The sequence below is a fragment of the Miniopterus schreibersii genome (assembly GCF_964146895.1).
Source record: "Miniopterus schreibersii genome assembly, chromosome: 18".
Lineage (NCBI taxonomy): Eukaryota > Metazoa > Chordata > Mammalia > Chiroptera > Miniopteridae > Miniopterus > Miniopterus schreibersii.
In genome coordinates this window covers 7,006,766-7,144,622 of record NC_138121.1, presented here as the reverse complement: position 1 = coordinate 7,144,622, position 137,857 = coordinate 7,006,766, and the positions used below count along the sequence as shown (strand labels likewise).

General features: G+C 54.5%; 8 protein-coding genes across 27 annotated transcripts; 4 read left to right on the top strand and 4 right to left on the bottom strand.

Annotated features, from left to right (window-relative positions):
• The first annotated feature begins 12,025 nt into the window (after positions 1-12,025).
• Positions 12,026-19,035, top strand: CXCL17 (C-X-C motif chemokine ligand 17). The gene is made up of 4 exons (XM_081119587.1): positions 12,026-12,236; positions 16,412-16,492; positions 17,114-17,215; positions 18,038-19,035. Exons 1-4 carry the CDS (start codon positions 12,158-12,160, stop codon positions 18,133-18,135), a joined length of 360 nt encoding a protein of 119 aa, XP_080975713.1. The 5' UTR covers positions 12,026-12,157; the 3' UTR covers positions 18,136-19,035.
• Positions 19,036-19,750: 715 nt separating this feature from the next.
• LIPE (lipase E, hormone sensitive type) lies at positions 19,751-38,314 on the top strand (the record flags this gene model as incomplete). 4 transcript variants are annotated; one of them, XM_081119136.1, is made up of 10 exons in its annotated part: positions 19,751-20,627; positions 29,602-30,137; positions 32,285-32,375; positions 32,482-32,627; positions 32,807-32,992; positions 33,200-33,494; positions 34,295-34,522; positions 34,750-34,926; positions 36,899-37,320; positions 37,701-38,314. In XM_081119136.1, the coding sequence occupies 10 exons, from the start codon at positions 19,751-19,753 to the stop codon at positions 37,935-37,937; spliced, it is 3,195 nt and encodes a 1,064-aa protein (XP_080975262.1). In that variant the 3' UTR covers positions 37,938-38,314. The 4 variants fall into 4 exon arrangements, with proteins under 4 accessions (XP_080975262.1, XP_080975265.1, XP_080975263.1 ...); XM_081119139.1 differs by lacking the exon at positions 19,751-20,627 and adding an exon at positions 22,064-22,189; XM_081119137.1 differs by lacking the exon at positions 19,751-20,627 and adding an exon at positions 22,469-22,683.
• Positions 38,315-46,417: 8,103 nt separating this feature from the next.
• Positions 46,418-48,387, top strand: CNFN (cornifelin; the record flags this gene model as incomplete). Its single annotated transcript, XM_081119090.1, has 5 exons — positions 46,418-46,460; positions 47,080-47,180; positions 47,622-47,732; positions 48,078-48,214; positions 48,298-48,387. Exons 2-5 carry the CDS (start codon positions 47,144-47,146, stop codon positions 48,385-48,387), a joined length of 375 nt encoding a protein of 124 aa, XP_080975216.1. The 5' UTR covers positions 46,418-46,460; positions 47,080-47,143.
• A 4,159-nt stretch (positions 48,388-52,546) lies between these two features.
• MEGF8 (multiple EGF like domains 8) lies at positions 52,547-92,666 on the bottom strand. Of its 2 annotated transcripts, XM_081117797.1 has the most exons (41): positions 91,375-92,666; positions 86,512-86,675; positions 86,066-86,272; positions 85,059-85,239; positions 84,891-84,979; positions 83,916-84,331; positions 83,370-83,515; positions 83,124-83,246; positions 80,419-80,573; positions 79,985-80,104; positions 79,481-79,625; positions 79,242-79,405; positions 76,744-76,944; positions 76,162-76,362; positions 75,528-75,764; positions 74,604-74,722; positions 74,386-74,517; positions 74,169-74,282; positions 73,464-73,712; positions 72,760-72,959; positions 72,212-72,422; positions 71,869-72,118; positions 71,204-71,336; positions 69,504-69,751; positions 69,312-69,422; positions 69,028-69,146; positions 68,501-68,708; positions 67,803-67,983; positions 67,086-67,249; positions 66,387-66,531; positions 65,416-65,647; positions 64,286-64,409; positions 63,943-64,156; positions 63,602-63,816; positions 59,710-59,917; positions 59,394-59,553; positions 58,853-59,045; positions 58,247-58,417; positions 58,024-58,154; positions 57,437-57,569; positions 52,547-55,359 (listed from the first exon to the last, which is right to left on the bottom strand). In XM_081117797.1, exons 1-41 carry the CDS (start codon positions 91,559-91,561, stop codon positions 54,091-54,093), a joined length of 8,370 nt encoding a protein of 2,789 aa, XP_080973923.1. In that variant the 5' UTR covers positions 91,562-92,666; the 3' UTR covers positions 52,547-54,090. The 2 variants fall into 2 exon arrangements, with proteins under 2 accessions (XP_080973923.1, XP_080973924.1); XM_081117798.1 differs by lacking the exon at positions 84,891-84,979 and having other exon boundaries at positions 85,147-85,239.
• Positions 92,667-92,669: 3 nt separating this feature from the next.
• Positions 92,670-100,577, bottom strand: TMEM145 (transmembrane protein 145; the record flags this gene model as incomplete). Of its 4 annotated transcripts, none has more annotated exons than XM_081117801.1 (15): positions 100,392-100,577; positions 99,589-99,663; positions 99,397-99,474; positions 99,229-99,315; positions 99,035-99,136; positions 98,851-98,935; positions 98,671-98,742; positions 98,491-98,559; positions 98,091-98,171; positions 97,932-98,010; positions 97,688-97,781; positions 96,788-96,960; positions 96,184-96,304; positions 93,973-94,179; positions 92,670-93,482 (listed from the first exon to the last, which is right to left on the bottom strand). In XM_081117801.1, exons 1-15 carry the CDS (start codon positions 100,509-100,511, stop codon positions 93,234-93,236), a joined length of 1,692 nt encoding a protein of 563 aa, XP_080973927.1. In that variant the 5' UTR covers positions 100,512-100,577. The 4 variants fall into 4 exon arrangements, with proteins under 4 accessions (XP_080973927.1, XP_080973928.1, XP_080973925.1 ...); XM_081117802.1 differs by having other exon boundaries at positions 92,670-93,013; XM_081117799.1 differs by lacking the exon at positions 96,788-96,960.
• A 1,777-nt stretch (positions 100,578-102,354) lies between these two features.
• PRR19 (proline rich 19) lies at positions 102,355-103,591 on the bottom strand (the record flags this gene model as incomplete). The annotated part of the gene is made up of 2 exons (XM_081119637.1): positions 102,355-102,886; positions 102,973-103,591. 2 exons carry the CDS (start codon positions 103,589-103,591, stop codon positions 102,420-102,422), a joined length of 1,086 nt encoding a protein of 361 aa, XP_080975763.1. The 3' UTR covers positions 102,355-102,419.
• A 2,667-nt stretch (positions 103,592-106,258) lies between these two features.
• On the top strand, positions 106,259-108,988 carry PAFAH1B3 (platelet activating factor acetylhydrolase 1b catalytic subunit 3). Of its 3 annotated transcripts, XM_081119634.1 has the most exons (6): positions 106,259-106,421; positions 106,511-106,904; positions 107,095-107,184; positions 107,812-107,928; positions 108,005-108,127; positions 108,664-108,988. In XM_081119634.1, the coding sequence occupies exons 2-6, from the start codon at positions 106,827-106,829 to the stop codon at positions 108,949-108,951; spliced, it is 696 nt and encodes a 231-aa protein (XP_080975760.1). In that variant the 5' UTR covers positions 106,259-106,421; positions 106,511-106,826; the 3' UTR covers positions 108,952-108,988. The 3 variants fall into 3 exon arrangements, with proteins under 3 accessions (XP_080975760.1, XP_080975762.1, XP_080975761.1); XM_081119636.1 differs by lacking the exon at positions 108,005-108,127; XM_081119635.1 differs by lacking the exon at positions 106,259-106,421 and having other exon boundaries at positions 106,475-106,904.
• An 872-nt stretch (positions 108,989-109,860) lies between these two features.
• Positions 109,861-136,336, bottom strand: CIC (capicua transcriptional repressor). 11 transcript variants are annotated; one of them, XM_081119476.1, is made up of 21 exons: positions 135,493-135,560; positions 130,257-133,052; positions 118,815-118,964; positions 118,497-118,731; positions 118,287-118,416; positions 118,010-118,192; positions 117,765-117,930; positions 116,530-116,732; positions 116,208-116,433; positions 115,735-115,838; positions 114,278-115,505; positions 114,008-114,195; positions 113,447-113,568; positions 113,181-113,347; positions 112,775-113,077; positions 112,356-112,681; positions 111,840-112,135; positions 111,588-111,742; positions 111,381-111,512; positions 110,945-111,076; positions 109,861-110,847 (listed from the first exon to the last, which is right to left on the bottom strand). In XM_081119476.1, the coding sequence occupies exons 2-21, from the start codon at positions 133,039-133,041 to the stop codon at positions 110,480-110,482; spliced, it is 7,599 nt and encodes a 2,532-aa protein (XP_080975602.1). In that variant the 5' UTR covers positions 133,042-133,052; positions 135,493-135,560; the 3' UTR covers positions 109,861-110,479. The 11 variants fall into 11 exon arrangements, with proteins under 11 accessions (XP_080975602.1, XP_080975604.1, XP_080975603.1 ...); XM_081119478.1 differs by having other exon boundaries at positions 111,588-111,739; XM_081119477.1 differs by having other exon boundaries at positions 112,356-112,678.
• Positions 136,337-137,857: the final 1,521 nt, after the last annotated feature.

Sequence of the window (137,857 nt, the reverse complement as noted above, 5' to 3'; positions counted from 1 at the left end):
GGCATCTTATCTAAACATCCAAAACTGAGCTTAGCATCTGATGGTGAATCCTTGGGCCCTTGAAGGGATGAAACAGGTTCTAGTGAGGAAGAGGGGGGAGATGCACCAACAGGGCATTCCAGCTGTATGTAGGGCTTGAGTTTATCTAGTCAAATCTCATTTTGCAGCAGATAAGGCTATGGCCAAGAGAAACCAATCTAAAAGTTTAGAGCATAATCACCAGCACCAGGACCCAGGTCCCCTGGCCCACAACCCTGCTTTTTCTGCCAATAGGCATAGAAAACTCTCCCAAGCTAAATAGGATTCCCACAACTTTCCCCTTTCCCAGGACACAACTCAAGACCCCCTACCCCATCCCATAAGCCTGCAGATTCCAAGGTGACCTGGGAGGAACAGAACAGGAAGTCGTGAGCTTTGGCATCAGGTCAGGGTGGAACTCTTAGGGCCAAACACAAGGGCCTTTGACTATAGGAAAAAATAGGCCCATTGTCTTAGTGGGTGGAACCAAACCACAGCAGGAGCAAAGAAACCAGTTTTGTGCCAAGATCAAGACGTGGCCCTAAAATATCAGGGTGGAGAGGGGGAAGAGAGAAAGAAACACAAACTTTAAGAAAATAGAGGCAATTACAACAGTTCTTACTCACCCCTGGGTTTGGATGTTTTGTTTTGTTTCCCTCACATAGTGCTCTATATAGCCTGCGAGTCCCCCAGGATCTAGGAGGGCCAGGAAAAGGTGTGGCTCCCTAGAGGGTGGAAGAATCAAGATGAGGCTTAGATGGCTCCCTTATGAAACTGTTAGAGGAAGGAGCCACTCTATCATTTCCTTAATTAGTAAAAGAAAAAACAAACAAAAAAAAAGAAAACTGCCCTGGCCAGTGTGCTTAGTGCTAAGAGCATCGGACCCATGGACCAAAGGGTTCGATTCCCAGTCAAGGGCATGCACCTGGGTTGCAGGTTCATTCCCCAGTTTCTGTCAGGGCACGTGCAGGGGGCAACCGATTGATGTGTCTCTCTCACGTTGATGGTTTTTTTCTCTCTCTCCACCTCCCTCCCTTCCACTCTCTCTAAAAAAACCCCCAAAACCTCAGAGCTACACATTCACCTCTCAACAAAGGAAACAAACCCTCCTACAAAATACGGGGGACTGTGTTTGGGGACTGGGGCCTTGCCCACCTCAGTACTGAAAGAAATAGGGAAGGAGAAAGCAGAAGAGGCTGGGACTTCAACAGCAAATAATTCACAAGCACATTCTCCCCAGCCTCGAAGTCTGAAGCTACTCTATGTAATTCCAAGTTGCCAGAAAGTTTATTGATTTGCCCCATAAAAGATCTCTAACCATATTCCTTGATGCCTAGAGACTCATTCCTTTGTATTTGATCCACTAAAGTGGACCATTTGGAACGAAGGACAAAGTCTCATGTTTACCTTCAGGACAAAGTCTGTTGTTTTTCCCTTCCTGCCCTTGCACATGTCCTTCTCTACCTGTAACATCCTTCCTTTCTCCTGCCTGTGTCCTTAGCAAACTCAAATGGTATGCTTCTCAGAGATCTTGAAGGTGCTCCCACAGGCAATGGAATGGTTCCCTCTTTTGTGCTCCCATGGTTCTTTGAACATACCTCTATTTACAACATTACAATGTAATGATATGTAATTTTTTATCTTTAAAAATTCAGATAAAGTATGAAAAAGGAAATAACTATCACCCAGGTTCCATTTCCCACCCATAAATTAGATTTAATCATTGTGTAACATTTGGGCATATTTCTTTCGGCCTCTTTATCTGGGTGACAGACTATAACTCCTGGAATGCAAAGATTATATACTTCTTTGCCCCCCCCCCCCATTTCTTATAGTTCTGGAAGTCAGAAGTCCAAAATACAGTCTCACTGGGCCAAAAATCAAGGTGTCAGTAGGGCAGCACTCCTTCTGGAGGTTCAGAAGCAAATCTGCTTCCTTGCCTTATCAAGTTTCTAAGGACCGCCCACATCCTTGGTTCACAGCCCCCTTCCTTCTTCAAAGTCACCATTGGCTGGTAGAATCTTTCTCACACTGCATCATTCTGACCCTGACTCTCCCGCCCCCATCCTTGTGATTACATTGATCCCACCTGGATAATACAGGATACTCTGACCTAAATCTCAAAATCCTTAACTTTATCACATGTGCAAAGTCCCTTTTGCCACATAAAGTAACATTTACAGGTTTCAGGGATTAGGATGTGGATATTTTGGGGAGGCCATTATCTGCCAATCCCAGGAACCTTTTAAAACTTTACCTTTTTAAAACTTTACCCACAATAAAAATTTGCTTAGCCTTCCTTCTCTTTCACTTTTCTTCTGATATAGAGGCAAGAGCACAAGCTTTTTTTAAAAAAATATTTTTATTGATTTCAGAGAGAGGAAGGGAGAGGGGGAGAGAGAGAGAGAAAGATCAGTGATGAGCCTGGCCAGGCGTGGCTGAGCAGTTGAGCGTCAACCTAGGATCCAGGCGATCGGGGTTCGATTCCCGGCCAGGGCACATGCCTAGGTTTCGGGCTCGATCCCCAGTGGGGGGCGTGCAGGAGGCAGCTGATCAATGACTCTCTCATCACTGATGTTTCTATCTCTCTCCCTCTCCCTTCCTCTCTCTGAAATAAAGATATACTGTATTTTAAAACAAAAACAAACAAACAAAAAAAGACATGTTGAATTCTCCAGAATGTTGTCCATGACTTAGTGCTACCTAACCCTCCCACTCCTGCAAGTTAAGCCTTCCTCCATCATTTTCATCTCCAGCTGGACTGCCAGGACCCTGACTAGAATATGCCTCTCCACCCTATATGACCAGGGTGGCACCTCTGTCTAGTGCCATAATTATAATGGCTCACACTTACTCAGCACTCACTACATGCCAGGTACTATCCTAAGGGTTTATATGTAGCTACAGTTTTCACACACACACAAAATGCCATGAGTGTTATCATCTCATTTTAACACATTAAAAAAACTGAGACAGAAGTTAAGTAATTTACCCAAACATTGCACAACTCCACAATTTAACCTCATCTCCCACCCAAATAAATGTTAATAACTTAATCTGGGCAGAGGACAGACACCTAAGATTTCTGAGGTCTCCTGAGTGAAATCCTTCTTCCATTTTCAGGATTTGACAGTCAGCACTTTGTTTTCTGCCTTGCCCTTCACTTGTGCACCTGTTCCCTAACACAACACTCAGTTGCACATACCATCACAAAAGCTACTTTGAACCTCATAATTGCTTTTATGGGCTTCAATATCTTTTGAGAAGAAACAGGATCCAGTTCCCAGTCCCCATGAAAAGTCATTTTCACTAAATTTTCAACTATTTGCACAGCCATTCTCTGGCCATAGAAGGGGTGTGCTAGGGAAAGAAAGCATCACGAGAAGGAAGCAGGAGGAGGAAAAGTCCCTGGAACCATCACAAAGGGGAGGAGATTCCAAATCAGAAATAGTCATAAAACACACCCAGAGTTTGTGGCCTTTGAACAATGGCAGCCCCACCTGTCTCTTTCCATGCCTGACTTCCTTCTCAGCCTGCCCCTCCTGGCCTTGTGTTCTTAAACCAGTACTAGAGGCCGGGGACCTGGGGCCAAACCACCGAACTTAGCACTGTGCTGTATGGGTGGAGGTAGCAGAAAAGAGAGTAAAGTGTTCAACTCATAAGGGACCTGACTCACCTATGTACATACCAATTAGGCAGGAAGTGGGTTATTGGAGGGTTGTTATGCAGGGCTCATGGTTTAAGGAGTTTTACTAAGGAGTCATACTTCCTCAATGCCATCTGACTGAGAGCAAAGGAGTGGGTATGGGAGGCATCACAGCTTTTTCCCATTTAGAAACCCACTGTACCTTCAATTCTCCCTCTATTGGGTTACATTCCTCTACCCATAGATCACTTATTTATTGAGTTGGGTTTTAGGAAAAAAGTCGCAGTTGAATTTCTTAAAGCCCCAAGCATTCAATTCAATTCAAGAGTGTCTAATTATGATGATCAAACACAAATATCTTTTAAAGGCTCTGCAGGAAATTCTGACAAGAGCATTTGCACCACTCACAATCCCTTTGAGGACCACTGAGCTACAAACAAGAGGAGGAAGAACAACTTCTTTGCAGGAGGCTTTATTTTTGCACCTCATCTAATGCTCACAGTGACTCTTTGAAGTAGGTACTATTATCCCTATTTTGCAAATGAGAAACCAAAACTCCAAGAAGTCAATTAACTTGTCCCTTATCCAAGAACTGATAAAAGATGGAACCAGGATTCAAACTCTCATATTTCTGAATCTAAAGCTCATGTTTTCATTCCACTCCATCCCACCTACCAGATTTCAAAGAAAGAAAAGATGGTTGCTTCTAACAGAAATATTCATAAAAGACTTCAATGAAGAGACAGAATCTGAAATGGGCCTTAGAATGAAGAATAATTCAGGAGGCTGAGCAGGAAGGCAAGGGTATTATAGGAAGAAGAAAAAGAATTAGAATAAGCTCACACATGAAAAAGTAAAATGCAATGCAGTTCACATAGACCAAGGGAGCAGATTGGGACAATGCTTCAGGACCTTTCATGGCAGCCTACAGAATCTGAACATTACCCTACAGATAAGAGTCACTGAAACCCTTTGAGAAAGTCACAAACATATAGCATTTTCAAGGTTACTTGGACAGTATTAGGCAAGATGACTTAGGGAAGTGGTTCTCAACTCTGGCAACTCATTAATTACCCAGAAGTTCCGTTTTCTTTTTTTAATTTTAACATAATTTCAGATATTCAAAAATGTTCCAAAAATAGTCAAAGTTTCCATATGCCCTTCATTCAACTTCCCCAAATATTAATGCTGTAGATAGCCACAGTACAATTATCAAAATGAATAAATTACCGATATAATATCATGAGCTAATCTACAGATCTTATTCAAATTCCTTTGACCTTCTCACTAATGTCCTTGTTCTAGACGAGGAGCCAATCTAGGCTCACACATTGCATTTAGTTGTTTTGTCTCCTCAGTCTACTTAAATCTGGGCAAGTTCCTCAGGATTTCTTTTTCCTTCATGACCTTAACATTAAAATATATATATATGGCCAGTTATTTTGTAGAATGACCCTCAGGTTGGGCTCATCTAATGTTTCCTCATGATTAAACTTAGGTTATACGCTTTGGGCAAGAATACCACAGAAGGGATGCTGTGCTTTCTCAGTCCGTCATATCAGGAGACCCCTGACTGATATCAATATCTCTCATTACTGGCAATGTTAACTTTCAACACTTGGTTAAGGTTTCTCTACTGTAAAATGACTATTTTACCTGGAAGCTTTTTTAAACTGCCAATACCTGGGCCACATCATAAACCAATCAAGTCAGGCTCTCTGGGGATAAGGCACAGGCATTGGTAGGTTTTCAATGCCCTGCAGGTGATTCTAACTAGCACCCAAGGTTGGAAACCACTAGCTTAAACAATGAAGATTAAAATCCTGAAAATCCTGGAATCTGCAAGGAATCCATTCCTTGGACCTCTCTTTAAAATAAAATTTAAAAAAACAGTCTGTTCCTGGCACAGATAAATAAATCTGGACTTTGGCATGGACCCATGGTAGGGGAAAGGAAAGGCCAAAAGTTCCCTGATTGAGAAAGTGATGAGTGAGTAGACTGTTGTCCAATAAAAAGAGAAGGTAGGACACTAAGTAAAGTGTCCAGCCCTCCTCGTCTATTTCCACTCCAGGCCTCAGAGAAACCTTTGCTGCAGTGAAAGCACACAATCATATTATTTTATTGCCATAAACCTGATATGAGTCCCTGAGAGAGGGAATTATGGATCATGTGATAAAATATATAACCACACATGCAAAGATGAACACTTCTGGGTACAGCTGAATAAATAATTCACAAAATCTAGGTCAAACGTATGTGATCTCCCTTAAACAACCTTTCCCTCCCCACTTAGTCTTTTTGTCCTTAATCTCTTCTGAAGAGAGTAAGGACCTTGCTATCAATTTTATGAAATAGGAAGGTGTACACATATCCTGTCCCCAGGCTGATGAAGCATTACTACTGTGCTCAGTTTCCTTAGTGTTATTAACTGGGGGTTTCCATAAAGAGATTTCATCAACCCCTCCCTTAGAGGGGCCATCTGATAACATGCACACCTATTTAACCAAAATGTGGAGGCAGGAAGAAGCCCAACAAGAACTAGCCCTAAAGTATTCACCAACTACCAGGAACTGGGGCTGCTGATGCAGGAGGAACTGCTGTTAGGAAATAAGTGACAAAAGAGAAGGTAGCTCTAACATTCAGGGAGCACTGAAAAAAGAATTAACTCAATTATCTCTCAATTATTATACAGCCAATTATCCCTCAAGCCTCTCTAACGGGTCTCACTGAGAGGGCCGGCACATAATTAAGCACTTATACATGGGTGAAGTAATTTATAGAAGGGTGGGACCAACTAGGTCAGGAGTGGCTGGGAAAGGTTTCATGAAAGAGACAGGATTTGGGTTAGGCCTCTGAAAGGTTAAGTCTCAGGGAAACAGAGACAAGGAGAAATACAAGCACAGGGAACTAGGTGTCAGGCACCATTGTAGATGCTAATTTTGAAGGTGATTTCAGGAATGAGAGTGGGCTTGCATATGCTATTTATTCTTCTCAACCACCGTCTGGGGTTATTTCAGAGGAGGATGCTGATCCTCAAAGAGGTGGACCTGAGATTAGAAAGTAGGTAAGTCTAATTCCAGAATCCATGCCAGTACCATTATCACTGAGAGAGGCCTGAACACGGTATGTTTAGGGAACAGGAAGGAATGGGGTAGTTACAGTGGACAGACAGGGTTAAGAAACAGGAAAGTTAGGTAAGCTTGCTAAAGTGGGACCGTTTGTTGCACAGTCATGAAAACTAGTCAGAGACATTTGAACTTGATCTTGTGGTTATAGAAAAGCAATGGAAGGTTCTGGGTAACCAAAGTGACACCTTGAGCACAGACCAAAGGGGATGGATGGTGGTAAAAATGGGAGCTCTGGGTTCCTAAGCAAAAGAGATGCAACTAACAAGAGTAAAGGAGGTCACATGATATAGTCCAGTGAGAACTAGACTAAGTCAGAAGCTTGAGTTTAAATGTAAAAAGTTACACACTAAAGTCATGACTATGTTAGGCAAGTCACGTTCTCTCTCTAGAATCTAGAGTCTAGATTTCAGTTTCTCTTCATTCATAAATCAGGTGAAGTGAGAATTAATCTCTAAATGACCTCCAAACCTTTGCTACTCAAAGTGTAGTCCACCAACCAGCAGCGACAGCATCATTCAAAAGCTTATTAGAAATGCAAAATCTCAAGCCCCACCAGAAAAATCAGATCTGTATTTAAACAAGATCCTCAGATGATCTGTAAGAACATTATTAAAGTATGAGACACTTCTCTAAAGTGTCTTTTAGTTCTAAAATGCAATGGTTTCAGACTCACCTAAACTCTGTCACTTCACGGGGGGGGGAAAGAAGAAAAAAGTTTACCTATTCACTTCATTTATGCCATTTTCCTAATCCTAATTCTGGCTCTCAGATTTGTCCACATCCGGGTAGAGTTCTTAGGAAATACCAGTGGGGCAGCGCTGCTACCTTGTGGTCATGATCAGTAAATGCACCTAATCTTTGCATTCTTACCAGTAAAGGAGAGGGGGGAAGGTTGGCAGAGTGGGTGAAGTCCAAGTCACAGATTCACAACCACTCACAATGCCAGGAAGTAACTGTCAGACAGAGCTCAGCCTGCATCCTGGAGTAATGTCACATTTCAAAGGGCAGTTTTTATAATATCTAATGAAATGTTATATTAGTGGGAAACCAGGGTTCCAAACCAAGCTGTGCTCTTGTAACCTTCAAAACAAAAAATCACTGTGACAGTTGTTTTCAGTCATCCAGCCCCTGCCTGAACTCTTCCAGTAAACTTGTAATTTTCCACAGAAAGTTACTTTACTATAACAGTTCTCATCCCGAGCCAAAATGTGTCTGATGAATACTCACTAACCCTAATCCTAGTCGTTGTAGGCACTGAAACAAGTCTAATACCTTTTTCACACAATAGACCTTCAAATATATGTGAACAACTACCATGAGTCCCTCCCATCTTCCCTCAGCCATTTCCCAAATGAAATTCTGAAGTCCCTACACTCTCCTGTTGCTTTCTGATGGGCAAGTGAAGTATGTCAACCACAGGAAACTGAATTCTAGGAGTGTTCTAACCAGAGCAGCAGAGCCACAGGACTACCCATTTCCCCATTCTGGGTACTGCATGTATATTTAGAAAGCCAAATACCACATCAGCGGATTCAAGGATACTGGTTTTTCCTACTGTGCTACTGCTCAGTCATCCCATACCTGTGTAGATTTATACATTTTTTTGCAAGTTTTAAAAAATATATATCCTTATTGATTTCAGAGAGAGGAAGGGAGAGAGAGAGATAGAAACATCAGTGATCAGAGAGTCACTGATCGGCTACCTCCTGTACGCCCCCTACTGGGGATCAAGCCCACAACCCTGGGCATGTGCCCTGACTGGTAATCGAACCTCGATCTCCTGGATCATAGGTTGATGTTCAGCTACTGAGCCCCACCGGCTGAGCTACATTTTATTTTTTAAGAAATATATAGCTTGCACTGGAGAGATAAAGATAAATCAGATCTGGTCCCCGCCCTCACAGAGCTCTAGGTTATGGAGGGAACCCAATTCAAAGTCATACTATTTATAGCTCAATGAAAAATACCCTGATTAATAGAGGTAAATACAACTTTTTGGCCCATCTGATAAACTCCTGTAAAATGTCCACTTTTGGTTTTCTGGGCCCAATTTTCCTCATTTCAAGCTCAAAGGGGGGAAAAAAAAAGAATGCAAATGTCCCGGATGGTGCCTTTTGCAGTCATGGTTGGATTGGACGTTTCTCTCTGGCTCATCCAAGGTGTTTGTGGGCTGCCACCTCATTCTGAATGTCCTCTCTCTCCAACTAGAGTTCACCACATTTGCACATGCAGCAGCCAGGCAGCTGCACATTAAGAGAAATTCTAGCAAGTCAGGAAATGAGTTTTAATCCTGTTGCTTTGAGGCCAACTGATGCTAGCCCATGATATTGAACAAATCCTACCTCGTTCCCTGCATTTTAATTTCCATTTCTGTAAAATGGAGCCATTGGATTAGCTCTCCATGGGTCTATGTGCATAGTGAGAGCTCCTCAGAGACAGTAATGCACCTTCTTCCTTTGGTAGCCACCACCTGGAAAACACCATTGAGTTCAAATGTTCACTGAATGTATGTATGAATAAATGACTTATTAAAGCAACATGAATCATGGACTCAATCAACAAATATTTCTGAATGTCTACTAAGTACACTGTAGAGGGGGTAAGCCAAATAACAGTGACAGAATGCTATTTTCTCCCCACTTTCCCTTTCTCTCCTTCCTGGAGGGAGGCCTTTGAAAAATAAGACTGTGTTGACACAATGTTCTCGAGATGGGCTCTAAGTAGTTTCAATATTAACAAGAGAAAGCTGTCTCAGCGGAGTTTTACATTGTGAAACAAAAAACAACAACTTTAAATTCCATGGCTGAAAGTCTTTTTTAAAGAAAGGGTTTGCCATTGCTAGTGAAGGAGGAGGAAGAGGAGGAGGGGGAAGAGACTGGTCTTGAGGCATGGAATCTAAACCACCAGCAGGTAGTTTAAAAAAGACATGTCCATCCCTGAGTTTTGCAAGCATTTTTATACACCAAGTAGGGAGGAGAAAGATATAAGCCAAGAAAGATGGAAGGATTTACACTGGCTATAGACAAAGGGGATGGGTTAGTTCTGGGATAGGCTCAGTAGAATCCGCAAGGAAGAAATGTCCGCTCTTGTGGATTGGCTGTGGGCAGCAGATTGAAAAGTTCATGTGCAAATAAGCAGAGGCCCTAGGGCTCTATGGTGCCTGGCTATTCTCTCTTTTGGATAATCTTGGAAATAGTCACCTGCAAATTAATCCCAAATTCCAACAGATATACAGGAATGTGAGCAGTCTTTTGTCAGAGCTGGTCTATAGGCTAACTGTTCAGTCTCTTTCTCTTACTCTCTGGCTGCTGTAATTTTAATTTAGAACATCTCAAAAATTTTTTCTTGTCAATATCAATGGACTTGAGGGATCTCAAGCCCCCTCCTGTGGTACATAGGACCCTACATATCACCCCAAGTCCACGGAGGGGAAAATCAGCCAGAGTGAACTGACTGGGAGCCAGGACATGGGGAAAGCAGAGGAGTAAACAGACTGAGAGGATAGGGAGAAAGGTCTGAGGAGGAGCTCCCTGATCCTACAGCAGCCTGGGAGTAGACTGATGGACAACTCAATGGAAAAGTAGAGAACCCCCACCAGTTTCTATGTGCATGCACTCATCAGTAAAATTTTATTTCTGGTAATGGATTGCACTTTCACATGCTTTCTAACATGTCAGGCTTAGTAAAAGTGTTACCAAAATATCACTCAATTCAACAACCATTTATAGAGTACTCCCAGAGTACCAGGCCTTACATAAATTCAGCAACACAAAAATGAAAAATAAACAGCTCCTGCCCTCAAAGACCCCCATCCAAGTAGATTCATGCCCCTTCTCAGCACTGCCCTCCTCTCTGCCCTCCACCAACCCAAACCCTACCCCACTCTGTGAGAATCAGCCTAAGTTCCACCTGACCCAGAGTCCCTTGAGCTACTCTCAGGCCACAGTGAACTCCTGTCACTTCTGAAGTTTGGTTCCACTTATATCTCAGGTTCTATGAAGTGTATGTCACTTCCCTGGTTAGGCTTGAGCCGCTAGACCATTGTTAGCATTTTCCAGAGAGAAACTACATCAGCGGTTTATATCAGACCAAGCTCAGGCCAAGCCCTAGCCTTCAACTGGAGGACAATCTCCACTGCCTAGCACAGTGCCTGGACCCCTGCAGGCAATTTATAAACTTTGCAGTAGCAAAGACTACAGTCAACTCTACAACTCATCAATAGGCAGGGATAATCTGAAAACTGAGAGGTTAAGGATGATCAAACAAAAATCAAAAAGGATTTAATTTATTCCTGGCCTCTTCCTTCCTCTTAGGTGAAACAAAGATAGACCACTTTTTCTCACTCCTGCCTGGAGGCTTCCCTGTTAACTTCCCCCTGGCCCCCATAAATATCACCCAGCATTCAAGCCTGGCCTCTCCTCTTCTTTGAGCACATTTCCTAAAGTCTCTGGAATGACTCAAGGTAAGTGCTAGTGTGCTGTAACCGTTAGTGTTTACTCTAAATAGTAGTACCTTCTTCTTTTGCTGTAGGCTATTTCCAAACAAGGTCTGGAGCGAAGAGCCCCAGTGGCCTGGGCAACCACCTTCCCTCCTATGGTTCCTGTATCTCAAACCCTCTTGGACACGAAGTCCTGAGAGTCTTCCACCAACCCTGTTCCCTTTCCTTTAAGCTGGAGTAACTAAGCCACTTTCCTGACCAACAACAAGGAGGCTTGGTCTGACCTACTGCTCCAGTGTTTCTGGCAAGAGAGTATAGCCTCTCCTCCTTGATCGTGTCCATTTCCCACCTTATGTAAATTGGAGGAAATCATAAACAGAGTGAGGACAGGACAAGTTCCCAGGCAACACCACCACTATGATATTGTGTCCCAAGGATGGGAGTGGGAACACACAGAGGGGAAACAGACCATGTCATCCTCTCTTCTGCCAAGCCTGGGTACTCACTTTCCTGCCAGCTATTAAGCTAGAAGAGTCACTGAAAGGTAGAAGGAAATTCAAAGGAGCAAAAAGTCTTGGGGAAGAAATCATAGTACATTACGGGGTATGGAGGCGGGAAGGAGGAGAGGAGGAAACAAATATTGCTGCCAAGTTATCAGTTACTTCTTATGTTCTTAAGAATGCTTCATGCCTTTTGTTTGGCCAGTTTTACCTCTCAGATTCCCGTAAAGCACATGGTCCACCCTGTTACCTAACAAGGCCAGCGTCACTTAGCTGTTCTCGCCCTCTAATAGGAACACTGGCCTGGGATTAAAAAGCAAACCGACAAGCAAGTATAGTGGCCTGAGCCATCCCGAGAACTCTGGAGCCTCTAACTGGGAACCTTCCACACCCTCTTCAAGAGACTTACAGCAGCACCACAGTCACAATGAAAGTTCTAATCTCTTCCCTCCTTCTGTTGCTGCCACTAATGCTGATGTCCATGGTCTCTAGCAACCCAAATCCAGGTAAGTAAAATTAATTTTCTATAAAAGTAGGAAAGTGGGGGGAGAATGTGGCAAAACAGAAAAGAAAACATGGCCAAAAACATGCATTAAAATGTAATTCCTTTTAGCTACAGGGATTTGGGGCAAGTTAGCCTATTTCAATGCCTGTTTCCTCATTTATAAAAGGGAGAAAACTGGTACTTACATCCAAAGAGTGTTGTGGGAGTCAAGTGAGATAGTGTATATGAAAATGTCTGAAACTGTAGCTGGCAAAGAAATTTTTAAAAAATTGGCTCAACAAAGATCTGCTCCCGTAAGTCTCCCCTAATCCCTTTTCCGGAGAGTAATGAATTTCCCCAAGGCCAATCTTGGCAGTGGTGTAAAGGTGTTGAGGGCAGTTGTACATGTGTAGAACATAAGGAAGTCCTTGCTTATATTCTTTATAGTGCACTAGACATCCCACCAACAATTAGAATGCTATTTAATGGCAAAGTAATAAACCAGAAAAATTATACCACATGGTAGTATTCATATTTGAAGCGTTAGCCATACCAAGCCCTGTTTTGACAGCTCACCTTTTGGGAAGCAAACTCTTGGTTAGGGTTTTTGAATCAGCTCCAGTGATCTAGCCCTTAGCAGAACAACCATGCAGAAGGGAGTTCATCCTCATGTATGCTTCTACTTGAGAGAACCATCTCCCCAAGTGCTACTTTGAGGTGAAATAGCTTTGTTACATACTCAGCATGAACTTGGTCCTAAAATCAAGAGTCCGACTCCACCCCAATTTCAAACTTCTCCTCCCTTGTAGAGAGAGCTTTCTGGAGGCTACTGGGCTCCATAGCCTAACTCACCATTCTGGAAGAGAAGGCTTTTCCATCACTATGACAGACACCAAGGCTAAAGTCCTCAGCCTGGATTCAAAACTCTAGCCACAATCTGCCTTTCCAGTCCACCCCTTCCACTCACAAGTATTCTACGATCTACCTAAACTGTTGGGTGTTCCCTAAAAAGGTCTTGTGCTTTCCCATCAGCTCAACTTTACTCATACACCCAGCTCCAAAACCACCTCCTCTCCACAGCCTCCCTTGATTCCTCCCATGACCTGAAGTGAGCTCTACCACCTGTGAACATGCTTAGCCCTAAGTTGACTCTCTCTTTGCACTTATCATATTCTGCCTTACACTGAAAGTGCTGGTCTACCTCAATTACTTCTACGTCCTGCCCTTCTAGACTGTAACCTCCTTGGTGACACAATCTGGTATATTGTTTCCATGTCCCTCACGCTATCCAGCACAGTGCTCAGTAAATATTTGCTAAGTGAAAGAATAAATCCCCAGGTGTCCTTGAACACTGTGCACCTAGGTTTGGTAGCAGCTCTATTAACATTTGGAACTGGATAATTCTTTGCTGTAGGGGGCTATTCTGTGCACTGTAAGATGTTTAACAGCATCTCTGTGACCTCTACCCACTAGATGCCAGTAGCAGCCTCCCCCAACCCTTAGGATAACCAAAAATATCTCCAGACATTGCCAAATGGTCCCTAGAAGGGGAAATCACTCTCCAGTTGAGAACCACTGCTCTGTACAAATAGTTCTCAAACCTGCTCCACGTTTACACTTATCTATACCTTCAGCCTTGAAGCCAAGGGAATCTAGGTCCAAATCCTGGCTCTTCCACTTACTTTACAACCCTGGACAAGTTGCTTCACTCTTTTGAGCTTCAGTTTGATCATATTAAAATGAATAAAATACCAGTTAGCATAGAATTTGGGGGAAGATTAAATGAGCTATAATGTGTACCTCGTAAGAGATGAATAAATGGACTGAGTAAAATTTCTAAAGTAGCTCCTAAGGCTCAAGGGCAATGAATCGGGAAAGCTCACTGTGCTGCCAGGTGATGCTATTACAAACCACATCAGATCAGCGGAGGCCAGGCTCAAGGCTTGTTTCCTAGCCAAGCATAGTACTGCCATGCCAGACTAAGTCTGACTAGAGGAAATGATGCCCCACCATCCCCCCCACAAAAATTCTCAAAATAAAATTTCTTACTTTATTTCTTAAAATAACCACACACATGCACAATATGCTTTTTATGAGGGGGTGTAAGGAGGGGGAGAAGATAAGTGAGACTAGAGAGGACATTAGGAAATAAACTACTTATAATAAGTTTACTCATTACTTATAATATTACTTATTAATTATAAAATTACTATAATATTAGCTGACATGTGTTAAGTACTCCTATGTGCCAGGTGCTGTTCTGAGCACTTCACACATATTATCTCATTGTGTTCTCACAAAAATCTAATGTATTTTTTTAAATTCTTAACTTTTCACTTTTCAGACTTTCAAAAATGTAAAAATAATCAGAGTTCCAATATATCCTTCATCTAGTTTTTTTCAAATAACACCTTACATAACCATAATATGATGACATAGTACTATTAACTAATGTATGAATATTCATACTTTTCTAATCACTCCATTAATGTCCTTTTCCTAGTCCAGAATCCACTCCAGGATCCTACGCTGAATAAAGTTATCATGTCTCCTTGGTCTCTTCCAATCTAGAGTGTTTTCTCAGCTTTCCTTGTCTTTCATGACCTTGACACTTTCGAAGACCACTAGTCAGGTATTTTGAAGAATACTAATTAGATATTTTGTAGAACTTCCCTCAATTTTGGTTTGTCTGATGTTTCTTCATGATTAAGTTCAGATTATGCATTTGGCAAGAACACCACAAAAGTGATGTGTGCCTTCTCAGTACACCACATCAGAAGCCCATGATATCAATATCCCTCATTGCTGGTGATGGTAACTTTGAACACTTGGTTAAGGGGGTTTCTACCAGGTTTCTCTACTGTCAAGTTACTATTTTTTCCATTGTAATTAATAAGTATCTTGTAAAGAGATACTTTGAGACTATGTAAATAGCTTGTTTCTATTCATCATACTTTTGCCCATTAATTTTAAAAATCCATCAATGATTCCTGCCTTCAACAAGTATTTCTATGGCATTAGTCAATGGTGATTTTTCTATTTCCATCATTCCTTCTACATTTATTAATTAGGATTCTACTATAAGGAAGAACTGTTCCTTCTTTCCCTTTTATTTATTGTTATTTATTAATATAAGTAAAGACTCATGAATATTTATGGATTATAATTTATTACTATCATTCTTTATTATGTTGTTCATATTGTCCCCAAACTGGCCATTGAGAGCTCCTGTAAGTTGGTTTCTATGTCTTTTTAACATACCATTTTTTAGCAGTTTTGACACCACAAGGTGCTTCAGGCTCTTCTTGTATTTACCTGCCCCAGGTCAGGAATCAGCCATTTCTCCAAGGAGCCCTGGTTTCTTTCATGGGAGAATGGTATTAGGTACTGCCCATTACTTCTAGGTACTATTGCTTCTAGGCTCTCTAGTAGACAGAGTTATAAACACTAATGCACTATTAGTCCCATTCTATGAATTAGGTAAATGAGGCACAAAAAGTTAAGCAACTTGTCCAAAATCACAAAGCCAATATGTGGTGGAACTAGGAAATTAAAGTAATGATAGATTTACCATGATTCCTAACAAGTGGAATAATAATCTGCTCATACCTTAAGTTATAAAGATTTTATTGTGTGTGTTGCGGGTAAAGTCTTTTTTTTTTCCTTTTCTTTTTTTTTACTTTTTTTGTCCAATATGTTTTTATTGATTTCATAGAGAGGAAGGGAGAGGGAGAGAAGGAGAGACGGAGAGAGAGATAGAAACATCAATGATGAGGGAGAGTCATTGATCAGCTGCCTCCTATACACCCCCTACCAGGGATCAAGCCAGCAACCCAGGAATCAAACCGGAATAGAACCATGATCTCCTGATTCATGGGTCGATGCTCAACCACTGATCCACACCAGCTGGGAGGGGTGGTGATTAAGCCCCACCTCTGTCTTCTCTTCTATCCAGAAGCCATTCTTTCTCCACCCACCTCCAGCTAAGCTTTTCTCTAGGCCAGATTTACAATCTCAATTCCTTATCCATTTAAAATATTCTTCTTTTCAGTACTTGAGTTAAAATACTCCTAGATTCCTAAGTAAAAAGGAAGAGAAATGGTACTGAGCTAAACTAGGTAGCACAATGCTGGGAGACCATTTCTGTTGACCCCTTCTCTTTCCAGTGTCTGGAAGTGACCTGTTTCCTTCCAACAGGGGTCGCCAGAGGCCATAGGGACAAACGCCAGGCTCCTGGGAGGTGGCTTCAGGAAGGTGGCCAACAATGTGAGTGCAAAGGTTAGTAACTCAGTATCAACAACTGTGATACCCCAACTCTCTCCCTTTAGTCCCTGAGACCAGTGCAGAAGGTATCTGAGCTGACTCACCCATTCCCCTCTCCACCAGCCCACCACATGCAGCACTTGTTTTCTGGAGTCTCCTGAGAGGGCTAGAATCCTCCTAGGTCCAGGGTAGAACTGGATAAATCTTTGCCTGCCTCCTCCCCTTTATTTTCCCCTAAGAACCCAGGACTGCCTTTCAAAAGCTTCCTGAACCTTATTCTCAACCTTATTTTACTCACCGGTAAGGCTGATATCAGACTGGCAAAATGGCTTGCCCTGGCTAAAGCAGCTACTAGAAGGCTGACACCAAGATCTTATTCCTCATTTTTTAGTCTCCCTAATGATATCCTGCTGCCCTCTCCACACCTGCCACCAAATTCTTGCCAACACAGATCAGGAAAAAAGACTCAGAAATATATATATATATAACTGGATATCTCCACTCTTCTATGTTGAACCTTTTCCCCATCCCATTGCAGTATGAAAAAGCAAAGAAGATGGCAAGTAAAGCCCTGCCCTACTCCCTACTCTCAAACCTGCTAACCCTCCCATCTAAGCAGCAACCCTGTTATTTCAGGTTGGTTCCTGAGAGCTCCTAAAAGAAAACTCATGGCAGTGCCCAGGCTGCCAAAGAAGCAGTGTCCCTGTGATCATTTCAAGGGCAACATGAAGAAAACCAGTAAGTTTCAAAAGAATGACTTAAACCAGAGTCACTCAGTGGATCAACTAAGGATGAAGCAGGGGTTGAGAACAGACAATAGAGGTGAAATAGAGACCAGGACAAACATCTCAGTCCTTTCTACTCGTGTGGACTTGTGGGGAAACAGGAAGAAAGCAGGATACAATTCCAATACTAAAAAAGGTTTAACCAAAGTCTTAGATTTTAGAACTCTTATCAAAGTGAAGGGAGATGGGACTGTTGGGGACCTGGTCATTGATCTCTGAAAATGACATGTGTCAATGTCAAACAGAATGTGATTCCTCCCTAACCTAGCAGTTCTTAAATGTCATATAAAAGTAAACTGGCAGCCCTGGCCAGTGTGGCTCTGTGGTTAGAGTACTGGCCTGCACACCAAAGCATCGCCAGTTCAATTCCCCGTCAAGGGCACAAACTTGGGTTGCAGGTTTGATGGCCACCCCAGTAGGGGCACATGCAGGAGACAACCTATTGATGTGTCTCTCTCACATCGATCTTTCTCTCTCTCTGTCTCTCCCCCTCCCTTCCACTCTCTCTAAAAAAATCAATGGAAAAAATATCCTCAAGTGAGGATTAACAAAAAAAAAGATGGAAGACTATATAGTAAACTATTGACAGTAGTTTGCTCTGGGGAATGGGGAGTAGAACTGGGGGGATTGTCCTTTTACATTTTTTACTGGATATATTTTTTAAATTTAATTTTTTCCACTGGATGAGTCTTACTTTTATAATTGTAAAAGCTCTCATAAAAATTAAATTAAAAAAAATTTTAACACTAGTCTCTCCCCTTTATTTTCACCCTAGGGCACCGAAGGCACCACAGGAAGCCAAACAAGCACTCCAGAGCCTGCCAGCAATTTATCAAACGTTGTCAGCTAGCAAGCTTTGCTCTGCCTCTGTAGGAGCTCTGAGAGCCCACACTCCCAGTGAAACATTCTTAGTCAAGAGGGCAGTCAGCACATCTAGAGAATGTTCTTCTCTCCCACTTCAAGCTCCCTCTCCCTGTCCCCACTCCCTAAATCATCCCAGTGTTCTCAAAAAGAATATTTCCTAAGATTCTTTTTATTATTGCTCCCTCTAGTGCTTTCTCTTGTCAGTCTTTTCCTGTGCCCTTTCGTTACCCAGGCTTAATTTAAGCTTAATTACCTGAAAGAAACCAGAAAACCCAGGCTCCCTAGCTGGTTCCATTTGACCTTAAGTAAAATTAGCCAAGTAGCAAACAGAAGTCAATAAATATTTTTAAATGTAATAGGTCAAAATCATTTATTTCAGATGGGGTCTGGCACCCAGATGGCATGGCTCAGTGGTTGAGCATCCACCTATGAAACAGGAGGTCACGGGTTTGATTCCCACTCAGGGCACATACCTGTGGCTGGGGCTCGATCCCCAGTAGAGGGCATGCAGAAGGAAGCCAATCAATGACTCTCTCATCATCGATGTCTCTCTCTCTCCCTTCTTCTCTCTGAAATAAAAACATTTTTTAAAATTATAAAACACACACACAAAACCCCCCACAAATGGGGTCTGGCAACTTGCATTCAATCCAGATAACCCGCTTTACCCTGTTCACTCCAAACTCAACCCAGATTCCACATCCACACACACTTCTTCCCACCACCTCTCTCTCTCTCTCCCTCTCTCTCTCTCTCTCTCTCTCTCTCTCCCTCTGCCCACCTCCTCCTGTTAAACTGTTCATTCTTTTACTCTTTCAACAAACCCTTCTGAGGTAAGAGCTAAGTGGGACAAAGAAAGCAGGTATAGCAATGAATCAGACATGGTCTTGTTAAAGATAATATAGGTTTAAAAAACTGGTCGTTTCCTAGCATGCAGAACATCTTTAGGATTTGTGGTTGTTATCATCATCATCATCATCAAGGGTCACTGAACTCTGTGAGCTTCCAAACTAGTATAGAAGACATATATACAGAACCATAGGCTCAGGGCTAGAGAGATGGTGTGGAAGATCTCAAATGCCATTGAAAAGGGCTTCAAGCTGTAGAAATGGGAGTGAAATTATAAAGCAATAATATAAGGAAATTAAACTGACAACCATTTGAAAGTATGAATAAAACAGAAAAGATTATTACTACAGTATAGAGACAGCCTCCCCCTCTGATGCTTTCCTCAAACATCAGAAGGGGAGGAAAAAGAGAAACACTCATCCAGAATCTAGCTTCTGTCATCCCAGAGAACTAAGATGGGATGCTGCCTTATGAGGGAAAAAAACACATTTTAACAGTGGTGAGTGGGGTGGGGCGGCCCTATTTATGACACAAGAGGGCAAGCCCCTCCCCTCTGGTAGAAGAGTGGTGGGCAAACAGCTTCCTCCTGTTTCTAATCCATCCTCCTACAGCTGGAGGCACAGGAGCAGGGGCCAGCAGTGGTCATCCCACTTGCCAACTGCCTTAAAAAGACCAGGAACACCAGGACAAAGGCGTGGAACCCAAAGATAGGTGCCATCATGAGGAATCAATGAGGCATCTGTGACAAAGGAGGCCTGGGTGGGGGGCCAGAAGCATGAAGCCTGTGAGATCAATATCTCCCATGAGGGAATTAACAACAGTGGAGCCAGGTTCTAAGTCAGTATCTAGACCTGACTGGGAACCCGAGCCACATCAGACATCTATCATTCAGCCAGAGCCTGGCCCAGAAAAGACACCCACAGCACAGCCAGCATCTGAGACTCAGCAGGAGCCTGCTTTCCAGCAAAGACCTCTCACTCAGCAAGAGTCCCTTACCCAACATGAAGCTGAATCTCAGCAGGAAACTAGAGCCCAACAAAAACCTGCTTTACAACAGGAACTCCTTGCCCCACAGGAGCCTGCACCACAGCAATCACCTCTTATCCAAAAGGTGCCCATCACTCAAGAGGGAGCTGCCTCACAACAGGGACCTGAGCCAGAAAAAGAATCTCGAACTCAGCAGGAGCCAGAAGTGGGAGAGGGACATGTAGCTCAGCCAGGACCTGGCCCAGTAGAGCCACCTCTAGCTCAACAAGAAGCTGGATCAACACCTCCGTCCCAAACTGAGTCCATGTCCCAAGAGAAACCAGGACAGTCAGACCCTATAGCCCAGCAAACAGCTCCAGACACATCCCAGCAGGAATCTTTGACCGAATGGGGATTTCTATCAAAACTTCACGAACTATCCATACAAGGACCAGCCTCAGAGTGGAAGACATTTCTTGAGTGGGTCACAGATTTTGACTCAGAATCAGATTCAGAGTATCCACTGGAGACCGATTCATCAACCATGAGTGGTGCGACAGTGGCCCAAGGGGTGACGCTGGACTTCAAGGGGAAACCTGGTTATGAAGTGATGTCAGGATGCGGTGGGAAATCAGCCCGAAGGAAGAAAACCAGCAACAAGAAGCACAGGCACTATTGGGACACAGGTAAGTTGAACCTGGAGAAACAGGAGTCTTCCAGGGATGGTTATTCAGTCAGTCAAGAAGCACTGAGAGCTGCCAGTTAAGTCAGGTCGCTCAGTTCCCTCAGCAAAACAAAGATCCACAATCGAGTTTGATAGATTAGGAAGCCAAGGCCTTGAGATGTAAAGTATCTGACTAGGAGGGGGGCAGTAGGGAGTGGCCAGTCCAGGATCCAAAGCCAACCTCTGACTTCTTCCCAGGCACCAGGCTGCCTTCCTTTGAAGGATTTGGGGTAAATCAAAGTGGAAAAAGGCTCTGAGCTAGGGGCCAGGACACCAAACAAGCCTGCCAGTATTCATCCACCCTCACCCTCCCCAAACCCACTGAAGCGCAATTCGGGGGGGGGGGGGGCAGACATTGGAGTGTGCACCAGAGACACAAGGCTGAGTGGGGTCCCTTACCTTCCAGGAGTTTCCATCCCGACTAGACCAAAATCTGTGCCTTAGCAATCGGCAGGACACTTACTCTCCTCTTCAGGCAACCCCGCCCCCCCCCCCCAACGCCCCAGAAGTCCCAGTCCAGCCAGGCCTGAAGGTCCTAAGGGTTGTGTTCTGGGAGAGCCTAGAAGAGGGGCCGTGGAGTCTGCCAAGTCCCAGACAAGGTCGGGGCTAGAGGAAGGGAGAACTGGGGGTAGCGGGAGGGCAGAGTGATGGCTGCCAGCCCTCCCTCCCCTCCTCTGGGGGGGGGACGGGCTCCAGCTCCCACCCCCCTTCTCTGGGCTCCTAAGCCCTGCCAAGCAGAAGCAGGCATCAAGTCTTCTCCCTGGAATGAGGGCTTACTTGTTGAAGTTGTCAGAAGGGAAAAACCTGCAGCCCCACTTCCAAAGCCGAAGGTGCTGAAATGCGGCCTAGTCCAGGGGCCAGCAATGGCAGTCCCAGCCCAGAGGCCCCTCCCGCCGGGGAGGGCTGGCCTGTTCCTCTCAGGGACGAGGAGGTAGTTGGTGTCTGTCTCTCAGTGCCAAGGCTGGTCCCAGGCCTTGGGAGGGTGGCAAGGAGGGGTGGGATGGAAAGACAGGGTTCCGGGTCTTTTGCCAGTGCTGAGGAGGAAGAGTTGTTTCTCTAGGCCTCCGAAACCGCCAGAGTGACCGGGCCGCCTCTCTTGAAGCGCCCAAGAGGACGTTGAATGTGCGCGCATGCGCGAGCCTCGAGCCTCCTCTGTTTCCCGCCTTTTCACAGGCGCGCGCGCCGCTTTTGCCAGCCGGCCGGCGTCTTGAGGCTAGTACGCAGGCGCCGAGTATCCTCCTTGCCCCTCCTTCCTGTTCGCGGGGAGAAGAGGAGACCGAGACAGGAACCGCGAGAAACCGAGCAATGAGAAAACTAGGAGGCAGGGGGCGGGGAGAAGGAGGGGCTTCCTCCTCCAATGGCTCGCAGGCAGAGCCACGCCCCCAGTGCTGGCGTCCCGCCCGACTTTGAATTGCCGGAGGACCTGGCCTGCCCACCTGCCCCCAGACGGAGGCTCAGGGGCGCCCCGCTTCCCCCCCCAGCGGGCGGGCCGGGTAGCGTTCTAGGGGATCCCTACATGGGAAGGTGAGTGGGAAGACAAGGCTGAGAACCAACATGTAATAAGATCGAGGCTTCTGTGCTAGGGCGACAGCCGTGAGACTCCCCACTAGTGTTGACTGAAGGACGCTTTTCGTCGCCTCCAGGGCTGCATTTTTGCTGGTCGCGGGTCTCTGCGTGCGCATGGGGGGGCGGGGCCAGTCCTTAGGCCCTGGCAGTGGGGGCGGGGCCCGGCTGTGGAGTGAGGCCCGGCTAGTTCAGGAGGCGGGACCCCGAGTGGAGCGAGCCCAGGATTGGGTGGTATGAGGGGCCGGCGGTGGTGTGTAAACAGGATTGGCACTCGGGGCGGGGCATGGCGGCTGGAATTGGTCCCCGCGCGGGGGACTGAGGAGAATTGATGGAGTCAGCCGAGGAAGCGGGGCCCGCCGAGGCCCCTGGGACCCCAGCCTCGAAGGAGGACAAAGAGAGATCTTTATCCAAGAGCCGTAGGCGCCGGCGATGGCGAAAAACCAAGGCCAAAGGTGAGCGTGCGGGGCGGGCATCGGCCCCGAAGGAACCTTGGACGTACTGCGGGGAAGTGGGGACTGAGTGGACTGACCCATCGCCTCGACAAGTAGGGGGGTCCATGGACTCGCCCATTGCAGCCCTGCGGGAGGATGCGGGGATGACCTGAGAGCGGATTATACCCCCAGCGTAGAAACTACCGGATGCCCCACTACTGTCTTGGGAGGAGAGTCCCGAATGCGAGTCTTCTGGACGAGAGTTCCCGATCTGGCTCCATACTCGCTGTGTGACTGTAGGCAGCTCCTGCCCTCTGTTTCTGGTTCAGACGCTGATTTTCAGGTCTCAGGCACTCTTGAAAGGATAGAAAGAAAGAGGTTTATAAGCTGTTGCCCAAAGAGGAAGTTTAGGGGTGAGTCAGAGAAAGGTAGAAGGAAGGGGTGCCCCAGAGAGGGAAATGCCAGGGGGCCAGTACAGTTCAAAACAGACCTGTATCCCATCCTTCATTCAGTCTGTTCATCCATTTCCTGTCAGTCCACCTGCTTCAGCCCTGCTTCTTCGTGACCCCCACTTCTTCTAAAACTAGGGGTTCCTGGGTTGGTTTCTGACTGCCACACCCTCCCTCAGGAGAAGGAAGAGCTGTCACCTGGGTTCCTAGGATGCCACATTACTTACTAAAAGTCCAGTGGAGATGATGCAAGCCTCAGGCAGGGGCTGGCATTAAGTCCTTGCATGGTTTTGAATATTTCGCAATCCAAGTGAGGACCTGTGGAAAGTTCCTGTGCAGACAAGAAACTGACATAGCCCCTGGGCTCCAGACCCCAAACTTTTCATTGTACATCCCTGTCAAGGATAGAACTGGAATTGGCTCCAGATGCACAGGCAGGCTCAGACAGGCTCAGACTGGTGCCTGAGGGCATTCACAGTCACACAGCAAGACAGCATCACAAGCAGGACAGAGTGCCCAGAGGCAGTACAGACCATGGTTAAAGTTAAGTGCATGGGCCCTGGAGACCTGGTTCCTCAGGCTATGACTTCTGGTACACTGGGCAACAGGCTCCTTCCTTCCCTGCCTCAACTTGTGAGGTTTGAATGAAGTGTGTTTGGCGCTGGCACACAGCAAGCCCTCAGGAGGAGTGGAAGTTACCCCCACACTAGACAGCAAGCTCCCTAAGAGTGGGGTTGTGTCTGCCTTGTTTACCCTGCATTTCCAGAGCCTGCTATGCCAGGCACATAGGTATTTAAATATTTATTGAATTAATAAGTAAAGGAATGCATGAACTGTAACACCAGGACAATAATAATCGTGCTGTACTTAGGATTGTCATGAGGAGTCAGATGCTCTTGGGCAGGACTTCCTGCACAGGGCTGAGACAGTCCTCACAAATCCATGGGCCCACCTACTCACAAAGGTTCATTCCCCCAAGCTCTGAGATTTGCCTCTCACTTCCTGAGGCCCTGCCCTGGTGCCAGGTCTCAGTTGGGTGAATCAGACCCCGCCCCTACCCCAGGGGCATCCAGGCTGGCTGGTGCAGTCCTAGTCATCAATTTGATCTTGCCAGTAACCTGATGACAGTAGTGTCATGATCACCTTATTTCCCAGATGATGACACTGAGGCCCTGTGGGAGCAAGGTCACCTGGCCAGTGAGGGCAGAGAGATGGCAACCCCTAGCCTCTTGAGGGCAGGGAGTGTGTGAGCTCAAAATTGCTGTCTGCCCCAACTTTGATTCACACAAATTCATTCCTCAGACATTCACTGAACACTTATTTGGGCCAGGCCTGGGCTCTCAGTGGTGAGGACAGAATTACATTGGAGCTGTAGACACAGACATTAATGAAATCCCACAGACAAGATATAATTATAAACTGTAATAAATACAAGAGAGAAATTCCTGAGAAAGTGTAAAAGGGATGCTTCCCAAGGAGGTGACATTGGACCCAAGGATGAGTACTTGTTGACTGCTGGGCAAGGGGGGAGGGAGCGCAGAGGGGACAGAATGGGCAGAGACCTTGAGGCCCAAGGAAGCAGCACATTACAGCACAGAGGGAGCTCAGTGAGGGAGGGAAGGAAGAGAGGAGGCTGGATGGTCAGGGGGCCTAGATAGCCTCTAGGAGACCACATCTAGGATGTAGGGCTTTATCCTGAGAAGAGGGGTGGGGCTATTGAGAGTTGGGAGTATGTAACCAGATTTATGTTTTAGAAAGATCCTCTGGCTGCTATGTGGAACAAAATTGAAAGGGGCAAAATCAGAAACACATAAAGAGTTGTTACAGTCATCCAGATATGGAAGCAGTGGGGGTGGGGAGAAGGATCAGGTTCGAGTTTTCTAGGGGGCAGAGTGGACAGGACTTCATGATAGACTCGATGAGGATCGGAGGTGGCCAGGATGATTCCCTGGGTTCTGGCTTGAGCAAATGGGGAGAGATGCTTACACTACACACACACACCCAGGATATGCACAGATATCAACATATACATCCATGCTCACACAAACACATGCCCGCACAATCTCACAGGCCGAGAAAAAGAGACAGATACGCTCACAGGCTGAGAGAAAGCCAGGCCGTGACACATGCATAAAAACATGCCTTCAGACATACCAAAAAACAGGAAAACGCACAGACTGAGAAAAAATGTCAACATGCCCACCCACAAACAGGCTGGGACAAACACTGGCCATGACCTGAACCTATGTATGTACATCCATGCATGTGAGTGAACCTCAGGCACACACACCTGACCACCCAGAAAGCACACAGCTGAGACATGACAGAGAGAAGAAGCAACACTCAGATACGCCATCCTTGCTGGTTCCATGATGCTGGGCAGCATGTCACTTCTCTGGGTCCGTTTCCTCACCTGCCAAAAGGGGTAATAAAGTCCTTACCTTGTGCATCCTGCAGAGGGTAAAGTCAGTTACTTCACAGAAAGCACTCAGAGATCAGCGCCTGGCGCACTAGTCAGTCCTTCGAGCACTGTTTGCTCTTCTGTGGGAATACTCAGGGAACTGGCTACCCTTGCGGGCCCTCCTTCACCTGTACCCAGGCATCTCCCTTTCAGAGGCCCTTACCCCTCGCAGGCCCCAGACCTCACCCTTCCTCCATCCACCTCCCACTTCTTTCCCCCACTGCCCTGCTCAGTCCCTAGGGGCCAAAATGCAGGCCTGATTCAGCTGCCCAGTGGCTCTATAGGGCAAAGGGCTGGTGCCCAGGCAACAGTACCCCTCAGCCCTACCTCTGCCCCAGTCCTCGCCTATGGCCCCGGTGGGCCTGCCCCTGCCCCAGTGCCCTCTGCCTGGGATTCTTGGCGAGTTTCTGGCAATCTCAACATTACTTCCTGCCAGCTCTACCCAGCCTAGCCCCCAGGGAGCTGCCTAGATCAGGGCGAAGGGCAGGGCCCTGGAGTCATGAAGGCCTGGGATCCAGCCTCTTCCCCAATGCTTTGGTGCAAGTCACGGTTCTGTCCAGGTCTCCTCTGTCCTCATCTTCAATAAAGAACCCTACCGCATAGATGGGAAGTAAATAACAGTGGCTTTATAAAGTGGGAAGCCACAGTCTGTTAGGCAATAAACACCACACACTGGCCGTGCGCCAGGCACTGTGCAAGGGGTTCGGGTACAGCAATAAAACAGACAAAGCCCCTGCCATCAGGGAGCCTATAAACTAATGAGGGAGACAAAGAAAACTCATAAATAGTCAATTGTATAGTCTCTTAGACAGCATGTCCTGCCACTGAGGAAAATGTCCAGTACACACCTTGGTGAGGCCACGTGAGAACCACCAAGCAGACAGCTGTAGAAAAGGCCGCCCAGGGGGGTGGGGTGGCGGGCAGGACGGCCAAGTGCAGTTCCCAGATGAGGAAACCAGGTTCATCCAGGATCACCTGGTGAGTGTTTTGGACCAGTGTTCCGTTGTCACAGCCACTAAGCTTAGAGCTGCCCCCAGAGGCCTCTGTCCATCTTTTGTCTGCCCTAGGGAGGGGTGGTCCTCTCTCAAGCTCCCATCCATCCCCTTCTCCCCTCCACTGTGACTCTTCAGGTTTTCCTTCCTTTAAATATTTGCTAAGCACCTACTATGTACTAGGCCCCATGATAGGCCTGCCCTCATGGGGATGGCATTTCAGGGGAAGAGGCAGGAGGATTCACCCCCAGCCAAGCAAATGACAGAGGCCCCTTTAAGACCCAGTACCTAATTTTGTATTTGTGATTTTATATTCTTTTTCCTAAATAGCCCCACCTCCATATGTATAAGCTTCATAGCTTGTGTGTGTGTGTGTGTGTGTGTGTGTGTGTGTGTGTGTGTGTGGTGGTGGTGGTGGTGGACTCCTTAGGCACAGGATCTTGGTGAGAAAGGCTGGCTGGGGTGTGCAAGCAGTAAAAGGAGCAGGTTCAAGTGCCAAAGACTGTCTGGGAATCCCAGGGCTTCACAGCTCTTATAAGCTTCTTGGCTCTATAAAGCCTGGTTCTGCCCCTGGGGGGGAGATAAATGATGAACATGTAAACAAACAAATGTATAATTGCAAATGTGTAAAATTCTAGGAAAAACTTAAGTATGTTGGCAGAAAATAGTGCTGGGTGGCATACCTCCTACAGGGATGAGCAGTTAGGGAGGTGACAAGCTGAGGACTGAAGGGCAAGAAAGAGCTGGCCAGGCAAGAAGCATGTGGATTTACATAGGTGAAGTGTCTCTCAGCCTTGCTTTCCCCATATGTGAAGTGGACAGAACAGTCACAGCAGGATGGGCTGTGAAGGGTAAGTGGCAGGTTCAGGGCGCCCAGTGTGGGAACACCACCCAGTCGGACCTGTGGCTCAGGCCCCTAGCTGAGTTTGGTACTATCTTTTATCTGCTTTTGTCCTCCCAGGAGGGACAGGCAGGGTTGGCTATCCTCTCTCTTTCCCTAACAGCTGGGGCTGGCTGTGCCAGGGCAAGCCTGGGGGGTGGGGGTGGCAGGAGCTGAGATCATGGGGCCTTTGCTCCCTGAATCCACCCTGGAGAGAGGGAGGGCAGCCTGGCCGGGTGAAAGGGGACAGTTTGTTCAGGACTAGGGCTAAGACTTCTGGGTCCAAAGGGGACTGGGTGCCTAGACTCCTGGGTCTGAGGGAGGAGGAGCTGGGGGCCTGGACTCCTGTGTCTAAGGGAGGTCGGAGGCTGGATACTCCTGAGGGTTCTAAAGCAGAATTGAACTGGGGCTGGGAGCAGACGGGGGCAGGGAGTTGGGCTCGAGTTGGGCTCCGTGCTCTGTTTATAGCACGTGGTTCTCACCCTCCCTTGTGGGTGGGAGGTGGATCAGTGGCCACACCCTGGGTAGGCTGGGCTCCTCCCCTGGTTTATCGCCCCAGGCTGCTACTGGCACAAGCCACAGTCCAGCAGTCCTAGCCTGGGGGAAGCTCCGGAGAGGCCTAGAGGGGTGAGTGCACAGCCAACTGAGCAACAGGAATGGCCCTGAGAGACAGGAATGGCCACTGGCAAACCCCAGGGTCTGGAAGGGAGAGAGAGGAGACACCTTCTTCTGGGAGGAGGCAGGGGGGCATCAAGCCAGGAGCCAGGCAGGTGCTGGGTAGGCTGCAGGAGGGAAGAGTCTCTGGAGCAGAGAGCATCGCCACCAAGGGGGACCCTCAAGTGTGGAGAATCAGGCCTAGTCCAGTTTCTGAGAGCCAGAGCTAGAGGCCCAGCATCCAGAGCCCCAGGAGGGGGACATGGCTCTTGACCTGGGTTTGAATTCTGCTCCATTGCTTTTATGTATATATATATGGTGCTGTTTGTTTGTTTGTTTGTTTGTTTGAGAGGGGGGGAGGAAGGGAGAGAGAGAAACATCAATTTGTTGTTCCACTTATTTATGAGTTCATTGGTTGCTTCTTGTATGTGCCCTGACTGGAGATCAAACCTGCAACCTTGGCATATCAGGATGATACTTTAACCAACTGAGCTACCCAGCCAGGGTGCTGTACCAGTTTTAATGCAACCTTCAGCTCCTTACTTAACATCTCTGAGCCTCAGTTTTCTCTCCTGTATAATGGGACACTACCACAAATAGCTGAAACGTGAACTGAGGCTGTCTGTGTTTCAAAGGGTTATCAAGGGCAAATGAACAAATGCACATAAAGCTCTTAACACAGGATCTGGCACAGAGTGAGCTCAGGGTCAATGGTATCAGTGAGTATGAGTACTGCTATTCCAGCCAGCAGAGCAGAGCTGGCCCATGCAATCTAAGCCAAGTGGACAGGCCCAAAGGCCAGGGAATCCAGCTGGGAGAGGAGTGAGATGGTTTTGGGACCTCACAGAGGAACAGAGAGGGAGCTGGAGTTTGGAGGGGGTTCCACAGCCAGACTTGAGGGGCCAGGAAGGGGCAAGAGTAACTCTTCAGTTTTAAGTAAGGCTAGAATCATGAACTCCTGGGTTCAGGAAGAGACTTGGGCTTGGGACCAGGGTCCTGGGACACCATCAGGTGGGAATCGGTGTGCTAAGGGATTAACTCCCAAATATTTGTGGAGGGGAAGGGCCTATGGGCAATGCTTGGGGCCTAAGGAGGTGAGATGGGGGCCTGAACTCCTGGGTCCTGAGAGCGGGGACAACTGGAGTCCAGACAGAACCTAGAAGGAGTTCTGGGCCCAGGACAGTAAATGGAGACAGGTCCCTGAAAGATAGAAAAAGGGGTAGGGAGACTCCTGGGTGTAGGAGATGCTGGAGTGAGGGAACCAATAGAAGAGAGCAGGGTCACCTGGGGAAAGATAGGCTGAGGGTTTGAACTCCTGGCTCCTGAGGAAGACAAAGGATCTGGGTACCTAGACTCCACCATTGGGTTTAAAGGAGGAGGCTGGGTACTGATGCCTGGGTCTGAGGGAAGAAGGAGGTAGAGCCTGGACTCCTGGAGCCCAGGGCCCCGGGTGAGCAAGGGGTGATCCAGCCCTGCTTAATGAGCCTCTCCACCTGCCCGCAGCCTCGCAGCTCATTCAAAGCATGGACTTACGCACAATGACACAGACACTGGTGACTCTGGCAGAGGACAACATGGCCTTCTTCTCCAGCCAGGGCCCTGGGGAGACAGCACGGCGACTGTCAAATGTCTTTATGGGTGTTCGGGAGCAGGCGCTGGGGCTGGAGCCAGCCCTGGGCCGCCTGCTGGGTGTGGCGCACCTCTTTGACCTGGATGCAGAGACGCCAGCCAATGGGTACCGCAGCCTGGTGCACACAGCCCGCTGTTGCATGGCGCACCTGCTGCACAAATCGCGCTACGTGGCCTCCAACCGTCGCAGCATCTTCTTCCGTGCGAGCCACAACCTGGCTGAACTCGAGGCCTACCTGGCCGCCCTCACCCAGCTCCGAGCTCTGACCTACTATGCCCAGCGCCTGCTGGCCACCAACCGACCAGGGGGCCTCTTCTTCGAAGGTGACGAAAGACTCACCACAGACTTCCTGCGAGAGTATGTCACTCTGCACAAGGGCTGTTTCTACGGCCGCTGCCTGGGCTTTCAGGTAAGCCCCCTGCCCTGCCCTGGGCCCACAGTGAAGGCACCTGGTGGCCCCTAATATGGCCCAATAGGGTAGCAGAATAACCACAAGGGTCATGGATTCAGAAAACTGCAGCTACAGAAAGGGGAAGCTGTCTGGGGTCCACACAGCTACACCGGGATCTCAAACATGTGGCCCCAGGCTGGATCCACCATGCAGCAAGAAATCTTTTAATCTGCATAGCTTTCTGCACCAGGCTCCCCACTGTTCTCTAGAGTCCTATACTCAGGAGATCCATTCACTCTTTTATGTTACCTGTCTGGCCCCTGAGATCATTTGAAACCCCCAAGAGGATAGTCAGTACTGTCCTCAAAGGCCCATATGTAAGAGCATACCCATTTAGTCATCCCCACTAGAGGCCTGGGAGGGTGCAAGCCCCATTTTACAGAGGTTTAAGGGGAGGGCCCCCCCGCCCCCTGGTGCTCAACTTGACCCAGGTTTGCCTAGGCTTTTTTACTCACCTAAGGAGCTGTAGAAACGGGATTTTCAGAATGAGGGTGGGACCAAAAAGTAGATCCGTGTTGGTAACAGTGAGGAAAACCTGGTCTCGACCCCTCTCCTCCCTGAACTAGGACCCTGACTTTTGCCTGCTGCAGGTCTTCTACCCTCTGCTCACCCCAGACCACCCTCAGGGAGACACAGCTCATCTCAGCACTAAGAGGGAGGCAGCCCAGAGGCCTTCAGATTCATAGGAAAAGTAATTTGTGGATTCAGAGAATTGGGGGGGCCCTTGGGGTACCAGGCTCAGAGCAGAGGCCCAATTGCCCCTCTCTGGGGTCAGTGTCAGCCCCCCTAGTCCCCAGCCACATCAGGGAACCCCACCAGGAGTATCTGGAGCTGTGTCACCCTGTAGCCCCCTTCAGACCTTCTCAGGGCCTCCCCACACCTCCGTGATAGCTGGCCTTGGCAGCCTCTCAGCCTCCATCCCACCTCACTGTTCCCCATTTCCCTGCAGAGCAGCCCATCTTCAGTGACCCAGCCTGGGTGTTCCTGGGAACTTCCCCTCACCTAAGCTGAACCCATAAATATTGATCAGCCCAGCTGGACCAGCCAGCTCCTTCCTGTTCTGGCTGTGACCTTCAAGTCGCGGAAGAGAGATCCTGGGGCGACCTGAGCCAGCATCCAGCCACAGTGGCCAGGCAACCCTGTGCTCTCTGGCCTGCTGGGCTCCTTACCAGGGGGAGGGGCCATGGCTGACAACTACTCTGAGGGCCCAACTGTGCTGTGTTGCAGGACAGCCTCCCCTGTAAAATGTCAGCCCCAGGAGAGCAGAGGTCTCCCTTGTCTGGATCTTGCTCAGCCCCTGCTCCAGCCCAGTGCCTAGTGCTCAGTATTTGCTGAATGAACAGAAGAACCCTGCTGGCCCCGTGCCCACTTCCTGTGGGTTTTTTTCCTCTGACCCTGTCTCCGCATGTCTTGTCTTCCCTGAGCTGCCTGGATGCTCTCTCACATGCTGTCTCCCTCTTTGGCTGTCTTTCTGCCTCAAGATCTCTGGCCCTATCTCTGACCATCTCCCATCTGTCTTCCTGTTGACCTGTAACTGGTCCCCATTGCTGTCCACATCTCATATCTGTCCTCGCTGACTTTTAGGAAGTCCCTACATCATCTTACTCCCAGCTCACAATCCTCCAGTGGCTCCACCCCACGTGTGGAATAAATCTAAATTCCTCAGGCCCATGTGAGCCCTCTTTGCTTCTCTGACCTCACCCTGGGCGCCCCCACCCTGGCCCCCCACCGCTCACCCTGCTCCAAACACACCAGCCCCCGGTTTCCTTATCCATGCTGAGCAAGGCCCCTGCAAAGCCTGTGCACTTGCCTTGCCCTCTGCAAGGAACAGCCTTCTGTCACTTCATTTGGGTCCCTCCTCAAGCCCCCTCCTAGAGACCATCTAAGTAGCCTAACCCCTAGCCATCATTCTATGTCCCCTCCACCTAGTGTCTTTTCAGAGCATTAGTCATTACTTGATATTATATGGCATGTGCCTAGAGCAGGGCCTGGCACACAGTAGGAGCTCAGTAAATGTTTACTGAATGACAATGTCTGCCCCTCACTCCTACCTGCCCCTGGTCCCTCTCCTGGGCAATGGGTGACACAGCAGCATCTCTCCACAGTTCACACCTGCCATCAGGCCATTCCTGCAGACCATCTCCATCGGGCTGGTGTCCTTTGGAGAGCACTACAAACGCAACGAAACCGGCCTCAGTGAGTCTTGCCCAGCTGGGCCCTGCCTGCATCACCTCTGCCCTCCCGTCCCTCCTCCCCATGCGTGCCCCCACAGTCTGACCCACCTGGGCTCCCTGACCTCCAGGTGTGGCCGCCAGCTCCCTCTTTACTGGTGGCCGCTTTGCCATCGACCCAGAGCTGCGTGGGGCTGAGTTTGAGCGGATCACTCAGAACCTGGACGTGCACTTCTGGAAAGCCTTTTGGAACATCACTGAGATCGAGGTGCTATCGGTGAGCATGGGGCCTAATAGGGCCCTAACCTGTTACAAGAAGGGGACACTGAGGCCCAGAGAGCCATCCCAGGCCACATCAGGTCTCTGCAGGGCTCCAGGCCCACGGATGGCACATAAGGGAAAAACTGGGGACTCAAGCTGCCCATCCCCAATGCCCTTTCTGTTCCTTCCCACCAGTCTCTAGCAAACATGGCATCGGCCACCGTGAGGGTAAGCCGCCTGCTCAGCCTGCCACCAGAGGCCTTTGAAATGCCACTGACTGCTGACCCCAAACTCACAGTCACCATCTCACCCCCCTCGGCCCACTTGGGCCCTGCACCAGTCCTCGTCAGGCTCATCTCCTATGATCTTCGTGAAGGACAGGTAGGGCCCCTGCCAGGAACGGGTACAGAGCGAGGGGCATGGGCAGCACCCACCCTCGCTCAGATGCCCCCCTTCCTTCCCTCCATGCTGTCTTGACTCACTGCTCACACCTGCCCCCCTCCTATCGCTCTGACTACATTCCCTTGGTTGGGGGAGGCCCGGGCAGGATGCCCCAGCTTCACCCACCTCCTCCTCCCTCTCCCCCAGGACAGTGAGGAGCTCAACAGCCTGGGGAAGTCCGAAGGTCCTCGGAGCCTGGAGCTTTGGCCACGCCCCCCGCAGGCACCCCGCTCTCGGTACCTGGTTGTGCACATCCATGGTGGTGGCTTTGTGGCCCAGACCTCCAAGTCCCATGAGCCCTACCTCAAGACCTGGGCCCAGGAGCTGGGTGTCCCCATCCTCTCCATTGACTACTCCCTGGCCCCAGAGGCCCCCTTCCCCCGAGCGCTGGAGGAGTGCTTCTATGCCTACTGCTGGGCCATCAAGAACTGCGCCCTCCTCGGTGAGCCCAGCCCTCCCCCTCCCACTCTGTTCCTGCCTCAGCCTGCTTGCCCCAGCCCGAACTGCAGAGGAGTGAGCCATCTTGTTTCTCAAGCCTCAGTCTTCACCCCCGCCTGCCTGCCTTTCCATCTCCTACCTCCCAGCCCTCTGCCACCTGGCTGCCCCCACTGCCCACTCCTACTTCTCTGCCTCAGTGCCCTCTCCCCATTGTCCACTGTTCACCCAACCTTCCATCAACCACTTCCCCCTCTGCCTCCTGCTCCCCACTCCAGCCCTGACACTCCATGCCCCCACCTCCCCCGTGGTTGTTTCCTCTGACCTTTTTTCCTCTTCCTGTTTACCCCTGAAGTCTCCAGCCCATTGTTCCAGCTCCTCTGATGTTGCACTTCTGACATCTTGGGAGGCACAGAGCAGGGTGGGACTGTGTCCCATGCCACAGAGCCCATGGCCCCTTGTCAGCCTGAACCCTGGCTTCCATTTCCTGACCTCAGGTGCCCTTCCCTCCCTTCCTCTCTCCCCACCCCACCTACACCCCCACCCATCATCCTGCTTCCAGCCTCCAGCCTCCCAAGCTCCCTCACAGCTTCCTGATCTCTAGGCCTCTCCATGTCTTCAATCGGCCTGATTCTCTGGTCACTGTCCTCCAAACGGGCCCAAATCCCTTCCTCTGTTTACCAGTCTCTAAACTTGGCTAGACTTTGGGGTTGGGGCCTGTACACCCTACCTCTGAGAGCCCAAGGCTCCTGGCCCAGAGCCTGAGTTCCTCCCTACCAGGAGTGACCAAGCCCCCCTCCAAACCAGGCTCAACATGCGAGCGGATATGCCTCGCAGGGGACAGCGCAGGCGGGAACCTCTGCTTCACCGTCTCCCTGCGGGCAGCAGCCTACGGGGTGCGGGTGCCAGACGGCATCATGGCAGCCTATCCAGCCACCATGCTACAGCCCGCGGCCTCTCCCTCCCGCCTTCTGAGCCTCATGGACCCCCTGCTGCCCCTGAGCGTGCTTTCCAAGTGTGTCAGTGCCTATGCTGGTAAGGCCCAGAGCTGGGAACTGAGGGACCAGGATGCCCAGGGCCTACAGGGACAGGGCTAGAGCCCAGTCTCCTGGGTCTGAGGAGGAGGGGCAGAGGAGAGGAATCTAAGACTCCTACCGAAGGGATCAGCTATTCCTGGGTCCCTGGGGGAATAGATCCCTGGATGTTGAGACTGGGCCCAGAAAGAGAAGAGAACAACCCAGCCCCCCACATGTACTCTGCAGGTGGGGAGACAGAGGACCACTCCAACTCGGACCAGAAGGCACTAGGCATGATGGGGCTGGTTCGGCGGGACACAGCCCTGCTCTTCCGGGATCTCCGCCTGGGGGCCTCCTCGTGGCTCAACTCCTTCCTGGAGCTGAGTGGGCGCAGGTCCCACTCGAACTCAATGCCTGTGGCAGGTAAGTGAAGCCCTCCCCACACACCCATCCAGCATGCCCAGGAGGGACAGCCTGGCACACCTCAAGTCCTGAGGGAGGAAAGGGGCTGTGCTCTGGGGCACTTGGAAGCAGAGATCGCCTTCCTTATTCTGCCCCATATCTGTCCTGGTCCCTACCACAAAGCCTGGATTTTCCACTATAGTCCACAGCCTAGAAATTCAAGGACTTCTGGCCCCCTACATCATCTCAGCCCCAGGAACTATAGGATTTAACTTCCCAAACAGCCTTTCCCAGAAAGGCACCCTGGTAAATTACTCAGGCCTGTTCCAGGCAGGCCCTCAGGTGGGAGTCCAGCCCTCTTAGAATCTTTCCAGGCTTTTAACAGAGGCACAGGGGGGTAATATTCTGCTGCAGGAGCTAGCCTAGGAGGCTGAGGCAGGGAGATCAGCAAACTGGATGGACCTTGAGAAGTGGAGGAGATTCCCAGCCTTGGGTGGGTGGCAAGACCCTCAGGCAGCCTAAAGTCGCTTTCATCTAGGGATCCATTTTTTCTCACCTTTAACATTTTAAGGATTTTAAAGCACAACCAACTCAACTTATTTTCTATCCCTTGCAAATCAACAGTACTTTCTGAGTAATAGGAATTGCATGTTCAAAAGTATATGAATATTCAGAAAATTATTCCAATTAGTTGTTTTATTTTAAATTAAGTTTTGGTTTTTAGGATATTCAAATAGATACAAATAAATACACACACAAACAAAAGGGATTTTAATTTTAGGCACATAGACCATTGAGCACTGGGGCTTTCCTTATAGGATAAGTGCAGCCCTTAGCGCCCCCTTCACACACACAACCAGTCTAGCTCCCTACTGTACCAGGTACTTGCTGGGTGATGTCACCCTTGCGTTGCCCCTCTGTGAAATGGGAACAATAAAAGTACCTGCCTCATAAGGTTGTCGTAAGGACTTCATGCACCCATTCATGCCAAGCACCCAGCACAATACCTACTGGTACACAGTAGGTACTCTTAGAGGATGCTGGCACCCCTGACTGGCTGTACCCTGTGACTCTAGTCAACAGTTCTGTTCCAGTGACCCCCGGGTCACAGAGCACTTATGCAGTTATTCTTATATCTTGCATTTTACTTTCATGGATTTATAGACAAGTGAAAAAACCCTGAAAAATATAATCTTGGCCCTAGTGGTAAATAGCATGGGTCTGATAAAATTAATGGAGCTGAGGCCAAAGTGAGTACAGCTGGTGGGCCAGAAGCACATCTGAAGCATCATTTGGGTACTTGCTTGTCTGGTCACTCAAAGGCAAGAGATAAAACTGAAGAACACAAAGGACATTTTGGGAGCAGATCTATGTAGCTACAGGTGTGAGATCCCTGGGAATCTAATATGCCCCCAAGACTCTTCTTAGCTCCCCTTTTAGCCTCCTTTCAAGCCAGGTGGACCCACTCCTTACTCCACTTTGAGCCACTGATACCCTCTGTGTCAAGTAGACATAAAAAGATGGCTGGGCCTCATGCTGGGCCAGGAGGCTGCTGGAATAGGGTGCCAGGTCTGGTAATAAAACAGCAGGACCTAATCCATTATCTTATCCCATCGAATCCTCAGCACCCCCAAGAGGTAAAGACTATTTTTATCCTCTTTGTACAAATGAGGAAACTGAGACTCCCAGAGGTAAAGTGACTTGCTCTTAACCTTCCCCATCACCACACACACACCTCCACTAGAACACAGCTTCACCTCCAGGACCATGTAACTCCTTCCGCCTGCCCCTTGGAGTTGCAGCTTAGACTCCTGCAGCTCCCACCCCTCCCCAAGGAGGGTGTCTGGGGGAATACTCCAGGTCTCCACAGCCCTAGGATGCAGCTCCTTCTCCAGAGGCCTATGACCTTCCCTGCCAGCCACCCACACACCCAACCAACACAGCCAGGCTGATCTGCAGCCCCAGCTGGCCTCTGACCCTGCTCTTCTCACAGAGACAATGCGGCGCAGTGTGTCTGAAGCAGCACTGGCCCAGCCTGAGGACCCGTTGGGCACAGACCCCCTCAGGAAACTAACACTGCATGACCTGAGCCTCAGGGGCAGCTCGGATACATCAGGCACCCCTGAGCTGTCACTGTCAGCAGAGACACTTGGTCCCTCCACGCCCTCGGATGTCAACTTCTTACTTCGGCCTGAGGCTGAACCAGAAGAGGTTGAAGCCCAAGATGAGCTGAGCTCCCAGAACAGAGGCCCAGGCATTGGTGCCTCTTTCCCTGAGGGCTTCCACCCGAGGCGCTCCAGCCAAGGCCCTACACAAATGCCCTTATACTCGTCGCCCATCGCCAAGAACCCCTTCATGTCACCACTGCTGGCACCTGAGAGCATGCTGCAGAGCCTGCCACCTGTGCACATCGTGGTGAGTGCCAGAGGGGGACCAGTGAGGAGGGGTGGGTGGATGCAGGTGTACCTGGGCAAGAGAGCTCCTGGGAGAGGGGAAAGGTCCCGCGGGAGAGGTGTGCCACCAGGAAGGGATGGATGCCTGGCAATGGGAGAATGGAAGGGAGTCTTTTGCAGTCTTGTTGAGCACCGTGGGGCCATGGGGCAGCCACAGGGCTTGGAGAGTCGGGGAAAGGGAAGAGACAGGGGTCCCAGGGGGAAGAAGCCGGGCAGAGGCCCGGGAGCCCAATTAAACTCACTCTGCAACTCTTCCCGCCCAATTTCTCCCTCCTCTGCCCCTTCGTCCACATGTTTCCGCCCCCCACCCTTGCTTCACGCCTCACCCCCACTGTCCCGCAGGCATGCGCGCTGGACCCCATGTTGGACGACTCGGTCATGTTCGCGCGGCGGCTGCGCAGCCTGGGCAAGCCCGTGACGCTGAGCGTGGTGGAGGACCTGCCGCACGGCTTCCTGAGCCTGGCGTCGCTGTGCCGGGAGACGCGGCAGGCGGCCGCGCTGTGTGTGGAGCGCATCCGCCAGGTCCTCACTCCACCCGCCACCACCGCGTCTGCCACCACCAAGCCCGCGCCGGTCTGAGCCTAGACCACAGCCAGGCCCGCCGCTGTACTTGGGGGCTGGGAAGGGGAGGGGGCGACACTAAAGCCTTTTGTCACCATTGACCTCGGCCTCATAGTGAATACTGAATGTGCTCCCGGAGGGAGGTGGGCCGGCAAGAGGGGGGTGGGCTGTGCCTTAAATCGGGGAACGACAAGGAAGGGCCAGGAGGTGAGACCCTGGCCTGGGAGAGGGGGCGCACGCAAACACTCTCACCAGTCTCCGAGACAGCTGGACCGCGCTCCATCACTGCCTGCAGCTGCAGCCGCCACCCGCACAGGGGCGGGGCCTGGCTCTGCCTGGGGGTCGGTTTGTTTCTGTTTGTTTGTAAATAAAAGTACTTAATTAGTTTGACCTCTAGCAAATGGGGGCCGGGGCTGTCCAGCAGGAGGCAGCATCTAACTCAGCTGCTGGGAACGAGAAGCAGGACTGGAGAGTTGAAGGCTGAGGGCCCAACTTTGGGGTTCTGAAAAAGGAGGGGCCTGTGGGCCTGGATTCTTGGGTGCGGAGGGACTGGACTTCCTATAACACAGACCCAGCTCCCCCACAGACTTAATCCAGAGAACTGGGTTCTTAGCTACTGCCCTTTATCAACCTAACCCTGGCATGCACCAGGAGGAAACTCAAATCCCAGAGAGAAGTAGAGTAGAGCTAACAAGACACCAGAAACAAACTGGTCACCCAAAATTCTGGAGGCCCAAGCTCTGCCCAGCTGTGACAGTCACTCAGTCCCTCAACCATGACTGTGGCCTCACTCTTTTGTAGGCCCTAGGTTTGGAGCAGAGATGGTTTTGATTCATGGCCTACCCTCAAGGGACTCAGGGAGGATGGGGGATTGATGCAGACCCAGGCTGTCACAGCCATCAAGGGCTCCACCTGTAGTAGTCCCAGAGGGCTTCACAGAGGAGGTGATCCAAGCTTGACCTTAAAGGATGAGCACGAGTTTGCTCAGCATAAGAAACATGCAAGGTTGTCAGAGCCAGAGGACAGTGATCAGGCCTCTGCCTGGCAGAAGGTCAGGTGCAAAGTGGGGAGTATCCTGAGGGACCCGGTGTGGTCAACAGGAGCAAATCCTGAAGGACCTGGAGTGCAATTTGGACTATAACTGGAGGGCAGTAATGGACACAGAAGGGCTTTGAACGGGGGAGTTGAGGGGGTGGGGGGGGAATCAGCTAGTGGCACTGAAGAGCCTGCTGGGACATTGAGGGGTAGGCTGGAAGGGGAAAGAATGGAGCCCTGGAGGCAAAGGAGGGGGATGGAGTCCGGAAAGACAAGACCTGAGCAGGGGTAGAGGGTAGGGAGTGGGAACAAGGGTGGAGCAGGTCCCAGAGCCACAACTGAGGATGGATGAATAGGACTTAAGAGTACAGCAGAGGTGACAAGAGAGTAAAGGGGATAGAATGAAACTCAGGTCTGGCCAGGGGAGTAGGTGGTAGGTGGACAGTTAGGGCGTCTCTTTGCTGGAAGGAGGCTCAGGTGTGTATGAGGGGGTTGGGAGTGCGGAGAGCTGTTCTGCACACAGAGAGATCAAAAGGTCTTAGACAATCCATGGGAACATCAAGGAACCTTTCTAGGAAGAGGGGGCAGGTGGGAGGAGCAGAGAGCTAGGCCAGACACAGAGAGCCCTGAGGACCACGGCCCAGTAAAGGGCTGGCAGTGAAAGGTGAGCCCTGGGGAGTTCTAAGGAGCAGCTGGAGAGGGAAGGAGCTGACCAGGAAAGAACAGGATGTAGAGAAAAGGGAATGCTAGGCGGGAGGGAGTGGCCTATGCCAGATGAGAACGCATCCTCAGGCCTCAGCAATGAGTGGCTGGTCCTCCACGGTCTTGTACAGAGCCGCTGCAGGGCCATGGGAGGTGGGCAGCCAGATGCGCAGGGTTGAGGAGGGAGTAGGAGGTAAGGGACTGAGCTGGTGGGTTCCACAAGTCTTTAGCTGTCAAAGGGGTAAAAGCTAATTCAAGGAAGCTTGATGCAGGGTGTGTGTGTGTGTGTGTGTGTGTGTGTGTGTGTGTGTATTTAGGGGTGATGGAACATGTTTTAATGCTGCCAGGGAAAGGAGAGGGGGAGAGACAGAAGATGCAGAAACAAGAAAGCACGGTTTCCTGATGAGGTGGGGAGAGGAGGACTCTCATGGCAGAGACCCTCATTCACCCAAGTGATTTCTGACTCAGGTCCTGGATGGGGGAGGGAGCCCAGGACTCTCCCTGAAGGTGCAGACCCACTGGCCTGAGTCACAGTTCTCCTTGTCCAGCTCATAGGACCCCACGTTCATCTCTGCCCAGTCATCACCACCAACCTGCTCTTTCTTGTCCCCATCCCAGGGATGGCTTCATCATCTCCCAGTCCCTCAGGCCAGAGGACTGGGTCTTGTCCTGGACACACAGAGAGCTGCCCCCCCCTCCCGGCCCATCAAGCCCCATATTCTGTTCTTTCTGCCTCTTGCCTTTATCCCTTCAGCCTCTGGCCTAATCCAGGCTCCAGCCTCTCCAGAGTGGGTCCCTGCCCAATCCACCTTCTGGGCTACTGGCTTCCTGTCTTACTCCTCCAGTTCCGGCTCTAGCTCTGACTCAGTCCTCCATGCTCTAAACCCTTCCATGGCTTCCTGATACCTGCCCCTGGCCCCCCCAAACAAAGTCCAAGCTCCTCAGCCGGCCGCTGCGAGCCTGGCTGCCTTCAGCCTGGGCACCTACAGACAGTAGTACTCTTGCATGGCTCCCTGTCTTTGCTTGTGATGAAATGCCCTCCCCACAGGCTCTCCTGCACCCTTGCTTGGCACCTCCTGCTCCTCCAAGATCCAGCTCCAATGGCCCCTCCTCTGGAAACCCTTTCCTCACCTGACAAACCCGAAAAGATTCTTCTGGACTTCCCTGCCTCGCACACCCCTGCCCATCAACGTGTGGGCCTGGCCTCCCTCCCATCTGACCCAGGCCCGACTCAGCTTGGTCCCCACCATCGCCCAGCGCCGGGCCCTGCACGTCGGAAGCCTCAGGAAATGTTGAAGTCATGGGCGGGTGAAGGTGTGAATGGGTGAGTTTGAGGGCTTACGTGCGGAAATCAGCGAGCGAGAGAACCAATGAGGGTGGGAAGCACTGAACGGACCGGTGGGCAGGACACGGAGGTGCAGACAAGAATCAGGTTTAGGGTGGGAGGAATGGAATGGACGGATGAATGAATATCTGAGGCTGTGCATCCCGGATTCAGTGTCTCCAACAAAGCAAAATGGGCTATCGCCCAGCTACGCTCCCTCGTCCACCTCAAGCCTCACCAAGCCCACCGTTTCCCTCCCGAGCTAGGTCCAGAATCCCAACACTGAGCGCGCTGGAAAGGGCGCGCCCTGCAGGCGCCGCGGGGCCCGTCCCCTCACCGCCCGGCTCCGGTGCCGCCGAGCCCATCGGGATTCCCACCCCCAGGTCCCCCTTACTGGCGGGAGGGCGGGGACTGGCGTCTCCAAGAGCCTGTCTCTCTCCGACTTAGGCCGCGGGCCCCACCCACTGGAGGCGCGCCCTGAGTGGCCAGGCTAGTAGGAGGCGGGGTGTCTATTGGCTGGGTGATAGTGATTGACGTCATGGGTAGCTTTTCCCAGCTAGACCCCGGAGGCGGGCTCCCGTGTCAGACCCGCCTCCGGAAAAACAGAAGCCGCGAGGTGGTTGAGAGCCGGGTGGGCCGCAGAGGAGAAGCCGGTGCGGTTTCTGGCTGCGCGCAGCTGGGCTGTTTGCTGACCTGGCCCTGCGTCCTAAGGAAGCGTGGGGACTTGAGAGTCCTGACCCCTCGGTCCTGAGGAGGAGGCTGGGGGCCCCAGGGAGGAGGAGACTGAGGACCCGTAGGGGGAGCAGCTGGGGGGGGGGGGGGCTGAGAGCTTGGACTCCTGCATCGTGCGAGAGGACGGAACTGGGAACCTGAAAGGCTGGGGTCTAGGGACAGGGACTCCTTGGTCCCAAGAGTCACTGGCCTGCCCACGGATGACAGAGTTGAAGCTCAGTATTTTATGTGGCTACTTATGAAATTGGAGCCAGGCGTTGTCCCCAGGCAAGAGTTCTGGGTCCTGAGGTGGGGCTCGACTAGGCATGACGAGGAAAACGCTTAGGAGAAGCCCTGGCCTCGAGATGCCCTTTCCTCTCCCCTAGAAGGGAAGCCAGGGCAGGGTGCCGTCTGCAAAGGAACCCAGAGTGGGAGGAGACTTGAAACTCACGTGGAGACGAAGAGAAAAGCATAGATAGCAATGGAGAGATTAAAATATTGAAAATAATAATAGAGCTCTCTTGTATGGAGTTTACTGTGGCCCAGGTTCTGTGCTAAGCATTTTACATGATTATCTCATGTCTTCCTCATAACAGCTCTAAGAGATTGGATTATTATTATTATTATAATCCCCATTTTACAAGTGAGAAAATTGACACCCAGGGAGGGAGAATCAAGATGTAAAGAGACAGGAGAGACACAAAACACACATGGTGATAAACAAGCAGATAGAAAAAGAAAAGAAAAGAAAAAAAAAAAGCAGATAGAGACAGGCCCAGAGAGAGAAGAAAAGATAGACAAGGGAGAAAAGAGAGGGGCAGAGAGCCAGGACACGGGGAGGACAAGGCAAGGGGACAGGACTCCTGGGTGCTGGGGGAGGGAAGACCAAGGATGGGGACTCTCGGGTATTCCCTACCCTGACTCCCACATACCTTGCTGTCCAGCCCTTCTTGCTCTGGGCGTTTAGCCTGGTTGGGGTCAAAAATAATGATTAGAGGGAGCAGATGTGTCATTATACTATTAGGAGATGATAAGAAAATGATTCACGGGGGTTCCCTGGGCTGGGAGGAGTCTTTCCCCCACAGCCTCTTTGATCTGGAAGATCAGACCTCAGGGAGGACCAGGGAGGGGCAGGGCCCTCTCTGTACCTCTCCATCGCTGAGTCTCCATCACTCAGAACTGTCACCAAGCCCCTCGTGGAGACAGATGAGCCATCTGGGGCAGCAACAACTTTGCTGGTGGGTCTTCACTCTCTGGGTCTCTCTACTTTCCCCCAGACCTTAAACCAATGCCTGCCGGAGGTCCTGGCTCATTGCAGGGGCTCAGCCAGTGCTAATGGAATAGATGGACAAACATCCACGTCGTTCTGTGCAGCCCTTCCTCGGTCCCCATCATGTTTCGTTTCTCAGCCTCTCCCTTGTCTCCCCCATCTCCTCCTACCTTCCCTTTCCACATGCAAAACAGATACCCCGTGATGCAGTTATATGCCCAGCCACTGATAGGCATTTAGCCAATCCTTACCAGGACCAAGAGCAAAGGCTTGGTTTCATTTACTATTGTATCCCCAGCAACCTGAACAGATCATCATCATCACCATGAACACAAAATATTTCCTATGTGCCAGGCACAAGTCTAGGCACCTTACATGAATTAATTCATTTAATCCTCTCAACAACTCTATTTGTTGACAACCCATTTTGCAGATGGGAAAATTGAGGTCTGGGGAAATTTAGTTATTTGCCCAACATTTCATATCCAATAAGAGGCCATTAGGATTTAAACTCAGGTTTTGGAGTGCATCACAGAAGGCTATCGCTCAATAAATGATCTCCTCCTTAATCCAGTCAGAATTACAGAATTTTGACAGCTAAGACCACACTCAAACTCAGGCGCACAGTGGGTAGGAAAATCACAGGAGGCCAATAGAGACACACAAATAAGAAAGACCCCTTCACATGTCACACCCCAGAGCACAGGGACACACAAAGTGACACACATCAAAACAATCCCCACATGGACACACAGCACCCAGAGAGGCACACACCACACAAACACACACCACACCAAAACCTAGACACAGGGACCCAACCAGAGTTCCCTGTTCCTGGGCTGGCCCTCGAGGAAACAACAGGCTTACGATAGAAAGAGGGGCCACCTCACTTGTCCGCTCAGCCTGACCGGTTCCACCGGGGCCATTGGTGGCACCACCCGCCTTATGAAACCCATGTTGGGCAACTGGACCCAGACCTGGCCTGGACTCTTAGATTCTGGGGGGAAAGGGGCTGGGAGCCTGGATTGCTGGATTCTGAAGGAGTAGGGGCGGGGTGCCCCATTCATGAATTCTAGGGGAGGAGAAGAGGGAGATTGAGACCTGGACGCTCAGGTCCTGAGGAGGGAGGGCTGGGGGCCCAGAATCCTAGGTTCTGGGAAAAGCGAGGGCCAGGTATTTGGGTTCCTCTGTCTTTGAAGGTAGGGTTCCAGGTTTAGCCAATAAAAATACAGGATGCCCAGTTAAATTTGTAAAAGGGTTAAAGATTTATGTGACCTGAAGAGAAACCAGAGTATAGGATGCCCAGTTAAATTTGAATTTCAGATTAACAACAAATACTTTTTTAGTATAAGTATATCGTAAATATTGCATGGGACATACCTATACTAAAAAAAGTATTTGTTGTTTATCTGAAATTCAAATTTAACTGGGCGTCCTGTATTTTATCTGGCAACCATATTTGAGGGGGAGGAGGCCAGATGCCAGGAGACTCTGCCATGGTCACTCCTCAGCCCCCAGGCCTCTCCTCTTCCTGCCCCCCGCCCTCCTCCTCACCCCACAGCAGGCCACCTCACAACTTCCCCAGTCCCGATTTCCTCATCTACATGAGTTGCTGTATCTAATTGCTGCCCCCAGGCTGTGTAAGAGTTGGGAGAGGAAACTGGAGGACAGCTCAGGTTGTCATACTGGGAGCCCTAGGGTCCTCAGAGATGACTGACCTTGAGTCACCTGCACCCCATGGTCTGGACAGCTGGGGGATGGGGCCCGATGGCTGCCTCCAGGGAGTAGGCCTGGAGATGGGGGTAGATACCGAGATAGGAAGCAGAAATAGCAGGAGAAGGGCAAGAGACACGGAGCTTGGAAGGAGAGACCCAGAGATGGGGAAACAGAGAACCAGCGAAACCTGGAAACATTGGCAGAGATGAGAAAAGAAAGAGGAGAGGCTAGAGCTGGAGACAAAGATGCAGGGATGGGGGACAGGGACACTAGCACAGAAGCGGAGAGAAGATGTTCCACAGACATTCAGGTTCCTGGACTGAGTGATGGACACACACGGGCAAGATCCTGAGTGCTGCCCACAAGTCTGGGACAAGGACAGCAAGCCATCTGGGTGCTGCCAGGAGACCAGGGCTTGGGACTTGATGCGTTGAACCAGGGGGTTGCGGGAAAGCGGAGATCCCAGGCGAACAGGGTGATCTACCTGTCATCACCCCATACCCAGTGGGATGATGACACCACCTTCTCTACAGGTGACACCCCAATTTTCCAGTGCCTCCTACATTTTTGGGGTGACACCCGTACTGGGAACCCCACCCGGCTCTAATGCTGCTTCCCTCACTGAGTCACCTCCAATCCCGCCAGGCCTGTTGGGGGGAGACATTGGTGACTCAGGCATCCAGGCCCCTAGCTCTTTCACCCATCAGAAACCCAGCAGGTCTGGAGTCCCAGGACCCCTGCCCACTCAGGGATGCAGCCTGACCTAACCCAAGAATCTGGACCCCAGCCCCCTCCTCCCCCAGACTCAGGAATCCAGGTCCCCATCCCTCTGATCTGTTAGGACCCAGGATGCCTGGGCCACAGCCACCTCCTTCAGGAGCCAGGCTTCTCAGTTCCCAGCCTTCTCCCTTCACAATTTAGAGGTGGGGTGAGGTGTGTTTATTTACTTTGGTTCCAGCATGAATCTCAGCCAAAATACACTGCCCCCCCCCATGTGCATCAGGGCCTTGAATGGGAAGACAATGCCCCCTCTCCCAGGGAAATGGGGACCTCACTAAGGATGGTGGGAAAGGCCTCAAACGGACTCACCCTGCACTCTCTCCCGCACTGCATGCCTTTCTTCTCTCTCCCTCTCCCTTTCCTCTAAGTCCCGTGGTGGCCACTGTCTCTACCTACCTGCCCCTCCACCTTCCCATCTCTCTTCTCTGAATCTGTGTCCCCTTCTTGTGATTTCTCCGCAGATCTTTGTGCCTCTCTGTCTAGGCATCTATTTCTCCATCCCTTCGTGGCTTCTCACCTCCCTCCATATCTCTGAATCTCCTATATCTCTCTCTGATCTTGACCTCCCCTTCTGTCTCTATGTCCCCCATTCCTTCCCCCTCTCTCTGTCTCTCCCTCTTTTGGTCTCTGTACTTTGACCCAGCTGTGTCCCTTGCACCTTGGCTCTGCCTTCCCTTCCCAGCACTCTGTCCATTCCCCTTCCTATCTCCACTGCCAGCTCTTCATCCCTGGACCCCCTCCCCTACAATTTCCTGGTCTTCTGGGGTGCTAGAGGAGGGGGAAGTGGGGGGGAGGGATGAAGGGGGAGGGGAAGTTCTGGTGGGGTGGGGGGAAGAGGTTCAGCCCGACCGGCTTGGCTCCCTGAGTACCTCTGTCAGAGCCCCGCCCAGGGCCCTGTGGCCCGCCCCAATATAAGCAGCTCCTGGCCCAAGACTGAAAACTCAGTGCCCGTGTCACCCACACCGCTGTCTCCATCATCGCCATCACCATCGCTGTCCTGCAGGTAGGTGCACCCCCCACAGCCCTTCACTCTGAGGTTGGGCCTCTGCTCTGTCCTCCCCCACCTCACTCCACTCGCATCTCTGTCTCCTTGCAGATCTCTGACTATCTCTCTGGACATCCCTGTCTTTCTCAATGCTCCCTGCTCCCCCTTCTCAGCCTGAATATCTCTGGGTGGAATTTGGAAGTCCTGAAGCCTAGCACCCCCTCGCTTAACCCCCTTGGTCTGGGCCATTAGATGTGGGGCATTCTCTCGTCACCTTTCTGAGCCTCAGTGTTGCACCTGTGAAAGGGGCTTGCTGAGAAGTCAAAGTGCTGGGCAGGCATTAGCTTACTGGTGGCATCTCTCAGGGCACCTGGCTCTTATCTCTTCCTCCCCTTGTCTGTGGCTCAGCCTGTCTCTCTGCCTCTGGAATGAGGAGTGTCCTCTGGGGTCTGTCGGGCAGCTGTACAGAGATGGGCGAGTTTCTCGCCCCCACCCCATACATCCCTGTCCCATGTCTCTTCTAGCCAGCAGGCTGACATGGCCTCTTTCTCCCCAGCATCCTTCCCCTGAGAACCCAGCCCCTAGTGCCCCCGCCCCTTGCCCTTGGCTCCCTCAGTATCCAGCGTCCCTTGGACAGACTTCGCTGCTGTCACCGCTGCCACCTCTGCTGTCCCCAACGCCACCTCCTCAGGGCCAGGAAGATGCAGTTTGAGATGCACGACAACGTGAAAGGCAAAGGTGGGATCACTGGATGGACCGGCAACCCTTCCAGTCCCCGGAACCTGGCCGCTTCCCTCCCCTGGGCACCCTGGCTGCGAAGACAGACGGCGCCTACTTGTACCCCAGAGGCCCCTGAAATGCGGGAACCCAGCACCCCAGGCCCAGACGTGGAGGAGGCGGCGGCACGGCTCAGCCCCGCCCACATGTGGCACGCACCCTTTCCCGCACCCGCAGGAGCCCCACCCCCAGCTCAACCAGATGTGCAGGAGGCAGTGGCAATGGGTCACACTGGGATGTGACTGCCCAGATGTGGCAGAAGGAAAGGGGTTGCAGTGGTGTCCCCTCAGTGGGCGGCCTGGTGGCCCCGCCCAGACTGCCCGGCAGAGGGGGGGCGGCAGGGGGCGGGGCCCAGGAGGCGTTGCGAGGCTGCCCGCTGACCCCCGTCCCCCACCTCCGCAGCCATGTCCTACCCCGTGACCAGTCAGCCCCAGTGTGCCACCAGCTGCTACCAGACCCAGCTCAGTGACTGGCACACCGGTCTCACGGACTGCTGCAACGACATGCCCGTCTGTGAGTGCCCGCGCCCCCCTCCAGGCCCCGGGATGGTGGGAGGGAGGGAAGGTCGCCTCCATCCCCCTCTCCCCTCCTTGGACCCTGAATCCCCACTCTCTAGCCCTCACGCCTTCCTCGAACCCCCAAAACTTCCTAGGACCCTGACCTCACACCTTCCATCTTCCCCTCGGACCTTCAACCCCCCCCCCCAGCTTCCCACCCTATTTCTCAACCACTAACCCCACCCCACCCCTCAATTCCCTCTGGGACCCTCAACTTGGCTCCGGGGACCCTCAGCCTGGCCGGCAGGAGGTGCCGGGCGGGCCCGCCTGACCCCCCCCCGCCCCCCCGCCCCCCCCCCAGGTCTGTGTGGCACTTTCGCGCCTCTGTGCCTCGCCTGCCGCATCTCCGACGACTTCGGCGAGTGCTGCTGCGCGCCCTACCTGCCCGGCGGCCTGCACTCGCTGCGCACGGGCATGCGGGAGCGCTACCGCATCCAGGTGCGCGGGGTCGGCCCGCGGGCCGGGCTGGGTGGTCCCCGGGACCCGGGCCGGGCTCCTAACCGCTCTCTCCCACCCCCTAGGGCTCTGTCGGGCACGACTGGGCGGCGCTCACCTTCTGTTTGCCCTGCTCCCTCTGCCAGATGGCTCGGGAACTGAAGATCCGAGAGTAAAGAAATGCCCCCCCCCCTTTCCCTCCGGCCGGGCCTGGCCTCCTCTGCCCCCTCCCGGGAGGGCCTGCCCCTCCGCCCTGTCCCGCCACCAGAAATACACCCACAATAAAAACCTGAAAACCAACTCCGCCTACATCTTTTGTCCCAGGGAAGGAATCTGGGTGGAGAAGGAGGTTTGGTGAGACAGGTGGGGACACAGGGAAGATGCCTAGGTGTGGAAGGAGGAGTTCTGGAGTCAGACCTTTGACCGCGGCCTGCTGTGGATGACATTGGCAAGTCTCTTTCCTCTCTGCGCCAGGGTGTCCTCCCTAACAAAGTAAAACCACTCACTCCTTAGCGGCCTACCTGAAGCTCTGCCCGGATTCTGAAAATAAGCAAACCCAGAAAGGCCGCCTTGGGAGAGTCCAGGCCCTCAAGGTCAAAGAAAAAGTTTAGGAGAGCCCCCTGCTCATTTAATACCTACAGATTCTTAGCCTACACACAGTTCTAGCAGGTTAGAGGACCTCTGTTTCCAAAGCAGAGAACTGCCAAGTTTGAGGCTCTCTGGAGCAGGAAGGACTCCTTAAGGATCACCCGGTTCAATCCGCTGTTTATCACAAAAGCAACTATGGATTAGAAAATGTTCAGGTCTTGAAATTAGACAAATCTGGGATCCAGTCTTGACTGTTGCCACCTCCTGTATTATCTTAGTAACCTAATGAACTTTTCTGAGACCATCTCCTCCTCTGAGGATGATCCCTAATGTCATATGGCTACCAGAGAGCAAGAGATGGAACAGATGGGAAAGCCAAAGAGTGAGCTCAATAAACTGTTGTTGTTAATATTATTTTATGTGTAGTATAACATTAAAACTATTCTAATATTAATATATTATTTGTTGTAATTATTCTCTATCTGTGGACCCAACCATTGAGTGACATCTTCACTTGGAATATCCAACAGGCATTGCAATTTAACATGTCCAAAACTTAACTCCTGCCTGGCCCTAATGGCTCAGAGGTGGAGCATTGACCTAGGACCCAGGAGGTAGGGGTTTGATTCCCAGTCAGGGCACATGCCCAGGTTGCCGGCTCAATCCCCAGCAGGGGGCATGCAGGAGGCAGCTGATCAATCACTATCATTGATGTTTCTGACTCTCTCTCCCTCTCCCTTCCTCTCTCTGAAATCAATAAAAAGTAAATAAAATAGATATAAATAAATAAATAAATAAATAAATAAATAAATAAATAAATCCTGATTTCCCTCCCAAACCTGCTCTTCCACAGTCAGGGAATTAGCAAGCCCCAAACTTACAGGCACTGAGTCACTTTCTCTCTTGCCCAGTGTCCAATCTGTCAACAAGTTCTGTCTGTTCTACTTTCAGAATGTATCCAGAATCTCACTTCTCATTCCACTGCCCCCACCTTGTTCCAGCCACCCTCCACTGCAGCCAGAATTAATGCAGCGGCTCCTCGCGGGGTTCCCTGCCCCACCCCACTCTTTAGTCTCTTACCCACAGGGGAGCCCTGTGAACTGAGTCAGATGGCATCCCTCCTGTGCTGAGATCCCCTCACGTCTCCTCCCACACAGAGCAAAAGCCAGAGTCCTCACCTGGCCCAAGGACCTGCACGAGCTCCCTTTTGTTCCCTCTGTAACTTTGTCTCCTCTATTGTCTCCACCCCAGCCACACAAATCTCTTTGTTGTTTCTCTAAAATGCTAGGCATACTTCCACCTCAGGGCCTTTGCACTGGCTACCCCCTCAACTTGGAATTCTTTTCCCTCAGATGTCCCTGTGGTTCACTCCCTCACTTCTGCTCACATGCCATCTTCTTTAAAATTTGTTTTTTATTATTGAATCTAGAGAGAGAGGAAGGGATAGAGAGGGGAAGGATAGAGAGATAGAAGCATCGATCGGCTGCCTCTTGCACGCCCCCTACTGGGGATCGAGCCTGCAACCTGCGCATGTGCCCTGACTGGGAATCCAACCCGTGAACTCTTGGTTCATGGGTAGACGCTCAACCATTGAGCCACACCTGCTGGGCTGCCCACATGTCATCTTATGAGAGAAGCCTTCCCTTCCCACCTTGCATTAAATAGCAAGTACGAGTCTCCCTACCCCCTTCACTGCCTTGTTTCCCTGGTCACCTTCCAACATACCCCACCATTTACTTACTACCGGGCTCTCCGCTGGCTTGTCAGCTCCATGAGGGCAAGGACTGTTCACCTGTGTCTCCGGCACCTAGAACAGTGTGGAACCCACTGTAGGTAGAGATAAGTGATCACAGGTGGGAAACATGCTTAGCAAAAGGAAGTGATTTTAGAGGTAATTGGGAGGGGCGGTGGAAACAGGCTGTTGTCAGTCTCCAGGCTCGCCTGTTAATTAGCCCTGAGGTCTTAGGCAAGGGACTCAGGCTCTGCACCCACAAAATGAGGGAACAAGCCTGTACTTCCCAGCAGGGATGCTGGGAAGACTAAGACTCATGCCAATTACCTGGCCCAGTGCCCGGAGTGCCCTTGAAAGCATTTTTCCTCCTTTTCCTGAGCGTTGCCAATCCTTAGGGCGTTGGTAGCCACATGCAGGCTAGAATCAGGCCTCTACCTTCCACACCCAGGCCTCTTCTCACTCCATGAGCCTCTTGCATTCAGGTGTGTGGATACCAGGGAGGGGTGGCAGCTGAGGGGCTGACACGGAGGGAGGAGGGACACATGCTCTGGGAATTTGTACACGGACATCTGCATGTCAGTGACAAGAGTTGAGGAAAGGGTGGCGCTGCATCCCGGGGAAAGGGTCCTGTCACAGTGCAAACGCTCTCCTTAGGAAGGCTCAAGCACAAACAGAGGAGTCGTGCAGAACCACCTTAGCTCCCACCTGGTCGTGCAAGATCACCTCTCCGCTGGCCTCGCGACTCCCCGAGGCAGCACATCCCGCTGCTGGGTAGCTTCCCAGGTGGGAGATTCTACCTCTACCTTCTCCCCAGCAGAAACTGGCCATTTTGAACGCCCTGCCCCTGGAGCCCGCTTGGTGCTGGGCAGGCTCAGCTAGGTCATCCTGTGGCTTCTGGAGGCAGAAGAGCCTGGTGGTCCTGGCCCACGTGGCTCGGTTGGTGGGAGCATCGTCCCATACACCAGAAGGTGGCAGGCTCGATCCCTGGTCAGGGCACATACCCAGGTTGCGTGTTCGATCCCCGTTCGGGGCACATATGGGGGACAACCGATGGATGTTTCTCTCTCTCCCTTTCTCTCTGGAATCAATAATAATAAAAAATACAGAAAAGCCTGGTGGTCAAGCACCTGGAGTTGAGAGTTAGAAGTTTTGGTTCAGATGACAGCTATCACTCGACAGCTAAATAAAACCTATTTGTTTTCTCATCTGCAAAAAAAGGGATACATGATACCAACCTCATACAGCTGTAGGGAAGTTCAAATGAAGACACAGCAGTAGCAAGCTAGCAAACTGCCTGGCACTGGTACTCAGTAAATACAAGTTCACAGTCACATCTTGGAGGTTAGGTACTACCTTCAGCTCACAAAGGCAGAGAAATCCCCGAAAATCCCATAAACTGCCCAGAAAGTCTGAAAATACTATGATATTCACAGACCACACTGGAGACCCACATGGCTCCTAGGTCCAAATCACCATGTCCTTGGCTAAACGTCAGATGAAGCAGCCTGCTTGGGGCCTCTAGGCTGGGTTGCACAGAAAAGTCCATAATTTGACACTCCCAGCTAGACTCCTGTGATGGAGGCCACCAAGGGGACAGAGATCTCCCGCTCCCACCTCCCCTAGCCTCAGGGGACTGGCAGATAAAGGCCCCCAGGATGCTTTAGCTTTGGATCCTGAGAGTCTACTTTAATTAGAGAAAGCCTGCCATGCTAGGGCCTCATTTCAGTCTCCATGCCTGAACCCTCCTTGCAGTTCAGAGACCAGAATTACACCTGGTCCTGGGACCAAGGCAAGCCTGTTTTCCCTCCTAAGACAAACTGAGGTCTCCCTGTGACAGAGACCTGGGGAAGAGTCAAAGGTCTCGGTTCCCTCATGCCCCTTTGGTTTGTCCCTTCTGGGAACAAGAGCTTATACAGTGGCACCAGCCTAGGAGGGGCAGAGGAGCCCAGGTCATGTGGCTTAGAGGAGGTACCAAGACAAGTCTCCTTATCAGGGTCAGAGATGCAGACAGCGCTGGGACACCGGTCTTCCAACACTTTATTTGTTGATTCAGTTACTCCCCACTCTCCCAGCCAGCCTCAGGTGGCACGCATGGATGGGCCTCTTAGACTGTGGCCCCTGGCAGAGGGGAAGATGCAAGGCCCAGCTCTCCAAGGTCCAAAACAGCAGCTGGGGGATGGTCTTGGGAAAAAAGAGGGTGTCTCAACTTTAAGGTGGCTAGGATTGGGGGTGGCGTGTCCTCAAGGGGTAGAGGAGCTCAGAAGTCCAAGGTGATGGCTGGGGTGGGGGCAGCCCCTGGGGAGAGCCCAGAAGTCCAAGGCAGTATTGTCTGGGAAGAAAGCTGTACGTTGAGGCCTCCATTTTTGTCTCCAACCCCATCTCCTCTTCCCCATGCCTGGGGCCGCATCTCAGGCAGTGGCTTTGTCTCAGCTCTGTCTCTTAGTGCTCCCTCTGAGCCTGTGACCCTAGTCCTGAGGTCAAGTAACTGCCAGAGCTTTGTCCCTCCAGCCAAGGGGTGACAGCAACAGCTTTCTGCTCTTGCTCGAGCCCCTGGGCTGCCTCACTGTTCTGCCTCTGCCTCTTCTCAGCCTAATCCCTCACCAGTCTAGCCGGTCCCCTGCACTCAATTCCTTCTGCTGAAATGCTCAGACTGATTTCTGTTTCCCTGGTTGGAGCTGATTTAAGAGATGTCTAAAGGGCATCTTAGGTCCAAAACTAGGCTCCTGATCTTCCCCACAAGCCCCAGTCTGCCCATCTTAATAAACGACCCCATCACCCATGGGCCACAAAGTTAGGGTCATTCTGGATTCCTCCCTCCCTCACCCTGACACCCACACAACCTTTACATCCTTCCACTCACATCCTGCCTCTATCCCTGACCCCCCTCCCATGGCCACCACCCAATCTGGCCCATCATCATCTCTTGTCCCCCTGCTGTCTCTCTGAATCTTTCCAATCCATTCTCCATGCCACAGCTGAGTGACCTCTTAAATAGGTACATCAGATCCTGTCATCCCCTCTCATAAAACTGTCCAATGGCTTCCCATTGCCCTGAGAACAAAACCCCAAACCCTATCTGGGGCCCACAGGCCCAGGGTGAACCAACCCTGCCTGACCCCGGCCCTATCTCCTCTTCACACTCAGTTGGGGTCACACTGGCCAGCTTTATGATCTTTCCATTAAAACAAGCTGGTTCCCTCTGCCTGGAACCCACTCCTGCAGCAATTCCCAGTCTTTCCTTCTCAGTCTTTATCTAGCTTCTCAGATGCCCAGTTGACTTCACCCCTCGGTCCCTATAGCCACATCAGTCCCACGAGACTAGGGAAATTTGTCTTCGGTTCCTGTTTGCCCAGTGCCTTCAACAGTGCCTGGCGCACAGTAGGTACTCAATAAATAACTGTTGAATGCACAACAAAGGAGGCCTTGTCTGGGTACCCCCAGGGGAAGGAAACCAGAGGTCTCTGAAGAAACAGTGTCCAGGGGCCCCCATGTGGAGGGGCCCCAAGCCCAGGGGGCCATCAGGGCACTTGGCTGCTGTGGCTGGGGACCCAGCCTTGGGTCAGAGGGACATGCTGGTGAGATTGTCCTGGCTCAACAGTCCCTTCCGACCTACACCAGCCCCATGCCCACTGCCCCCAGCACCCCCACCCCCCCCACAGTACTCATGCAGCCTGTGCCGCAGCGTGACGAGGGCTGAGCCCAGGCAGGCACCGTTGGGCGCGTGGGGCCCGCCAGGCAGCTGGAGCAGCAGTGTGGCCACACCTGCCATGCCATCTTCCGTGGGCTCAAGGGTGATAGGCCCGGCTCGCAGGCCAGCAGTGGCGGTGGGGATGGCTGGTGGGCAGCAGCCCCCTCCCACAGGTCCCCAGGGCCCGCCAGCCCCCGTCAGCAGCAGAGGTGCCAAGAAAGGCTCTGAGCGGCGGAAGGTGGGCGGCGGGAGTCCGGCCGGCTTCCAGGCAGGCACGGGGGCAGCGGGGTCGGGCGGGAAGCAGACGGTGACCTTGGCGAAGGGGCGGCTGGCCATCTTGGTCATCTCCTGCAGGTGCCGGCGCTGCTCCTGCCGCTGGTCCAGGGCCTGCTTGGCCTTCCAGAGGAGCACGCAGAGGGAGAGGAAGAGGAAGAAGCAGGAAAAGAAGACGGAGAAGAAGACAAACAGGTCAATGTGGGCCTGGTCCTGCCGGAAGAAGAGCAGGCCCTGCGAGTCGGCCGAGCCGTTGGCGCCGGGCCCAGTTGGGTCTCCCACGCCCAGCAGTAGCAGGTAGAAGCGGCTGGACTTGAGGGCGTGGTGCTCGTGCGGGTAGGTGATGACCAGTCGGTCCCGCACACTGCGAACCACCAGCACAGCTGATGGCTCCGTCACTGTCACATAGGTGATCAGGCCTCGTGGCCACACCTCTCGCACCCGTGGCTCCATTGAGGTGGCCGACCCACTCCCGGTCCCTGGTCCCCCCAGATCCCCGGCCCCCCGAGGCCCGCCATCCGCAGGAGGTGGGGGTGGCGGTGGGGGTGGGGGTGGCTGGATATGCACTGTATGGACGCCCGTGTCGGGGGCCACTCGGACCACAAAGGTGTCGTAGGAGGTGGAGACATAGAGGTCCACGGCACCAAAGGTCACGTCCAGCGTCAGGCGGATGTCCACATTGGTGAACTTGGGCTGCACGCCAAAGAGGACGGTGCGACCAGGGCCCAGGGCCCGGCGCTTGGGCTCGTGGAAGCAGTTGGTCTGGGACGTCGGGTCCAGGCAGCACTCCTGCTCCACAGAGATGAGGCGGTAGCACTGCTGGCCACCCAGCGGGCTCCCGTGGAAGGACTCCCGGCACTTGGCGCACTGTGGGCAGGGGAGGGTGGAGGCAGCCATCAGCGCTGAGCCCGGTGCCTAGCACCCCTCCAGGCAAAACTGACATTCCCTGCCTATTGGTAGGCAGCAAAGGCCCTGGTCCCCACAGTGTCCCAGCAGTTTCCTGTGACCACCCCCCAACCTCCCTGACAGTGTGGACCCTGCCAGAACCCTACACTCCAGCACTGCCATCCCTGGTGTCACCCAGTGACCACAGCACCCTGATGCTGGGGCCTCTGGAACTCTAAGGCACAGCAAGGAAGAGCTCTGTTGAATCCTGGCTCCACTTCCCCACTAGCCGTGTGGCCTCGAACTAGTGACTGAACCTCGCTGAACTTCAGATTATTCCTCTGTACACAGGTAGTAAACGTGGCTGGCTCACGGGACGGCTAAAATCACAGGCACAGCACAGGTGGGTGAGCCTCGCTGTTTCTGGACTGTGTTAAGATATGTCCTACCTCAGGGCCTTTGCACCAGCTGAACTTCTGCCTGGATCACTCTCCACCTCCCTTGCCTTCCCCCCCATGTTTGCTTGTCTGGCATCCTTACTTCCATCAGGTTTTTACTCAAGTGTAACCTTCCCATGGAGGCCACAGTATCTACCATTTTCACTCCCCAACATTTCCTAGCCCTCCTTTCTGCTCATTACTACCACACTGTGTATCTCTCTGGCTTGTTCAGTTGTTTGTTGCTGGACTTCTCCATGAGAATATAAATTCCTTGAGAACAGATCACTTTGCCTGTTTTTGTTCCCTGTGTGTCCCCAGCACCTTGCACAGTGCCTGCCATATAGTAGGTGGTCAATAAATGTGTGTTGAATGAGTGGATGGGTCCAGCTATTTTGATTCCTGCAGTCCAGTCAAACCACTCAGGCTCTAGCATTAGACAAGCGTAAGTCCAGGCTCCAAACCCAAGTGGCTGTCTGACCTGAAACAGGACATGGAATGTCTCCAAGCCCCGTTTTTCTCTTATACCTACACCTCACCAAGGCCCCAGCACAGCCCTGACGAGCCCTCCACATCTGTGCTGTCTCCACAGCACAGCGCCAGCTCGGTGACAGGTACTTCCCACATACTAGTTTCTACTGCTGTCGTTATTAGAACTAAAGGGACCGCCTCTTCATGGCTGCCAACAGAGCTGCTGGAGGGGGAGGGCTGAATTAATCTCTGGGCTTTTTGTGTGTCTTGTTTTGCAAAGGGCCTTTGATTATGCATCAAGAAAGCAAAAACTTCTGATCCAGGATGGCGATGTCAGGCATCAGTAAGGCTTGTGAAGCTCTGTTGCTATTTTGGGTCAAACTGCATCTTTGTGATATGATGACGGGTGGGGGAGACTGAGGCAAGCAAGGGATTTTCTCTTTTCTCTGAACTAGAAAGAGTCAGTGGGTGAGCTGGTGGGAGCATGGAAAATCCCTTCTGTGGGAAGCAAGCTTGCAACATGGCAGCCAGCCTTTAGGAGGCTAATGCAGGGGTTCCAGGAGCACCCCCAACCCTGGCTGAAGAAAAAGGAAACAACTCAAGAGGAATTCAAATATGAGTATTAGTAACAATGTGAAGATCCCCTATCAGCTCAAGGTCACTAGGTAAGAGCTGCCCCTTGGAGGAAAATGTGCCTGAGAATGAAGCCAACACAAAGGAGAGCAGAGTCAAGATGCAGGGGAAGAGATAGTCCTGATGGCATTGTGTGAGCACCTGGATCCAACCACTCCTGAAGGCAGACTCCAGACCTGAGTTTTGAGAGCCAATACATTTTCTTTTTTTCCTTAAGCTACTACGAGATGGGTTTTCTGGCATTTCAACCTTTAAGTCGTGACTATCTACAATAGAATCTGTCTTCTCACCAGCCTGAGAGAGCCCCCCAAGAGGCTCATTTTTGGGTCACCAGCATCACTCCCCGGGGCCTGAAACTGACTGGGGCTCAGAAACAGTCTCTCAAGCTGATCTTGATCCCAGGACCACAGAGTTCAAAACCACAATGTTGGTCCTGCCTGGGCTAGGCTGCCTCCTCCCAGCTCTGACCCCTTGGGGCTATGGGGCCCTTGGCCCATAACTCCTTTATCCAGACACACCTGGTACTTGTAGCAGTCTCGGCGGTCACTGGGGGAGCTCCCCTGGCAGGTGCCCGTCTCTGTGTTGTTCTGACATGGGCAGCCTGTCCCGTCCTGCTCGTTACATGTATCCGCATGGCCATTACACTGGCACCTAGAGGGGGGAGGAAGGCTGGAGTTACAGTGCTCTCATGACCTACAGAGGCCCTGGCTGGACGCTGCATGTGTGAGCTCCAATCCAGGCCAGAAGAGAAAACAGGCTCACAGAGGCCCAGCCCTTCACCCAGGCCACAGAGCTGGTGAGTGGCAGAGTCAGGACCAGAACTAGCTTGGACTGACTATCCAGAAGGAAGGGGAAGAGCGGGGAGGGTGTCCTGTGGTCTTTCCCTCAGCGGCCCTCTCTTTGCCCACAGGTCTCCATCAGGGCTATGTTTCAGCACTGCTTCTGAAGTTGGGGGTCTCCCATCTGAGTCCAGTTCCTTCCCCCCACACCTGCCATGACCGGGGGCTCCCTGGGGATTCATCTTCTCCTGAGGACTGGGGAGGGAGGCCTGGTTCCCAGAGCTGTGGCCATGAACAGGGCAAAGGGCCTGGGCGCCTCCACTTACTTGGTGCACTTTCCATCTAGGAGGAAGTAGCCATGGAGGCAGCTCTCACATTTGTCCCCGTAGCTGTTGTTCTGGCAGTTTACACACACAGCCTCATCTTCACTAGGACCTTCTGTCACCCAGTTTTCAACCTGGTCGAGGAAGGACAGGATGGTCACAAAAAGGCATGGACCAGCCCCCTGCTCCCTGACACCCAGGAGTTTGAGATGCCAGCCCCTTTCACCTCCTCTGGATCCAGTGAGTACTTCTCTGGCTCCCTCCTGGCCATCTCAAGCTCCTTCTTGGAGACACAGACGTGGCTGTTGCCACGACAGAAGGCGTGGCAGGGCCGGCAGGTCCCGCCCCCCACAGCAGAACCCACGAACAGCGGGAGGCACTGCTCACAGTGGCTGCCCTGGAAACCAGGACAATGTGGTCAGAAGGGTTGGAGAATCATAGCGGGGCACTTGGCTTGGGCAATCCAAGCCCAACTGTGATTTACCCCCCTGCCTTTGCTTGCACACCTCTAGTGACAGGGGGTTCACTCCCTTACAGCCTAAGGTGTTGAGCTAAGAAAGCCCTTCCTTAAACTATCCCAAATCCTCCTCGTGACCACCCTCCTTGGCCCAGTGCCGACTCTGTCCACTATTCTAAGGCAGCCCCTCTGTGAATCAAACCCAGGCAGTGTCCCCAAAGTCTTCCCACACCTCTCTGGGACAAGGTCATGCCACACCCCCAACCCTGTGCCTGGTTTATCGGGGCTCAAAAAAGGTTCAAGGTGCCTGAACGTGGGCTGAAAGCAAGGAAGGGCCGCGTCCCGGGGTCAGGCTCTAAGGCCTGGGTGGCCCACCTTGGTGTGGTTGCGGCACAGCAGGCAGTGGTCGCGGGCCCCCACGCCAGCACACTCGCTATGGCGGTTGCAGCGACACTCCGTGGAGCAGTTGCGTCCAACAAAGCCGAAGTGGCAGCGGCAATGGTCAGGCTCCACGCACGAGCCATTCACACAGCCCTGGGCGCACACTGGGCGGCACAGCCCCGTGACACTGCAGGGGCGGAGTGGGGATCAGGGCAGGACAATGGCCGAACCCACCACTTACCATCTTCATCCCTGCTCTGTTCCATCTCTCTTCCCTGCAGGAGCCAGCCCACAGCCCCTTCTTCCTGGGGTACCCCCATCAAACTCACAACCTTGCCCCTCCACGACCTAGCCCCCACCTGCATGGCCCCCTGGATGAATCCCACCACCATCACTCATTGGACTATGTTTTCGGCCGTCCTGCTTTGGTCCATGCCTTGTCCTTTACTGCTCCCCACAGACCCTCCCACCCCACAAGCTGTCCGGTCCCCCTCCCCTGACCCCACCCCGGGCCCCCGCCTGGCTGCAGCCTCACTTGTCCATGAGGTAGCCTGTCTTGCAGCTGCACTCGTAACCATGGGGCTGGTCGTGGCAGTTCTGTGTCTCGTTGCAGTCATGATGCCCATTTACACACTCATCCTCAGGGGGGCAGGACAGGAAGGCCCAGGAGGCCCCAGGAGGCCCACACGTCAGCCCTGGCACGAGATACAGGGCTTCACTGGGGCCTCTGTACCACCCACCTAGCCCCCCAGGACCTTGCTCCTACTGCCTGAGCCCCACCTCTGAGAGAGCCCCCAGTGCCCCTCCATGCTCTGTGCCAGCCCCTCATGCCACCCCCGAGCCCCTCTCACCATCACGGGGGCCGCTGAGTCCACCCTCCAGGCAGCGGCCGCCCCCATCCTGGTTCCCCCAGGCACACCAGCCACAGTGGGGGCGCCGCAGGCACAGGGCACACTGGGTTGCTTGAGCACAGCCCAGAGAGCAGCTCTCAGGCCCTCGGAGCAGCCGCCCGCAGCCTCCAGCCATACATCGCAGGGGCAGGTACGAGGGGCTCAGACACTGTCCAGGGGAGAGGAAATGCAGATTCACTGGGTCAAATAAACACATCCCAGGTTTCTCCCCAGCTCTACCCTCTTGGAGATCTTACCCTCCCTGGCCACAGCTGGGTAGACCAAAGCGGACACCAGCTGGGGCCATCGTGACATTCTCCCTCTCAAGCATCCATAACTGAGTCAAACTAGGGACATCCTTGAAACTAAAGGGGGTATGTAGCCCTGGGCTGGCACAGCCATTTGGATGAGCAAATGACAGCAATGAAGAGGAGAGGAAGCAGCAGGAAAGGAGTGGAGGCAGAAGAAATCGGAGATGAGAACCACACCCCTAAGCACAGGTGGAGGGGTTTTCCAGCTCCAGCTCCAGTCCCTGGTAACACCTGGCCACACTCTCCACCTGGCTTTCAAGAGGTGCCACTGTATTGGTAAAATTGATTCCCCTTTACCCACCTGGCTCAGGCACAGCTGCATCTTACAAGCAAAGGCAGGCAATAATCCCAGATGGAGACAGAAACTAGGCCAGGAGGGGGGCTGCAAGCCACAGTTGCTTTAAAAAAAAAGGGGGACCTGGCTGCTGGGGCAACAGGATGCTACCACCTAGCCTGGGAAGCTGAGGAGTCCATGGCCAGGGGCCGAGCAGCAGCTCACACACCATCCATCGCTCATCACGTCCTGGGCCCAGACAAGGCGCGCATGAGGGTCAGGCTCTTGGGAACGTACCTCAGTGTATAAAAGCATTTTATTTACTGCTCGAGCCTCAGGTAAAGCATAAGAGGAAAGATTAGTCTGGGCTGGAGGGCTGGCTGCACTTAGGAAAAGCCAAAGCCAGCATGCAACCCTGAAATAGAAAACCCCGCCTGCCCCGGACGGAGCTTTGAGCCACTGAGGGTATGGCCAGTGAGGAGCTGAGCCTTGCTCAACTGCCAAATTCTCTGCCAGGCTAGGCCTCTGAATCTAAATTTAGTGCACCCACTGGCAGACAGCAGAGCAATCTGGGAGCTGGTGGAGAGAAGCCAGAGGCTCCAGACTGCACAGCGCTTTCTGCTGTGACCTCCCTAATGGCCAAATTCAATGCTGCCCAACACCATAACTGCATCGCCTGTGTTCCTGGCAGAGACATATGAACATAAGTTCCAAGAGCAGGATCAGAGCTCATCTGTTGGCATGTGTCTGCAGCCTAGCAAAATGCCTGGGCACAAGAAAGGTGCTCAGTAAAGAGTTTGGTGAAGGGAGAAAGGGAAGGAGGGAAGAAGCCAGCCAGCCAGGGAAGGGAGCACTCTCTTGCCTGCACCAGGCTCTAAGGCCAAAGTTATTCAAAAAAACAATGCTGGATGGTTGAAACGCAGCTGCCCTTGAGCCAAATCAGGTCTGGCCTGCATGCCTGTTATGCCTGTTATGTTTGATCTGTGCTGAGCCAACACTTCAACGAGATTTCCCAGGCACCAAATCTGGCAGGAGTCCTCTCACATTCACAGGCAGAAACAACTTTGTGCTCTGCGCCACTTCCTCCTGCCTCGCACCTGGAGCTGCCCCGAGAGCCTGGCAGGTACATGGGGGTTGCGGGAGCCACATGTGCTCTCCGGTGTTGCTTTCTGGTCCCTGGAGCACCCACAAAGAAAAATCTCAATAATATTTGGGGAGGACTTCCATCACCAGATAAACCCCAGGCTGGGGGAGGAGAGGCTTCTGCTTGTTAAAGACGGACACTGCAGGGTCACACTGAGGGCCCGCACAGGGACAGCCACTCTCCACCCCCTGCAGTGATCTTCTAGGTGTGTCCCAGAAAGTGGAGACTGGGAATCCTCCCGGTGGGTGGAACTTGGGGTGTTGCTGAGTTTTTACTTAATGGCAGGCTCTGCTCCATGTCCTATCAATCATCCTCCCATTTAATTTGTACAACCTGCCTACGGGCTGGTGTGGTGCAACACAAAAAAAATATTTGGTTTTTGTCCTAGCACAAAGTTACTAAAACACTTGGAACTTCCTGAGCGATGGGAATGCCTTTTGTTATTCACCAGGAGCCCCTTTCTTCCAGGAGTTCATGCTACTGAGGTGACTCAGGGAGGGGTCACCAGAATGGCAAAGTGATTAGAGGAGTGTCACTGTTAGCCCCACCCACTGACCTGGAGGCGGGGTTGACCACTGAGCTCTATAAAAACTCTTGGAAACAAGGTTCATCATTGGTGAACACATCCACTGGGAGGCTTGTGTGCCCAGGGAGGGCACGGAAACTCCACACACCCTTACCTGGTCCTATTAATCTCCTCCACTAGGCTCTTCCTAAATCGCGTCCTTTATAACACACTGGCATTAGTAAGAAAATGTTTCTCTGAATTCTGTGAACTGCTCTAGCAAATTATCAAACCTGCAGAAGGGGTGGTGGGAACTGGATTTATAGCTGGGGGGTCAGAAGTCCTGGAGGCCTGGGTTCATGACTAGCATCTGAAGAGGGGGCAGTATTCAGGGCTGAGCCCGTTAACTTGTGGGATCTGACGCTAACTCTAGGTAGAGAATGTCAGAAGTGAATTGAAATTGTTGGACACCAGGTTGTAACCAGAGAATTGGTGAATTGGTCACTGGTGTTGGAAACACCTCAGATGGGACCTGCTGACATCACTCCTGTTTTACCAAAGATTCGTGCAGGCTCCTGGGTTGAGATGGTGAGTAGTCACACCTCGATTGGGTCTTGCACAATTAAGATACAAATGGGCAGTGGGCATCTGTGGAAATTGGAGACTCGGAACTCTGGCCCAGTGACATCACTTCCAGGAGGTGAATCTTTCTTGTGTCCCAGGGGTGGGATTGGCTAATAAGTGCCTTCAATGTCTGTCACTGGGACAGCTAAATCACGCTAGGCAGAGGAACCTTAAGAACGGGCTTTATGAGAAAGTATATGCTGGGCAGTCAAGGGGCAGACTGTCACTGACAGATACACTGCCTCCCCAGACCTTCCAGAACCATCTCTCTAGCCCACTGGCCCAAGAACCACAGAGCAGCAGTATTTCCTGTCCTTAGATTCCATCAAATACCCCCAGTTCCTTATAATAAAACCAGCTCAAGTGGGTTTCTGTTTCTTAAAAGCAAAATTTCAAATGCAGCCCTAGCCGGTTTGGCTCAGCGGTTAGAGCGTCGCACATGGACTGAAGGGTCCCGGGTTTTATTCCAGTCAAGGGCATGTACCTGGGTTGCAGGCGCAATCCCTGGCCCCAGTGGTCTGGGCACTTGCGGGAGGCAATCAATCAATGTGTCTCTCTCACATCGATGTTTCTCCCTCTCTCTCCCCCTTCCACTCTCAGAAAAGCAATGGAAAATATTCTCCAGTGAGGGTTGAAAAAAACAGACAACGAAACAAAAAGTTCCAAATGCAGAGAGAGAAAGAGATGGAGGAGGATGGAAGGGTTTGGGAGGGAGAGGGGATGGTGTAAGAGTCATGGAAGGGTGGGCGGGGAGAGCTGAGGGCATGAGCCAGAGCTGAGAGAGTGTGGCAAGAAGACATACCAGGGAGACTCACCAGGCAAGGAGGGAAGAAAGAGACTCTGGGAGGAGAGGAGAGAGTGGGCGTAAAGGGAAAGCATGAAAGTGAGACCAGGGCTAGGGAGATGGAGAAGGAAGTAGGACAGAGGAGGAGGTGGCGGAGAGAGTCAGTGTAGGGCAGAGAGAAAGAGCCTGGGCCCATGGCAGAGTCCTGTACCTGTTGGAGACTGCTGCTCCAGACACAGTGCTGCCAGCCCCCATCTGCACCCTTGGAGTCCAGACAGGAGGTGCAGTTGGGCAGGAGGTGACAGGGAGTGGGGCAGGGCAGTGGGGGCGATGATTCCACCGGCATTGGGGACACATTCAGCAGAGAGTGGCTGAAACACGTCCAGTCGTAGGTGGGCTGCACTGAGAGGATGCGGCGGGTCTCCCCTAGGGTTGGGGGCATAGTGATTAGAACCGGGTCTGGGCCCCCAGGCCCTCCTCCCTCAGAGGAGGAATCCAGGACAGGAGTCCAGGCCTCCAAACTCCTCTCAGGGACCCAGCCTCAGGGCTCACCGGTCCTCTTGAACTGACGCGTCCACATGCACTTGCCCTCCCTGGTACACTGCTCGCAGTCGGCAGCCCCGCACGCAGCCTCGGAGCAGTTCCCTGCCCAGAAGACCTCTCGCTGATTGATCCGACAGTCATTCTCTGAGGTGCAGGACCCGTTGCGCCCAATGCAGGCACCCTCGGGACAGTTGGTACACCACTTACAGCGGGGGGCAGATGCCTGGCAGGGGAAGACAGGCTCTATGGAGTCCTAGGGTCCCCAGCATCCCTCCTGACCCAGCTGCTCCCACCCAATCACAGCTGAAGAGCACGGTGGTTCCCGAGCCCCTCCTACCCTCACACCACTCACCTCTCCATCTCCAGGCTGCAGGGTCCGGGGATGGCGGGCGAGGCACTCACTGCAGGTCCGGAGGCGGCGACATTCCTCAGGGGAGCGAGGCATTGGGGAGCAGGGGGGTGCCCCACAGCCCAGCCTGGGGAGGCATTAGGCCTTGGCTCATCACACCCAGCCAGGCCCTGTGCTCGTCTCCAGTACCCCTGTGTGCCCCAAACTGCACTCAGCTCTGGACTCAAATCTGCTCCTTCCCCTTCCTACCTGCTAATGGTCCCATGTTCCCCAGTCACCCAGGCCAGTGACACTGGACAACACCTCACATCCTCCTGCCCCTCCAGCCACCAAAGCTTTCTGCCTCCTGACTTTCTGACTGTCCCCTCCTGCCCAACTCTGCAGCCCTTTGCTCAGTTCAGGCCCCTTGCCCTCACCCTGGCCTCCTGTCCAGTCTCTACCTGCAGCCTCCCCTTGTCACTCCCTCCCTCGCAACAGCCCCAAGGTCTCTCTCTGCCCAGGGCTGCCTCTGTGGCTCCCTGTCACTCACAGTGGAGGGCCACAATCCTTTACCCCAAATCCTTGAAAGCCCATGTGATTCAGAACTTTCCAGACTTTAGGAAAGCAGTGGGTGTACCCAGTGTTACATACCACCCCTAGTGGAGTCTGGGGAAGCACCCCCTATAGCAAGCCCTTTACTATAAAAATGGTGGCACATCAATGGGACAAATAAAGCCAAATGAGTTTGTGCTAAATCTATGATGGTGCTTTCAGCTTCCTGACATGGTCAGCTTCCTAAACTACAGATGAGGGGTCTATGGGCCTGGACGGAGCCCAGAGCCTCGGCCAAGCACTTAAAGTCCTTTCTGAGCTGACCCCACCCAACTTTCCAGTCTGATTTTCCCCAAACTCAGATGGTCTTTCAAATATACCAATCTCAGTCCCACTTCTGAACCTTTGCTAGTGTCAAGTCTCCTGGTCATTCAGGGCCCAGTTCAGACCCAGCTCCTCCAGGAAGCATTCTTGGATGACACTCCAGCCCACAAGCAGGACTTTCCCCTGCCCCTGCCTGTAATGAGCTGCCCATATTCCCAGAATCCCCTATGGAGCACACCAGCACCACACGCCCCCGAGCTGTCAGTCAGCACCGTTACCTGTGGGCCTGGTCCCCAGACAAGCAGGCCCCATGGCACCAGGTGCAGGCCCCAGACTGGTTACAAGCTTCAGGTGAGGGCAATAGCCGACAGGGGTCAGGGGGCAGGGTCAAGGCCAGCAGGCGGCCCAGGGCCACTCCCCCGAAGCCCCCTGAGATGTACAAGCGGCCCCCCACTGCTGCCACAGCATGGGCCACAGACTCCTCCATCGGGGGCCCCACAGAGGCCTGGCCTGGGGAAAGAGAGCAGCGTTCAGAGAGAGAGAATGGGCAGGAGACTCCAGGAACAGATTCACACAGAGATACCAGTCAGAGAGGGACCCGGAGCAGGCAGTGAAATAGTGTAAGGAGCAAAAAGACTGACACAGCAAGACCGGGCAGAGCCGGGCAATCAGACACAGATAGCCAGACAAAAGAGGGAGAGAGACATAGAGAAAAAGAAACAGAGAGTGAAATGAAGAATGCAGACAAATGTTGCAGTACAGCCCTAACATAACAGTTGTTGTTTCCTTCTAGTAATGCAAGTGCCTGACTGAAGCTCTGATCACCAGACATCCTTTCGAAGAGATATCTGCTTCAAGGAAGGCTCTGGAATAAACACACTGCCCCAGGACTAGATAAAGAGCCAGGCGGCTCCCCATGGGGGCTCCTTTGTTTTAGAGAGCTTGGTTCATTTCAGTATCTCACCATTTGGGCTACTTGTTTGTTTTCTCTTCCTGCGCTTTAAATTCCTGCTCTTATGTTTTAAATTCACCAATGATGAGTGAGCCAGCAGAAATCCTAGGCCCTCACCATCGACCCCAGTAAAAACAGCAAAATAAACTTTTCTAAGGAAAAAAAAAAGGAAGGAGGGCATCCCTGTAGATAACATGGAGTGACAGGAGCTTTGCCTGAGAGTCTGAAGGGACCCAAGTGGCTCCTAATGAGAGGGGGTCCCCAGACAGGGGCTCGCAGGGACAGCATTGGACTTACGGGTGAGGTCGGGCAGGAGCCAAGTGTTGCAGTTGACCTGGTAGAGCAGCACATCACTGCTGAACTCATCAGGGTCCGAGCGGCCCCCCAGGACCACCATGGTGTCCCCTAGCAGGGCTGAGGCATGGAAAAGTCGGGGGCGGGGCTGTTGGGGAGAGAGGTGGCAGGATGGCCCGTCAGAGCCCACAGTCCTCTGCTCACTCAGCCCACTGGCCACCCCGGATCTCCCTACACCCCAGCCCCCACCAGCCCACCCTGTCGGAACTTTCCTCTGATCTCACCCCCTTCCTCCAGGAAACCTCCCTCATCCCTCAAGCAGCCCCCAGAGCCATCTCCTTTTCCCGAACTCCCAAATCCTGTGCTACTCCCCAGGAACCTAGCCCAGACTGCTAGGAAATGAGATGAGCCTCAGGCTTCCAGTGCCAGATGGGGAGACCAGGAAGGGAAGGGGCCTGCCAGGGCTGCACCGCGAGTGGGGAAGAGCTGGGGCAGAACCCAGGCCTCTGAACTCCTGGTCTAGGATTCTTTCCTCCAAGCCAGGGATGGAAGGGGAGGCTTGGAATCCCATAGTTCAGTTCAGGGGACTGGGAAGGAGGGGGAGTAGGAGTCCAGGGTGGAGCCAGTCCCTGGATCACTGGGATAGGGAGGCCCCCTCCTTCCCACCACCTACACCCATCTGTCTAGACCTCCTTTCCTGACCTTTGCCCCCTGAGAAGGGGCCAGCAGGCTCCAGGTGCGGTCTGGACAATGCAGGGAATAGAGCTCGGGGGATGGGGCTGCCAGCTCCACGTGGAAGCGGAAACCCCCAAACACGTAGAGGGAGTCGGTGGCCTCGTGGTACACAGCAGAATGACCATAGAGACCTGGTGGGGGTTGGAGTAGAGTGAGAACAGAGGCTGGGAAGGCCTGGTGATCAGGAAGGCCCCCCACCTTTCTGGGCTCCCCTTCTCCTGACCACAACACCTTCCCCGGCCCTAAGGCCACAGACTCAGGAGACCTCAATCCCTCTCTCTCTCTTGAGTTCAAAGGCTAACCATCAGAGACTCTGCGAAAGAGAAGAAAGGGAGACTGGGGTGGCCAGAATAAAAGAATGAATGATAAAAGAATGTAGAAGGAGAGGCAGAGAAAGAGACTATCTGAGGGACAGTGATCTAGGCCCTAGGGGAGGGAAATGGTGACCCAGCATTACTGGACAGCTTTTCATGGAGTCAAGGGGAGGGGTGTTAAACAGAGAAACTGAACTTCTCATTCTCAAGAGATAGTACCCTGAGAATCTGGGTAGGGGTCAGGGGGCAGACAGGGAGACAAGGCATGGAGGGAAGTAATCATAGAGTATGGGAGTGGACAGAGAGACTACACAAAGCCCTGGATGGCCAGGAGGTCAAAGGTGCTATGCTCTCCTGTCTCTAGGCCCACCTGTGGGGGGTGTCCCACTCTGAGCTCCGGATACCCAGGTGCCAGTTGCCAGCTGGTACTCAAGCAGCTGCTGGTTGAAGCCATTTTCAGGGGAGTAACCACCCACCAGGAGCAGAGACAGGCCTCGGCGGGCAGTGAGGGTGTGACCAGCGACAGCTGGCAATTCCACAGTCTGAGGGGCCTGAGGGACAGAGGGTAGAAGTCATGGGAGGGCAAAGATCGGGTCATCTTGAGAGTAGAAGCAAGACAGAACTCCACACACTGCCTGAACTGCTAAGGAGACAGTGAGCTGCCTGGGGCTGGTCAGAGCACAGGCCCTCCAACCAGCACTGGTCCCAGCAGGCGGGCAGTAGACATCTTGCCATGTCTGCCTCTCAATGTCACTTCAGGTAGGAGCAGCCTGTGTTCCTTTGGGAAGCCCTTGCCCCTCTGCTCTGGCTCTGGCTGCATAGGGCTGACTGTACCTGCTCCGCAGGCTGTATCCCAGCCTAGGCGACCAGGGCATCATATCCCCTTGGCCAGAGATCATTGGCTGGGGAATACAATGTGACCCAGGATGGCCAATGAAATGCAATTCTAGGACGGGTGCTGGAGCCCAGGGAGGAAGCCACGTCCCAGGGGGTGAAGCTGGCAGGAGTTCCCTGTTCTTCTTTGCCAGAGCCCAGTTGTGGGGTCTGGGGGTGGGGAGACATGCTCACCTTCTCCTGCCGCCACTGCAGGGTGGTGAGGTTGAGGACCCAGAAGTCCCGGGCAACACCCCCAGCCGTGAGCCCCCCCAGCAGGTACATGGCACCACGGCCAGCGGGCACATAGGCAGCTGCATGGAAGGAGCGGGGTGAGGGGCCTGGGCCCCCGTCCTCAGCTCCTGCCAGCATCTGTGTCCACCTCCACTCACTCACTGAGTACCTGGGACCAAGATGCAAAAAAGCAGCCTCACTGTCCAGTCATCCCAGCATCCCCTGGGTGACCTCACACTTAGCAGATATCCCAGCATCCCCTGGGGTGACCCCCAAGATAGTCACCCTACCATCCCCCAGGTTAGCACCGCCCAAATAAGTATCCACCACTGAGGTGAGCCTCCTGTGACAAATGTCACAGTGTCCTTTGGAGTGTCCTTTTCCTGTAATCCCCTGAGGGGACTCTTGTGTGACAGATATCTCAGCATGGCCTGAGGTGACCTTCCCACTCTCATTCAGGTATCCCACCTCCCCAGGGCAGTTCTCACCTGTACAGGTTTCCCAGCAGCCCCTGAGGCAGGCCCAGGCCCCCAAACATCCACAAGGTGGCATCAGGTCCTTCCACCATGGTGTGCCCCAGGCGGTGCAGGAAGCGGCTAGCAGTGTCCTTGGGGGGGGGGGGGGGCGGGGGCGCAACATGAGGCGTCAGGCTAAGGTCATGACAAAGTACCAGGCTAAGTGTAGGGTCTGAGGAGTGGTCCCAGGAGTGGACGAGGGAGAATGATCCAGGCTGTGTGGTACCTCCCCAGAGACTAGGCTGCCAACAACTCACGGCTGAGAGGCGGCTGTCCATGAGGGTCTCCCAGACCAGCTGCCCACCGTCCAGCCTCGTGGCACAGTCGGGGCCCCCGAAGCCCTCAGCACAAATGCACACACCCAGACTCTGGGGGACAGCAGAAGGAGGCTCAGTGGGAGCCCTGAGCACCACCCCTGTCCCACCCAGCTCACCCCATCCCACCTGTACCTGGTTACAAGTCCCTGCCCCGTTGTGGGCATTGCAGTTTTCAGGACAAAGAGCCATGCGGCAGTGTGGGCCAGCCAAGCCCTGGGGACAGCGGCAGAGTCCAGCACCTGCGGCCCCATCCTGGGGCACACACTCCTGGGGAACGGGGCAGCTACCAGGGCCCCCTGACCCACAGCGGGCAGAGCCCACTGAAGCATTAAAGCCCCAGGATGAAGAGCCATTGGCCTCCCAGTGCAGCACGAGCAGCCCTGTTGGGAGAGAGGCCAAGGGCATGTGGCAAGGCCAAGGTTCAGGCACTGCTCCACACCCAGGTTTTGAGAAAAACCTACATAATTAGCCAAGGAAGCCAGCCACCCGATCATCTATAATCACTGCACACCCTCTCCCTCATCCAGCCCATCAGGTTCCGTCGGTTTTTAAGCCTAAATTTCTCTCAAATTCATCCACTGCGTGCCACTTCCTCGGTAGTCTGGCCTTGCCACCAACACCATCCCCCACTGGTCTGCCTGGCTCCCCTCCACTCTGTCCTTCATAGCACTCCACCTGACCCTTTAAAAACACGAATCTTATCCTGTCACTCGAAAGCTCCAAACCTTCCACAACTCCCTACTGTTCTTTTGTGAGACCAAGTCTCCTTAGAAAAATTTCAGGGGCAGGAGGGTGTGGGGGAGACAGGAATGAATGATACATAAAAAATGCCTAGATAAAGTTGTATTGGGAAAAAAAAGGCCCTGCAGGGCCTCTGACCTCATCACCTCTCCCTGGCCCTCTGGCTCCAGCACCAGGCCCCCTTCCTGCTTCTCAGGGCCTAAGCACCTGCTAATCCTCAACCTGAGGAGTCCCCTTGCCCACAGCGCCCCCTTCAAGCCTCAAGTGAAACTTCACCTTTGCACAGAAGCCCTCAGGGATTTCCCAGAGGGGCCAGGAGCTCTCTTCCACTTCCTTTTGTCCCTCACTATGTTGTATATATTTTGATGTCTTCCCCCCACCCACCCACACACACAGTGAACCACGAAGGCAGCGCCTGTGCCCCTTGTTCACTGCTGCACCCCCAGCGTCTAGCTCAGGCCTGGCTCACCATAGGTACTCAGTAAACACTTTGTGAGTGAAATAAGGGCCCCTCAGTTCTTTGTTCACTGTGAGGGGTCTGCTAGCTACAACTCCACCTATCTCCCAGCCTTGGAGCCACTCTGATTTACAGTATGAAAGGAAGCATTTCCAAACCTGGGCCCTTAACTGCTGTGGGTAACAAATTCTTTCTAGTGCACCTCCATCAGCCTAAACAGGGTTTCTCTCAGCCCTGCTGTTGAGTCCTGTTTGTGGGGCTGTCCTGTGCATTGTGGGATGTAGAGCAGCACCTCTGGCCTCTACCCATGAGATGCCAGGAGCACCCCCAATTGTGACAATCAGCTACATGCCCCGAGGACACAATCAGCCCTGGTAGAGAATCACAGGCTGAGCCCTTCTGTGTGCCCCAAAGACACATCCCACTTGGCCCTGCTCTCCAGAGGCAGCCCAGCAATACTCTATTTGCCTCTCAGCTGAAGAAACTGAGACCCACAGTGGCAAGCGGTTGCCTCACCCAGCAAGTCAGTGGCAGAGTCGGGCTGAGCCTTAAGCCCACTTTGGTCAACAAGATGCAGGAGAGCAAGGGATACACACAGCCCAGGACAGAGACCCCACCTCCCTGATCTCCATACCAGACAGGGCCTGCACAGTGAGGGGCCTGTCCCGCCGCTGGCCGCAGAAGGCAGCAATGAGGCTACGGTCCGACTGCACAACACCGGTGTCCAGGAAGCGTGGGAAGCCATCAAAAGCCAGCACATAGCTCAGCTGGAGGGGTGCAGAGCCGAGGATTAGGGATGAGGGTGAGAAAGAGGGATGCTTGGGGTCTAGAAGGAGGCGGAGTTGAACAGGGGAAGATGATCTGAGACAGGGAAATGGGCTGTTTGAACATACGGGGCTGTCAAACTGTGGAATGGAGGCTACCACTGCCCCTCCCACGTTGGCAGAAGACATGGCTAATCAATCAGACACTCTCACCTGGAGCCTCCTTCTCAACACACAGCTCCTGGTGGCCACTCCCAGTTGGTCAGAGTTGGCACACGCAGTATAAATATTTACCACGCCTGGACTGAGGAGAGGGGGTTTGAGGATCTGGGGATTGGAGACTTGGAAACCAGGAACTAGGAGGTGACCTGGTAAATGGAAAGGTCTTCGGGCTTAGAAATGAAGGCTGGGGTTGAAGAAATAGAATTTGGGGTTTGAAGAATAAAAAAATGGGACCATGGGGGTCAGGGTCTGTGTAAGGAGGCAGACTGGGCGGGGGGACATGGGTCTGAACCCTAGTGCCCTCAAAGCTCACCGTGCAGGGGGTGCTGCTGTCAGGGGAGAAGGTGAGGGTGAGTGGAGGACAGAGGGTCCCAGGAGCACAGGGCTGCAGCACCTCCGTGGCCGAAACAACCCACACACAATACGAAAGGCCTGGCCCGGCTCTTGCTGCCCCACCACCTGGAGGCAGCAGCCCACCAACCCGGCGTGAGCCTAGTGCCACTGAGGACACGTTGGTGAGGAGGGCACGGCCCCCACACTCCCGGAAGCAGGAGCCACCGGCCCTGGAGAGATGGAGGAGAGCCAGTGTCAGAACAGGCCTGCCCTTTCCCACGTGTCCCTAACCCCCTACCCCACCTGTCTGGCCCCTGGCTCACCGGGGATCCCCGTAGTAGCCAGGGGAGCAGAGCTGGCAGTGAGCACCCTCAGTTTGGTCCTGGCAGAAGCAGAGCCCGCTGAGGTTGTCGCAGTGGCCTCGGCGTGGGTCCCCGTGCCCATTGCACTGGCAGGGCCGGCAGCCGCCCGAGCCCGTGGCGTTGCCAAAGCTGCCAGGCCGGCACCGTTCGCAGTGCTCCCCCCAGGTCCAGTCTGTGGAGGCCCCAGCAGGCAGGACGCAGAGTCAGGGGCAAGGTCAGGAAGTGGCCTGCCCAACTGGCCCGGCTGATCCCTGACCTCACTGGGCTGCTTCAAAGGAGAGTAATCAGGGCCCAGACTTAGGGGAATAGCAAGTCCCAAGAGTGGGGACTCAGGCCCTGCCAGAGATGAGTGCCACTGAAGCCTGTCTGGGATCAGGAGCAGGCAGTGGGCAGGGGGACCTAGAGCTGGGTGAGGGGACACTGAAGCCCATGCAGAGAAAAGGAAACTGGGACCCGAAGGAGGCTCTCTTGAGGCCAGTCCAGGGACATCTGGGAGGAGGGCAGCTCACCCTGGCACTCATCACAGAAGCCAGGTCCCCGTTTGCGGCAGTGGCTATGGAAGTTGCAGCCACAGTCTCGGGAGCAGCGGGGGGCGGGGGGTCCTGGGGCTGGCGTGGGCAGGGGCAGGTCAGATGTCCAGCCCAGGTCACACACGCAGGTGAAGTCAGGGGGTCCGCTGCATACACCATGCCCGCAGTCCTCCAGGCACCTGAGGGGCCATGGCAGGGGTGGGGGGAGGGCTGGGCAGGCCCTGAGTCCCCAGAGCATCCCCTGCCATCCCACTCCACCCCATCACCTCCATTAAACACCATTACAAGCTACTGCCCGCTCCAGCTGTCCTAGACTACATGGGTGGCCTGTCTCCAAGGTAACCCCATCACATGTGGTGACTCCTGTCTCTATAGTAACCACACATCACCACTAGTGGTCTGTTCTCTATAAAAACCCTTTTTCAACTTGGTCCTCCTCCATCTCCATGGCAACTCTGAAGACTATGGCCCACAGTCCACGGGTGACCTGTCTCCACAGTAATTAGTGTTACGCTGGGGACCCTGTCACTCTAATGAGGACCTAGTCTGCAAGGTAAGAACCTGAGGCTCACTGGGATGCTGGTTCCACAGGGGGGATTCCAGCACCATGGTCACTTCCTCCCTCCATGCCACGTGCCACAGCCCTGGGGTGACATCTCCATGGAAACCCATGCCCCACTCACGTGCGGTTGCAGTACGTGATGCCATCTCCCTGGTAGCCCCGCTGGCAGTGACACTCGTAGCTGAGAGGCGTGTTCAGGCAGGTCGCCCTCAGATGACACCGTGCCAGGCCCAGGCGACACTCATCTACGTCTGGACAGCGGGCATATGCCCAGCGCGCAGGGAGGGCCACAGGCAGCCCCAGGCCCTCCCCCACCCACAGGGAGCAGTTACCCCCACCCATGGGCCCTGAGAAATCCCCCTGGAGGCACCTGGCAGGTGGGAGATTGAAGAAGGTGGTGGAGTGGGGGGGTGATAGAAAACAAGAGACGGAAACAGTTACAGGGGGACAGGAGGCCATTCAGAGAGAGAAACAGAAGGAGAAATGAAGTGACAGAGGGAAAGCAAGGATAGTCAGACAAAAAAGATTTTAAAAGACAGAAGAGTGACAGAGACAGGGACATAGTGAAAGGGAAAGAAGAGAAACAGAAACAAAGTCAAGAAGAAAGAAACAGAAAAAAGGGTGAGAGAAAACAAGTCACAGAAGCAGGGAAAGAGTGGAGCGGGAGATAAAAAAGAAACTGAGAAAAGGGGCAAGGGGGAGAAAACAGAGATGATGGTGAGGGAAAGGCAGAGAGGCAGAGAAACAGAACAACCGTTAGAATTAGGGCCGTGGAGAGCTACCCGCCCATCCTGCCCATCCACCTGCTCCACCATCCAGGCCTCACCGTCCCAGCGTGGGGTTGTCCTCATTGCCGCACCAGCCACACTCATGGCTCTGCAGACACTCATGGCAGGTCAGGAAGCGGTCACAGCTCCGGCACCGTGGCTCTGAGTGCACGCTGCAGGGTGACAGGTGTGGGGGGTGTCAGAGCCCAGACACCTCCACCTGCCTCCACCCTGCCCTCCATGAGCCCAGCTACCCAGACACCACCCTGACCGCACCTGTCGTCCCAGCCTCGGCAGCCCCCATATGGGTACCGGGCCAGGTAGGCAGCAAACAGAAAGCAGGTATGGGTAGACTGGCACCAGGCACACTGGCTTGAGTTGGCCAGGCAGTCGTCACAGGTCAGGCGCCTAGGGGTGAGAAGTGGGGACAGGGTCACACCATGGATGACCTATACACACACCCACACCCGCTCCCTGGGCCCAGCAGGGCTCACTGGCTACAGAGTGGGGGACACTCCTCTGGGCTCTTCAGGGCACCCCGACCCCGGCCCCGCCGGCTGCACACTGCGTCCCCTTTGCGGTTGGTGCTCTGATGCCACTCACAGAAAGGGTCCTGGGGGATTGGGAGGTTGGAGAAGTAAGAGCCCAGCTTAGCCATCTCCCTTGGGCTCCCAGTGCCCGGCCTCTCTCATCTGCCCCACCCCTAAGACCAGCCCTCCAAGACCCTCCCTCTCCAAACTTTCCCCCTCCAGCCAACAACATCCATGGCTTCTGCCTGCCCAGCACCCTCCTCCGTTTGGGCACAAGCACCCCTTTGTGTGGTCAAGGTGGGACTGATTCAATCCTTGGGATCCAGAGGTAGGCAAGGGGCCACACCCACCCCTGGCTCACTGACTGATCCTAGAGCTGACACAAGATCCAGCCAGAGCCAGTAAAATGCACTTCTGGGACCTCTGTTGACCCAGGAGTGAGAGTGGGGTAGGGACAGAAAGGTGCTCTTTCCACTTGGCTGAGTGGAGGATGCAAGTGTGGAGCCCTGTGGCCCCCTTGCCACTCTCAAGGAATGACCCTCCAGGGAAAACATGGTCTGAACCCCTGGCAGTCGCAGGCCTGAAGACCTTCTCTTGGACTCTGCAGCCTGAGCCAATAAATGCCCCTGGTGAAGAGAGGTACGGAGTTGGGTTTGCTGGCCCCTCGAGTTCTGACTGCCAGGGACCCACCCTACAGCCCCTCTCCTCTGCCTCCCACCTGGCTCTCGCCAGCAGGTCAAAAACAATGGCCCCAGCTATCTCCCCCTACCACCACCTGGGAGCCCCTTGGCTGCCCATATCAGGCCTGGGGGGGGCCTGTCCCCTTCCCCAGTCCCCTACTTTGGCCACCTCCAACTTGAAACTGCCCCTCAGTGGCCTGGCAGGCACCTGGGTGCAGGCGTGACAGTCTCGATGCTCCTCACAGAGCGGGCAGAGGGCAGGCACCAGCACCAGCAAGGACCCGCCGGCTCCACTGTCCCCACAGTGGGCCCCACTCTGGCGCAGGTGGCAGGTGGCGCTGGTCAGGCACCAGCCGCAGCCCTGGTCCGCCAGGCAGCCCAGGCAGGAGGAGTAGGAGCTGCAGGCCATCGAGCGGTAGGGCTCCAGGAAGAAGAAGGAGATCTCCTGGGGAGGGGCGGAGGTCAGGGGCCTATGCTCCAACTTGAGTCAAGAGTTGAGGTTTGGGGCAGGGGTCAGAGTTTGGAGCTAAAGACCGAAGTGTTGAGAGAAAAGGTTGAGAGCTCAGGTGCATACAAAGTCAGGATTTAGGTCATTGGCAGACAAAAGGGGAGCAGGGTCTGAAACCTTCTAGAGATTAGAGGTCGAAGTATGGAGGGCAGAAGTCAGGGCAGGAGGAGGTAGAGATGTGGGCAGGGGTCAGAATATCAGGTCAGGTCAGAGTCTGGGGGGTCAGAGAGAGGGGTCTGGAGGGTATAAGGTGAGTCCAGAGTTCAGAAGCCCAGGTTTGTGGCCTGGGGTTCAGAAATCCCAGGGGAACTGAGGCCTAGGCCTGGGTACTCACACTGCCACCTGGCACGCCAGTCCGGTCCCACAGCAGGGTGAGCTCGCTGTGCCCAGGGCCAGCTGAACCATTGAGCTGGCCCCGGATCTCTACGGCGTACTTGTGGCCCCGGCCAGGCAGGGGGAAGAGACGAGCAGACCCTGGGCGCTGTAGCCGCCTGGTTTCTTTCTCCTGCTGAGCCACCCAGCGCCCCACCTCTTCCTGGAGCAGGGGTGAGGACAGACAGGGGCCTCAGAACTTTCCACAGCCCTGACCCCTGAAACCTCCAAGAGCTTCAAATCTACCTAGTAGCCACCTCCTCCTAGAAAGACGGGTGCCTCAGGGTTCCTTAGACCCAAGAACCTCCAAGTTCCCCCAAATCCACCAGTGACCCTCCTCAGGGGAGTGTGACTTGGTAAGACAGAGACCTTCCCCATCTTCTTCAAAATTCCCCAAATTGTGTTCACAATTTAACACCCCAGGGCCCCCCTCCACTAAGGATACATCTCCTGCCTCTGATTTCTCCCCAGTCCTCCCTGTACCACACATCTCTATGCCTGTATTGACCATAAACAGCCCTCTGAGTGTCCCAGGAACCCTCACCATGTTCTCTGGGTCAGGGCCACGGGCCATCAGGGCCAGGACGTGCAGGCGCTGGGCCCGGGCCCACACAGCCACATCCTCAGCCCCTGGCCCACTGGGCCCTCCGGGAAGCAGTGGGTGGATGAAGCCACGGTAGACTAGGGATACATCCGTCTCTGGGCTGGGTGTCAGGGTGATGGTTGTACTTCGGACAATCAAGACCTGTGCCAGCCAGGGAGGGGGTATGCATGAGTGCCTCTCTGCATGGCCCACAATCCCCACACTCCTCAGGCTACATCAGAGCCAGAAAAAATCAGGCAACTCAACCTCCTTCCCTATTTTATGGAATGAGAGACTAAGGCCAGGGGCAGGGGAGGCACCCCGCCCCCCCAGGGTAACTCTGGGAGAGGAGTAGGACACCAACTCAGAAAAGGAACAGGGTCCCAGCCCTGCTCATCCCCACCTCTCATGAAACTTCAGGATCCTCTTCTCCTACACCCCACCTTTCCACCTAAGCCCTCAGGAGTCCAGATTGGAAAAATGAAATAAAATCCCTTAACTTCCGGGTTAGTAACCACACCCATATGCTCAGAGGGTGTCGCACCCCAACTCCATGGGGACAGAAGCTCCTGTGCTCAGAACCTCTGGACCTTACCCTATGTATCATATCATCAACCAGTACATAAGTTTTTTTAAAAAAAAGAGATCCCAGCCCAGCCAGAGTGGCTCAGTAGGTTGAGCATTGTCTTGTGCAACAAAAGGACGTGGGTTCAATTCCTGATCAGGGCACATACCTGGGTTGTGGGTTCAGTCCCCAATTGGGGCATGTAAGGAAGGCAACCAATGCTTTTCTCCCTCTCTCTCTCTCTCTCTCTCTCTCTCTCTCAGCATGTCCTCAGGTGAGGATTTTTTTAAAATAATAATAATAAAATAAAATAAAAATAGATTCCAGACACAACATTCAAAGTGACGGACATATGACATGATTTCTTCCTAGTATTTGTTTTTGTCATTGCAAATGAATGGAATAAGCCAAGTGTTCATTATGGGAAACTATTTAAATAAACAACAGTACTACGGGGTTAGAAAATAAATGAAATATTATGCAGCTGTAAAAAGAATGAGAATGTTTCCTAAGTTCTCTAATGGGAAGATTGCCAGGATGTGTTAAGAAAAGGAAGCGGCTTGCCCGGCAGGGCGGGGCTCAGCGGTTGAGCATCGGCCTAGGAACCAGGCGATCAGGGTTCGATTCCCGGTCAGGGCACATGCCCGGGCTGTGGGCTGCAGCCAATCAATGACTCTCTCATCATTGATGTTTCTATCTCTCTCTCCCTCTCCTTTCTTCTCCCTGAAGTCAATAAAGATATATTTTAAAAAAAGAAGAAAAAAAAGAAAAGGAAGCGGTAGTATAGTGAGGATAGTATACTGCTTTATGTGTAACAAAGAAAAATGATTAAAAGTCACATTTACTTATATTGGAATAAGTAGACCATGGAAAGATATAAAGAAAAACCCAAACAGATCTGGGGAGAGTTAGGGTGGTCTTGAGTTGGGGGGGTAAGGGAGCCAGCTTCGCACACTAAAGAGGTGGAGAGTGGGGTAGATGGGAGAGACTTTTCACTAAACAACTTTTTACATCGCTGTGAATTTTTAATGAAGGGACTATATTACCTGTTTTAAAAATCAATAGGAGCTTAAAGAAAGAAAACACCAGTTTGATAAGTTAAACAAAGAATTACCATATGACCTAGCAATTCTGCCCCTAGATACACACCCAAGAGTTAAAAATAGGTGTTTAAACAAAAACTTGTGCATGAATGTTCAGAGCAGCACTATTCACAATTGCAAAAATGTGATTTAGGAGCTTTGGAGTAGAAGGGGTCAAAAAATTGGAGAAGGGAATCGAAAGCCAATTAGAATGAAGAAAGATCAAGAGGACAGAGCCTGGGGATCTGGGTACAGATAAGTTCCAAAGGATTGGGGAGAGTGTCAAAGTTCAGGGGTCAGCAATCAGGAGTCAGGGAAGATTATTCAGCCATAAAAAGGAATGAAGTTCTGACGCATGCAACAACATGCATGAGCCTTGAAAACATTACGCTCGGTGAGGAGGCCAGTCACAAAAGGCCATATATTATATGATCCCCTTTATATGACATATCTACAGCTGGCAAATCCAGAGACAGAAAACAGGTGAGTGGTTGCCAGGGGCCGGGGGAAGGGGAATGGAGAGTGATTACTCAGTGAATCAGGGTTCCTTTGGGGTACTGGAAATATTCTGGACCTAGATAGTGGTGACAGTTGCAAATGTTGTGAATGTGCTAAATGACACGAATGATAAATTTCATTATGTGTATTTTACCACATAAAAAAAATGTTTTTAACTCAGTAAGAAAAATCAGACCCTTGAATATAAAGACTTACGGGATAAATACATGAGTGATAAAGACCCATTTGGAAAATGAAAACACTAGGACCAGCCCTTCAACACCCCATGCTGGGCCCCATCCCTAGCTCCCCACCTTGTCAGGCTGGGAGGCGTTGGGTGGCTGCTGGAAGGTGAGAAGGTGCAGGCCAGGCAGGAAGCTCTGGGTGACACAGGCCTCCAGGGATGTGACAAAGACAGGTGTGGGCCCCCACCAGCCCACCGTGCCTGAGATCTGCTCTCCTCGGCAGCGGGCCTGCTCTATGAGGACAGAAGGGGAAGAGGTCAGTGTTGGGTATAACACTGCCCCCTCCCACACTGCCACTAGTCACTCACCAGGCCGGGGGAGGCAGCTCTCATTGTGTACACACCAGCCCAGAGCGCCAGGCCCCCGGGGAGGAGCTGCAGGGCTGCTGAAGGCCAGGCAGGCCTGGCAGTCACCCAGGAGGCGGCCCAGGCCCAGGCAGCTGGCAGCCGGACACTGCAGGGAAGGAAGGGGACAGGGGTCATTGTTCACCGGGCCTTAAGGAATCTGCAAAGGGCTGTGGATTTAGGAGCTTTGGAGTAAAAGGGGTCAAAAAATTGGAGAAGGGAATCGAAAGCCAATTAGAATGAAGAAAGATCAAGAGGACAGAGCCTGGGGATCTGGGTACAGATAAGTTCCAAAGGATTGGGGAGAGTGTCAAAGTTCAGGGGTCAGCAATCAGGAGTCAGAGATGCTGCTCTTAGGTGTGAAAACAAGTCTGGGCAGGGTGGGGAGTCCTTCCCCACTTGGTTTCAGCGGAGGGAAACACAGGGCTGGTCTCTGTGCTAAGGGGCAGTGCCTGGACAGTCACTCACAGCTCCTGAGGGGGTCCCAGGAGGCAGTGCAGCTTGGCAGGCCCTCTGACACCAACTGCATTCAGGGTCTCGAGAGCAGACACTGTGGTCGGTGTACATGGAACAATAGTCCAAGTGGTACTGCAGAGAGATGGGAGTGGAGGATGGGGCTCCTCAGACAAGGGCCTGTTCCTATATTCCCACTCATTTTGATCATCCCAGGGAACCCCAACTGTTCAGCACCTTGAGGATCCCTGTCCAATCCTCTTCCAGTGCCGGGGACCACTGCCCCTCTGCCCCAAGGACCTCCATTCCTCCTCCCCTGACCTGGGAACCAATATCCCTCCTCTCATGGACCTAGGGGCTCCCACTACTTATCCCAAAGGACCCCCAAGTTCCTCCCTCATCTGCTACCTACTCCCCAGCCACCCTCTCCCTATCACTCCAATACTCACATCCGGGGCAGGTGCCTGGAACACAAAGGGGGGCACCTTGTAGGCCATCAAATCCCCACGGGGCCGGCCACTGTACCCACCAGCCACCAACAAGACACTGCCACCAAGCACAGCTGCCACATGTGAGTACCGACCACTGGGAGGTGCTGCTCGGCCTAAAAGAATACAGATCCCAAGGACATGGGATCCCCAAGCCCCCCTCCCACCTCGGTGGTTCCCCTGCCCAGAGGACTATACCTGCCTCTCCTAAGCCTCAGCCCAGACTCCTAGTTCCTGCTTCAACCCACCTGCCCACAGAAACCCTCCCAGCCTGCCTGGCCCTGTACCAGCTCCAGTCCTTTCTCTCCTCAGAGCTCCCACACTCCTACCCAAGCCACCTTTCCGACAGAGTATGATCTCTGGGGCTGGAAAAACTTGGGATCAAATCATGGATCAACTACTGACTAGTTGTGTAGCCATGAGCAAGAGGCTCGACTTCTCTCAGTCTGTGTTCCCTCCTCTATAAATGAAATCATCATCCTGCCCTCAGAGAGCTGCCTGGCTCTCACCTGTTTTTGTCTGCCTGGCACTAGCCTCCCTTCTGGTGACAGTCTCTGATTTTCCCCTGGAAAACCATCTTCTCCCTCTCCCAGTCTACAAGGTTCAAGTTGAGCCACCCCTGCTTCTGGAAGATGTGGGGCTTTCAATGTTAGTGACTAGTTCAGGATGGAACTCAATTCCTACAATTCTTGGGGGGAAAACATTCTCTTCCCTTTAGGCATTTTTCAAAAAATATATGTGTTTGCCCAGCCAGGCGTGGCTCAGCAGTTGAGCATCAACCTAGGATCCAGGAGATCACGGTTTGATTCCCGGTCAGGGCACCTGCCCAAGTTGTGGGCTTGATCCCCAGTCAAGGGCGTGCAGGAGATAGCAGATCAATGACAACTTTCTCAACATTGATGTTTCTATCTCTCTCTCTCCCTCTCCCTTCCTTTCTCTCTAAAATTAATATAACACACGCACATATATATGTTGTTGTTTTTTTAAATAGATCTTTATTGATTCCAGAGAGAAGGGAGAGGGAGAGAGAAATATCCATAAAAGAGAAACATCTATTGGCTGCCTCCTGCACACCCCCTACTGCAGATCCAGCCTGCAACCCAGGCATGTGCCAATTGGGAATAGAATAGCGACCTCTTAATGCATGGGACAACACTCAACCAACTGAGCCACACTGGTCAGGGCCCCTCTGGGCATTTTAAAGGGGCAAAATATTATCTGAGAGCTGCTGGTGACCATCTACAAAAGGGAAGCCTGCTGGAGACTGACGTAAACCCAGCCGAGAACTGGAGAGAGAAATGGCTGATGCCATCTCATGAGCACCTGGACCCAGCCCAATCTGAAGCCAGAGTTTTCACTCAAATTAGCCAAGAAATTCTCCCTTTTGCTTAAGCTGGTTGGGTTAGATTTCTGTCACTTACAACCAAGAACCGACAGGTAAATAGTCAGTGATTGGTGAACCCCCACCCTCTTACTGAACCTGGATGCTCTGTAAGCACATGGGACTTGGTCCAGGGAATTACAAACTACAGAGGAAGAGACCTCCAGAAACCTCACACTCTTGCCTGCCCAGTAAAGGGGCCTAAAAGAAGTACAGGGATAGGCGGAGAAGTCCTGGATCAGAGGCCCAGGCTTTATTCCTCATGGCCATACAAGGTTCCTTGGGGAACTTTCCTCTTAAGTGTCCACCCCTTCCTTATGTTTGTCCTCTGTCCTCGCTCTTCAGTTCAGTGGGGTAGGGAGAATAGACAGGCCTCTGGGAAGTCCACAGTCCCCTGAAATTATATGCCCACTTTGTGCATACAAACACTTCCCTGAGGAAGGGGCCTGTGGCTTTCTTCTGGTTCTTTTTTTAATTTTTATTGATTTCAGAGAGAGAAGAAGGGAGAGGGAGAGAACAATAGAAATAGAAACATCAATGATGAGAGAGAGTCATTGATCAGCTGCCTCCTGCACACCCCCTGCTGAGGATCGTGCCCGCAACCTGGGCATGAGCCCTGACCAGAAATCGAACCATGATCTCCTGGATCATAGGTCGATGCTCAACCACTGAGCAACACTAGCCAGGACTTACTTCTGATTCTGAAAAGAATCTCTGCTCTAATGAGTTCAAGAGGTTCTGCATGCGCCCTTCCGGGTGAGCCCTCTGGCCTTGCAGCAGGACCCTCACTGCTATTAGACACCGTGTTGTGCCCTTCACTAGGCTGTCTTCATTCTTCAAGCATGATCTCAATTTATTCTCACAACAGCCCAGTGGCTTAAGTGTTATTATAATCCCCGTTTTATAGATAGGGAAGTTGGGGGATAGAAATTAAATGATGGTTTTTGTATAGATAGTTCTTTGGGGCTAGCCATCCTGGTTTTGCCACTTCCCCACTGTGTGACCTTGAAAAAGTCATCTCTTCATGGGCATTTCCCTGGGGCAGCTGGAAATTGGCAAACCTGAATTGGAACCTAGATCTGATGCTGCTGTAACTACATTCCATCTCCATGGCAACAATGCCCTAGTCCTGTCTGCAGCACAGGCTTGTCCCTTGAGCCAGCTCCAGTACGATGTCTGGCTCACCCCAACAAGGATAGAGGTGGCTCCTGCCCAAAGCCCAGATTCACTATGGGGGGAAGTGTGACCCTTAGAAGCCCCTCAGGGAAACAGATGGGCCACTCACCCTCAGGGGTTCCTGGCGGGGCGAGCTCGGCCCCTGACACCCACTGATGGCAGCCCAGGTGGTAGAAAAAGATGCCATCTTCATAGCACTTTTCCTCCTGGTAATGGGTGTGCACATTGCCCCCTGGGAAAAGAGGAAAGGGGCATAGCTGGCAAGCCTGGGGGAGGTGGGGACACCCATGCAACAAGCCTTAGCTCAGGGTTGGTATGGACCCCTGACAGGCAGGCAAGTAGGGGGCCTCCTCACCATAGACCACCATGTAGTTGCCCAGGACACTAGCCGTGTGGAAGGCTCGCTCCCGTGGGCCCTGAAGCCCATCCCGGCCTTTCAGGGTTGTCCACATGCGCCGATCCACATGGAAGAGCTCAGTGGAATTCACACGCACAGAGAACCTATGGGGGAAGGCAGAGGAAGGGCTCAGGGCAGGAAGGGCCTCTGTCCCTCCTCTGGGCTGTTGAAGCTGTGTAATCACTCAGGGTTGAAACTGGTGGCAACTGGGTTTATGTCCCCTCAGAAACAAAAGCGCCTATGGACAGGACCCAGGTTGGACTTATATCTGGGTTCCCTGCATAATCTAGCCAGGAGCTGGTGGAATGGACAGACAGTGGGAGTGTGTGAGGAAGCAAGTGCCCAAGAGATTGAGTGGGTGAGTGAATGAATGAATAAATGAAGGAAGGAGTGACTGAAAGCCTACAAGAGTCCATCAGTAGGCAAAGTTCACTAAAGATGAAAGGCCCAGGTATTGGGCCAGGACTGGCCTGCAGAGCTGAGGTTGTGGGGCAGGTCACTCACCGGGCAGTGGAGGGCCGGTGTCCACCGTGAACCAGCAGGGCTCGAGATGGGGCATGGAACACCATGGAGTGGCCGGTGGCAGCAGGGGGACGCCCACCTGCGGGAATCACCTGCTCCCAATAGCCCCCACTGGTGTTGTCAAGGCGGAAACGGAAGAGGCCAGAGGAGAAGAGGTCGTGCTGGGTGCGGCCACCAGACACATAGAGCCAGATGTCATCCACTAAGGCGGCTGCGTGACCTGCCAAGCCTGGCGGCCCCGAGGAGCTAGAAGCAGGTGGTGCCAGTTGCTCCCAGTGGCCCCCGCCCAGCGGGCTAAAGGCCCACACGTCGCTAGTGAGGGAGCCATCGGCCAGCTCACCGCCCATCAACACCAGGGAGCCGGCCCAGGCCACAGCCACATGGGAGTGACGGGCAGCCTGTGAGGAAGAGACCAGGAGACAGAGATGGAGAGGAAAACAGATGGTGACACACAGAATGACAGAGAGCCAGACATAGGCACAGAGATGCAGAGACAGAAAGACAGAGACAAGGACACAAAGACGGACAGAAGGTGAGACAAAGAGATATGCAAAGACAAAAGAAAAGAGACAGACCCATAAAGATAGACACGTCAATACGGGCAGAGGGGAGACAGAGAAACACAGTAGGGAAGGTGGAGTCAGGGAGACAGAAATAGAAGAAGCGACAGAGAAATAGAGATACAACCCAGAGAGAAGGAGACACAAGGACCAAGAGTCAGAGACAAAAACAGAGAGATGGGCTGGGAGAGACAAGACAAAGAAAGGTAAGATGCAGAGAGGGGTAAGAAGGAAAACAGAAATCCGAGATAGAAAGCAGAGACACAGGAGTGGGTGTTCCCCTATCAAGCTGCAGGCTAGGGGTGACTATGGGGTGAAGTGGGGACTCTGGGGAGCCCTTGCTGGGACTGACAGAGTGGGCTGATGCCTCCAGGCAGGGCAGAGGTGGGGTCCATACCGGGGCAGGACTCAGGTCCCAGCGCTCCCAGGTATTGGCAGAGAAGTTATACAGCACGAGGTCCCCCAGGGCACTGTTGAGGTCCTGGCCTATGAAAGGTGGATGGTCTCAAGCCCTGGCACAGGATGCCAGGCCTCCAGACCCGAGACGCACACCCCATCTGCTTACCTCCAAAAACGGCCAACAGCCCTGGTGGGGACAGGAAGGCACCAGCCGCCCCAACACGGGCAGAGAAGGCAGGGTCCCCGGCACTCACGTTGTGCCACCAGCCAGCCCCCTGGTTCTCCCACAGGTGCAGGTCACAGGCACGTCCCAGGAAGCCAGGCTCACAGCGGCACGGTCCCAGGGGCTAGGAGGAGGGGACACAAAAGCAGGGGATAGAGAGAGAGAAAGAAACAGGGAGAAAGGGGGAAGAGAGCGAGAGCCAGAGTCAGAGTGAGACACATGGAGCAGAAAGGGAGGAGAGAGATGAACACGAAAGGAGAGAGTGGGAAAAAATAAAAAGAGACAGAAAAGCAAAGGGGAAGAGACAGAGACAAGAAGGAGACAGATCAAAAGAGGAAGAAAGGGACGCAGAGACACAGCCAGAGGAGGCAGAGAGGTGGAGAAAAGCAGACAGACCAAGAGAAAAAGAGAGAGATCAAGAGAGAAAAATGAGGACAGACAGAAAGAAAACAGATTGACAGAGACAGATGGTGAGGTCAATGTCAGCCTGGGCTGGAGAAGCTCAGAGGTGGAGAGGTCAAGGTGGGGAGGACTCGAGGCGTGATCCAGTCCCAAAGATGGATATGCACGCCTTAGGGCCAGTCAGCAGCTGAAAGCCAAAGTAAAGGCTGGGGGCCCAATGCCAGACTGAGTGGTGGGTGGGTGGATGGAGCCAGGCCTGGCAAGAGGAAGCAGGGTGGGTTCACAGGTGAGAGGTGGGTTGCAGATGAGAACAGAAGTGGGCCTGGACAGAGGAAGGGCCCCAGGTGAAGGTGGGGTGGGGTTGGGGTAATAGGTAGGGTGAAACCCGGAATGAGAGGGCAGTACTGTGGATGAGAGCAGGGTTGTCATGGCAGAGGGTGGAGTGGCACAGGGAGTCAGTCAAGGGCAGAGTCAGATCCAGGAGATGGGAGCAGCAGGTGTGGTCACAGGTCAGGGCCCCAGGGGGACACAGTTGGGGACAGGCTCACCGAGGCACAGGTGCCGTGGCTGCCACAGTAGGCTGAACACTCCTGCAGACCACAGTCAGGGCCCCCCCAACCAGGCTCGCAGGCACACACCCCAGGGGGCTGGCACTGTCCGTGGCTGTGGCAGCCCCCAGGGCACAGAGAGAAGCGGAAGGAGGCATTGAAGCCCAGCAGGTTGTAGTTGGCATCGCTAAAGAGGTGCAGCAGCATCTGTAGGCACAGGTGGGCAGGGTCAGGGACCCAGCTGGGAGGTGATTCACTCCTGCCTGCCCCAACCCCACCCTGGAGGTCCCTGCCTCCTTTCTTTGTCTCTCTCCACCTTTCCCTGTCCCTGTGTCCTTCTGTCTGATGCCATGTCCCTCTGCTGTCTCTCTGTCCCTCCCTGTGTGCATCTACCCCACACTGCACTGAAATCCTCCAGCCACAGCCCACAGCCCAGCCCCACCAACCTTCCCTGAGGAAGCCTCAATGGGCGGGGGCCGGGTGCTCCCACTCAGACTGGCAAGCAGGGGCCCTCGAGGGGAGTCACCATCATACACGAACAGGTAGTCATACGTGCACTCCGTGTCAAGGAAAAGGAAATCCAGCAGGATCCGGTGCTGGGGGCTCGGTGCTGGGTGGTAAAAACAGAGGGGCCAGGCTCAGATGTGGACTTTCTCCCCACACCTCTATGCAGACTACCCACAAACAGCAAACCCCGCTCTGCTTAATGAGGCCCAAAGATGAGTCCAATCTGGGCCCTGCCTTGGAGAGGCTCCTGGTCTCATGGCCGAGGGACATCAGAGCTCAGACAAGGAATTGCAGTATCAGCCCTGGAAAGGATTCCTGAGATCAGGCTGAACACGCCCCACTGTTCACACAGGAAATGGACCTGCTGGGAAAGGGAGCCCATCTAAGTGATCAGACAGAGCTGGTCCCATTTACTCTTGAGCTTCAGACACACCCAGGCCTGGGCGTTGGGGCCCAAGCCCAAGCAGAGAGGCATCCTCCCAGATAGAAAAGGGCCTCTGTGAGGGTCCCTTGTTCCAGGCCAAATAGAGCTCCAAAGGAAAAGGCCGATTTCTTTCCCCTGAACAAAGGCCGAACTTTAGAGCCCACAGCTCCTCTGCCCCACCCAGGGTCTCATCTCTCTGTTTATTGTGGTATCTAAGCACATAGGCTCTGGAGCCAGACGGCCTAGGCTCAAATCTTGGCTCTACCACTTACTAGCTACTAGCTGCGTGACCTTGAACAAGACACCTAACCTCTCTTGATCGCTTTCTTCAACTGTAAAGTGAGGATATAATGGGACTGTGGTGGATTCACACTTCCTGGCCACTCCGCCCATTGAGAGGTGAAGGCTGATGCCCTGCCTGCCCCCTTGTATCTGGGAAAAGCCTCAGAGACTAGCTTGGCCAACACAAAGCAGCAGAAGTGGCTTCTGGGACTTCCGAGGCTAGATCAGAGGAAGCTTTGCAGCTTTTACCTGAGCTGTGTAAAATGCTCCTTCTCAGAACACAGCTGTCATGCTAAAAAAAGCCAAAGCCACATGAAGGGGCCACATGTAGGCATTCCAGCTGACAGCCCCAGCTGAGCTTCCAGCTGACAGCCAGAATCAACTGCCAGCCCTGGGTGGGAGCCTTCTTGGATGTCCGGCCCAGGTGAGTGAGTGTTCAGATGACTGCAGCCCCAGCTGACACATGACTGTGCCTGCGTGAGAGGCAATAATGCACATAAAGTGCTTAATAGGGCCTAGTGCTTTCTAAGTGCCACAACTTCTAGCACTGTCACTATTCTTACTCTCTGCCAGGTCCTGGTTCCAGAAGGCCCTCTCATTCCACATCTCACACTAAGGGCTCAGGGAAGTTTTCTGGGCTAGGGAAAGTAGACTTGAGTTCCAGCTCTGCTCCTGACCTGCTGGAAGACCCTGGACCAGCCCTTTCCTCCATGCCACTGATTCGACTCATCCACATACTGGAGATGCTCATCGAGCACTCACTAGCTGTGTGATCTTGGCCAGTGTCATGAACTCTCTGAGCCTCAGTTTCCTGAATGTAAAATGGGGATAAGTCTTCCCACCCACTAAGGCTAAAGTGGAGATTTGAGATGGTGACACTAACGTGCCAGTGCAGACCTTGTCCTCTCACCAGGACCACTGATTAATCTCCTTCCTGGCCCCCCAGCCTCCCATCTTGCCCTGACATGGATCCCTGAGTGATCTTCCTAACTCGACATCTGGCCCTGACCATCCCCTGCTCAAAAGCCCTCTATGGCTCCCACCATCACCAGGAGAAAGTCCAGCTCTCTAACCTGACATCTGAAGTCTCACTTTGTCTCACATCACCCCACTGCTTGCAGCTCTACCAGGAGTTGGGCCTTTACATATGCTTCTCCCCCTGTATGGGAGCACACTCTCCCTTCCTGCTAGCAAGTTTCCCCATCTCCTCCAGGAAGCCTTCCCTGATACCCCCTGGCTGGGTTAAGTGGTCCTCTTAGGGGTTCTTACTTCCCATTATAACTTTCATTCTTCTGGGCCAGCACCATCTGTAACCAGGTCTGCCTCCCCTGCAGCTGATGAGGCCCAAAGGGCAGGGCCTGGGCCTAACGCATCTTGGGGCCCCTCCCCGATGTTGCCTAGCACAGAGCCTGGCACTGAGCAAGAGCCTGGGAAATGCTGAATGAAGGAACGAGGAAACGCACACAAGACAGAATAATGAAGTTGGCAGCTCTCTCTCAGGCACTGACCAGCGCCCCGGAGAACATCACAACAGACCCAAGCCATGGGCTGGGGAACGCAGAAGAACCATTCAGCCAGACCAGACAAGAAGTCTGTCTTACCGGCCTCAACCAAACTATAAAACTCAAAACAAGTACATCTTTGTTAAGTGCCTGCCAAAGGCAGGCTCACCATCTGCCTTCCCCAAGTTCCTCCCCAAGTTCAAGGTCTCCTGTTTCCACCCAACGTGGGCCCAATCCCCATGCCATCCTGAACAGAGATCCAACCACAAAACCCCCTGCTTTTCAAAAGCAAAAGCCTCTTATTCATGAGGATGGTATGAGGACTAAGTACAATAAAGTGTGAAAGTGGTACAGAAGGAAGTGGTTCGGTGGCTTATTTCTTTAATAGCTAGGGGAATATGTTGGTTCTTAGAGATGCCAGGCTTTAGGAAGAATGGAAGATCAAAGGGGACCTGGAAGTCTCCCAGACTCCTCCCTACCCCAACATCCAGCCAGTTGGTCCCCAAGTCTCACTGGTGGAACTTCACAAGCATCTCTCAGTCCTCTCCCCTCCTCTCCACTTCCTTAGTTTCTGTCCCACCCAGAACTCACCCTCTCCTGCAGGGCTAGCATACCAGGTCCCCAGTCTGCCTCCACCTGGCTTGAGAGTGAAGCCCCACTCCTGCTCAAAATCCTTCTATGGCTCCCCTTCAATCCCAAGAGCAAAGCCAAGCTGCTCGATGTGATACTCAAGGCCCTTCTTTCCCTGCTTCTGGTGTCTTCCTCACCTCCCAGCCAACGGTCCAGTCAGACCAGACATACCAACCCCTTTTGTCTTCATAGAGGCTGTTCTTTTTTCTCACCCAGTAAACTCCTATGCATGCTTCAGAACTCTGCTCCAGTGGCTTCTCCTCTGTGATCCCCAGCAGTGTCCTCTCACTCCCTTATAGGCTCCTCTACCCAACCCTGTACCTCCTTCTGTCTCAGACCTGGGCACACTGTGTCCCCAACCAGGCTGGGGCTCTTCAACGCCAGAGGATGATTTATACCCTCAACACATACACATACTTCCCATTTTGTTCTCACCTCCGAGACAGAAATGGCCCCTAAAGCTGGTGACAGATATACATGCCCAAGAAACATGCATCATCCATACCCCACACAACAGCCATAGATAAATAACACATAAAACATAAATTAGATCATGTCCTTCTCCAGTTCAAAGCCCCTGCATGGCTCCCCAGTACCCCAGGATAAAAACCAAACTCCATAGCCTGCAAAGGGAGGCCCTATAAGATCCAGGCCCTGTCACACCTCTGGCCTTTGGCCAGGACCTACTCTGGGGGACCCCCACCTCTCCTTAGAGGCCAGCTCCTACATCCACTGCCAACAGAAGCCTTCCTGGACTTCTCTGGCCACTGACTGCCTTTGGACTTCTCTTCTACCTCCCTCCTGCCCTCAGGACACAGCTCAAAATCACAAGGTCCTATACCCTCTGCCTCCCCTCAACCCTCAGCTTCTGGCTCATGGTTTATCTCCTTGTATTCTGTGTTCTAGTACACTGCATTTCTACTTCCTCAAAAACACCATACCCACCTGCATCCAGGCCTTTGTATGGGCTGTTCTTGCCTGAAATGCCCTTGTGCTCCCTCCTACACATGCCTCTGGTCTCAGTTATCACCCAGGCTAAGTTAGACATTTTCGCTGGGCTTCCCACTTCTCGTGGGTAAGTTTGTTTCCCCTACTGGACTAGAAGCCCATGAGGGTAGGGCTGGGGCCCTTGCACAGGCTGTTCCCTCTTCTTGGACTGCTCTTCCTCCTCCTCCTGGCGGATTCCTATAGGTCCTTTAGGTCTCAGTTCAGACATCTCCTCCAGGAAGCCCTCTCTGCTGTCCTTGGTCCCCAGGTCAGGCATCTCTTCTGAGATCCCCCACACCTATGGGGCTCCTCCATCACAGTACCAACCACTCTGCACTATCATTGTCCATTAATGTGTTTGTCTCCCCCACAGGATCCCAAGCCTCAAGTCATCGGGGACTGCTGGGACTGCCTTGGTCTCTGCTATGTCCCAGTAGCAAATACAGTATCTGGCACATGAATGATGGAGAAAAATGTTTTTTATTGAAGTACTTTAAAAATGACAACAGTAATAATCCTAATACCATGTACTGAGCGTTTACTATTCGCCAGGAATGTTAAAAACTTGTTCTCATTTTATCCCAACAACTCTGTGAGGTGGGTACTATTATTATTCCCACTTGGGGAGAGGGAAAGCTGAACCTCAGAAAAAGGAAGCCACCTTCCCAAATTCACAAAGCTAGTTAGAAGTGGAAATGAAATGTGAAGCAAGATGGTTGGGCTCAGAGCCCGACGTTCTAACAATTACTCACAATACCCCTCATTGATGCTGGGAGCTTGTAACTGTCCATCGGAGTCTGAGAGTAACTCCCCCAACAGACTTCAAGGCCTTGCAGGGCAGGGCCCAGGTGGGCTGCTTTTTAGAGCAAAGGGCCTGGACCAGAAAAGGACTCTGGGAATGTGGTGAATGGATGAATGAGTGCACAAATGAAGGAATTAGCAAACGACTGGTGTGTGACCCACACCGCCCCACTCACCCTCGATGAGCCACTCGCAATTGCCATTGACGCTGTAGTTGCCTGCACCATCCGTCACGAAGCCTGGGGCCTCCCGCAGCACTTGCCGCTGCCCCTTGCAGTCCCCCGCCCAGGCCCGAGGGGACAGCGGCCCCAGCACTGCCAAAGATAGAGCCAGCACGGCGGCCAGAGCCCGGCCCAGGGCCATCGCCGCCTCCGGCACTGACCCTTACAGACGGAGCGGACCCTCCACCGGTGCGAGGCCCTGAAAACGCGACGTCTATGGACGAGACATGGCCTTGTAGACCGGGGAGGGCCAGGAGTCGCAGTCCCGGCGAAGGGAACCGCCGCTGTTGACAGGCTCTGGAAGTCGAGGGGTGGGCCCTATAGACCCATGATAGGCCCTGTAAACGGGGTTGCTATGGACAGGGCCGACCCCTAGGGACCGTGGGAGTCCCTTATAGACACAGGCCCCCATAGGCTGGTTGACCCCATACACGGTGTCCAGCAATTACAGAGGCAGACCGCTGCAGGCCGAAACGGACCTTAGAGAGGGGTGGGTCCTCAGGGGGCGAGGGGCCCTACAGCCGGGCGAGGGCCTCCATAGCGGGTGCAGACCAGGCCGGGATGGTCCGGGAGAGACTTCAGCCGGGGGCGGAGCCCGTCCTCCAGGGTTCGGGCCTGGACCGCAACGCCTCACTCCCTCGCTCACCCACCCGCGCCTCCCTCCAGAGCCGGATAAGCCAGATCACAGAGACGAGGGGACGCTCGGGCCAGAGCGGCCCTGGGAGGCCGGCTGGGTGGGCGAGGGGCGGGGCCAAACTGCCGCGGTGGAAGGACTGGGACTGGGAGAGGAGGCGAGAAGCCGCGGAGCCGTAGGTCAGAGCGGCCATGGGAGGACTGCGTAACACCAAACTCTACACCTCCACAAAGGAGATTTCCGGAACTGTCCCCGCCCATTCATCCCCAGGCGCATGCGCAGCATTGACCGTCTAGGCCCGTGAAGAGAGAATTGCACATGCGCAATGCTAAAATCGTTACCCAAACTCGGGGTGCAGCTGACTGAGCAATGTGCCACTGGAGGGCGCCTCTACCTGACTGGGGAAGAGAAAGTAAAAATAAGGGAGCTGTGCGGTAAGAGGACTAGCTGATTCGTATCTTCAGTGCTCTCAGATTCAGGATAGAGGTCAGGTTATCCAGGCCTCTCCCAAAATGCCATTTCACAGGTGGACACACTGAGGTCCCGAGCCTGGAACGGTTCTTGCTCAGCCCCGTCTCTGAGCACCATCAATATAAAAAAGGCCATCATATAGATAAAAACTCAACTAATCCTCTTTATTTTGGCAACAAGGGAAAAAAGTCTTTCTTCCGAGGACCTGAGGGAGGGCCCTCGGGATGGAGATGGGGATGGACAGAGCACGGGTCCGAGGTGACAGGGACCCAAGGGAAGTTTTCAGAGTCGAAACCAGCTTCACAATATCCGTCCCGGGAGCAGTGGCTCGGGGTCGCGGAGTCCTCCTGGAGCGTCCCACGGGCAGGGTCCCGGCGATCCTCACTGGTGTTCCGGGGTCCAGCGGGGTCAGAGGTCTCGGAGGGGGCCAGGGGGCCGGAGGTCACGGAACAGCGGGAGCCCGGAATCCGGCGCCGCTCGGGGCAGGGGCTGAGGGAGGGGACGGGGAGAGCGGCTCCCGCGGGACCGTTTGGCACAAGAGTCGGGGGGAGGGGAGGAGTGGGACACCGCGCACCCCTAACTGGGCGCGCGGGATGGGAAGGGTCGGGAAGGCCTGGGATGGCCGAGCCCTGGGGCTGGGACAGAACGGGGGTCCAGAGCCCGGCCGGGGCCCGGCGCGCGGCCCATGGGGCAGGGGCAGGCTGGGGTGTCAGACCGGGGGTGCAGTGCCCCCGGCCGTGCGCATGCTGAAGTATTCGGTGAAGCCGGTGTGCGGCGACGCCGTCTGGGGCACGAGTGGCTGGTAGGGCGGCGTCGAGCCATCCCAGCTCGGGTCGGCCGCTTTGGGGAACCGAGCGAGAGGGGGCGGGGAGGCCGCGCCGGGCTCGGCCATGGTCACCACGCGGCCCCTCGGGGCCGCCGCCGCCGCCACCGCCGTCTCCTCCACCTGCTTCCCGGCCTGGGAGGGGGGTCAGGGTCAGAGGCCGTCCGGGACCCACGGGGGGCAGATGCGGCCCCGAAGGCCCGTCCCCCTCCCCCCGGAGAATCCCCCTCCCCAGGTGTGGGCGCCTGTGTCAGTCAGGGAAGGAGCGGGTTGTGGGGCGCCTGGGCAGCGGGGCCAGATACTCGAGGGGTGGCGTCGGGGCGCGCGGGGCGAACTCCGGCGGCGGCGGGGGAGAGCTACGGAAGGCGAGCGGAGGGGCGAGCGGCGGGGGCACCGCGCGCGGCGTCTGCGGGGGCGTGCGCAATAGCGCCAGGACCCAGTCCGGCAGGGTAGGCGCGGGCGCCGGGGGACGGTCGCGACGCGGCATTGGGGCGCGGGGTGTGCGAAAGGCTGGGGGTGGGCTCAGGCGCCTGGGCGAGGGGGGAGGCGGCGGGGCGGGGAGCGGGGTCAAGTACTCCAGGGGCGGCGCCAGCAGCTCCTCAGGCGCCGGGGGCGCGGGGCTTACGGAGGAGGCGGGCGGGGGGATGGAGAAGAGCTCCGTGAAGTTGGGCACCGAGTCGCTGATGAACGTCACGTTCCCATAGACGTGCTGCGGGAAGGCCTTGTCTGCGGATTCGCTGCTTCCCGGGCCCGGGGCACCAGCCGAGGCTATCTGCGACGTGCGCACGTGGTAGGGGAAGTTCTTGTTGGCCGCTGAAGGGCGCGTCATGATCTGCGGCGAGGGGCCAGGTGCAGGTTGAAGACTCACTGTCCTGGCCTCAGATTGTCTCCATAAACGTGGAGTCCCCTGAACTTGCAATCCCTCACGCTTGCCTGCAACCCTTCAAATAGATTAGTCGCTTCCTGTGGGCTCTCACAGTGCCCTGGGCTCTGACCTTTTTCCTCCACCACAGCTCTTTACTCTGCCGATGCTTCCTCCCTGATCGCTGAGTTATTACTGACTAGTTAAGCTTCAGCGTCCTGCGCTGTGCAGTATGATAGCCACTAGCCACATGTGGCTACTTAAATTTAAGTTAATCAAAATTAAACTAATTTTTTTGTTTCTCAGTCACACTAGCCATATTTAAGTGCTCAATGGCCACATATGGATAGTAGCTATCATGTTGGACAGCAAAAATCAGAATATTTTCATAAACACAGAAAATTCAATTGAACTAGCAGACTCTGAATGTTAACTCCATGAGGGCAGGAAGTTGACTGTTGTGTTCCCTACTGAATCCCCAATACTTTCTTGAACAGTACTTGGCACATATAAGCTCTCAATAAGTATTGGCTGAATGTTGAGATGTCTCCCCAGTTAGTCTGGCAGAAAGGTGGGGACTTGGTGTGACTCTAGTACTGCACCCTGGAAGCCCAGCATGACCCCTTTAAGGTAGTGCTGAATAAATAAATAAGGAGCTGAAACCAACCAGCAGCGGAATGTCAGCAGTGGAGCTGTGCTGATCTAATGTGAGCATTTTTAGGAACAAAACTGACTGAAGGTGAAATATAGAAGGAAGAGCACAGTGTTTGGTGTTCTGAGCCTGCACCCCACCTCAGCCCCACAGTTCACTGAGTGTGGGTCGGGGGCACGTTGATTACACTCTCCCCGCCTCACTGAGGAAAAAGGATTGCAGTGCCTACTCAGAAAAATGAGAAAAGGGTGCAGAGCCTGGCCCATGGTGGGTTCTCAGTCATTCTCCTCTCTCTGCCCCTTTCCAATTTCCTGGAGAGCCTGAGGATGGACCATCCCAGGAAGGTGAGACTGTACCTAAGTCCGGCTCTGGGGTAGCGATTAGGGGACCTGGCCCCCTCCCTCAACTGAGTACCTTTCCTACACAGAGCACATGGTAGGCCCCTAGGGTCAGGAGCTGGGGACCTCAGTGATGCCTATTTCCCTTTCATGTCAGATCTGTGGTTGAAGAAGGACCAGGTTCAAAGTCCCTGCCCTGCCACCAAAGGCCTTGGAGCCCTGGCAGGTCACCTGCCTTCTCTGGAACTTAGCTTCCCTTCTTTGTATAGTGGGTTCAATGAGCACTATCCATTCTGTCCTGGAGCTGCTCTGACACTTAAAAAAGAGGGTAGGAATAAATGCATATAGGTGTTCCTAGCATGAAACAAAGGCTGGTTTGATACAGGTGCCCACTGAATGGTAGATGGATGGATAGTGGGTGGATTGATGAATTAATATAAGAACTGTCACCCAGAAGGCTGGATAGGATGTAAACCAGAGGAAAGAAGAGGTTTGCTGCTGGTACCCTCCTGATGCCATTCAGATCTAGGCCCCTGGAGCCCCAGCCTGGCCTACCCCAGCTGCTTCTTCCCAAACAATGGCCTGTGATGGAATGACAGATATGAGAGAATGTGTGGGTGAAGGGTGGTGTGTAGAGACCGAGAGGACTGGGGAGGCAGTAGGGATACAGAAGGGAAATTCGAGAGTCTGGGGACACAGGGTCAGGAAGGGGAATGGGAGGGGAACAAAGAAAGAAGGTGGGTTGGGGGAAGAGGCCAGACAAAAGATGGGAGAGAGGAACAGAAGAGAGTGGAGTCTGGGGGACACAGGTAGGGTAGCCTGCAGGAACCCAGCAGACTCTCAGTAAGTGTCTATTGAATGACTGAGAGATGAAGTGAAGGAAGTGGATCAAGAGTTCAGAACACAACGTTCAGGCAGGTCGGGGTGGGAGCCTCGTGCATCCTCCGCCTATTGGTGTCCCACCCCACCAGCTGCCATCCTCACCAAGAACACGCCATGAGCATACAAATGGATCCCCAGCTGGATGCCATTGACAATCTTCTCCCGAGCCCACTTGGGGATCCCAAAGTTGGCGATCAGGGCCATGACAGGAACTGCAAAGAACCTGAAAGGGAGGAACTGGATTGGTAGAGACAATGCCCATTCCCTTCACCCACCCCCTGGCCCCAACTCCCCTTCCAGACATGCACACAGGCCCCAGGTGGGTCCCAAACTGGAGGGAAGTTGTGTGACCTTCAGAAGCCAGAGGTTAAAAGGGAGCAAGATTTCCACTAGCCTGGGAAGTTCTGGGGGGCAAGGACTAGGTTGAATTGAACTCAGTTCTACCCCACCCCACATCCCGGCACCTGATAGGAAAATCAATAGATATTTGATGACTGAATTAACATGATAACAACAACTAAGGACCTACTGCATGCCAGATCTGTTTCTAAGCATTTTACATATATAAACTCATTGAACTCTCACAGTGACTCTACGAGGCAGGTACGGTTTCCACCTCTATTAAACAAGTGAGGAAAATGAGGCAGAAGTTAACTGACTTGTGTGAGATCACACAGGGACATACTGGAGGCCCAGCACATCTCACCAGAGGGTGTAGGCAGCAAAGAAGGGCACGTAAAAGGGCTGCTTCTCCGGGAAATGGCGCAAAGAGACAAGCACGGCGTAGCAGAACCACACATAAGCTGCCACCTGCAACCCGATGAGCCCGTAGCCTGCCGGTGACTCATATGTGTACAGTACCTGGCCCGGGTCAAAGAACTGACCCAAAGAAAAGGGTATGTCATAGCCCTGGCCTCCTGCCCTCCTGCCCCCCACCACAGGGATCCCAGACCACACCCCTGGGCACCCAGAGGACAGAAGCAGCAGGAGAACGAGGGATGGAGACAGAAGTGTATAGAGGGAGAGAGGATGGCAAAGATAGGAAGAGAATACATCTGCTACCATGGGCCCAACAGGGGTAGACACTGCCACGGGGAAGCTTTCCATTTGTATCAACTCCACAAAGCAGGTCTTATGATCACCCCACTTCACGGAGGGGAAAACAAGATAAGAGAGATGCCTTTTAGCTGAAGGCAAAGCCAAGATAATATAAAGCCTAGAGGAGCCCCTGGGGTAGGTAAGACCTTCCTAATTTTACAGATGAGAAAACAGGCCCAAAGAGGGGGCCCATCATCTGAGGTCAGCCAGCTGGGAGGTGGGTGAGCAGGAGTGGAATCCAGGTCTAAGTTATTCCTGAACTCTTGGTCATGACATTGAACATAAATGTGACAGACAGTGAGAGACAGAGGGAAGAGGGAGAAGCTATTCAGAGACAGTGAAGAGTGAAGAGGGGAGGAGTGCACTTAGACAGATAGGAAGGTAGGAAATCAGTGGGAGAGAGAGAGAGCCAGGGGTTCAGTATGGAGAAGAGCTAGCAGACAGGTAGAGCAAGCCATGAAAGCTTTGGGTGGGGGGCAGGGCCTGGGCACTGGCTGGTGGGACTCACCTTGGCCTCATAGATAAGCAGCACCACGTGGGTAAGAGTATAGAGGGTCATGTAGACAGACAACTTCACCGAACCTGAGTGGCTGATGCGGCCCCTGGCGGCAGGCCATGAGGGGAGATGGCAGGGGTGGGGCCGTCAGGGAGGAGGGGGTGGCACCCCCCAAACCAGCCCCTATGCCCCCACCCTACCCCCGGCCCAGCCACTCCCCCATCCCCAGCACTCCATCCCAACCCAGCCTGGGCACCGTGTCACTGTGAATCCCTTCCCCAGAAGGATGAGCATCAGCAGGAAGATGAGGAAGCTGGAGGAGAAGAGCAGCTTGGCTGGGAGAAGGGAGGAGAGGGCGACTCAGACACGGAGGCAGCTGAGCCCGAGTACCTGCCCTGGCCCACATCATTCTCACCCAAGATCTTCAGACTCTCGTTGCCAATGCCATCAGTGGCATACTGGCCCCAGTAGATGCAGAAAAACAGGAGACTCAGAACTGGGGGGAGGATGGGCAGAGAAAGGAAAGAACAGAAACTGGTTTTGGGGCATCACTGATCCCTAGCACTGTGATCTAGGTGACCACAGCCCTCCTCTGCCCCCATCAGGATTCCAGGCAGCTCACTGACCTTCTAGGAGACCAGGAGTCCAGGACCCCAGCCTCCTCCTCCCTCAGACCTGAAGTCCTGCCCTCCTACCCCCTCCCCTCTCAGACCCAGGAGTCCAGGTTTTCAGCCCCTTCTCCCTCAGGCCCAGATGTCTGGGCCTCAGGTCCCTCCTCTCACAGAACTCAAAAGTCGAGATACTCTAAACCTCACCCTCTACTCCGGCTGCGGCCATAAACATTTTATAAGTCGTGTGGAGCAACTGACGACCTTTCAGCAAATCTAGAAGGGGGTTAGGGGAAGACTGTTCGCAGACAGGAAGGGAGAGCAGCTTATCTCCCCCAACCTTGCCCCCCCACCCCCATATCTCCCCCCACCATGTGCTGGACTCACATCCAAAGTAACAGGAGAGGAAGAATATGAGGATGAAGATAAGGAGGAAAGTCATATCTGTCTCCAGGATCCCTGGCAATTCGGTGGACGGAGAAAACAGTTCGGTCAGGCTGGTGTCCAACAAGCACTGAGCTCTGGGCTCCCTCAAATATCCTGGCTTCTGGGTCCCCATATGCTCACCAAACTCATCAGCAGAGAAATGCCGCGTCCAGAAAGACTTGCCATTGGTGAGGACCATCTCATACTCCAGCTGCAGCCCATCTCCCTGTGGGGAGCGTGGAGGCCTAAGGAGGGCCCTGGGTAGGTAGGGGATTGGCGGGAAGGCAAGGAGGAAAAGACCCAGGTGGCCAGGACAGCCCCTTACCCCACACTTGCTGAGTGCGATGTACCACCACCTTTCACGCACTGAGCGGAAGCTGCGGCCACTGGAGCAGCTCAAGTAGCGGGTTCCCTCCTCTGACACCACCTGGGGAGGAGCGAGAAGGCTGAAGCCTGTCTGAACTGTCCTCAGGCCCTTGACCTTCAGCACCTGCCCACTCCCCCAGGCTGGGCCCATACCTGACAGCCTGACCAGGCATACTGCGTGGTGAGGTTGATGACCTGGTTGTTCTCAGGCCTGATCACTGACTCCTTGGCCAGGCAGTCCTGGGGAAGACAGGGACGTGCTCACTCCCTGGCCAGTCTTGACCTTCTCCCGCTCCCGTCCACCCTCCTTACAGCCCTCACCTTGTCCCCTGCCTTGTACACAGCTGGCCACTGGGATGGGTCATCAAAATAGAGAAGGATGTTCTGACAGCACTTGGCCTGCAGGCCCAGAGATTTTGAGGTTTAGTGGAGTGAGGACGCTGGGGCAGCCCTTGCCTCGGGAGGCCGAGGGAACAGCCAGCCTCAGTGTGGGAGTGGTTGGGGAAGGCTCACCTCAGGGTATCGGAAACGGAAGTCCAGTCGTCCGTAATCCGAGAGGAAGCAAAATCTTGTCAGGAACACCCAGTCCTGGGAAAGGGCCCCAGTCAGACCCTCTTCCCAGTCCTTTGAGAACTCTACCCCATAGACCCTCAACTTTTCTTCCCTACCCTCCACCTGGTTTCCAAAGAAGCATAAGGGGAACAAGTCATCCAAAATTCTTCCATGATCCCTTCACCTTGGCTCCAGGATTTCTGTCTCAGTTGCCTCCTCCCCTCAAACACTTTTCCCATTTCCCAGGCTCCCTGAGAAAGACCCTGGAGGGCCAGATACCCATCCTGGCCTCCTTCCGTCCCAGACACCATCAGACTGACCTCCCCCCAGTTATCCACGCCCCGCCCACGGTTCCAGAGACCACCCCGTGCTGGGCAATAATCCAAGTGGCCCTCTCGCGGTCTAGAGCCAGAGCGTGAACTCCAGGCTCTCCGAGTAGTAAAAAGTGCTGTCCCTTCAGCACCACCTCGGTGTCCTCTTACCCCCACCACAAACTCCGACTCTCCCACCCCGGCCCCCTCCCCGCCCAGCTCTGACCTCAATGTCCCTCCTACAACTGCAGAGTCTCAAGTCTCGTCTTGACCCCACAGCCCCCCTCAGGCTCAACCCCGACCCAGTCCCCCATTTCCCCCGGCCCCCTCCCCACCCGGCCCCCGGCGCCCGACGGAGAGGGGCGGCAGGGGGCGGGGCAGTCCCTTCCCCCTCCCCTCCCCCTCTTCCCCCGGGGGCCCAGCGGGCGGCAGGGGAGGGCCTGGCACGCTCACCTCCTTGGAGCTGAGGTTGCCCCGCACGTACTTGGCCCGGGCGCGGGGGGGCAGTGGCAGCAGCAGCAGCAGCAGCGGCGGCAGCAGGCGGCACAGAGCGGGCGCGCGTGGGGGCTCCATTCCGCCCGCCCTGGCCCCGGCCCCGGCTCCGCTCGGGCTCCCGCTCCGGCCCGGCGACGGCGGCGAGAGCGAGCAGGCAGACCGGCGCGCGCCCCCGATTAAAGGGGCCGCTGGGCGCTGCGGTCCCCACCCCCTCCTTCGGGATGGGCCAGGCGGGCCCCTTTCCAAACCACGTGGGAGGGGACGCCCCTTTCCCATCCTCTCTACCCCGCCCCAGCCCCAGTCTTCCCCTCTGGGAGTCTCAGTGATACCTCTTGGCTCCCCGCGTCCTGAACTGAACTCACATTCCCTCTAGCCCTGCCTCCTCCAGACTACCATCTCTGGACCGCCCACAACTCCCAGACCCCAGCTCCATCCTGATGTCCCCTCAATTGGTTCTCAAACTGCTCTTTGATTGTTCATTCCTGCCCCCAAGCCAGCCATCTCCCAACTGGATCCAGCCAGGTGCCAGCGTTCCACGCCTCTTGAACTCTGGGAAGTGCCCACAGAGGGCAAACCACTTGTTCTGGGTCACACAACACGCAGGTGGCAGAGAGCCCTCAACCTCAACCACTATACCCCCCTTCCTGACCCTGTCCTGTGACTGCTTACCAAGATGTGCAAAGGGGTTGCTGTGAAGCAGCAGTGTGAGTCTAGCAGACTCTGAAATGAGTTACTTGGGTTCAAATCCCAGTATTGCCACTTTTTCCCCATAAGACCTCAGCCAAGCCACAGCCTTGTAATCTGATGCAGTCCCCTCCATGCTGGTACCAACCCTAGTTTCCCAGTGGCAACGGGGAACCCTGGAAAAGCTTTACAGAGTAGCATACAAGCCCCTCAGCTAAATTTTCCTGATCAGATTTAAAAACATTTCTAGTTTCATCCCTCCCCCTCCACTGCAGAAAATTTGCTGCTCCACAAAATACTATTTTTTTAAACTTTCTAAATCAAGGGGCCAATCAGGAAACACAAGTGTGTGAAACACTTCCAAGGGAGAGTGTGGGTACCAAGAAAAAAGGGTCTCTGCTACTTTGCTTGAACGGTTGTTTCCAGGAGGAATAATAGGTGGAGTGTTAGATCATTTTCCATTTTTCTTTTTTAGAAGCTAGAAATGCAATTCTTTAAAAAAAAACAACAACAAAACTGTATGACTTATAGCACTAGACAATTCATTCAAAAATTTAAAACATATCGCAGGCCAAAGAAAAGTCTGTGGGCCAGATTCAGGCCTCACCTGCCATTCCTGCATACACATTGTTCCTGTGCCCAGCAGACCAGGAGCCCCTCTATGGCAGGGCCCAGATATGACTCATTCTAGGTCTCAGCAAGGCACACAGATATGGGCTGAATGAAAATGGTCCCATATCTCCTATTCACCCTCTCTAGGCCTTGCACATGCTGTTCTCATGGCCTCAAATGTTCTTTTCCTCCTCTACTAGCAAGTTTCTACCAATCTTGAGAAATACAAGAGTCTGTGTAAGCTCCACTTTGAAGACCTCCTTCATAACTGGGGCAGAGTCATCACCTCCTCCTCAGACTCCCCCAGCCCTCCACCTTTCTCTCCCAGAGGCAAGCACTGGGGCTAGGACTCTCTGTCCCACTGGACTGGGAGTCTCCTGGGGACAGAGCCTATCTCACTCACTCTGGGGCCCTAGCATCACCAGATCGAAGAGTCTGGCCCATAGCTGGCTTCAGTGGGTGTATGTGTTGAACCGACTAAAGCTCCAGGTTTCTCCAGTCTGCTGGCCCCTCAGGCCCTAAGAAGGTGACAAGTGATAGTACTTGCCCCTCCATTTTGGACTCAGAACTGAGAGCTAAGGGAAGCTGTGCTCTCTTGAGTCAGCCACTCACTGAAAATCAAGAGGACCATGAAGAAAGTACTTTATTGAGGTGATTGGGAGTGCTGCTCCTAGCCCAGCATTAACCCCCTTAGTACAGTCTCATGGGTGGAAAGGACCAAGCCTCTGGGCTGCTCTGGGCCACTGCATAGGAGAGGCTGGGCAGTGGGGCAGGGGGGCTGGGACTCCAGTCCAGGGCAGAGGTTCGGGGAAACAAGGGGGATGGTGGCTGAGGCAGAGGCTGTGGTCTGCTGACCCCACAGGGCCAGGGAGGGGGTGGTGTGGCTACCAGCCAGATGCTTTTTAGCAGGTCAAATGCTGTTGGGGGGGCCCAGGCTGCCGCAGATGCCACAGATGTCGAAGGCAATGAAGGCAATGTGGGTGGCCAAGGACCTTTTGGTGGTGCCAAGCTCACCCTGTGTGTAGTGGGAGCGCTGGAGGTGTGAGGCATGGCAAAGGGGAATTCCTTTGTCCCCTGTCTCCTCCTCTGCCTTCCTTGCCTTGGGGCCTGCTCAGGGTTGTTGATCCTTCGTCTCTCAGGGCCCCCAGGCTTGGTCCCTGGCATAGAGGAAAGAAGCATGGGGAACAGCTGAGCTAAAACAGACAAAGGGAAGGAGAACACAGAGGGCAGGAGGTGAGCTCACCTGACAAGGGTGGCTGGCAGCCCTGGAGCACCAGGGTAAGGTCAGGCACACAGCCATGGCAGGCCTGTAAGGTACCCAGGATGGCATCCCTGGCCTCTTGTACTAGGTTCCTCCTGGGGAAGGCCTGTGGCAGAATCAGCTGGCTCTGCAGCTCCCCCAGCAGCTGCCCCAAGCCTGGGGCCTCTGGGGGAGTAGGTGGGCCTGGGCCTGAGTCTCCAGGCACCTGGTTCTCCTTGCCCCTTGACTGTGGGGCTGGTTCTTGGGCCCTGCCTGGGCTTGGGGAAGGCTTGGTGGGTAGTGTGGGGGTGCCTGGCTCCAGGGACCCACTGCTAAGCAGCCGTGCCACGTCCAGAGATTTCACCTCATGGTTGAAGAGACCCCGGTGCTCCCGGCTTAGCCTGCCCTGGGTTATAACCACGAGCTTGGGAGCAGTAGGGGCCACAGCATCCTGGAGGTCCATGGGTGGATTCCGACTGGCCACAGGAGGATCCTGATGGGACAATGACCGTCGGTTGCCCACCAGGGCTTCATTACGCTCCCGCCTGGTCTTCCGACGGTGGACCCGACCAGGTCTCTCAGCCCTCTGGAAAGACTGGGTGACTGGCCCCCGAGGGTCCATAGGGTCCTGGAAAATAAATAAAGGGTGGTTATCAGCATACAGATAAGTCAGGGACTAAAAGTGAGTAGTGAAAAGAAGAGATGGCTTGGGGTGAGGTGGGAGACAAGATGTGAGAGAGGGAGTGGGCAGAGAGGGATTGGAAAAGGCTTGGGTACTCGCTTTGGCAGCACATATAATAAAATTGGAAAAGGCTTGTTCTGGGAAGGAGTCATAGGGATAGGGTGAGATCAAGGGAGTCACAGTGAATGGGAAGATTTACAGGAAGGGTTACAGGGAAGAGGGAAAAGAGGAAATAGCTAAAAGATGGAGGATGGGGAAGGGATCATGAGACTGGAGGGATCTGGAGAACCAAAAAGGGATTTTGGACAGAAAGAAATCCTGGGGTACAGAAGGAACTGGAGAACGCAGAAAGTAGAGAGAGATGGTAGAGAAGGAAAAGCAGGAGAGACAGACAGCAGAAGAGAAGTTGTACAGAGAAAACCTGGAGGACACAGAAAGGGCGACAGCGGAGCTATCAGGGACTGAGGCTGGTCACGGGATGGGGGGGCTCGAGGGGTTGGGAGACTTGGGTTGGAGAGGGTGCGAGGGTGGGGCAGTTGAGGCAGCAAAGGGGGATACGGTTGGTGGGGTAGGGACGGGAGAGGGCCCCCTCACCTTCTTCTGCCCCAACGAACCCGGCCCCTTGCCCCCCAGCCCACCCCACCTGGCTGTGGGGTGCAATGGCTCCTATTCCGGAGGTGACCCCAGCTCACTACGCCCCGGAGCTCTCCTGGGCCTAGGGCCTCCTGCGCATGCGTGTGCACCTCTCCCTTGCCCTTTGACTTCTCTGCGTCTTAGAGGCCTGAGGCTCAGAAGCACGTGCCAGGGCCCAGAATGCCCGTTGTAGCCCCGCCCCTCTCAGCCTCACATTAGGAAACCTGCCATTTGTCCTTAGGCACCTCCCAGCCACCAATTGGCTATAAGGTCCACTAGGCCCTCCCCCTTCCCGAATCTGATTGGTTTAGAAGTCTATAAGCGGACTTTAGGTCTGTAGCACGTGAAATCAGGCGTGGCTCAAGGTGCAGAAGAGCCAGCCGGGCCCCCACGGTGGTCACAGACATCATCCCTAGAGAATCTGTTTAATGTCACCATTCGGAGTTGGTGTGTGGGACTAGGTTCAAACGTCCAGACTGGCACATTTAAGCTGTGTGAACTTGAATTGTGAAACTACTCAGAGCCTCAGTTTCCTAATCTGTAAAATTGGGTTCATAATAGTACCTCCTTCATACGGTTACTGTAAGTATGAGATGAGACAACATCTAACTTAAAATAGCGCTTCGTGAATGAATGTCTTGAAGCTTTGTTTCTCATTAAGCTTTGCTTCAGGAGCTGCTTCTCTACCTCTCCAACTTGTCTATATACACTTGCCCCTTCAGACTTTAAAATCAAACTATGCCAGGGTATTCTCCATGTCCCAATGAGCTGTATTACCTCTGTAATATTATTTGGCTGACCTTCATGGTCTTTCAAATCCTAACTCAGATACTATTCCTTCTAAGACATCCCCTCACCATCAGAGTCCTCCTCTGCCTCCTCCCCAGAGGTCCCTGATTCCTCCCTTAGTCACAACCTTGATCCTTCCCTCAGCTCTGTGTTTGCATCAGTCTCTCCCAACACACTGGGACAAGGCCAGGACCAGATCCATTAATTTAATATTCATTCAGCAAGTACTTGTGAGCAGCCACAGTATTTGGTACTATGAGTCAGGCCCTGTTCCAGGAAAGTGGATTGAGGCAAAACATAAACAATAGACTCATCTCTGTATTTCAGTATCAACCTGCCTAGAAGGAATGAATAGATAGGAAGGTCCTATCTGGGAATATGGCTAGGCCATTTAGGGGGTATGGGACTCCACACACACCTGGTTCCCAAGAACTGGGAGATCTTGGAAGACTTGAGATCTGAGATTAAGTTGGGGTGGGGGGAAGATCGGCCTTAGGTGGCCTTGTCTGTGGATGTAGGTTTCAGAGTACAGACACACCCAGCTGAAGTTATTGGTTGGCAGTGGGTTTAGGGAGGGGAGCAGAGGCTACAGATCTGCAAGATGAGCTGCTTCGAGGTTTGCCAGGCTGGACCTGGGCCTTGCAGCGTCTCTAATTTCCTCTCTTGTTCTGCACTTTCTTCTAACTCTCTTGCAGGGCCTGTGATGTCTGTAATGCAAAGACGTGTAGTTTAGATTTTATGCCACAAAACTGGTGTTTTTGAGCAGGGGAAGCTCACGAATAGACTCACTAGAATATCTCCTTACAACCGAGCCTCTAATTTAAAAAATATATATACGTTTTCACTGATTTAAGGGAGAGGGAGAGAGAAAAATGTTGATGTGAGAATCATCAATCGGCTGCCTCCTGCTCGCCCCCTACTGGGGATGGAGCCCCCAACTCGAGCAAGTGCCCTGACCCGGAATGAAATCGGCGACCTTTTGGTACATTGGAGGACGCTGAACCAACTGACCCACACGGGCCTGGGCTGAGCCTCTCATTTTTGCCATTTTCCTTTTCTCTCCCCCAACATCAGTAGAAAATGGGAGCGTCTCCTCCTATCCAGAAGCGTATGAGCCACCCCTCCAAGGTTTCCAAGAATGGACTCGTCCACTCACTCCCCTCCCCCCCCCACGTGAATGGGGACACACACAGAGGGAGTAGGAGAGAGGAGAGGGAGGGAGGGAAGGGGGGAGAGAGAGAGGGAGAGAGAGAGAAATAGTCCCTTCCGCAGATTTTTCGCCGTTCAGCAAATGGTTTGTTCCCGCGAGGCAGGGCTCTACATTTTCCCCGCCCACTCGGCCTTTCAGGTACTTCGCCCCTCCCCGTGGCGCCGAGTGGTTGGTTCCTCCCGCCTCCCCCCACGGGTGCCGGATGGTCTCGTCTTCCCTGTCCCCAGGTGCTGGAGTACAGTGGCCGCCGCCGAAGAGGCCGGGGAGTGGGAAGCGCCCCAGCGGGAAGCGCCGGACGAGCTCACTGTGCGGCCGCCGTGGGGAAGCAGGGCTTCCCGACCCACCTCTCCTCCTAAGTGAAGGTTTCCGCCTCTGGAGAGGAGGCGGCGCCTGGGATCCGCCTCCGTCCGCTGCTGGATTGCGGGCGTCCGGACGGTCCATTGTTGCCTGGAGGGGTAGGGGTGGGTGTGGTGGAGCTATCTCCTCTGGGAACGCTGCGGGGCCGACTTCGCTGGCTCATCCTGCAGAAGCTCCGACGCCGACATGAGCGGAGAGGAGAACCCAGCCAGCAAGCCCACGCCTGTGCAGGACGTTCAGGGCGACGGACGCTGGATGTCCCTGGTGAGCCACCCCGCCCACGGTAATCGGGAGTCAGGGGTGGGGGCCGGGGCTCAGGAGTTCAGCCGGTTCGCACCGCTCTCACTACCTGATTGGGAAACTGAGGGCAGTTGGGGTGGTGCTGCCTAAGGAAGCAGGGCCGGGCAGGCCCAGGAGCGAGGGTGCCATAATTCTCCCTTGTTCGTCCCCGAAGCACCATCGGTTCGTGGCTGACAGCAAAGATAAAGAACCCGAAGTCGTCTTCATCGGGGACTCCTTGGTCCAGCTAATGCATCAGTGCGAGGTGAGCCCGTCTCCCTACTCCTGTCCCACCCAGGCCTGCCCTCACTGACTCCTGGACCAGACCTCAGGCCAGGCGGCATATGCGGTACACAAAATAACCTCAGGTAGCAGTGCCCAGCGCCCAGAATCTCTAAGGTACAGCATTCTACTGAGAAGGAAGTGTGTGCCCTGGCTTTGTCAGGCTGGTGTTGTATAATAGTGAGACTTAAAATGAGGCTTTCCTGCAAGATTGACTAAAGTGAGGTTCTTTATTGTATGGAGACATACAGTAAACCTATAGTCCTTTCCACAAAGTGATGGCCAACTGTAATAGCTCTCCACAAAGCGGGCTGGGGTATATCTTTCCACTAAGCAAGGTTAAACTCGCAACAGCTTTCCTCAAAGTGAGGTTTAACCATTGTTTCAACGCAAAGCTCAAGCAGAATGGTTTCCATAAAGTGAGTCTTGCTTCTTTGGGGTTCCAAGAATATAATAGGTTTCCATAAAGTAAGGTTTGACCATACTGGGGTTTGCTCAAGCTGAGATTTAACCAGACTGCTTCCATGAAGAGAGGCTCTTCCGTAATGATATCTGGTTAACAAACGAACCCAGACGATGCCCCCGTGCCCACACCACTTCTTGCCCACAGATCTGGCGGGAGCTCTTCTCTCCTCTGCATGCACTTAACTTTGGCATTGGCGGCGATGGCACACAGCACGTACTATGGCGGCTGGAGAATGGGGAGCTTGAACACATCCGGCCCAAGGTGAGCAGGGCTTGGGTGGGCAGCTAAAGCCCCCTTAGCCTGCCCCCTCACCACTGCTCCATGCCTCTCTTTCCAGATTGTGGTGGTCTGGGTGGGTACAAACAACCATGGGCACACAGCAGAGCAGGTGGCTGGTGGAATCAAGGCCATCGTGCAACTGGTGAACCAGCGGCAGCCCCAGGCCCGGGTCGTGGTACTGGTAAGAGAGTGCAAGGGTGGGGAAGGAAGGTTGGCAGTGTTCTGAGACCCCCTCAGGTGTAGCCATAGCTGGCATGATTCTGGGTAGCTTGGCACAGAGCAGTGGCTCTTAGAATTTCACATTGAAGCTTGCTACATCCCTCAGAGCAGCTGTGAATAGGACGTGGTCAGGGGCCAATCAGGTCCTTTTGCCCAGGGACATGCTAGAGATTCTGGGATGTTAAAACTCAGTAAATAGCCAAAAGTTGTCAGCCATTCCCAGGGTGACTCTAAGCTGTATCACTTAAAGCTGGGGAATTCCCTCCTCTGAAAGAGGGATTGACTCCTTGCCATTTTGTCAACATTTTTATAAGGCTGTTGTTGCTGAATGGGGTCTCAGACAAGGCATCAGAAAGTACCGTTCCAATCCCCGTTTCCCATCCCTCGTGTATTTAGCATGAGGACTTCATCATGGGGGTTGGAGAAGTTTGGCAGAGATGCTAGTAGGACCCAGGTTGTGACGGGATATCTCCCCACAACTCTTGGTGCCCTCCTCAGGGCCTGCTTCCGAGGGGCCAGCACCCTAACCCACTTCGTGAGAAAAACCGACAGGTGAACGAGCTGGTACGAGCAGCGTTGGCTGGCCACCCACGAGCCCACTTCCTGGATGCTGACCCTGGCTTTGTGCACTCAGATGGTACCATAAGCCACCATGACATGTATGATTACCTGCACCTGAGCCGCCTGGGCTACACACCTGTTTGCCGGACCCTGCACTCCCTGCTTCTGCGCCTGCTGGCCCAAGACCAGGGTCAGGGTGTCCCTCTGCCAGAGCCCACACTCTAAGCATTGCTTTCCTGCAACATTAAACTGTTGTTCTTCAGTCTCCTGTCCCACTTTCTGCTTTATGGCCAAGCCCATCTGGGTACCTCAGCCTCAACTCTAATCCCCATGACCCTGCAGCTCTGCAGGATCTTCCGTTTCTGCCCAAAGCAGGCATCACCCATCTATCAAGGCATTCCGGTCCTTGTCAAGTATGGTGGATTTATACTATCACAATAGTGCTCCAGGCAGGCACTACCAATCAGTAACACTAGGTGAAACAAGCTTGCTAACACTACCCTATAGGATCAGGGTCAAGAAAGAGTTCTGGGAACATAGTAGCCTAATGCAGTCTTCTAATCTTTGCACATACCGTTCTTCTGGCTGGTGCTCTGGAAGCTTCCAGACCCTCCCACCCCCAACAGCCATCCCTCCACACAGGGTATAGGCATCTCTTTCAGCTGAGCACTATCCACTGGCAGAGATGAGTACTAACCCAGGAGGCCCCTGGCCTGGCTGCAGTGCTAGCTCAGGCCACGTGGGGGCAGCAGGGGGTCACTCTGAGGACAGCACTGTACTTGGGACAGTGCCGCGAGGTCTGAGACCAGACGTGTCACTGTCCCCAGATCCAACTGGAACTTCGAGGGTAAACTGCCCTTGCACATCTAGGCCTTCCCCAAGCCCATGCATACTAGATGGCTGAGAAAGAGGCAGAGATGTCACAGCTCCTTGAGCACTAGACCTAGACAGAGAGGCTGCCCAGCCTACAGTGGGTCAGGGACCTCAAGTCATCGGGTCTTTCTGATGTTGGGAGGAAGTAGTCCTGGCATTGCTCTCACCTCACTGGGGGGAAAGAAGATAGCTCCATGGCCATCCAGTGATACAACTTGTACAACCAACACCCCTCCCTTTCAAGTGGGCAGCTACACAGTTGTGTTAAACAGCTTTAATCTCGGCTTCTCGGCACAGTAAGAAATATTGCACATGATCAACATGTTTTGTTCTGGGGATGGGGACAAGGGTAGGGGGAATCACCTTCTTAGAAAGTACAACCCAAGTTGGGAGGGCAGAGGGGTGGGGAGAGAACCCTCCCCATGCCTGTGGCAAAGTGCAGGAGCCCCCACCCTCAAACTAACCTGAGTCCAGCCCCTCTGGGGGAAAAAGGGGTGCATGAACTCCCCCTACTCCACAGGTGCCTCCCTGTGGCCAAGGCCCTCACTTCTCTCTGCAGCCCTCACACGAGCCATTTTGCATAAAGTACAAGTGAAAAGATCTGAAGGTCACACACTCCAGGTTATTATGTACAGGGGCTCGGTAGAGGGAGACTGTGCCCCTGCTTTCCCTCAGCTGCCCCCCATCACCAGGAGGGAGCTGTGGGGGGAGAGGGACACAGAGGAGCAGGCCTCATCCCGTCCCAATCTGGAAAGGACGAAATGGCTTTATTGGGGAGGAGGTAACCATCCTGCCCCCCCCATTCCTGCCACCTACATACTGTCCATGTCCTGAGGGGGGTACTAGGTACTATGGGTCCTGGAATCTTCTCAGGGGCCCCTCACCTGCCTGTGGCAGCTGTGGAGGGACCAGGGGGTGGGGGGGAGGGCTGGGAGGGCCCCTCCCAGGCCGGCTGTCCTGGCCCTGGCTCTGGGGGTGGAGGCAGTGGTGGGGCAGCCTGGGCCGTGCCAGAGTCCGAGCCAGGTGAGGTGGGGTCAGGGCCCCCAGCAGGGCTGGGAGTGGGGACAGGGGCAGCAGCAGTGCCAGTGGGGGGCGGTACAGGGAGGGGGGCCTCGGCTCCAGGGGGCTGCTCCGTTGGAGTGGCCGCTTGCATGATCTTCTGGCGCACCTCACGGATCTTCAACTGCAGACAGACCTTGGAGGGGAAGATGTCTGCGTAGCGGGCCTGGAAGGCTGCCGTGGCTTGGGCTAGGGACAGAAGGATGGTGGGGGTTGGGGAGGGGAGGATGAGATGAGCAGGCAGGTCTCCTCCAAGTACCCCCCCAAGACTCCAAGACATGCTCACCTGATGGGAAGAAGCCATGGTCCTGGAAAAGCTGCATGACCAGGGCCCGGCGCTGGTCCAGGGTGCGCCGCAGTGACGAGTATGGCACTTTCTCATACTCCAGCTCCCCGAGCACATCCTCGGCTTCTGTACCTGGGAACAGGGCAGGGAGTGTGATCAAGGCTACTGCAGAACTCTGGCCACCCTACCTTCACACCACTGTCTGAGTGTCCACCCAGCCCTCACTGAATTCTATTCCACAGCAGGATTCAGAAAGGGGACCTGCCAAGGTCACTTGGCAGTTTAGAGGCCTGTTAGCCTCTAGAACCCACCCTTGACCCACTGTCCTTCCTCTCAGACACCCACCCACCTCTCCCATCTCTAACCCTGGCATGAGACCCCACCCCCCTTGCAGGCCCTGTGTCCTCCACAGCTCCACTGGCCAAGGCACCAGCACCTGTGCGGTCAAAGGTGAAGATGTCTCCCTCGCACTTGGCACTCTTGGGGGTATTGGGCTCCGAGCTGCAGCTGGAACGTCTTCTCATCTTGCGCTTGGGAGATGTGGGGTCCTCAGGGGCGGAGTCCAGGTCTGGTCAAAAGAAGCAGGCTCAGGGGAGGTGGCCCCAGTCTGTCCCCCACCAACCCTGGGGGTCCCCTTGCCTACCAGTGGAGTTCTTCCTTTTCTTGCGATAGGAGCCCAGGATGGCCCGAGGCGAGGTGGCCAGAGACTGCAGGGTGGGAGAGGGCAATACCTCTTCAGGCCGAAACTCCGGCAGCTCAGCAAAGCGTTCTTCGAAGTCTACTTCTGATAGGACCCTGCTGGAGAGCGGGCAGGGTCACCTCCCCTGCTCGGCCTGGAGCCACCCACTCTCCCACCAACCCCACAGGCTCCACCAGAACCCCAGCCCATGCTCACTTGTCCACAGAGTCAAATGTCTTCTTCAGGGGCGGGGGCCGCACCTTCACCTTCTTGCCAGTACCAGCTGCCTCTTTGCGCTCGGGGGTATCCCCAGCTGCCCTGCCACTACTGCCCTCACTGCTGCCACCGCCGCTGCTACCAGCTGGAGCTGGAGCTGGAGCTGGAGCTGGAGCTGGAGCTGGAGCTGGAGCTGGAGCTGGGGCTGGGCTGGGAGGGGTGGGAGGCTCCCCACGACTCTCTAGGCCCAGCCCAGGGACACGCCAGTCTGAAGATGAGCTGGGGAATTTGCTGGCCTGAGGTGGGGATGGCAGGAAGATGGAGGAAACTGGGTTCAGACTTGCTGGGGTAAAACCCAGAAACACAAAGACAGGTGCTGATTGCCCAAGATAATCTTGGAAAAGGCCCAGTGACAATCAAGCAGGAGGGACAAGGGCGTGGCTCAGACACATGTGCAGGGAAGAAGGGTGGGCCAAGAGACAGAACCTAGCTGCAGCAAGCCTGCTGGACACTCACCATAGTCTCAGGGCCCTTGGTGCTGCTCCGCTCCTCAGCAGGCAGGGGTGGTGTGGGGCTGCTCCGGGCAGTGGGAGCCCAGGTCTCTGGGGGAGGTGGAGGGGCCGGTGTTGTAGACTGCCCCTCAAGCTCGGACTCAGGGGCAGCAGGTTCACGAGCTGAGCTAGGCTCCAAGGGCTGCCGGGGTGCAGGGCCAGGCCGCCCAGGGGCACCTGCCTCAAAGGAGCCCACAGGAATGCTGGCGATGGCTGCCTTCACTTTCTGGGGGGCCTTAGGGGTGGGCCTCTGGGCCTTGGGGGCCACTAAACTGTAAGTCATGGAGCCTGCTGGTGGGGAGAAGAGCATTTGCTGAGCAAGGTTTGATTGGAGCCCATTCCCTGGGTCCAACTCACCCCACCCTGGGCTGGCCGAACACCCACCTGTGGCAGTAGGAAAAGGGCTGGTAGGGGCTGGGGTGGCGGTGGCAGTGGCAGTGGGAGGGGCCGGTGGGCCCTTGGGCAGGATTGTAGCAGTAGGGGTGGTGGTGCTGGTGGCCACAGTATAGACCAGGCCTGGGGGGGCCTGGGATGGCTGTGCCAGGGGTGCTGACGAGGTGGGTACGGGGCTGCCAGGGTAAAATGCTGTGATGACGGGAGCTCCAGGGGCTGCACAGGTGGGAGGCAACTGGGGACTGGGCACAGGTGACACGCCCACCTGGCCAGGAGCCAACAGTGGGGCCTGGCCTGCGGAGAGGGAAACAGAGGAGAGGCAGGAGCCTGTGTTAGGGCCTAGGCTGCCTCAGCCCCACCCTGGATCCCTAGCACTGCCTGCCAGGTCATCCCTCACCTGAAAGCAAGGGCTGCACGAAGGCAGGGCCGCTGGGCCCCAGTGAGGTGAAGCCTAGGGCTACAGAACTTGTGGGTCCATATGAGGTGACTGTTCCAGCCTGGCTGGATGCTGAGCTGGTGCCCAGAGGCAGTGTGTGCCCGCCCGCTGACTGCACATAGGTGATTCTGCCACAAGAGGAGGAAAGGGGGGAGAAGTGAAGCAAGCTGGCCCCATCCACCCCCTTCCCTGGGACTGCCTCCAGGTGAGGGTTCAACTGCCATTACCTGGTGGAGGAGGGCAGCAGGACCTTCTGAGGCTGCGAGGTGGGACCCGGGATTGTGGCTGGGCTGAGGGGCGGCACCAGGCCGCTGGGTGTGCTCACAGGCACTGGAGTCAGCTGGATGATCTGTAGGCAAGAGCACCCACAGGCTGCAGTGAGTCGAGGGCCCAGAGTGGGGCAGAGGACCAAGTCCTAGAAGGGTGGGTCTCAGCCAAGACAGGAAATACAAAACTTGGGATTGGAACAAAGGGAAAGAGGACAGCAAGAGGTGGGGGAGAAGACAAAGATAAATAAAAACCAATAGAAAATTTTAAAAATTAAAAAATATTTTTCTAAAAAATTTTTTAAAAGAGGTGGGGGACACAGAAAAGGAACAAGTTGCACACTGAGGCCAAACTCAAGATGCAAAGAGACACTGAGAAGATGGTAAGACAGTCCCAGAGACAGACAAAAGAGAAAAAAGAGAGACTGAAGGCAAGGCAGACAGAAACCCTAGGACATGGAGAGCAACACCCAGCAGGAAAAGAATGAGGGACAGGTGGGGCCACAGCCAGGATGCCCTTACCTTGCTGGGTGGCTGGGCACCATTCTGCACAGGTACTGAGAAGGGCGGGCTCACCAGGGGCAGCGGCTGGCCGGCCCCTCCACCCCGAACTGACATGCTAGGAGTGGCCAGGGGCACTAGTACCTTCCCAGGTAACAGCTGGGCTGAGCCGCCTGGGGGTGGGGCCTGCACAGGAGAAACCGACTGGGCTGCAAGAGGCAAGAAAAGAGGTTAAAGGGAGCTAAAAAGGCCTGTGGCCCCTCTACTTGTGCTGCCCAGCCCAGGCCTCACCTTTGGGGGGCGGGGCAGAGGGTACAGACTGCAGGATGGGGATGCCAGGAGTGGGTGCAGTGGCAGCCAGGACTTTGCCGTTGGTGGAGGTGCCCGGAGGGAGGGTGAAACGAATGCTGGTGGTGGGTGCAGGGCCGCCGGGAGCCACTGCCTTGGTCCCAGGGGCTGGTGCTGGGGCAGGCGCCACTTGAAGCTGCTGGGGCAGTGTGGGCAGGATGTACTGCACCTGGGTGATTCCCCCAGCCTTGCCAAGGGCACCTGGCTGCAAAATACCCAGGGGCACTGGCCCATTGGGACCACTCCCAGCACCTGCTCCTGAGCCTGTAGTGGCCCCACTGCCAGGGGTCCCCTGGGCAATGAACTGGACAGCAGGGGGTGCGGGGGCCCCATAGCCTGGGGTGCCCACCAGCAGGTTGGTGACAGTGGCAGGCGCCTTCCCCACAGCACCCAGTAGGGGCCCAGCCACCAGATGTGGGGCTGGAGAGGTGGCTGTTGCTGACTTCTTGTCTGAATACACTAAACTGACGCCCAGTGGAGAGCCCCCAGGTGCCCGGGACCCAGTGATGGGTTCAGTCCTGGCACCTGCTGTGTCATTTGGAGATGCTTCCACCCGGCCAGAGGTGGAGAAGGGCTTGGAGGCGATGGGCACAGGAGTGCTGCTGACAGGCCGCACTACGTTGGTGACCATGGTGGCGGCTGGACGGGACAGCGGGGCTGTTGGGGCCCCAAAGGCCAGCGATGGGGCTGGGGCTGAGGACATGCGGCCTCCGCTGCCCTCCCGTTCCTCTTTGTTTGGAGGCAGGACCAGTGTCTGCAGGACACTTCCTCCCCCGCCAGGAGGTGCTGCAATAACTGAAGGGCCAGGTGGCTCCAAGCCCCCCACACTTTCAGGCCTCTTGCGCCGGAAGGTGGTAGGATCCGTTGGGAGAAAGCGGGTGGCTTTGGAAGGTGTTGCTGGGCCCCCAGCCCCAGGAGGTGGGGGCCGTAGTGGGCCTGCTGTGCTGCCCTGACCTGACTCCTGGGCCTTGAAGGTCCCTGAGCCCAATGAGAAGGTGGCTGCTGCCGCTGAGGAGGGTGTAGGCGGGGACGAGGAGGACGAGGTGGGCCCATAGCCTTTGCTGAAGGCTGCAGGTTGATCTGGGGGCCCTGGGGGCTCAGGGTCCAGTGACGGACGGCAGTGGGAGAAGGAAGAACGAATCACAGGCGAGAACACCTTCCGGCTATAGCTCTGGGTGAAGGAGAAGAGACACAACTCTGTCAGGGAGCCTGGACACCTACACCCTGCTTGTCTGTCCCGTTGGGCAGCCAGGCCACCTGAAGGCCTTGATTCATCCAGGCTGTGACACAATTCCCCATGGGGCAAATAGCCTCCCTCTCCAGGTCCTCTGTCAACACACAAGATATCCCCACTCCTGGAACTGAGTGGGACCAGACAGCACCAAGTCCTAAGCCCTTACCTTGCTGCCCTCTGGGTCTTCCCCAGAGCTATCTCCGCTCTCACTGTCGGTTACCCGCTCCTTGCACTTGAGGTCAATGTCAGTGGTGTTGAAGCCATCGTCAGCTGAGGAAGCAGAAAGAACAGTGTTGGCCAAAGGACCGAATATAGGGCCAGGACAGTCTAGAAGCTGGGCTCTGGCCTTAGCTCTGCCCCAAGCCAGCAGTGAGTATTGTCCTCAGCCTGGGGTGTGCCCACCTACCCAACCATGCACCTAATACTGTGCCCAATGACCTGGCTGTGCTGGGGTCCTCCTGGTTGCCTGTCTGACCAGGGGCTTCCCAAGGGTAGGGCTGGGCTTACTCAGTAGGGCCTGAACTGAACATGCCTGTGACCATAAACAAATGCAGAAGGGAAGGATCCAATCTCTGCCCACCATCCAAACCTTAGCCTGCTGACCCCTGGACAGGATTCTGGGTCCCTGCAACTGCTCACCAATGACATCATCATCTCCTTCCTCCTCACAGATAACCATGCGTTCCTCATCACTGGTCATGTCCTCACTGGCTGCACGCTGGGAACGGGAGGCTCGGGTGGGCAGCAGTGGAGGCCGCCCACTGGCTGCCAGGGCACCTCCCTCTCCAGGGGCCGCAAAGGGGCCTGGAGCCCCATATTGTGTGGAAGGCTTCGGGCCAGCATAGGATGAAGGGCCAGACACCATCTGCAGGGCAGGTACAGGGAGAGTTCAGATGGGGCTGTCACCTCAGGCAGCCCTCCCTGCCTGTCCTCCCCCACTCCCATGGCATGTACCCCAGACCTGAGTCAATTCCTGTAGTGCCTGGCTGTCTACTTCTCCGCCATCCAGGCTGTGGACCCCACTGTGGGAGAAGGCTCGGGGCCGGGCCGAACCAGGTCCCCCAACTGTGTGCAGACGTTCTGCCCCACAGGAGCTGCTCCCCGGAGCCTTGGGGTCCGAGCTCAAAAGTGTCTGGGCTGTGACAGACAGAAGCTCAGAGGACACTGTAGAGTGGAAGAAGGGGAAATACTGCAGAGTCAGGAAGCCTCTTACCAGCACCTGGACTGGCCAAGCCACCCACAATATTTCTAGGTACTGGGCAAAAGCAAGCTGCAATTCCTGGGCGACCAAGCAGAAAAGAGATGCCACCCACCAGTCCAGCATCTCCTTTCCATTGATTCCTGCCCTCTGGGGCTGCAAGGAGTCAGCCCATTGTTCCTCAGGAGGCAGCCCTTCTGAGAGTAAGAAACCCTGGAGGCAGGTTCCTGTGGCTCTGGCCAGCTAACAACCACAGGCCTGTTACCACATTTCATCCTTGCCCTAAGAGTTGTGAGCTCAGACCCACAGGATTGCTCCAGAAATGCACCTCGACACAGTGCCAGGCACACTTGACACCTGTATTCAGTTGAAGCATCAATGAGAGGCTTCCAACTGTGGTCCTGGGAGCCAGCCAAACTGGGCTTTAACTTCTGGCTCTGCCAGTTACTGTTTCCTGTAACGTCAAGCAAGTGGTTTTGCCTCTCTGGGCCTCAGTTTACTCATTTGGAAAATGGGGTATGGTTCTGAGTCCTAGAGATTATATTCCCCTTGATGCCTGGTATGTAGTAAATGCTCAGTAAACAGCAGTTGATAATAAGAGTGCTGTTTGGAAATTTTATCTGTCTAGAGCTTCCTGGATCCTTCAGATGAGACAAATGCTAGTTCCTTTATAGGTAAGAGTCCTCAAATAAAAGTGACAGGGTAGCCCTGGCCGGTGTGGCTGAGTCAGCTGAGCGTCTTCCCATGCACCAAAAGGTCACCGGTTCAATTCCTGGTCAGGGCAGAAGCCTGGGTTTTGGGCTCGATACACATCAATGTTCCTCTCTCTACCACCCCCCCCCCCCCGGTCTCCCTTCCTCTCTAAAATCAATTTAAAAAGTATTTTTTTTAAAAAGTGACACAGAGGAGCTTCTGGGGCAGGGGATGAGCAATCAAGGGGGTACAGAGACTCTCAGGGAGGGAGGTGGTAGGGCAGGAGAACCAAGGAGCTAACTAACCTCCAGGGGCAGCAGCAGTGCCTGTCTCCGACATGCTCCGCTCCCTTGTCTCCTTGTGCCCTCCTGCCAGGCCCAGGCTTGTGGGCTTGGCCTCTGAGCTGGACTTCTTTCGGTCCTTGTTGCACCACTTCCAGTCTGGGTGGGCCTTAAAGTGGGCCTCTTTCACCTGGCAGGAGATGGCAGGACCCTTAACTCACCCACCCATCAGAGGAAGCTGGGGAGAAGCCAAGAGGAGGAGGTGTTACCTGGAAGGCCAGGTCGTGGTACTTCTGTTTCTCCTTGGGCCCCAGGGCATACCACCACTCGCCCAGGATCTTGCTGACGGTCCTGTTGTCCTGGTTGGGGTGACGCTGGTGGACCAGGGCCCGGTGCCGCTTGCTGAAGATCATGAAGGCATTCATAGGCCGCCGGATATGGTCCTTCTCCCGCTACAGCAGACACAGGCCCAAGTGGAATGGTTAGGACCAAGGAGACAGGCTTGGGCATCCAGAGATGATCTGTAGATAGGTGGGGATGAGGCACCTTGTTGGGGCTGCGTCCATCCTTCTCCGAAGATGAGTCTCGTTCCTTGGGCAGGGCACTGAGGGACTGGGTCCGGCGTTTTCCAGGTGGCAGAGGCAACTGGATCTCAGGAGACATGATGGAGAGGAAGCTGTGGTGGGAGCAGCAAGGACAATGAGGACCATGTCTCTGGCCATCCCACCCCCCAGTCCCAAGTCTTGGGGCACTCACGCATCATCATGGTCACTCTCTGTCTCACTGTCCAGCCGGGGTTCTCCTGGAGGGCCAGGGGCCTCTTCCTCAGTGGTGGGAGGGGGGCCTTTTCCAGGTTCCACCACCCCCAAAGTGTGTGGGGGTCCAGGCCCTGGACTCTCAGGGCATGTGGCTCCAGGGGGCCTCCCAGGGTCAGCATTCCCTGTCCCACCTGGTGGCTGCTCATGAGCAACAGCTGCCGACTCAGCAGGTTCTGGGGACAGAGAGGAAGATCAGAGGGCTCTGGGGCCACCTCAACACTGTCCCCATGCCTTCCCACAGCCCCTCATCCCTCACCTTTGCTCTGGTTGGAAGCCACTGGGTGGCTGGCAGGTTGCTGGGCCTCACTTGGCTGCACAGAGGGGTCTGGCTGGCTGGGGGCCAGGAAGGGGACTAAGGAGTGCCAGGGGAACACAGCGACAGAGCGAGGTTCGACGTTTGTCCACACTGTGGGAAGAAGCCAGCTGAGCTGTGTGGTAGAACTCGGCCTTGACCCTCAACCCAAGCTTTTTTCTACCATGAACAAGGTAGCTCCACCTCCTTTACACTCCCTTCTCCTAGCCCTGAACCTCTTGACATCATGCATGTGTCATCACTCAGAAAAAACTCCTGCCTGAAAAGTTTCTAGGTTTATAAAAATGAAAACAGAAGCAGGGAAGGGAAAGAGTCCTCACATCCCATTCCCTCCCCCCACCTCCACCAGCCCTGCCACTAGGGACCAGGCCAGAGAAACGACTGGCTCCTGTCACAAACCAGGCCATGTTCGACTGCCATTCTACACTCCCAAGGCCCCAAGACCTCAGAAGGTCTGGAGACCCTCCCCCAGCCATGCTATGTTGTCAGCACCCATGTTGCCATCTGACATAGTCCCTTACCTTGGCCTCACACTCCTTTTCTCTTTCCTGAGGCAGATGGCCCTGTCTTCCCTCTCCTCCTCCCTCTATTACCCACAGGGCGTGGGGTCTTGAGTCTGTCTCTCTGCCTCCTTCCTCCTACCACAGGCCCCAGACCTGCCCTTCCCGGGCTAATCACAGGAGGCTACAGAATCTCTCCCCTTACCCCCAAAGTGAATCTACTGCCTGTGAAGAGGCCTCGTAGTCTCCCTCGACCTAAACCCCCAAGCTCATCTTTAGGACATGGCACAGCCTTCAAGCCCAGAAAGAGAGAAGGGTGTAGTAAACTCCTTTGAAGAAAAGGCAGACAATGGGACAAATGAGAGAACTGTTGTAAGTCTCTGCCCAGGGAAGGCAAGAGTGCCAGGTGTTTCCTTGAGGATATACACAGGAAGGCACTTCCCTCACCAGGGGCCGGTCCCAGAGGTCCCACCTTCAGCTCCAGGAGCTGGGTGACTGGCAGGACTCCTGGGGCAGGCGGAGATTAGGAGTGGGCTTCCCTCTCACTGCTGGCTCCCTGGGGGAAGTGGAACCAGCAGCGGAGGCCCCTGCTAGGGGAAGACGATGAAGGGAGGAGGGGAACGCCCTAATCCTGGTCTCCATCATTCCAAGCCTCCCCCTGACCCAGACCACTCTGACCTGGAGTGACCACCCCCCATGCCTTAAAAAGCCTGGACTAGGGGAGCCCTCTGTGAGGGCACTGGCCTCGCGAGACCTGATTCTGTGAAGGGCTGACAAAAGAAAAAATAGACATCAAGGCAACCAGAGAGGAACAAGGAGGCCAGCACTGGAAAAGATTCAAGACACTATGACGACCCTACCCCCAAATGCTGGGGCCTTGGGGACACAAAAGCCTTCTCAGCCCTCTAACCCCATAACAGCGCCCAGGGACCTGAACCTGTCCCTCTCTTCACAAAGATCTTTCTCACCAGTGCCTCCTCATCTGCTGGGTGAAGGGGCCCAGCAGACAATGAGGGAACAGTCCTTTGGTCCTGCCCCTCCTGAACTCCTCCCAAGTGTACTACCTCCAGGGTCTTTGGGTCTCTCCCTCTCCCTTCGCAAAGCTCACCGCAAACACTACAGCCCAACACTGTTCTGAGCAGTGTCTCGCTCACTTCCCAAATCCTGTCCTAGCCCCACTACTCAACCGCAGCCCCTTCCCTCACTCTAGCCCACACCTAGGGCCAGCAGCTCCAATTCTAATCCATGCTCCCAAGGTAGTTACTCTGCACCCCTCACCTCCAATGACAACGGACCTGTTTCACCCCATTGCCTGAACTCCACGGCTTCCCCAGCTAGTCCCCACGCCCATCACTCCGCTACACTCCCACCTGCCGTCACTAACCACTTGACCCGCCGTCACTAACCACTACAGCCGAGCTCTGTAACTTTCCTCGTTATTCCTTTACTGTCCCTACCATTCTCCTGCTATAACCCCATCACCGCAGCTCCACAGTTAGCACCCCGACACCTTGACCCCTACAGTTCCAGGAACTACTGACCGAACATTCCGAGGCCACGGGAAGCCGCGCCGGACGCGGGCACCAGGGGCCTGTGGGCTGAGTACATGGTCCGGCGCAGGGGGGCCCGGCTGGGGCTCGCGCCTCCTCAGCGGTCGCCGCCGCTCCGCCCGCCGCCGCCGGCTCCTCGGCCGCCGCCACTCCGGCCCGGGAGCAGCTGGAGGCAGTCGCCGCATGCCCCCCCCCACCTCCCGACCGCCCCCCTCCGGCCGCCCCACACGGGGGTCTCTGCCGGACGCGCCTGCGCAGAACGCCGCTTGCCTCCCGCCGCCCGGGGGGCGGGGGAGTTCAGAGCGCTCCGGACCCGCCCCGCCCCCCGGCGCGCGCGGGGGCCGTCACGGGGCGCGCGGCACCGGGGCCATCGGCAACGCCCCCTCCCTCTCCCTCCTCCCGCACCGAGCCCGAAGGGCGGGGCGGGGCGCGGGTGCGCGTGCGCGGCCCCCTCCCTTCACCGCTCCGTGGCTGGCTCGCTCGCTCCCTCCCTCGCAGCTCCGGCGGGTAACGGCTCTGGCCCCGCGCGCCCCGGCTGCAGGCGCTGCCGCCCCGCCTTTCTGGCTCCCCGGCCCCCGGATCAGCGCCGGGTCGACCTCCGGCCCCCGACGGACAGACGGACCAGCGTGCGTGTGCCCGTGCGCTCCGTGCGAGCCCCGCGCCGAACCACCGCCGCCTCCCCGCCCCGCCACTACTACGCGCTCCCCTCCCCCCCGCCGTGCCTCCCCCCGCCCTTTCCCCGCTTCCCCCGCGGCCTTCCGCGCAAGCCCGGCCCCCCGTGCGTGATCCCATTGGCTGTCGACACCGCGCGCGGGTCAGGCCCCGCCGCGCCCGCCCCCATTGGCCGCCCCGGGGGAACGTCAGTCATATGCAAATGAGGGCAGGGCGGGGCGGGCTCCGGTTGGCCCCAAGCCGTCCGGGGGCGGGACCGCGGGAGGAAAGAGGCAGGACGGGCGCACTGCAGTAAAGGCACGGAGCCAGGGGGGCGGTTCGGGGCGCTGCGCTGCGGAGGCCCCAGGGTTGTGTGCGGTGCTGTGTGTGTGCCTAGTCCACTGCTCACGCGCTCCTGGCCCACCTGCGCACGCACGTCTCCGCAGGGTTGAGGGAGCTACCCCTGAGCCCTCACCAGCCCTCACATCAGCACACACACACCCCTCATAGACAGACTTTCCTGCCACACCCATTATTTCATACACACCCCTCGGTCACATGTACCCTCCGTTTACACTCACACACGAAGTCATAAATCTCAGAACACCTGCTCACATATATGTATCAGTTCCTACACTCACGGTCCATCACTCCCCACCCATCATCATACACTCATTCTCACCCGTCCTCCTCACGTGACCCATTTTGTACATATCCTGTCATACATATTTCACCAACGCATAACCTCATCACACATTCACTGGCCCACATTAATCATTGTACAAACACAACATATCAAATAGAATGATCATGCACGCCTCATCACAGCCACTGCTTCTCCATCACACACACCTCACATCCCTTCCACACAACTACACATGCTCTTCTACATATACTCACACTGCCTTTAAGGTACTCTCATCCCCAACCCAGGCAAACTCTCACAGACACTATTATAGAGACCCCACAAACTATATAAACTTACCCTGGTGAGCACTAACTACACCTCAGTACCCTGACCTAGCAGGTATACAGAGTGCCGTGGCCATTCACAGTCATTCAGCTACCCTGCCTGACACTCGGCAGCCACCCAGGACCCTCTACCTCATAGAACACCACTGTGAGCTGGCCCCACACCTTAGGTAGGGAGCCACCCCTTCCAAGAAAGGGCCAGGAGGAAGAAAGGAATGTCCTGGGAGCTTGTATGTATTATCTTGTTCACTGAATCCTCACAGCCACTAAGGAGGTGCACTTTACTATGCCCATTGTTCAAATAAGAAAATGAGGCTCAGAAACTGAATGAGTTGTGCAAGATCACACAGTCAGACATAACAGCCCAGTGCTGCAACTCAAATGCTCTTCCCACTACTGAAAATTTAAACGCAGGATGGACATAGGCACAGACTCCCAAACAGAGGTCTAGGAATATGGTTAGACTATGATACAGAGAGACTGGTTAACTATAGATAGGCTCAGAGGGAAAACACAGAGACACAGGCAGGGGTTCAGGGTCCACCAGGCAGAGATGCAAAGGCCTGGAGCACCCAAGGTGGACCCGGGGGCCACACCCAATGGAGAAAGAGGCCTGGGGTCACATCTGAGTTGATAAAGGTTGCATAGGCTCAGATGGACCAAGCGTGGGCTCCTTCACAGGTGGGGTGGGAGAGTAGTAGACAAACCCTTTTCCCAGCCTGCCCCATCCACTGACAGAGCTGAAGGCATGGAGAGGGAGCCAAACCAGGTAACCAGAGCCCAGAGGGTAAGGGGACATCTGTAGCCCTCTGACCTCGAGACTGCAGGGTCAGACACTTGGCTGTGAGCCTGGAGGGGCCACCAGAGGGACTATTAAGTGACTGCCCCCTCCTCTGTAGGCAGCCCCAGACTCAGACCCTCCATTACCTCACAGCCCCAGGGACTGCAATGTGAGGCAGAAACCAAGGCTGAAATCAATGTGGCCACTATCTCCCCACCACTGCCCCCTCCTCTCCCCACCGGTGAGTCACCTATTGGCAAGTTAACCCCTTCCCCACTGCAGTGGAGCCCAGGGATAGAGCTCTGAGGAACCTTGCCCCCAACTCCCCCACTTCTGTTGGGTGAGTAAAAGAGCTAGGCCTGGCACAGGAGGGAAAGCGGGCCCCACACATCTGGGAGGGTTGCACATCTGGTAGAAGACACAGTGCCCACACAGGAGGGATGAGAAGAGGCCCCTTACAGGGTACAAGTACAGCCAAGTGGGGGCCAAGACTGGCAGGGAGGGGCCGGAATCCAGGCAGGAAGGGCCCCCCTGCCCTGGGCACTGGGCCAGCCCTATACTTAGCTTCCATTGTTCAGAGTGGAGGAACCCTGGGTGGGGGTGATTAGGAGTGGAGAAGAGGGAACAGGTCCTATACCCACACAGCTCCATCTCTCCAGCCATCCTCAACCCTAACTAGGGCCTCTCTAGTTGGAAAATGCTGAGGAAGTTCCCCAAACCAGGGCCCCAGCCCCATCTGAAAGGGGGTGGAAAGCCATCCTTCACTCAAGGCAGGTACTGGGGCAGAACTATGGTACAGCCATCCCCTATACCACCCCGTAATCAACTCCACAAAAGGTCTGGCCCCAAACAGCCCCAATGCACCACCCCACCCCACCCCAGCCTAGGGACACGAAGCCCAGACAGAGACACCAATTGCCACCCAGGGCGGCACAGGCTGAGGCCTGCCCAGAGGCCTGGGGCATAAAGCCAGGGATGCTGACAGACTGAGGGACAGCAGACACGCTCTGAACTCACGGGCCCTATTTATTGAGCCCGAGAGACACCCCACCCCCGCCGCCCACGGCTCCCCGCCCTGCCTGGGACCCCGCCTGGGCTCACCAACCCGGTGTCCCCAGATCCCCTCACCCGCTCACCACATACACACCCACCCACCCACTCCCGGAGGCGTCTTCGACAGCCAGGGTTGCCTGGGGAACGAGCCCAGGATTGGGCTGGTGCGGCTCGGAAAGGATGGGGGCCTAAAAATAGCGCCGGGGTGAGTCAGTGTGAGTGGGGCTGGGGTAGGCAGGGGGACCAGGAGGGAAAAAGAGGCAGTCGAGAAGTGTGGGGGAGGGTCCCCAAGGATTGGGAGATGGGCGGGATAGGACCGAGGGCGGGATGTGGGTTTGGGGGTGGGAAGGGACGGGGGCGGGGGTAGTGTGCAGGCGCCCGGGCTGGGAGGGCTGGTAGGCGCGGGCTGAGGGAGGCGCCACGGCCCGGGCGGAGGAGGGGGCGCCGCCCTGCGTTCTCCTCCCCTCCCCGAGCTCACGAGATTTTCCACTCGCTGCCTGGACCCTAGCCAGCCCCCGGCGGGCCCCACAAAGCCGCTTTGTGTTGGGAGGGCGGGCGGGCGCCCGGCCGGCCTGACACCCACGCGGGCCGCGGCGGGGCGAGGGCCAGCTGGCACCCGAGCTGTCTGCAGGGGGTGGGGGGCCCTACCAGCACCAGCCCGAGGGCGCGGTCGCTCAGGAGTTAATAGCGCAGGGGTGGGGGAACCAGTCTCCGCCAATGGGCATCGGCAGGCGCGCCGGCGGCCAATAGGAAGAACAGAGGCCCGACAGGGCGCTTACCCCCTGGGGCGCGGGAACCGGTGCCCCTTGGTACCCGCGGGGGCTGGGCGCGGCCCTCAAGGGGTGCAAATTCAGATCTACAAAGTCCTGGGCGCACCGTCGCCCCGTTGCTTCGAAAGAAACAAGGCCCAGAGGGGGACAGGATTTTGCAGTCAGGAGGAGGTGGCACGGTCGGGATTTGAACCCAGATCTGCCTGGCTTCACAATCTGCCTTTTCTGCGGAAATGGGGAGACGGGGGTTCCCTGGCCCAGGCTCCTGTGGGGAGCGGGAATAGGGAATGGGGTGCGGGCGGAGGAGGTGGCGCGGCAGGCTAGGGTCCAGCCGCCTGCGGTGCAGTTGCTGCCGCCGGTGGTAATGGGAGCCAGACGCCGTCGCCGCCGCTAATGCGCCTTCCTCCCGGCCACTAATGGAGCCATTAATGCCGGGGCGCCCGACGCCGGGTGCTCCTACAACCTACCCCGCCCCGCCCGCCGCTGCGCATGCGCGCGCTGGCAGCCCAGCAAACCCGCCGCAGGTCGCCGCCGCCAGGAGGCAGCCTGACCTCTCACAGCTCTTGGTGCCAGGGGGCTCTTCCACGAGATCTCCAAGAATCGCTCCTGCTACTTCACAAACTCCTCTCCCCTCAAGTCATCCTCTTCTTTCCAGCCTAGGCCTCCTTCCTCTCCAGGGCAGTCTCCTGAGATCTTTGACACCCAGGTGCAACCTTTTTCCTCCCCTGCTCTAAACCCTTTCTTGGCTCTTCAGGGGCTGGCATTCAACCCTGGCCTGGTTGGAGCTGTCCTCCATGGCACCCTTCTGCCAAACTTAGGCTCTAGTGTCAGCTTCAGCCTCAACTAGCCACTCAGAGGTCATGCACTTTCACCCTCCTGGCCTTTGCTCCCGTACTGCCTTGGCCTGGATCACCCTTTCCTTTCACTACCCTGAAATCCACTCATTCCTCCTGCTTCTTCAGCTCAAATGTCCCCTCCAATGAGAAGCCTTCCTGAACCTCCCTCATCACCTGGCATTGAGCAAGAGTTGTCTCTATTCTCTGGATTCCCCAGACTCTGTACCTCTGTCATCCTTGCCTGTGCCTGCAGCCACATCTGCCTTCCCCACCCACTTACCCCCAGGACTGCTCAGCCTGGTCCTGGTGGAAGGATAAGGAGGAACATCTGGTGGTAGAGATGGGGTTCACTGAGACAAAACAAATTGTTGGGCAGGATCTGGATTTAGGGAGTCAGGAGACCCTTGGCCCCTCTTTGGGCCTCATTTTCCCCACCTGCTTGGTCTCTGAGGTCCTACTTGTTGGGGTGGACTACATGTGGGGCTCAGTTAAATGGAGCTGGCGCCAAATGTGTCTCCTGAAAGGTGGTGGTGGAGAGGGGATATAGGGTGATCTGGGTCATGCCCTCTAGAAGGTGGGTGGGCACAGGAGCTGCTTTCCTACCACTCCCCCATAGCCGGATCTCCTAGCTTGGCCAGCACAGCCCCCACCTTCCTGCCTGTCTTGGAAACAGGTGCTTGGGTGTAGATAGGTCTGCAGATGGCTCCTGACATCTCTCAGCAGGGTTCAGGGACAGTAGTGGGCAGTTAGTTTGTCTCAGGCCTGGACAACCTCCCAACACTCTCCAAGAAGGAAGTAAGGGACCTGGTGCTTAGCAACTATCCACTGATTTCAAGGAACAAAGCACCTGATGTGCACAGGGTTGGGGCGGGGGGCCAGAATGGAGGCCGAAAGTTGGTCTAAAGAGTGGGAGAAGGGGAGCCAGGGGATAGGTTAAGGCTGGCACAGAGGGCCAAAACAGAGAGAGGGTGGGATGAAAGCTCAGATAAGGACTGATGTCTATGGAAAAACAAACCAAGAATTGTAGAGAGAGCCAGACTCAGACAGACAGAAGTCCAGAGAGAGGGACTCAGGCCCAGAAATGGACAGAGACAGACATAGGAACCCATGGGAGAGACAGATGGGCAGACAGACCCAGGAGAAGGGGCACTGCCTGTCATTACGGGTAAGCCAGGTTGATCCTGGGAGCTGAAAGGGAGACTGTGCCAGGAATTGGGCTGAAACATCTGGCCTCCTGGGCTGGGGCTGCAGGCCCTGGGGCAGCTTCCTCTCCTGGGGAGTAGGGGGGAACAGTCACAGGGAGGTGGCAATGGCAGCTGGCTGGCTTGGCCATGCGCAGAATGCAGAGAATGCCTCCCGCCTGCCCCGGCATGTCCTCCAGCGGAAGCAAATGCCTGGCAGGGGGCAGGAGCAGGCAGGCTGCCCAGCCACCCCCTCACACCTGCTGCCCTGAGTGAGGGTCAGGCTCTGGCATGGGCAGGCAGAAGGGGCCAGGACTATGCCTTCACTATACCACTGGGTACTGTCTACCCTATCTGGGCCTCTAAGAGAGAAGGCCCCAAGGTGCCACCTCCCAAGGGTTTAGGGAGGACTCTGGGAGGACAAAAGGGCCTGCTGACTGGGAACCCGAGGGCAACCTGGATACCTCAGCATGGGTGTTGTCGGAGAGGCGCGGCTCAGAACCGCCAGGACAGGCACTGGACAAGTCCTGACGACCAGGTGGCCTCCAGCAAGGGGCCTCCCCCTTCAATGAACCTCAGATTTCCCCGACAACGAGGCTAGTAATTCCTACTTCATAGCATTGGGTGGATTCGATGAGGATGGCCCCACACCTGAGGCTGGGCACATGGTACATGCTCAATAAAGAGTGGTTACGATTATTTCTTCATCATTATTATTGAGAGTGCTTAAGAGCCTGGGCTGTGGAGCCAGACAGCCTGGGTTTAAATCCTGCTCTTTCTTATCCTAGGCTGTGTGATGTTGGGCAAGTCCAGAGCTGCAGTTTCTTCCTCTGTCCATTGGAAATAATAAGCGTCCTGACCTCCTGTGAGGTTACGAGGATTCAGTGAGTAAATAGTCAGCACCTACTGAGGAGTGGGCCAGGCACATGCATGGGTAGTACTCAAATTATTACTATGACTTCTGATAGGAAGAGTCCTGTAATCTGGAGATTGAGAGACTTGGTTCAAGGCCCAGTCCTGCTCCTCCCTGGCAGGGTGAACTCAGTCAGGACTCTCGTTCTGTCAGGGCCTCATTTTTCCTCACCTGGAAAATGGTAGCAGGAACCACTGCTGGGCCTGCCCTTGTAGGCCTCAGGTCACCTGCATTAGTGCCATCGCTCCCCACAAGGCAGTAGTGAGGGTCATGTGAGGTGATGCTACCAGGGCAATGTCTGGGGCCGTAGGCATGTGGAAAGTAAGGGGGTGGAGGGGTGTTAAGAGTCCTTCTGCTTCAGTTTCTTCATCTGCCTAAGGACAGAAATCCCTGCTGTGCCCACTTCTGTGGAATTTTGCTCATATCAATTACAGTAACAAATGTAAAAACTGTAGGAAGTATGGAAAAAAACACAGCTCATGACCTCAGTATATGAGCATGGGAGGTAAGCAGAGCCTGTGTCCCTGTGCCCTGGCTCTGGGTTGCAGCTCTATGAGGGCAGGGCTAAGCTCCTTCCTGTATTGGTCTCTGCCCCAGCCCAAGCCACAGCAGCTCCTTCCTCCCTGTCTCCTTGCCTCTAGAATAGCCATGGTCAGATGGGCTCAGAACCTTCCATGGCTCCCTAGTGGTCTCAGGATCAAGTTCTCACGTCTCATAAGGGCCCTCTATCATCTGACCCTTGCTCACCAATACAGTCGCACATCCCAACACTCATCCACCGTCTGCAGCCAGTCTTTGCAGATTCAACTTCTTTCAAATACTTGCTTTCACCCCAAGGCCTTTGCTTCTGCAGGTTCCCTTTGCCTACAGGTTCTCCTGCTGGTCTTGGCACTCACTTCTGCACACCCTTCAGGTCTCACTTTACAAGCCCTTGGCCCCTGCAAGAAGTCCTCCCCAACTTCGCACAGCCTCCTGGGCCTCCCCCTATCCCTGCCCTGACCATTCTGGACAGTCCGTCTGGGCAGTCTGTCTATACCAGGGATGGTGAGCCCTCTGAGGGCAGAAGTGTATCCTCAGCACCAACCAGCACAGGACCAGGCACAGAAGGGCGCTCAGCCAACAGTGGATTCTTAAAAGAAGCTAGGGAAGGGGCTGGTGATGGGTCTGTCACCCTCCCTGAGAGTTGCTCTGACAAGGCCCAGCCTGACCTGGGCCCCTATCTCTCCAGCACCTTCTCAGAAACGCTACTCTGTCCACCCCTGGCCTCAGCCCTCCAGCCACACTGGCTTTCTTCAGCTGTGCTCCTTCTGGCCTTGGAACCTGCTTTCCCACTGGCCACCTAGGAAGCTCTTCAGCCCCATGGTTGCTGGTTCCAGCTCACTCTTCAACTCTTGCCTTACACGCCCTGTCCTGAGGGCAGCCAGACTAGATTCATACCTGGATTCAAACCAGGGCACAGTGCCCAGCACACCCCCAGCTCCCCTCTAGGGCACTGACAGCACCTGCGATGTTTACTGGGCACCATGGTGAAGATGGGACCTCCAATCCGGGTCTTGCCACCTCCCGGCAGAAGAACCTACCGGAGTCTCAGTCTTCCCATCTGTAACCAGCACTATGGTCCAGTGGTCAAGAGCAGCCTGGGTTTGAAGGCTAGCTCCAGGATTCACTAGCCACGTGACCCTGTGCAAGTTACTAACCTGACCTGTTTCCTCTCCAGGAGCACAATCATAGCACCCACCTGTTAGGGTTGTTGTGAAGACTAAAGGGGCTAATATCTGAAAAGGGCTTAGAGCAAGGCCCGTATGTTGAGGGCTACATCATGGGGTGGGTGTGAGGGCTCGGCAAGATAACCCATGCACAGTTCTTACCATAGTAACCCCCCAATCACGATGAGAACTGTCATCATGATTATCCTGTTACCCAAACAGCTCCACTCAGGAATGGTTCCATGGACCCCTCGAGAGTATGTTCCCAACGGGAGGCCTCTGGAAACACTGCATTGAGCTTCTCAAGTCCAGTCCCTTGCCTAACACATGAATTCCCACTGGAACATCTATGCAGAGAGGCCAGCCTCCCCTTGAATTCCTCCCGAGGCAGGAGCTCACCTCTCGAGCGTCAGTTTGAAAATGACCCTGTTCAAAATGAGCCCTCGCCCAGTCCATCCACTGCACCTCTTACCTGTCCCAGGCCGGCCCATGATGACTTCCTTCTTGGGGGCAGGATGGCTGGTGTAGCTGCTGGGCACCAGGACGGGCAACAGGGCAGCGGGTGAGGGGTGGAAGGCCACTGGCTGGAAGGGCGAGGAAGCCAGGCCAAAGGTGGGCATTGGTTGGGCCACAGCAGTCGGCGCGGCTGGAGGCACGGTTATGGGTACGGGGGCCGGCAGAGGTGGGGGCAGGCCAGGCTTCCCACTGGCCACCCCAGGGGGCACTGGGGTCTCTCGGCAACCCCGTCCAGGTCCTACAGCCCGAGTCTCCCCAGCAGTGCCCACCTCCCCAGGAAATTTGGAAGGTAGTGGCACGTCAGGGTTTCGGACAATAACAGGTGAGTCCCGTTGCACAGCAGGCACCCTGCGCACAGAAGGTCCGGGATCCGAGGTGAGGCCAGCAGGTGGGGGCAACAGCAGCAATGGTGAGGGCTGGCGGGAGCGGGAGAAGGGCACAGCAGGCGACACAGCCCGGAAGCCTGCCGGTGTGGAGGGTGTAGGTGTATGGGACACTGAGTCCACACCAGAGTCTAAGCTGTCACTCTTCGGGAAGTCTGGGGTGGCTCCTCCACCCCCTGTACCAGGGGTTCCCAATGCCCCTGGGTGGGGCAGCAGCTCTGTCTTCCGCCGCCCAGGGCTGATGGGCACGGTGAAGGTCAGGTTGGTCTGGAAGGTAGGTAGGATGCCGGAGGAATGGCGCTCTCGGGGGGCAGGTGGCGGTGGGTGGGGGCCCAGATCTGGTGGCGTCAGCACACCTGCCTTAGGGGTACTGGCACTCAGGTGGCGACTTCGAACAGCAGTGCGTTGGATGACGGGGGACGCATTGATGGGGCTGAAGTTGGCGGGACGAAAGCCGAAGAGTGGCGATGGTGAGGGTGAGGGTGCTGGCGAGAAGGGTGACTGTGTAGAGACCGGGGAAAAGGAGGGCGTGCCGGAACGGGAGCTGCCCAAGGATACTAGCATCACTGCTGCCTCACACTCATCAAACTCAAAGCGTGACAGGTCAGTGGGCGCTACCAGACGTGGGCGTGAGTCTCCACGAGCCGCCACACTGCTGGCCTCACTGTCCCTCGATGTCTCATCACCCCAGTCAAATTCGGTGCTGCCCTCCCGAGCTGCCACTCCAGCAGGCCGCCCAGCCCCACCTGGGCCACTGTCAGCCAGGCCTTCCATCTCTTTGGTTCGCATGGACAGGTGGCGGGAGCAGTAGCCCCGTCGCTGAGACTCCTTCATGCAGCCATCTCGGGAGCACAGCCGCCGCCACTGTTTGCCATTGAATTTCTTCCGGATTCCGTTAGGCGTGCAGACCACGTCGCCCTTCTTGTACTTCTGCTGGGCTGCTGTCAGTGGTGTGCGGGCCCGGGAAGCTGGCGCAGTCCCCTTCTCCAAAGAGGCCACGCTGCTGCTCCGGCTGCCGCCCTGGCTCCCCTCCTGGCAGGGTGAGGGCTGCTCTCCAGGGCGGCCTGGGCCTGCGAAGGCTGGGGATTTGGGTGGCGGTGACAAGAGTTGGGGTGGGGGCAGTGGGAGCAGGGCCGGGGTGCCCTGGGATGGTGGGTGCTTCTCCTCACCCTCCCCACAAGCCCCCAGACTGCCACCAAAGCTGATCTTGGAGACCTCAGCATCCTCAGGCTGCTTGGGGTCCAGGGCAGCAGGGCAGGGTGGCAGGGAGGCCCCTGGCTCAGCCTGTTCCTCCTCAGGGCTGGTGGGGGGCTTCCTTGACAGGGCTTCAGGTTCCCATGGGGGCCGAAGCAGGCGAAGGCTGGAGCGGGCCACCCATATGGCCTCCTCGGGCTCATGATGTGACGGCTGCGATGGCTGTGGGAGGGTGGTTGGTGGGCCTGGCTGGGAGCCAAGGCCAGGGCTGAGGCGGACCTTGTAGGCAGCTGGCTTGGTAGCCACCTCCACCACCACACCTTCACGGTAGGCAGCCACGCCAGGCTCCACACAGGTACAGACAGCCGTACCCACCACCAGCGCACCTGGTGGCGGTATGGCATCCAAAACCACATCCACACCACTGCCGGGTGCCCCCTCGTAGAAAGTCAGGGCCCGGTCCCCTGGGAACTGCACACCCAAGTCCTGGCTTCGGCGCACCTGGCGCACCACAGCGGGCAGGAAGAGGCCATCCCCACGTCGAGCCAGTACCCGCTGGGATCGCAGCTGCCGCAGGTCATAGCTGCCACTGGTGCCACCCAGGGGCCATGGCCCTGGCCCACAACCTTCAGCTGGTTCATCTTCCAGGTCAGCCGAGTGCTCGCTGGCTGTGTCAGTGGAGGAGGAACGGGCGGAGGTGGGTGGCCGTGGAGGAACACCCAGGGCGCTGGCTTCCTCAGGGGTCCCGGCCCGTTCCTCAGGGACCCCAGCTGCTCCACCGCTGCCACTGCCAGCACCATGCTCTTCCACATACTTCTTTTTGGGTGCTCGTGACTTGAACGTGGCCGTCTTCCGGCTGAGTGGAGGCTCCCAGCGGCCAGCCTCACCCTCTGCCTTGGGGTCCTCGGCTGGGCCAGGGGTGGGGTCATCAGGGCCCGGCTCTAGGGGGAGCCCCTCACCCCCTGAGCCCTGCTGTGCCTCCTCCTCCTCCTCCTCAGCCTCTTCTGGGCCTGGCCGCTGCTGAACCTCATCGTCCTCTTCCTCTGGCTTGTCACCCTCCCCAGCCCCTCGCCGCCTCAGGGCCTTGGCCCTGGTGGCTGGTGGGGACTTGCCTCCGCTGCCAGGACCTGGGAGGCCAGCACATGCTTTCTTCATTGGCTTCATCGTTTGTCCACCTGCAGGTGGAAGGGCAGAGAGGGGTCATTGGGAGCAACTTGGGAATCCCCCAGGCCCAGCAACCCCCAAGAGTCCCCCTTTGCTGAGGTCCCCGCCTGAACTCCATGATTCCTGAGGTCTCCTTCCTGGCTGTCCCCCATGGGCCCCTGGCCAGCAACTAGACACAGAGTGGCACCCATGTTCCATGATCTATTCACTCTGGCTCCTCGGGGACACTCACATACATCTGCTGCCTCTGCGGAGGACACAGCAGGCACAAGCACACACTCTGACTGCCCCAAGGCAACGCAAGAAGTAGTAACGGCTCACACCCATGAAGCACTCATTTTGTGCCACCCCGGGGCTAAACTTGCCTTTATTAACCCATTTCATCCTCGCAACAGTTCTAAGAGGCAAAGGCTACTAACAGCCCATTTCACACTTGCGGGAACTGGCACAGAGAGATCAAGTAACTTGTCTAAATTAATCTAGCTATGAACAGAGCTAGGGTCTGAACCCAGGCATTCTGGCTCCAGAGTCTGTCCTCCTAACCATCTCAGTGTGCTGTCTGTCACATGATTCAGAGGGCACGCTTCCTTGCACTGTCACCGTCCACAGAGTGCACACACTCACACACACGCACAGCCACAGAAAGGGGGGTGACTGGGCTGTGATGTGAGCCTCTCTCCACATCCCTCTGCCCCACCCCACTGAGCAGCCTGGCATGGCCAGGCATTGAGGGAAGGAGTGGGCAACTGAGAGTCCTGAGGTACGGCTGCCCACTCTGCTCTGCACCCCGGGCCTGCCAGGTAGAGCCATCTCCCCAGATCCTGGCAGGGAGCAGGCAGGGGCACGTCTGAGGCAAGAGCTCATACCCAGCACTGCCACGGGGCCGCGCATGAGCACACACATGCGCACAACACACACACACACACACACACACACACACACACACACAGGCGCACACACGTCATCACACAGTGGGACATGGAGCTATACCCCAGGGGTTCCCTATCCCACTGGATCAGAGCCTGCCCTCCCCCCATAGCACCCAGTGTTATACCCACAAGCCCAGCCCCCTCTTGTGGCCTGCATGTATCCCCACCCTACTAGGCTGGCTGGGCTAGCTCTGGCAAGGTGGCTGAGCTGGCCAGGCCCCCCTAACCCCTAAATGTGCCCCCTGACTCCAGGTTGGGGTAAGTCAAAGAAAGCAGGACAAGCCCAGCTGGCCAACCTCACCCACTTCCTGAATAGTCATTACTGCCTGCCTCCTTTCAAGCTACCCTGAGAAAAGGGAAAAAACTTTACTCTGAAGTGACTAAGAGAACCTGAGGAGCTGAAAGGGGACCTTGGGTGTTTGTGGAGGGAGGGGGGGTGTTGAAGGAGCCCTGGACTGTAAACCAAACATATCAGAGGCACCCCTAGTAGGGGTCCCTGACTCAAGTCTTCAGGGACCCCTGACCTCATGCTCTTCTACTTAAGGCCTGCTGCTCCTGTGGACCCTATAGTCCCAGGCTGCCCCTTCCCTGGGCCAAGCCTGTGGTCCTCATAGGCAGAGCCTGGAGGGCCCGGGGTTTCTCAAACTGAGGAAGGCACCCAAGTGCCCAAGAGTTGGGCAGCCACCACCACCACCTTCTCCCCACTGACCCACTAGGCAACCAACCTGGGGAATGAAATCCAGCCCCAATCCTGGCCAAACACAAACCTCTGCATACTCCACCAGGGCCTACAACAGTACTGCCTGGCACCCCTGGACCCTACTGCCTGGCCCAGCCTCTCCACCCCAGAAGCCAAACCTCTTTCTTTCCCCTGAGGCCTACTCTCTTCCTGTCTACCCTTCTCTGGATAACTCCCACCCTAGGCCCTGTGGACCCTAACCCCCATTAGAATCTGAGCAGTAACTCCTGAAGCCCAGGTCAGCCCAGGCCTTGGCCCTTCAGAGTCTCATGCCCTCTGCTCCCAACAGCCCTTCTGGCACCAGCTTCTCTGCCACTCTCTCTCCCATCCTGTCACCAACTCTATCTCTACCTCTCTCTTCACAGGCCCTAGGCCCCCTCCTTAGTCACCCCCCACCCCCACCCCCAGCCATAAACATCTATCTCTGTCACTTCTTCCTTCCAGTCACTCTACTGTCAACCATCTCTGGACCTGCCACCTTCTCTCCCCATCACCTCTCCTTGTCACCCCCTCCAACTCTCTCCCCTTCCTCTCCCTGTCACCCTGATCTAGTCCTGTCACCCCTCCATTCCTGTTACCCATTCTCTGCACACCATCCTCTCCTAGTCACTCCTTTTCTGTCCCGCCTCCTATCCACCACTTCCTCCACTCTGTCCATCCTTCCCACCATCCCACCCACCCTTTTCCCCCTGTACCCCTTCCCCGTCCCTGCCACCTGTCCCCTCTCGGCCCCCAGCACCCCAAACCCCCCCGGCCCATGTCAGCCCTGGACCCGCCCCTCACCTCGGGCTCGGCGGGGTTTCGGGGCGGGGGGCCGTGGCCCCGGCTCGGTCCGGTCCGGTCCCTCCCCGCCCCCCTCCGGTTCTCCCTCTCGATTCTCCCTTTTTTTTTTACTCCAACACACAAAATGGTGAATGGACCTGCAACAGCTGGAGCAACCAGCCAATCAGCGGCCACAACCCCGCTGACCGGCGCCGTCCTAGACCAATAGATATTCGCAGCCTGGTCAGCTCCGCCTCTCGACGACGACCGACACTCCTCACCACCAATCGCGCCCACACGGCAGCGCTAGGGGGCGGAGCCAAAGTCTAAGACCGGCCTCCCTTTGGGACCGACACCAACCTGAGCCTACGACTGCCTGATATGCCTAGGACCCTGCCCCCCACCCAGTGATTGACACCAGCAATGACCAATTAAAGGCAGTCTTAGTGCCGAATGACGAATACAGTACCCAGTCGCTTTGCACTCTAAGCCGGAACCCAGCTCTATGAGGGACAGTAGCCAATGAAGTGCAAGAAGGAGGGGCTAATGGACAGGCTCTCCAATGAGCAGGCATAGAAGGCGTGGCCTGAGAGTTTGTTGACCGGCTAGTCGCAATTCCTGCTGGGAATGGTAGTCTTCTTCCGTCTCCGGCCCATAGTAGACAGTACAAGGCAGACTACAACTCCCATGTGACAGGGTGACTGAAGCACCAAAGAACCCCGAGGAAGAGAAAAAGTCGAAAAGGGCAGTTTCTCGTGAGTCTCACTGGACACCAGGAGCATCTTAGACCCAGGGCCCCGACTCACCCGGATTCCCGGCTCTGGCGACGCCGGTAGCTCCTCTCAGCAGCGGCTGTAGCGGCACGAGGGGGAGGTGCGAGGAACAGCCAACCGCCACCCTCAAGCCCCGCGACCAATCAGCAGTGTCCTGGGCGGTGCAATGACCTCACCAGGTTCTACTCTCTTGCCCCTCCCCCACGTGGTTTTTGCTGCTGGTAGTCGGGAGTAGGAAAGTTTGGGGTCGGGGGAGGGGAAGAAAAAGAGTGATGTCACCTTTCCCTCGCTTGATTGGCTGTCGGGCGGCCGGGATACGACCAATCAACAACCTTAGAAAGTCTGGCGCGGCCCCGCGGAAAGCCCTGTTGCCACCGGGAGGGGAGAGAACGTGCAAGTGCGGGGTGGCGCGCGCTGCAGTGTAGTCAACGCTCGCTGCCTGGGATTTGGGGACCCTGGGGACTAGTTCCCTTCTCCAAGACTTTGACATTTAAGGACAGTGCAATTGTCTGACAGCTCTCCTAGGCATGGGGGGCACGAAATGGGAAAATGCAGCACTTCGTGGGACTTCACACTGCATTCCGTGGAGAGCTACACTTCGTGGGTGTTCACATCTTGCCAGAGCGAGGTTTTTTTAAAGGGGGGTTTACACTAGGGTGGAGAGGGGTATGCTCTGTCAGTAGTAAATTTCTGCTGCCCAGATATGGGGTTTACACCAGGTGTTAACCTGTTTAGTGTATACATACTCTCTGTCCACATTGGATTTGCCCTGGAGAGGATAATGGGGAGCAATAAACACTGGCGGTGTTGGGTTCCCAGTATGAGCACAGGATTCACACCAGGTGTGAAGAAAATGCACCCAGCCCGGCTGCCGTGGCTCAGCTGTTGAGCATCGACCTAGGATCCAGGAGATCACAGTTCGATTCCTTGTCAGGGCATATGCCCAGGTTGTGGGCTCGATCCCCAATGGGGGGCATGCAGGTGGCAGCTGATCAATGACTCTCTCAACATTGATGTTTCTATCTCTCTCTCCCTCTCCCTTCCTCTCTCTGAAATCAATAAAGGTATTTAAAAAAATAAAATGCACCCGGCCTATTGCAGATCCATACTGTCTAACATTCGAATTACCCATGAGAGAGAGTGCTGTGCACACTGGGTAGTGTTGAGTCTGAGGAAAATGACACTCATCAGAGAGTTCCCACTGCACACTTAGGTAGACCCTTGGAAAGAGTGGTTCATGCTTTCACAAAAGGAATTCACAGCAGCCACAGAAAATTACGCATGCATAGTGATATCCGCTGTCCGTGTAAACTTTGTCATGGGTATGAAAGAGATTATGCTGTACCTGGGGAGGCACATGCTGGGCAGAGGGGTCACATTGCGTATGGGAGCTTACGTTGTGTTGGGGAGAGGTTTCCACTCATTAGGATGGTGTTTCGTGATACCCAGACAGTTCGAATCTGGTTTGAGAGTTAGACTGTCAGTGGGTGGTCTGCGCTCTCCACAGAGGAACTCACCCTGCCCTGGAGAGCACTCTGCTGTAGTGAAAGGGGTTCCTGCTGTCTGTTCTGGATTGTCTCTGGCTGTGGTGTGTTTATAATGTCCTCAGAGGG

Coding starts and splice junctions, on each gene's coding strand:
- CXCL17 (XM_081119587.1), top strand. CDS start 12,158: ATGAAAGTTCTAATCTCTTCCCTCCTTCTGTTGCTGCCACTAATGCTG. Junction 12,237..16,411: donor CTCTAGCAACCCAAATCCAG/GTAAGTAAAATT, acceptor TCCTTCCAACAG/GGGTCGCCAGAGGCCATAGG. Junction 16,493..17,113: donor CCAACAATGTGAGTGCAAAG/GTTAGTAACTCA, acceptor CTGTTATTTCAG/GTTGGTTCCTGAGAGCTCCT.
- MEGF8 (XM_081117797.1), bottom strand. CDS start 91,561: ATGGCCCTGGGCCGGGCTCTGGCCGCCGTGCTGGCTCTATCTTTGGCA. Junction 69,752..71,203: donor CACTGTGCAGGCCCTGTCTG/GTATGGAGATCA, acceptor CTCTCCCAACAG/GGCTGCTCGTGCTGCACTGG. Junction 67,984..68,500: donor TGCAGTGGCGGCAGGAGAAG/GTGAGCATGTCT, acceptor TCTGTCCCTCAG/GCCCCTCAGACTGTGGAATT.
- PAFAH1B3 (XM_081119634.1), top strand. CDS start 106,827: ATGAGCGGAGAGGAGAACCCAGCCAGCAAGCCCACGCCTGTGCAGGAC. Junction 106,905..107,094: donor ACGGACGCTGGATGTCCCTG/GTGAGCCACCCC, acceptor TCGTCCCCGAAG/CACCATCGGTTCGTGGCTGA. Junction 107,929..108,004: donor TTGAACACATCCGGCCCAAG/GTGAGCAGGGCT, acceptor CTCTCTTTCCAG/ATTGTGGTGGTCTGGGTGGG.
- CIC (XM_081119474.1), bottom strand. CDS start 133,041: ATGAAGCCAATGAAGAAAGCATGTGCTGGCCTCCCAGGTCCTGGCAGC. Junction 118,732..118,814: donor GGCTTCCAACCAGAGCAAAG/GTGAGGGATGAG, acceptor CTCTGTCCCCAG/AACCTGCTGAGTCGGCAGCT. Junction 117,931..118,009: donor ACCACGACCTGGCCTTCCAG/GTAACACCTCCT, acceptor ATCTCCTGCCAG/GTGAAAGAGGCCCACTTTAA.